Source organism: Camellia sinensis, unplaced genomic scaffold (genome assembly GCF_055761805.1).
Source record: "Camellia sinensis isolate YWXY unplaced genomic scaffold, ASM5576180v1 Unanchor1, whole genome shotgun sequence".
Classification (NCBI taxonomy): Eukaryota; Viridiplantae; Streptophyta; class Magnoliopsida; order Ericales; family Theaceae; genus Camellia; species Camellia sinensis.
Window position 1 is genome coordinate 15,827,998 of NW_028128987.1, and position 130,825 is coordinate 15,958,822.

General features: G+C 36.3%; 3 protein-coding genes across 7 annotated transcripts; 1 reads left to right on the forward strand and 2 right to left on the reverse strand.

Annotated features, from left to right (window-relative positions):
* Positions 1–6,548: 6,548 nt before the first annotated feature.
* LOC145814281 (ubiquitin C-terminal hydrolase 13-like) lies at positions 6,549–76,787 on the reverse strand. Of its 4 annotated transcripts, none has more exons than XM_082910925.1 (32): positions 76,610–76,787; positions 76,251–76,314; positions 75,512–75,662; positions 75,268–75,425; positions 55,281–55,546; positions 54,965–55,183; positions 54,763–54,871; positions 54,551–54,666; positions 54,184–54,282; positions 41,164–41,273; positions 39,292–39,366; positions 38,335–38,413; positions 38,099–38,245; positions 37,930–38,010; positions 37,711–37,830; positions 32,035–32,157; positions 28,526–28,603; positions 28,362–28,441; positions 28,165–28,273; positions 21,193–21,261; positions 21,003–21,113; positions 14,333–14,388; positions 13,998–14,175; positions 13,819–13,920; positions 13,653–13,724; positions 11,602–11,667; positions 10,509–10,574; positions 9,898–9,984; positions 9,216–9,332; positions 7,848–7,922; positions 7,647–7,733; positions 6,549–7,163 (listed from the first exon to the last, which is right to left on the reverse strand). In XM_082910925.1, the coding sequence occupies exons 1-32, from the start codon at positions 76,637–76,639 to the stop codon at positions 7,122–7,124; spliced, it is 3,342 nt and encodes a 1,113-aa protein (XP_082767051.1). In that variant the 5' UTR covers positions 76,640–76,787; the 3' UTR covers positions 6,549–7,121. The 4 variants fall into 4 exon arrangements, with proteins under 4 accessions (XP_082767051.1, XP_082767050.1, XP_082767049.1 ...); XM_082910924.1 differs by having other exon boundaries at positions 9,216–9,335; XM_082910923.1 differs by having other exon boundaries at positions 28,362–28,450.
* A 30,111-nt stretch (positions 76,788–106,898) lies between these two features.
* LOC114265679 (uncharacterized) lies at positions 106,899–116,620 on the reverse strand. Of its 2 annotated transcripts, none has more exons than XM_082910927.1 (8): positions 116,176–116,620; positions 115,658–115,759; positions 115,407–115,565; positions 111,714–111,875; positions 110,952–111,068; positions 108,905–109,018; positions 107,950–108,714; positions 106,899–107,322 (listed from the first exon to the last, which is right to left on the reverse strand). In XM_082910927.1, the coding sequence occupies exons 1-7, from the start codon at positions 116,503–116,505 to the stop codon at positions 108,058–108,060; spliced, it is 1,641 nt and encodes a 546-aa protein (XP_082767053.1). In that variant the 5' UTR covers positions 116,506–116,620; the 3' UTR covers positions 106,899–107,322; positions 107,950–108,057. The 2 variants fall into 2 exon arrangements, with proteins under 2 accessions (XP_082767053.1, XP_082767052.1); XM_082910926.1 differs by having other exon boundaries at positions 115,658–115,774; positions 116,176–116,600.
* Positions 116,621–121,290: 4,670 nt separating this feature from the next.
* LOC145814105 (uncharacterized) lies at positions 121,291–122,478 on the forward strand. The gene is made up of 2 exons (XM_082910629.1): positions 121,291–121,885; positions 121,976–122,478. The coding sequence occupies exons 1-2, from the start codon at positions 121,291–121,293 to the stop codon at positions 122,476–122,478; spliced, it is 1,098 nt and encodes a 365-aa protein (XP_082766755.1).
* Positions 122,479–130,825: the final 8,347 nt, after the last annotated feature.

Below are 130,825 nucleotides of genomic sequence, written 5' to 3' on the forward strand. Positions count from 1 at the left end.
TGTGTATTGAGGGGATTAGGTGTGTGTATATAGAAGCTCCCCAAAGTAGGATTTTGCAAGTTAGTCTATAACAGGAGAAGGTTATGTATACATTTTAAATCTAAGTAGGTAAAAGTGTTTTTGGACTAAATCATAAAAAAGATTAAAATGTAAAGTCCTATTAGCAATGAACTTTAGGAAAATACTATAGGTTTTTAATTTTCTATTAAATAAATGACGAAATAACTCACATGAGTGTAGGGTCTATAGAATTGCGGACCTCATATTCATGTTAGATATTTGATTATTTATTTGGTAGAAAATGTGATATCCCTAACATTACCCTTTGTTTTAAAGTGTAAGAAGTTAATTATTATAATTAAAAATTAATAAAAAATCAAAATGAACTTTTAGTAAAAATGCAAGATTATTATGTATAATCAACCCAAGAATAGGAAGTTATGTGAATGGAATTAATTATTTTGATACTTTAACACTATTAAAATAACACGACTAGTCTTTAAAATATGCAATATGTGAGTTCGCAATGTTTTAATTTTTCTATTTTGGTCTTCAAAACATGTGATCTACTCATGTCAGTATCTGCCGCCATCGTTACTCAAAATCAATAAGGTTATTTTTGAAAGTGAAAATAATAATAATAATATAATACTTTAGAGATCAAAATTTAACAAAATGTATTTTTAAAGGCTAAGGGCTGGTTTGACAAGTCCAAAATAATTTAAAAAGTCAAAAAGTTATACAAAAAGCAAAAAAGTCATTACTATTCACAAATAAAAAATATTAAAAATATTTTATATATTTTTATAATACAAAAGTGCACTTAGATACTGTAGCCGTACTTGTGAGACTTGTAGGCCATTATACACTTTTTGGTCCAAAAAAAATTAAATATGTAAAGCCAAAAAGTTCGATGGTAATGCTAGGCCCTTGGGGGCCCACTAAGGGTTCCGTTTTGATAATCCGAACCGTTTTAATATGTAGAACTCGTCGAGTAATATATACCTGTAAAAAATTACGTTGATCGGATATCATTAACTATATGATCAAATTAGTTTTGTATAAACAAAACGGATGGTGTGATAGTTAACTGTTGAAAAAAAACTAATCCGATCATATAGCTATCGATATCTGATCAACGTGATTTTTTACAGGCATATAATACTCAACGAGTTATACATATTAAACGGTTCAGATTACTAAAATAGGACCCATGGTGGGCCCCACGAACCGACCATCACTGTCTAAACACTTTGTCCCGAATGAGGCAATTATTTTCTGTGTAAGACATGCTGGGGCAGCAGGGCAACCGTACAACTACTACACTTTCTTCCACTATACACTTTATTTATACAATTTGTAATGCCCTCAAAATAAACCCATAATTTATATATTCATGATACAAGAAATTGACAATATATTCAAGAGAATAAGTGTACATTTATTTATCAGAGTATTTATCACAAAAGTATTACATGTTGACAACAAAAGTAAATGCCCTACGGGCTTACAACTTTCCAAGCCAACACTTGGTTACAAAAAAGATAGTACTAACTCATACACATTAAGCCCTCGGCTTGAATTCACATGTAATACACAAAAAGGTAAATAACAAAAAGGGATCTTCAGCCTCGAAGCCTCCCAAGCTATGTTCTTGGAGGTGGCATATCACCTGAACTTGAAAATGATGTCCCATATAGGGTGAGCCAATGCCCAGTAGAGATATACTAAACCAAGTATGAGAAATAACTAAAACAATAGCAATTGATATATGGTTGACACTTATAAACCAACTTACAACACTTTTCAATTCAACATCAAGTACATCCATTTTTCATTTCAGTTTCCTTCACTTATACAGTTTCGATTCATAATTATGGCTCAGAACCTGGCCAAACAATTCAATGAGACTATAACACATATTAAAACACTTCCATATTTCACAATTCACATGAGAATATAACTCATATTAAAACACTTCCATACTTCAACACTTCCATATTTCAAGTGATACACAGATTTGCTGTATCAGTGGAGTCCATCCCCTATCTCCTCCCAAACAGGTTCGAGAGTCCATCCCCTATCTCCTCCCAAACAGGTTCGAGAGTCCATCCCTTATCTCCTCCCAAACAAGTTTGAGAGTCCATCCTCTATCTCCTTCCAAACCACGGAGTGTATCCCCTATCTTCTCCTAAACAATATACATATACAATGTATTTAAACACTTATCATATACAATGATCAATCAATACACACATTTGCTGTATTATTTCAACCGTCATACTCAATGACATATTCAATGTGATTAGTTTCAGTTTTCCCTAATCATCATACAATGTCTACAACAATCAAGACTAATCCTCCACCGATAGCCCAAAGTAGTTATCTCTAAACAGATAATAAATTTATCGAACAGATAAATAATCAACAATTTCATAAGTGGGTGATAAATTAATCCAACCACACCATTCAATTACAATTCCATCCAATTTCATGATTTCCAACCCAATTTCACATTTCCCCAAATTAATTATTCAACATAATTAGGGCATTTTTCCCTTTTTCCATTATCAACCCTAAGGTTCAATTTCATCAATTTAACAACAATAATCTCATTTTCCAAGGTGTCAAACAAACATAGAGTTTAACATTTGAAAACCCCTTTTCTATAAATTACACACCAAACCCTAACTTTTTCCAAAATTACCGAACAACACCATCTAATCAAAATGACTAAAATTTATGTTAAAACTCATAGAATGGAGTAGGTTATCCCTACCTCAAATTTCGGAGCTCAATGGAGAAGATGAAGAAATTCGAAGGTACTCCAAACCCAAAGATTTTCGGATCAAAGTATAACTCACACCAAGCTCCACACTTTTTACAAAGGGACTAGGGTAGAAGATCACTAACACTAGATGATTTCTTAGAGAGAAGATGAAGTCTAGAGTGAGAAGCACTCAAGTTTGGGTTTTGAAAAGCTAGAGAGAGAGAGAGTGGGTCGAAAAAGTGGTTCAAAAAGCTAAAACCCTGACTGATATAATATACAGTCCGCTCGAGCGTGGAACGCCGTGCTCAAGCGGCAAACACAGACTCACGCTCGAGCGTCAAAAGTGCCGCTCAAGCGCCGGATGCACACATCCAGAAGTTTTGCAGACGAAGGTCTCCGCTCGAGCGTGAAAGTAGACGCTCAAGCGTCCGACGACCTGCAGGAAAAAATACTGAGCGTTGAATAATCATGCTCGAGTGTCAAAATGCCCGCTCAAGTGGAGGAACAAAAGCAAAAGGGTCTGCTCGAGCGTCAAAAACCCCGCTCGAGCGTGAAGGCCAAAATCTGGGCATCAACTCTTGGTTTCCAAACATAACCAACATGTTTCAAATCTACCCAATACAACCTAAGACTCAAATATAAGGAATTTAAAGGACAGAAATGAAACAAATGCAACAATACTCAACCGCGGAACCTAAGTCCGGAATACTATATATAAAGGGGAAAACCCAGGATCGCTATACAATTTTTTATTACACATTTTTTCGTAAAAAGACAAAAAGTTAACTCAAACATTCATTTTTTTTTCTCAACTTTTCAGTTCAAAAAGACAAAAAGTGCACTTATTTAGGACACCCCAAACAACAATAATGCAGCAAAATATGCACTTTCAAATCAAAATCTAACGTTGTGTGTGGTTGAAAAATTGGGAAAGGAATTTGGAAAGAAAAAGAAAAAAAATGTGTGAAACTATGTAAAATGTAAATGTATTTTATTTACATTTCACATACTTTTTCTGTTTTTCTTTTCAAATCTCTCATCAAATCTTTTAACTAAACACAGTGTAAATGAGTTTATGACCTCTAAACAGCCCTTCCATAATTGGCTAGTCTTTGATGGAAGGACTTAAGGGTGTTACAAATGATATCAAAACCAAACCCTTCACAATAGATGGGCTACCTGTAGGAGTGCAAATGAGCCGAGCCGAACTTTTGTATATTCATTTATTAAGATTTTAATGAATTTGAACTCGAGTTCAATGAAAATTTAACGAACCGAACTCAAGCTAAGTTGATTCAGACTTGACTCGAGCTGGAGTCAATTCACGATCCTTAACGAGCTAAATAAATTATAAATTATAAATTCATATTTACGTATGAGACTAAAGTTACAATTGAAATTTTGATTATACAATATATACAAATCAATATCTTGCCAAAATAATAATATCTATCCCCAATATTATATAAATATATTATCTATAGTTAGCTATTATCTACATTATTTAAATATATAAATAACATATTTATCCTACTTTTAATAATATATTTATTCTATTATTTAAATAAATGTTAAACAAACAGCTAATGATTTAGTATATTTAGGCTTGCTTATTAAAATTTTAACAAGTTCAAATTCGAACGCAATAAAAATTTAACGAACCAACGATTGACTCTGTCCATTTGCAACCCTAGCTATATGTAAGGACAACATGGACAAATTATTCAATACTCTTAAAGCAAATCCAGATTTTTTCCACAGAAAAAATAAAAAAAATTGGGATAGTAAATAGAGTTTGAGAAGTACTCCAAAGAGCACTAAATAATTTGTCAACAATATGTTAGGGCACTCTAAGACCCTCTTTTCACATCAAAAGAAGAGTAGTGCTATTAGCACTCTATGAATTATTTTGGACCTTTCATTTTTTTGGACCTCACTTATAAATTTTGAAACCCTTAAAATTTCTTTTATCCCCCCAAATAATACCAAAATTATCCTTAAACATTCCACCTATTGAATGCACACCGTACACACCTTCCAAAAAAACCTCCCTTCCAAAAAATCCTAGTAAAACCCACTAAGAAGAAGTAGAAGAAGAAGAATACTGTCTATGTTCATATTAACTATAACATGGTATAACCTTTTGACTAACTGAGAGAGAGAGATCTTTATTTTTTGTTTTTTTTATCTCGTTTGGGGATCAACGGCTCTTGTTTAACATGGTATAGCCTTTTGTTGTGCTCTTGTTTCTACCATAACATATCCTCCCTTTCTTCTCACTATCTGTCTTAGGTCTATTGCAGTGTGGGTGGGTGTGCGTGGTGAGAATTGAGGAAGAGCCATAAACAAAACAGAATTGTATTGTATCCAAAAATGACGAGTTTCCTTGATGTTCAGACCTGTATTCCCGAACAAATAATTTATGTTCAGACCTATATTTCTGAACTTGAAAATATAAAATTCCTGCGAGAGTTAAAAATTTTAATTGTTAACTCACCATCATCCTAAAATAAATAACAGTACAAATTAAATTTCAAAATGTGATCCGTAAAACAAGTCCGAACCTATAAAAGATGTTCAATTACCTGTATCCGAACAAATAAACAATGTTTAAACTTGTATTCCCAAATTTCAGTCATATATTCAGGAATTCAATCTCAAAATAATGATAAACATATTTTATTATTTTTGCTCTTTTTTTCAAAAAACTTATACTTACAGGGCCAACTTCCTCCAAACTAAGAACAATATTAAAGCTACGACCCTCCTTTTAATTTTTGTTATTATATTCCTCTCGTCTTATGGAGTTGTTGCCAAAAAAATTCCACTCATTGTCATTGCAGAGAAGTGTAGATACTCAAATGATTGCCACCGTTTTCGCCGAAATATTGTCGCAAAAATGTTTTCAAGATTTTGAGGATAAGAATGTTTTGAAGGTAGAATTTGAAAAAGATAAATGGATGATGATCAAGATGGATACTTTCATAAACCTTAATTCATTATATAGTGAGTATGTAGATTTAATTGTGAGATGATATGTCTCAAAATTAATAATGTCCTTTATAATAATTTTATTTGAGATTATTATTGTAATAAAAAAAATTAAAAATTAAAAAGTCTAAAATAAATTATTTTATGAGATGCTAGTAGCACTCCAAAAGAAAAGGAAAACTTTGGGCAACGTTTTCTGTTTTTTGTGTGCGCGCTGATCGGCAACGAAAAGATTCCTATTAAATAAAAGACAAAAAGTACAAGAGGACAAGGAATCATCTGAGGCAACAAATGAAAACATAAATCAGAATCAACCCAAAAGAAAGCCAAAACAAGAATTCCAAAACAAAGCGAAAACAAAATTTTCAAACTCAATCATAATTTTAAAACTCACGATTCAAAATACAACTCTATTCTCAAATCAAAATTCTAAAACTCTACCAAACGCTACCTGTCATTCGCATACAACCTTCCAATATTTGGAAATCAAAAAGAGAGGAGCCCCGCTGATAGAGGGGAGGCCCAAAAGGGTGCCAAACTACAAACTCTATCCCACAGGACAGAATCCACATTAGCTACCTAGTCAGTCGTTCCACAATTGGCTATCCTTCTGTCCTAAAAAGACCCAGGTTGATACCAAATCAATGAGCCTGACCACAGCTGCAGGGGCATAATAATAGTTGTATTTGATCATCCATGTGTTTTCAGTGTCCGTTTCAGTATCCATTAGTGCCTCTTCATCTTTTGTTATTAGAAAAACAAATTCATCTAAAAGGAACATGTTGCATTGGAACAAAACCCGACAACACTCTTTCACTGACTATATATATGAATTAGAATCATAATCCAAACCAGAAATGCAGTGCCTGACCAAGTTTAACATATACAAAATCCCAAAATAATATACCCAGAAAGTTGTAAAAACCATCAACCCCATTTCCCAAACATATGAACGAGGGAAAAAAGGCACACACCACAACTATACCCCCTGTATACATTCCCTACTCCAAAATCTTGTTTTATGTACTGCTCGAATACAACTAAACTGAAGAACCAATCACCCACAGAAGGAAGAACTCTGATGAACAAACAGAAGTTGCAAAGCTAAGAGGGGTTGTACTGTACAAGATACACGGTACATTTGTGAAAAACTCATCATCCCCCAATCCACATCAGAAGAATTACATACCTAACAAAGTTGATAACCACATCCTGCACACTCCATATAAACAGTAGCTTCCGTTGGTGGTTTCCATAAACATTTTTTTTTGTTCGCTACTTTCCCAATTTGTACGCCAACAAATGGCTTTGGTAATTGCCATGTTCAGCAAATGCAATGCAGAACTCCAATACCTTCACCCTAGTTATAGATTTTCACTGGCTTCTCATATGCATGACGATTCTGCAAAATTGGATCAGTATCAAAATCAAGTTGATGGAGATCAATGTATATATCTCTTCTATGCATCACTCAACGGACTGCATAATTTTAAGTAGGTTCCTAGTGTTGAAAGTGGGAAATATATAAGAGTACATATACAGTAATTAATATATATATATATATATATATATATATAATTCATAGAGAAAAAAATTCAAAGAATTACAAAAAAGTTTTGAACTTAATCAATTAGTTTCAACTACTCATTAATTTTGACTAAAGATCTTATATCTGCTCTTTTATAGGTGTGTAAATAGAAAAAACAAAAAAAACTAAAAAGAAGGCAAACCCTTGATCTGACATGAGATGTATTACCAGATACACAAGCAAAAGTTGGTCCCCTAATGTCTAATTCAGATCATGTTATTTACCAATAGATGTGGCCGCAATACTAGTAACACGGCAACAAACTACAATAAACTCAACCACGTAGCGGCAGTTTACCTGATTAGCGATGTAAGCCCTTTTAGGAGAATTGTCAGAGTGCTCCAATCCCAGATACTGCTCCCACGCACCATAAACATCTCTTCTCTGCAGACAGATGACTTATGTAACTATCCAACACATCTTTAAAATAAGAAGACCTAACAAACAGAACGAAGAAAGAAAAAGAGAGAAATACGAAATAAATATGGAAGTACACACCTGAAACCGACTGGAGACTATGTCAGAGTCATCAAGATACTCTGGTCGACCTAGTGAAAGAAAAGCAAATTTCCACTGGCCACAACAAATTCCAAAGAAAGTAAGATTTCATGAAATGACACAAAATAGGGAACATCCATTGAAAAAGCACATTGAATAAAGGGCAAATTACACCCGTAGTCAAGGTTCTGAAAAGCGGTTGCGGTCGCCGTAACAGTGGCGGTGGCGGTGGCGCGGTGGCGGTTGCGGGGTGTAATGGCCGTAGCGTAAAGGTTGTGGTAACCGGAATCGTGAATTTCTTTATTTTTAGCACAATTTAAAAAAAACTTACTGATACGCATATTTTTTTTTCATGATAATATTTATTGGATTTAAAATAAATATTGATCAATTTTTATAAATTTTTAAGTATGATCCAACATATTTTATATTTTTAAATCACTATAAACTGAGTTTTTTACATTTTAATGACCACATTTATTATTATTATTATTATTATTATTATTATTATTATCAAACAATATTAGACACACACAAACAAAATGGTCGAGTGATAGCAGCTGAATAGAATAGCATAGGTCTTACAGTTTCAACAAATTAATAACATGTTCTTCATCTTCCCTCTTCTCTCTCTATCTCTTGCTCATCCATCTTCTCTCTTTATCTTCCCTCTTCTCTCTATCCCTCTTCCACCATTTTCAGCTTTTTTTTGTGTGTTTTTTTGAAAGAAACAGTTTGGAACCGTTACGTAACGGTGCGTAACAAGCCGTTACAACTGTTACGGCACCGTTACGACCGCTACGGCAGCCGCTACAGCCGACACACCTGTGAATCTTAATCACACTGCAAAAGCGGCCGTAACGGGTGGCGGTAACCACCAAAACCGTTACGTAACGGTTGCGGCCGCTTTTTAAAACCTTTCCCGTAGTCCATGTAGTATGCCTCTTGAGTCAATGTGGTCTTGTAGTTCTAATTGCAACAATTTTACTCTTGAAATTTTCACATTGTGTTAATTTAGTCCAATTGATAATGCCCTTTTTTGAAATTGGATTGAAATTAAGGGTCAAAATAGGCTCCACTCTCAAAGTGATTGAGGGGTTGATGTGAAATAGTACATTCCCTTTGAATGAGACATTTTGCCCTTTAATTTTGTTCAATTCTTTAGTGGATGTTATCAATTAAATTAAATTGACACAATGTAAAAAACTGAACGGCAAAATTGGCACAATTGAAACTATAGGGACCATATGCATAATTTACCCTTGAATAAAAGAGATGAATAAATAGTACAACTTAACATGATGAGAACATGAAATTAGTTGCTGTCTCTTCTAGTAGAACATAAAATAAAGTGAAACGAAAATGTACCTTAGCAAACTCCTCATCTGGAACCTGTAATTTCTTCTGTATTCGCACTTTGACATCAGCTAAAGTTTCACCTTCATGGATGACCAAGAAAAAAGGTTCCCCAAAGTTCTGAATCTGCTGCTAGAAACAAACAATGAGAAATTCAAAGCTAAGAAAACTCGAGTGACAAGGTTTGCTAGGATCTAAGAAGTATGGACACGGACACGCGGGCCACAAGCACGAAATATATAATTTTATATATTTATTATATTGTTTATATATAAATATATTATTCAAAGATAATAAAAAATGTAATATAATACTTATTTTCTAAATTTACGTTGTTTTTTCCATTTATTATTGTATCATAAGTTATTTAGTTCAAATTTATAATTATTGTCATGCGTGTCTAATTGATGGATGTGTATTTAAGCAATGGACAGGTATGTCCTCCAAGCGTTTGAATCTAAAAAAACTTTTTTAAAAAAAGGACGCGTTTTGACAAGTGTTGGACCCGTGTCCGGAAGTGTCCAACGATTGTCGGTATTCGGCATGGACATGACACGGATATGCTACCTTCTTAGAAGTGTCCGTACTTTTTAAGCTAGGATTCAATAAATAGCATCAACTAAAGCAGATATACAAACAAAGATAATCTTACGTTCATAATAAAATTTTATTTTAATTATTAATTAATAATTACCATCTGATTCTGAGCCATCTCTCTTGTGAAGTGGTATACATGAATCAGGCGATGAAGAGGACCAAGATTTGTCTCTTCTTCTGGAATCTGCAACAAAGAGAAAACATAAGCTGGTAGCAATATAACAACAATTCTTAGTTTGTCAGACCTATCCTTCCATTCATTAACTTCAGATGCACATTGCATATCTTTACACACCCAAAAAAGTAACAATAAAATTGCATAGTAGAATTCTTTGTAAGTTCGATAAAGAAATTTTTTTCATTTCAAGTTTTTTTTGATGTCACTCAAGTAGTAATCCTTGAAGCCCCCTCGAAATCAAAGCTAATCACCAACTGGTGGCTTCCAAACTAACAATATAACGAAATTTAGAGAACATATTATTAATCAGCTATAAACCATGGACTCAGAACAGAACAGTGAAAGACAAATTCAAAACAGCAGTTTCAATTGAATTCATCAGAACAGTGAAAGACCAAGGGAAGTCAGGTCCACCTTATAAAGACAGCACCTTTTACCATCAGTGGAAACAGTTTTGTGATACTGAAGCATAAAGTGAACATGCAACCACATGTGTACCCAAACACAGTAGAGAGAGAGAGAGAGCAAACCTCTTCTGCACGTAATGTCCAATACTGATCATTTATGTTCTCAATCTTTTCATTGGCAGGAAAAATCTGCATGTATATGATGACTAAATTAAGGGCTAGCAAACTACAAAAGGGTTTTAGAAAATAGCAAGCATGGTCTCAAACATGTATCTGAAAGTCAGGAACAGCAGCTTTGTGCAAAGGCAGGTCCAAGAGAATTTAGGAGGCTTAAAGCCATCTATTCCTCAAATATGAAGTTCCTTTTTTTTTTTTTTTGGGGTTAATTACACCAAGATCCCCTCAACTATTAGTGAATATCACTTTTTACCTTTAAATTCGTACATTTTGACCCCCTCAACTATAATAATACATATTTTTCACCCCTCCAAAATGAGGGCATTTGTACGGTTTTTTTTTTTAATTTTATTTATAATTGACAGGGGTCAAAACGTATAGGTTCATAAATGAGGGGAGTAAAGTGATATTCATATAGTTGAGGGGATTAACCCCTCTTTTTGGTTTAGTTAAGATAGAAGGATTATCCATGACACAATCAGGCATAAAAGGATCAGTGATGATGCAGTTGCTTCAATTAACAACTTATGGTGTACATCATAAAACAAAGTCAGAGTTCTACTTTCATTGTCTCTAGATTATAAGAGCATGAACACTTTAAGACGGTGATAAGTCTGTGTCGGGCAAGTGTCAAACACACATCCAAACATGTCCTACAATATTTTTTTTAATAAAAATTTAAGGCTGAAATACGCTTTGAACACTTGGGGACACATGTGTCCATCCCTTAACAAATACAAGTATGAAGAAATTTACTTGGGATTAAATGATAAAATATATATATTTATTTATACATATTAACCTTACTCCTGTAAAGAGTTAGTGTTGTGTTGTATCTTTTATTCTCTTTAAATGAAACATTCATGTATACAACATATAATAAATATATGAAATTATATATATATTTTTTGTGCATCTCACTTATCCTGTCTTGCAATTTTTAGAAAACTTCCATGTCGATGTGTCTGTGCTTCTTAGCTCTTTGATAGGAAAATAAAAATAAAAAGCAATTATAGCATACAAAGATGAAGCTAAACACCTTATAAATCTTGTGGTAGAAAACTTCAAGCAATCTGAGTTCTGCATTTGGACGAGACAACTCAACCTGTTCAAATTACACAAATGTAATAAGCACAAGAAAAAAATGGCTCAAGTTTTCAAAGATGAATACATAAAAGTCGTTTTACGTCTCATAAGGCTATGCATAAGCCTTTTGAGTTTTTATTTTTTAGAAGTTTATAAAATATTAAATTCATTAAAAATAGCATAAAAAGAGTTTAAAAAAAAATAGAAAATAAAATTCATAAAAACCATTCCAGTCATAAAATTCATCCAAGGTATCTATGATGGAAAGGATCCATCATCTATTCCCCCAACTTCCATACAAGCAAAACCAAAAAGAATTTAACTGAAGCAAAGATAAAAAGCATGGACACTTCTAAGAAGATGACATATCCGTGTCGTGTCTGTGTCGGACACCAACACTCTTTGGACACTTCCCCTACACGTGTCCAACACTCTTCAAAACCTGTCCTATTTTTTAATATTTTTTAAAAATCCAAACACTCTTTAGACATTTAGGCCATGTTTGTTTGGGCGGACTGGATTAGCATTTCCATGACTAATAGTCCTAGGACTACGAATCCGTTGGATTATGTATCTTATCTTAACTAATAGTCAAGTTTAAAATAATTAGTCCGTACTTTAATTGTTTAACCAAACATTAGATTAATAATTTTATTGGACTATTAGTCCAATCCCAAGCTCATGTTCACCCAAACAAACATGGCCTTAGAGGACACGTGTGTATCGTTTAAACACACATGTATATCGATTAGACACATGTGAAACTAATTACAAGTTTCAACAAAACAACTTAAGATACAATAATAAAACAAAAAACATATAAATTTATAGGAATTAGTGTCATATTGCATTTTTTATTATCTTTGAATGATATATTCATCTATATAACATATAATAAAAATATAGAATTATATATTTCATGCGTGTCCCCCACGTGTCGTGTCCTGTATTTTTTGAAAATTAGTGTGTCGGCATGTCTGTGTCGTATCCGTGTTATGTTACATGTCTGTGCCCATGCTTCTTAGAAGATAAATTAAAAAATGATTTTAGAATAGCAAAACTAAAGACAAATTAATTGAGTTCCAAATGTTTTGCAAAAGCCCTAAATTGAACTAGAGGGAGATGGACGGGGGAAAAAGAGAATACCTATTCAATTGCGAATCAAACCATTGCTGCAAGCCCTAAATCGCAAATCAAAGCAGAGTTCAACTACCCCTGATTCAGTTAATCTTATGGTTCAAAACCCTAGGTTGAGTTCATCTTCTCACTTCTGGTTCGAAAGCCCCAGGTCAACTTTAGGTTTGGAAAAGTAGTGTAATATGTGATTTGGGAGCAAATTAAGTGTCTTCTAAGTTCTCTTATGAACTAAAACATAAAACAATTCTTACTTATTCCTTTTTTAATTTTTATTTTTTACAGCCTATGGTAAATATGTATAGGTAGCGTGCTGACTCCGCGAGTGCACATCGATCAACTTGTCCACTTGCACAATTGTTTCTACAACAATCAAGTGGTTACTTCCTTAGGAGATGCTTTTTGGTTGTCTGATACCTAAAGTTCAATCAGTGAACAGCAGCGCCACCTTTTTGATCGAACACCATCCCCAATTGGTTTGGAAAATCTTGCAAGTGCATCATGCATACAAATTTATTTATTTTTTGTATCCCTAATTCTTATGTATATTATATGAAATTTACTCTAAAAAATTGTTGACATTTTATCTATTCGAAATAGCTCTTGGGTATTCGGGAACTAGTGGTCGCTTATTTTTGCCAACAGAGCACCTTATCACATTATGAGTGAAAGGTGCAACTTTTACCCTTGAGGTGAACACCTAATCAGAAAGATGTATGCATAATAGGTGTATTGCTTAAAGTTCAACACCTCAGTGCCTTTTGAGTGCACCTCACCTCTATGCACAACTCATAAATGTCTTTTTCACCAATAATATACAATACAGACTATAGCAGGCAAAAACCACAACATAATAGCCCTATAAATTACCTTTGCCCTAAGTTCATTAATAACATCACCCACAGTGCTTTGTTTTGGCAGTCTAATAGTGTGAATGGACACCTGAAAAAAAAATGAAAACAATTTTATAATATTTGGTTAGGGTAGCAAAATCTGAAGATAATGAAAATGAAAAGGATTTGGTCTGCATACTAACTTCATCTTTTGAAGCATTGTGAAAAGCAACTTTAAGCGTTTTCAGACCTTGCAATTCTGGCAGAGGTAAATCCAATACTTCATAGTACAATATATCAGAAGTCTGTTGCAATTCAAATAATTTCATTAAAATTTCAGGTTCTCACACCATGTAATACCCAGGGCAATGTTATGAATTACCTGATTGTAGTGGACAAGCATGTCTGACAAATGGTCTACCCCCCGGTACTTAATTGGCTGGGGTTTGGGTTGCTGAGAGTAACAGTTATGAGGTGTAAGCCTGATTTTAGATGGATCATCCAAGTCAAGTTGGCGAGCTACTCGTTCCACAACATCGTCATATGTATGAAGTTTTGACCTTGACATTTAAGTAAATATGTTATGAATAAGAATGCAGGAAGTAGGTTATTATTGGCTAATAATGCAATCATTGATATTCTTAAGATAGAAAGGAAAAAAAATAAAAACAAATTCCTTGACCTTGACAATTTTTATTTATTTATTTATTCACTTACAATTCTAGACAAAAATCATCCTCCTTGGGCTTTTCCAGGGCTCGAAAGTGAACAACCTGAAAAACATCAAACATGTACATTACAATAAGTTGGAGAAAGGGTCATCAAAGATTGAGTCACTATTGATACTCGGCTCCCACCCCCCCCCCCCCCCCCCCAAAAAAAAAAACAAAAAAAAAACAAAAAACAAAAAAAAAATAAAATAAAATAATGCAACACAAGGTTTATAAATCTGTTGAGAGGAATTGAAGACCACATAGCATGGCATATTACTGTATCACAAATTTTTATTTATTTATTTATTTTTTTAAATTCCTCCTGTTGTGTTAATCTTTACACAATACCAATAATATTCAGTGATAGTACAGTGTTGAAGAAAATTTCATTTTAGAGATATAATATCAAGACAAAAACCAGACCAATTAAACTAAGGGTTTAAGCCTTAAAGGTCTTCATTCAAGGCTATCCCATAAAGACTCCAGTCAACACAATGGTAAACTATACACCTCGAATTTATGGCTCAACATCAGTAACCTGATTAAGCTCCACTAAAGCATACTGAGTTATGTTTCTATAAAAAAGAAAAAACCAAACCAAACCAAACCAAACTAAACTAAGCCTTGTATCCGAATCAAGTGAGGTCAGCTACATGAATCATTTTTCCTATATTTCACTCGATCAAGAGCTATATGTTCAATTAAATAAAATGTCAGTTTAGGTCTTCTCATCCCGTAATATTTCCATTTAGGATTATCATATCACTTTTCTACCGTTGCATCTACTAGTCATTGTTGTACATGACTAAACCATCTTAGTTTTTTCTCTCTCAATTTATCCTCAATTGGTGCTAATCCTACCATTTCACGAATATATCCATTTCTCTCTCAATTTATCCTCAATTGGTGCTAATCCTACCATTTCACGAATATATCCATTTCTGGTTATATCTTTCTAGTCTGACCATATAAACATGCAAGTATCCTTATATCAACTACACTCATTTTATGAACGAGTTGTTTCTTAGTTGCCTAATATTATGTCCCATAAAGCATCTACACTTATAATTGTTCTATAAAAATTTCCTTTCCAATTTTGTTGGTATTCATCGTCAATCACATCATACGCTAGAAGCAAACCCCCACTTGAGCCAATCTATTTTGATGGGTCACATCATCTATAAAGTTCTCCATCCTTATTAACAGTTGAACCCAAGTAACGAAATTGATCACTCTTTATTATCTACAAGTTTTTTTTCTTCTTCACTTTTCCATTATTACTACTTCTATTGTTACCAAAGATACATTGTATATATTCAGTTTGAGTCTTACTTTAAACATTTTTTTACTCAAGTGCTTCTCTCCCTATTTTTAATTTAGTATTGATTTCTCCCTTAGTTTCATCTATTAGAATATATCATCTTTGAACAACATAAACCATGGGGCATCATCCAAAATGTATTCAGTTAATTCATAAACCATGGGACATCATCCAAAATGTATTCAGTTAATTCATTACAGACTTGAGACAATTAGGCAAGGACTTAAAGTTGATCCATGATACAATTCTACATTGATTGAAAAGTCATCAATTTCTCTTGTAGGTGATGTAATTGTAGTTACAACCCCATCATACATATATCATTTATCGCATCAACATACCCTTTTTGTTTTTTGGATAAATGCATCAACATTACCCTTTTCTCACACCCATTTCTCTAAAACACCATATTATATTTCTACGAATCCTATTGCAAGCCTTTCCAAAATTAATAAAAAAAACTTATGAAGATCCCTCCTATTTTCTATAATTTTCTACAAATCATAGCAATTATATTTGCTTTCCTAGTTGATCTGCTGAGAATAAATCCAAACTGATTCTCTAACACTATCTTTGCAACTCTTCAACAATGCTCAATCAGTCTCCCAAAATTTAATTGTATGACTTATCAATGCAAATGTCTCTAGAGTTGAAGCAATTTCAAATATCTAGGTACCAAAATACATTTTCTCCATTTGCCTAACATTTTCCTAGTCATCAAAAATCTTATTAATTAATTTTGTTAACACACACACACACCCCCCCCCCCCTCTCCCCCCAAGTATTTCCAATCCTCAATAGAGATGTAATTTGGTCCTAATATCTTGCCTCGGTTCATCTTTTTCAGTGCAAGTTCCACCTCAATTCTCTTATTTCACAATAAAACTCGTATTTTCTAGTTTCGTCAATACTATCATATTCCTTTCCTCTTAAGCTTTCTAAGGCCAAGTTTGGCATATTGCAAAAAAGCCAAAAAGCCAAAAAGTTACTCAAAAAGTTAACACTATTCACCAAAAGTCAACAATTACGGCTACACAACTCCCAATCCTAATTTTTCCCTACAAATCAATTTTTTCAATTTTTTATTACACATTTTTCCATAAAAAGTCAAAAAGTTGACCCAAACATCTATATTTTCTTCCTCAATTTTTTAGTCCAAAAAGTGCACTTATTTAGGACACCCCAAACAACCCCTAAATATTTTTCATTTCACAAAATTTCAAAATAACTTTCTCATCTTTACTTGATCTCCTCATCCTTCACTAACAATTTCAAATCTTCACTTTTTATACACTTAAATCTTATTAAAAGTCTCTTGTTTTTATTTATCTCAAGTTAAAAATTCGTAAATATACTTTTTTCTATCTTTATTGCTTAATCTAATATAAAGATTGTTGTTGTTGTTGTTGTTGTTGTTGTTGTTGTTTTGTTGTTGTTTTGTTTTTTTTTTTTTTTTTTTTTTTCTGATGATAAATAATCTAATATAAAAATTGTTGTAGGCATTCGACCATTATATTCCATATATTATTAGTATCATCTTCCAAATCCACGTTTCTCTTTTAGACTTTTTATCTTAAGCATTTCTAATTTTTTGCCAATAAAAAAATTATAATTTCTCACCTTTAGATTCAATTCAACCTCGTAGTTAATGGTTTTCAATATATTTTCTTATTCAATATTGCAATATATTTAGTGTGGTTAGTCTATGTAGTGATCTCATTAGAGATAACCTTGCAATCTTTACATATCAAGTGTTCTGCTCTCTTTTTAAATAAAGTATTGGTAACTACAATATGTTTCCAATCTAAAAGGCAAATTTCTTGGAATTGATAAAACTCTTTCGATACAAGGCCTTGTTTGGGAAAGGCTAAAAAATGGCTTTTTAGGCTAAAATTCACAATAAGATAAAATGTCACATCAATCCCATAATCATTTCACTTTTCTCTCACAAACATCACATCCAATTACAAAAAAATCCAACCGTCTTCCCAAACACAAAAATTTTAGCCTACTGAAATAGCCAAAAATTAAAATAATCTACTAAAATAGCCAACTTCCCAAACAAGGCCAAAGTGTATCGCATGGAAATCAACCATTTGCATGATTATTTGATAGAAAGAAATCACAAAAAATGTATGTTGTTGTCATATACTATTGTCAAATCTAAGATAATATCTCCAGCCTCGTCTAGTCACCAAAACCATATCTACTATGCCCCATCTTGTACCCTTGCTTATCTTTTCCTACATAACTGTTAAAATGTCCACCTATAATTATCTTCTCTTCTACAGGTATATCTTGCATTAGCTAATCCATTTGATTCCAATCCTTTCATATGTTCATCCAATTCTATTTGGAGTGCATACGTGCTAACCACATCAATTATATTTTCATTAACTGCAAGTTTAATTAGCATTATTATGTCTCATTTTCCTATAACTGTTACTATATTATGTTTAATATGTTCAACCATAACTATTCCTCCAACATTTCTATATCTATCTTTTTGGGTATAGTAAATTTTATACCTAATACTTCTATTTCCTTTGTTTTCTCCCCTACTCACTTGGTTTCTTGTAAGCATCATATACCAACTTTCCTTTTAATCATAGTATCTACTAATTTCATTGTTTTACTTATTAACGTTCATATATTCCAAGTTGATGTACAATACAATCCCTGAGGGAGTCGGTCACATCCACAACCAGTCCCAATCTTTAAGATACAACCTAGGTCCTCTTCAATTACAAACCATCAACCAAAAATGACAAGAAGTTAAGCCCGAAAAATAAACAATCTAACGTAGCAATGCTAAAGCTTTTTGCAATTTTGGGTTCTTCGACCCTTTTTTTAAGGTAAATTACACTTATATTTCCTGAGGTTTAGCATAATTGTTGGGACCTCTCTTGTGGCTTGAGAAATTACTCTAACCTTCCTTACTTTTGAAGCTAATATACAAAGACCCCTTTCCGTTACCCATCCATCAAAAATCAAATAGATTTTGTTGATGTCATTCATAATTATTCTACAAATTTCAATACTAACCATCAGCTACTTAACATATTGAAGAATACATTACACTTACCTCCCCCTCCATATATATCTATGTGAATCATGCTATAATACACATTCTCAAAATAGTGTACCATATGCAAGTTATAACATTTATGGTGTTTATAATTAAATCTTTTTCAGCCATAAATAATTTTAAAAAATTCATAACCAAATACCACATAAGGTATAATTAAAAACCTTTTGGATCATAACCAAAATAATAATCACAATAGTTTATAATCAACATCACAATGAGTCATAACTAACACCATAATGAGTCATAACCAACATCACAATAGATCATAATCAAATATCACAAATGTCATAACCGGGGCATATGATCCTATATATATGCGTTTGTGTTAACTTTTAAATCTAAGTGACTAAATATATATTCAATTTTTTCCTTGTCTTTTTTATATAGTTTCTTTTATTTATTTATTTATTTTACAGTTTTTCCACATTGTCTCTCTTTATAGAAACTCATTCTACACACTTACTATTTCTCCTCAACATTTCACTGATAGGGTTATTGATAACCACCAATGCAACCACAATGCATTATCTAATCCCATTGTCAAATAAATTCTCCAAACTTCATCAACAATTCAACACACATACATATACACAAATAAATTCCCCCATTCTTAGAGTAACTTTTGGGGCTTTGAGTCTTTGAGTTGATCAGTTACAATCGTAGCTACGGCTAGAAGAGAAGAAAGAGAGAAAATGGTTAGTGATCTATGGTTGCAAAATTATGTTTTTTAAAAAAAAAATTGTGTCTGCAAAAGGAATGAGAAAGAGCCAAGGATAAATAAGTCATTTTATTATCAATTTTAACATTGTTTAAGCCAAAGTTGGGAGCTTCTATTTGCACATCCCTATTCCCCTCTTTACACACACTTAATAAAAATTATTTTTATTATAATTTTATTTTTAGGTGAAATTACTATTATGGACATTAAATAAATACATTCGGAAGTTGAATGTCAAAAAAATAAAAAAAATTCGGAACTCTACTTTCGAACAAGTTATTTCTTTTCGGAATGCTACTTCCTAACCGATTGTTTATTTTCGGAAATCTACTTCCGAACCAATTATTTATTGAAAAAGATGTGTAAAAAAGGGAATGGGTGTGTGCAAATAGAAACTCCCGCCAAAGTTGACCCAAGGGGGAATCTTGATATTAGTTTCAAAAGTAAAGGAGGTTAGAGTAATTTTTCAAATCACAAGGAAGGTCCCTGCAATTATGCTAAACCTTAGGGGAGGTAAGTGTAATTTACCCTTTTTTTATTTTTAAAATTCAAAATAAACAAATAGTGTACGGACAAAGTTTTTCAGCAAACTATGGTAAAACGTGGTTAGCAATCTCGTGCTAACAATGTTTTTTACTTGAATGTAAACACTTGTGGAAAAAATCAAACACGAAAAGATAGTTCAGATAGTGTCATGCGTTTAAGAAAAAACGCAACGTTTCACCATAGTTTGGGAATAAAGTTCGTCCGCACATTATTGCTTAATTTTTATTTTTAAAAATAAAAAAATAAAAAAAGGGTTACAAGCCCTGCAATTTTGACTTCTACACAAGTTTCCTGACTCTTTCGATTCTTTTATAGATTTGACAGGTGATATGAGCTCCTTGTTTGGAGATTAGTTTTCATTTCTTTTCCTTCCCTCCCCCTTTTCTTGCTCCTGTACACATTGTGCACACATAGTTCAATTTTTTTTCAAAGTTATTATCCCAATTTCCAGACCCATCCACAACTGCACAAACATAACTAGGACAGAGGAACTAGGACAAAGGAATCCATACGAAGTCAATACATTAAAAAAACTACTCACAAAATACTGAAAAATGCATACACAAGCATACGAAAATAAAAAAGTGCACACTAATTTGAACTCGTTTCCAGCTAGACTCTGGTATGTTTATAAGATTTCTGCAGCCATAGGTTTTTCAAACTAAGAAGGTATTGCCAACAGCAACGGTAGTTTTTACTAGCTTAAGAGCCCAAGTAAATGAGTATCCGAGAAACTGAACAAGATAATGAAGCATGGTGCAGCCTTCTGCATTCTAACCCACAACAAATCTGCATCTGATCATCTTGTGCACCATCTACTACCAATTCATATGAGAGTAAAAAAAGGGCTCTACTCCAGTGGTATAGGGGTGTGGTAGGTCAGGGTAGGTAATATTAGGCGTGACCATGCCTGGACCGAAAGACAAACAAAAAGGAAATTCACTGTATAGGGATCTCAATATAAGCAGACTTATATAGAAATTTTCAGAGAGGAATACCTGCCGATTGTGCACATATTCCAAAAATGAAGGGACATCTGGATAGCGGACCTGATGACCAGTCTCAACTGGAAGAGATTTTTGAAAACAAACTATATCCCCATCTTCAAGCTGCACACAAAGGTAACAAAGTCAATAGCAAAAGCCTCTATGCAACAAAACCATACAATGAACGATGAAAAACTTGTACCTGGCTAGATCGAAATGCAAATTTCTTGTCAATGGGTTCACACATCACAGTGGGCTCAAACTTTATCTCCTGAACATAACAATGCCCTAATTAAGAAGCTTTCAGATATAACAATGCAAGACATGCAATTCTAGGGAAACCAAAGTGAAGCAAGCATGGAAAAAAGAATAGGTGCAAACTGAGAATTTCATATAGGCCTTGTATGTAAATTCATTCATGAAACTAGCTTTTATTATAATGTCTTGTGGTAAATTATTATGTATAGTTAGTTGGCTGCTTCCATACTTTTGCTTATAATTTAATGATTTACAAGCTTCCAAAAAAATGGCCATTTTAACAAACGGCAGATTTTCCGGACACTGGCCTATGTTACATGAACCCAGGTGCAAGTGCCAGGTGAGGGTGCATATCTAGGGTTTGGGACCCATCAAACCTTTAATTGAAGGATACATGATGTGGGGAAAAAAATATCATATTTTCACATTTTTAATCTATTTTGTGGATGAAAAGGCACTTTATTCATTTTATAGTAATTATGCAGCAAAAAATACATATACTGATATTGTTAAAAACAATTATATGACAAATTGAATTGATTTATGTACTTGCAAAGCGCATATCTGATTGGAAGTATTGGGCACATATCTCATACCCTTATCTAGGTGTCAAGTTTTTGACATGGATACTCGATTTATTTTTGAAGAGTACAAGTAACATAGTTCCCCCCGCCCATGGTCAATAATATTGGTAATGTTATTAGGTAATTTGAAGAGTCTTTAGTAATTTGGAATGGTCTTATTAGTCAACATTCCTTAGTTTCCAATTTGAAATCTCATTCTAGTAAAATTAAGAGTCTGGCAATTCCAAACATTAGATGAAGTTTGGGAATTATTTTGAGCATTTATTTGTGTTTATTTTAATTTTAGTATCCTATTGGACAAACTTTATATCATTATTTTTTAATACCATTATAACCTTAAATCAAATTACCAAAAAGGACAAAAACTAAAACCCTAAAACTCTACCCATTTCAGCTTCGGCCGCTGCCATCTTCGGCAACCACCCTAGCCTCCTCCCCAGCTCCCTTGCCAGCCCCCACCCCTCCCCACCTTCGGCCACCACAACCCTAGCCCCTTCCTACCCTCCACAGCCACCACCTTCCCAACACCATCACTACGACCCAACCCCCCTCCCCAATGCCACCATCACAACCCAACCACCCTCCTCCTCCTTCGCTAAATCCTAAATCAGAAAACCAAGATCTATTCTCTCACTCTCTCTCTCTCTCTCTCTCGCAAGGATCACAGTGGGAGGGGGCGTTTGAGGCAGGGAGGGAGGTCGCATATGACGGGGGAAGAGACCTTGTTGGGGGGTCGCGACAAAGGGGATGGGGTGCTAGGGGGTTGCGAGTGAGGGGGAAGGGCTGGGTGGGGGTGGCTTGAGGTAGGGTTTGGGGGTTAGGTTGGGGTAACATTGGAACTAATTAGGGTGTAAAAATAAAAACAAATCTCAAATTTGAAAATGAGGTGTTCACAGAGGTGGCTGTCCAACCAAATTTTTGAGGTGCATTTAGAGGCACCCATAGTAGTCATAGTCCATGGGCTGTAAATTAGGTCAAGTAATATTATTTTAATTTTACTTCTTGTCTTAGTTTAGAATATTTGTAGTCACCAAATATTCTGAGTTTGTAAATTTGAGTCATAGTCATTATAGAAGTAGGAGAATCTTTAATCTATAAATATATATGTAATCTCAACGATTCAATGGAGTTGATATTGTCGTAATTTAATATAGTGTTGTGTGAATTTGCCTAACCCTTGTGTGGGTGAAGCACCCGTCTTCTTCTCTTCTGTTAAAACCTATCACCTACTTCACCCACTTAAACCTACTCCACTAAACCTAACCCACTACACCACTACCACCTCACCTACTCCACTAAACCTAACCCACTACACCACTACCACCTCCACTTCACCTACTCCTTACCTACTACACACTCACCCTCTTCTATATATAGGAATCATGAATCATTGTAATAAATATAACATTATATCAATCAATAATACAATTCTCTATTTCTCTTTATAAATTAAATTTCTACATGGTATCAGAGCTATAAGATTTAGGCCTATACTCCCTTCTTTCCGGCCGGGCAGCCGGCCGGCAACCTTGCCTTCGCTGCCCGCGGGAGTTTTTCAACACATATCACAAACACATACCAGAAACTCTTCTTTCTTTGTTTTCTCATCTTCATCGTCACTAATTTCTTTCTCTGTGGTGACTCCACCCTCCTCCGCTGCTTCAACCGCGCCCTTGACGTTTCATTTGATCACGAGCATCAAAAGCGATCCATGGACATCGATTTGCCCAATTGGCACTTCTTATGCTCGTACTTGATAAAGTCATCGGCTTCAGCATCAACATCCTCTTCGTAGACTTTGTAGCCACTATGTTTGGTTTTGACAAATTCATCGGCTTCAGCATTATTTTCCGCTCCATAGACTCTGTAGTTACCGTCGTTAGCATACTCAGTAGCGCTCTCATAGTTCTTCTTCTCCAGTATGACCTGGCGAGTCTCTGGCTTCCTATAACCATAGGACGACCCATAAACATCTGGGTATGGAGGAGCATAATGGACAACTGGCCTTTGAGGCATTACATCGAACACTTGGTACTCTTCTACGAGAGATACAAAACCACTACCACCATCAAATCTCGATTTCACCGCCGTCGGAATCGCCGTCAAAGTCGATCGGTTCATATCCGATGTCGATCTGATCGAAGCACTAGACTCACACACAACTCTCTACGACTCCTTCGAATCAATGAATCCATCTTCGAGAAGATCAGCCATCGCCATTTTCTCCAACCAAGATCGTTCACCATCAACCACTCAGCGACTTCGGGGCCTCAGCTCTGTTCTGCCTCAGATCGGAGTCCGATCTCCTTTGCCGGTCGATTTTTCGAGTTCAGAATCGAAGCTCGCTGCTTGATCGCACGCCGCTGCGGTCTGATCAAGATCCTCGCCTGAGATCTATGAGCCGGTCGATGCGCCGAGCCACTGCGACGTCCTTGCAGCCGGCTTTGGCCAGATATAAGAGAATGTTGGAGAGAGAGTGCAATAAAATGGCTAGTAAGGTGAGATCAAGTGAGCATGCCTGAGATTATCTTTCTCTCTCTCTGTTCCTCCCTCTGTGTGTGTGTGTGTTATTGAATTCCAGAAAAGAAAAGCTACCCACGTGATTTCATCTCTCTCAGCAAACCCAGCACAAATGGAGAGGGGCTACGAACCTCTCTCTCTCTCTCTATGCACTGACTCTCTCTTTTTTTTCGGAAGCTTTGAGTTTTGAAAAGTAAAGACACACTAGACCCACTCACTTCCTTTTCTTATGAGGAGAACATTTTTAATATCTTTATCATCACACCAGACACCAACTTTTGTCCCCCTCTTTTCATTTCTTTTTATTTTTATATTATTCACCCACCTCTGCTTTTTTCAACTCTTTATTTTATTTTATTTCATTTCCCACACTGATGTGTTTCATATAATCCATCTACCAATTCTTTTTATCTATTTTCTTTATCCCTTGTTTTCTTTCCTTTTATTTTTATTTTTACAAAAAAAAAAAAAAAAAAAAAAGAAGACGAAACTGCACACCAAACTCATTTTATTCATATCAGGGGATCAACCCCGATCACAATTTTACACCCAAAAAAAAAAAAAAAAAAAAAACAACCACATCCACAGGCAGGATTTTCTTCTCTACTCTGCTGCAGGTCTTTTCTTCTTGCCTCCGTCCTGGGCGGCCCTTGACGGTGTTGCCTCCGTGTTTCCCACTCCACTGGGCACGATCACTCCACCCTGCTCCTCCACTACAGCATATGGTGGACCTCCAAATCGGAACATCACGGTGGCCTTCCGCTTCAGCTCCTTGTTTTCTGTCTTTAGCACACTTATCTCTGCTCGCGCATCCTTATACATGCGTTGGAGCAGAGCCAGCTGGGAGTTTAACTGTTGCACCTCATTTGTCCTGCTCTGCAGCCGGTGCGACAGGTTTGTGACCGCAGTCATGGTTTCCACACATGACTTCAGAGTATACTGATTGGCCTCAATATCAGTTTGCACCGCCATTTTTTGCTCCACCGAGCGCATCGGAAAGTTCAACGGAGCAAAACCAGAGGTGTTTGGTTGAGGTTCACTGGCCACCGCACTAGTTATTTCTCTTGTGGACTCGTTCAATTCTGGAAAGAGCGTGAGCAGACGGGAAGAGGAGGCCATGTTCTGGGTCGCTGGACGGGAAGAAGAGGCCATGTTGTTGAGTGTTTCAGAGACGGGTTGGTTACAGAGTATTACAGAGTTTCTCTCTCAGCAAAGGAAGAGTTTTTTCAGAGAATTTTCAGAAGTTTTTTGTCTGCCTCAGCCTCAGCATCAACCTTGGTTAAATAGCCGAGGCAGCCACGCGTCTCGCGCGCCACTTGACGCCAGACGACAAACGGGCGCGCCAGCCAAGGCACTCACGTGCCTCGCCATCATGTCCGGCACACCTTTTTATGACTTGGGCTCGCCTTTTGATGGCACGCCTTTTTTGACAGATTGGGCACACCTTTTGAGGGTGCGACTATTTAGGGGTCCGACAAGACTCTGTAAACTGTCCCGACATTGATTCCGGTTAGTTTCTACAAGGGTCCGACAAGCCTCTGTAAACTGTCCCGACATTGATTCCGGTTAGTTTCTACACGGGTCCGACAAGACTCTATAAACTGTCCCGACATTGATTCCGGTTAGCTCCTTTATGGGTCCGACAAGACTCTGTAAACTGTCCCGACATTGATTCCGGTTAGTTTCTACAAGGGTCCAGCAAGACTCTGTAAACTGTCACAACAACTGTCACAACATTATCTGCTACAACGGTCCGACATGACCCCATAAACTGTCTTCTACATCGGTCTGACACAACCATCCAGTGTCCTCTACAACGTTATGACACCACCATACAGTGTCTTCACCATCGGTCTGACACGACCATACAGTGTCTCCTATCCTCTTTTCTTTTATGTATTCGTCTATTTTCTTATTTTGTTACTCTCTCCAAACTCAAGTTGGCTAGTTCCTATCCCCCTTGAGTTTGCGGGGGGCTGTTAAAACCTATCACCTACTTCACCCACTTAAACCTACTCCACTAAACCTAACCCACTACACCACGACCACCTCACCTACTCCACTAAACCTAACCCACTACACCACTACCACCTCCACTTCACCTACTCCTTACCTACTACACACTCACCCTCTTCTATATATAGGAATCATGAATCATTGTAATAAATATAACATTATATCAATCAATAATACAATTCTCTATTTCTCTTTATACATTAAATTTCTACATCTTCTTTGTGCACATATCCGAGTTACTATTCTCATGTTACTGGTCACAGCTATAGAACAGACCTTAAAACCCAAGCCAATCAAATTCAAATCATCTTCAACATCTTGTCTTACCCTTTGGCCACTAAATCCACATTAAATACCATAAAATAGTTGTTGGCCGAAAACAATCAAGCGACTACTTTCAGAAATCTTGTAACCTGCAACATTTGAAAATCCATCTCACACTAGCCTTACACATCTAGAAACCCTAGAAACTCTGTTCTCACTCATAAAACCTTCTCTAAAAGCTTTCTACAACCAGAGCCCACTACAATTCCTATTGTAGGTAGCAATATTCCAAGTTTCCTAAAGTTATCCTGCATCACTAAATACCAGTAGTGATGCACCACAAAGGATGGCAGAACAATATTTGGCTTCCTGGAACCACCACAGCGCCAGACATCTACCCAGAAATAAACCAAAGTGTCTATTGTACACCACAGACTGCTGCTACACCATGAAATTTATTGTTTTAAGTCCTTGTCAGTAAGATATTCCAATGACCTAGATAAGGCACTTTTGGTTACTTACACTTATTCTCTTATGGCAGCACTATGAATAATCTCCGTAAATTACTGCCATTAATTTTTACTGAAGAATTTTTTTATAAAAAGAAAAGAAAAGAAAAGAAAACAAATGGCTTCCATACTTCTACCCAAATGGGGTGCTCTAGGGTTTACTAGCCCTAGTTCATTCAATCTCCTTTCTTCTCCAAGTTAAAGGTCTTTCCACTTTTGCTAATGCTATTAATTTGGTTGAATTAATTATTTCTTAGTCCGAGCCATAAGTTTCCAGATTAGAGTGATCCCCTCCAACCGTTATTGCCAGAAATATATTTCTGTAATGTCTCTATTCAATAGAGTTGAGTTTATGAGAATTTCACCATGCATTCATGATTTCATATGAATTTTGCTTACCCCTTGTGCAAGGTGAGCTTTTCTTTCTTTTATCTTCTTATAATTCTTCTCCTTTTCTTCTTCACAAGGCATCCAAGTTAATATTTACCAGTACTATTCACAGCACTGAAGAAGACCAATTTCAGCCCTAAAACCCTAGCCTATTAATTCTTTACCAAACCCAAATCACTTCTAACTTTTAGCCTACAGTTAAAACCAAGCTAAATGCATCCCTCCATAAACGAAAAGCAAAAAAAATTCTTGGTCTAAAGCCACCAAAAGACTAATTGTTAAGTAGTTTTGTTAGAAGTTTCCTCTACACCACCAAGAGTTAAAATGTGGGGTCACCACCAACATCTAAAATGGCTTAGAGTTCAAGAAAACGGGGTGATCAAATGGCTTAGAATGCAAACCTTTTAATCCTACACAATTCAAATTGGAATATTAAGACAGCACATCAAACACACACACACACAGAGACCACAATAAAATTGGAATTTTATCCAGATTGACATGCATACCTCCCCACCCATTTGGACTTTAAGCAACACTCATGGTTAGTGTACCAGAATGGACAGAGTTCATAAAAGGACCCAGCTAAGATGTGGCACTCCAAAAGACATAATTGTGTAATGGAAAACAAACCTCATAAAGATCAACCTCTTCATCAGGAGCGTAGCCAGCCATTTCATTTAGTTTCAGTAGGATTTCTGTTGGCTTAGCCATAGCCTTCACAAACAGTCTTCCAACATAACTAGAATAGCAAAGAAAATAAATTGTAGGTCAAATCATTTGTAATTACTGAAAATTTGAAGAAAGTTATCAAATAAGTAGTTAACTACCGTAGCTCTTCTTTATCATAATCATAAAGCTTGAAAAAAAGCAAAACATCATCTTTTGTCTTGTTAGGAGGAGGAATAGGCTGTAAATCCTGAAAGACAAAGAATCAATAACACACAAAAGAAATTTAGAGCTATAAAAACAAAAATTGGTGCAAGAAAATTACCAGTCCAAGCTCCACTTCCAAGAACAACTTTAGTTCTGCATTGTGAACCTTATTGCACATCTCCCTCAACTGACCAACCTACAAAGCAATGCAAGGCACATTTAGTTTGAGGAGCACTTATTTATTTATTTATAGTTTGAATAGTCATCCGCATGAACCCGTAACATCTAGTCCCGCTAGAATTAAATGACTAGGATCGGGCAATAGATTATCACAAAGGTATTGGGAATTGGAAACTAAAAACAGATACTGTATAATCAAAACATAATTAATGGATGTTGCGTTAACCAGAAAACAATACAGATCTAACACAGAAGTAATGAATTTAGAACTATAAAAATCCTAGTCAAATTCATCTTAGCATAAACAGGTAACATGAGAAACAAACTCCAACACATCAAGGGAAAACCACTAAAGGTATTGATGATGATGATGATGATGAAGGCTTTACCATATGGCAGTATATGAGGAAGAAGTTCAATAAATGACTTACTCAGCAAGGAATAAAGTTTGCATTTGATAATATAGCATAAAAACATAATCAATTACAAACCGAACAACATGGATTCTGTGAATCTAACATCACAGAAGTTATAGCTGATATACTTACTGGGTCATGTTGGATAAGTGTTGAGCAGTCTTCCTACAGATTGTGCACCAAAATTTTGTGAGGCAGCAGTTTAGGACTTTATTACAACCAATTATGGTTAGCTTTTGAGGTTGAAAGGTGGCCAATTATGGGTAGGGTTTTATGACAAAACGTAAGAAAGACAAGGAAGAAATTTTGGAACTAATCTAGGTTTTGGGAACAGTACCTGAGTACAGCAACTCTGTACTTTTGTGTGCTATAGTAATATAATTCAATGATTGGTTTGGCTAGGTCCAGAGGAGTTTAAAAACTAAAACAAAGAGTAAGGAAATCTAGATTGGGCATTGAAAGAGGCTTAAAATTGCAGAGAATTGAAAGAAAAAACTCTGGTGTTGGAAATTGAAATTGCATCACAAAAACCCATTAGAATTTCAAATCTTAATAAAATCCCCTAAAACATATTTACCTCAAATAATTACAAGAATCAAAATGGTACATACAAGCTTTAAGGATTTCCTACCCCGAATAGAACTAGGACTCTGAAATTGAGAACTAGACTTTAGAACTAACCTGTTGAATTCTAAAGTCCATCTAAACCAAATAATATTATTGAACATATAACTAATAAAGTTACCCCACTCTCTAACAGCTTAAGCTTTTTAGATGAGTTGGTTGTCATATCAACAATTCAACTTAGTCCTCATTTGGGAACAATTTAGTAACTTTTTGGCTATTAGGCTAAAATATGGACTAAAAAAAACTAGTATGTTTAGGATAACTTTTTGACTTTTTACGAAAAGATATGCAAAAAGTAGAGAAAAGAGAATCTTTGACTTTTTGGTATGGGTTGTTAGCTTTTTAGTTTTTTTAGTGACTTTTTAACTATTTGGCTAAACGGGACGCTTCCCAAACGAGGCCTTAGTATCAAAACAAGATCCAACCTTTCTTGTTCTTTTGTTTTTGTCATAATAATGTCAAAAAAGAAAAAAATAATATCCAGTATGATTGACTAGCATGTTTGCAGTGGCAGAACCAGGATTTTGCCTCCTCACATGAGAAAAAAAATAAAACCATAGAGTTACGTATTTCATACAAAAACAACAATAAATACACTTAACTCAAAAAACCAAAAAACATTTTCATCTATATACACGTAAATATCATAAAAATTTAAAGGGAAAATTGCAAAGACAGGGAAAGAAAAACAAAAAATTGCAAAATCATAGAAGAATCAATTTAAATTACAACAAAAGTAGGAAGATAAAAAATAATGACAAACATGTGAGGTCTAAATTTTGGAAGACAAAAATATCCCCCTCTGCCATTTCTCTCTTTCTTACTAGCAAAAACTGTAACCACCCTCCCCCAACCCCCAATCCCAACCTCCAGCCATGGCCAGTGAATAAGGGTTGCGATGTTTAGGGTTTTACGATCACAATCTAGAGGGGGGATGAGGTTGCGAGGAGAGATGGGTGAAGGAGGTTACATGCGTCCGGGAGGGGACACGGATGCATTGCAAAGGGTGGTGGAGTGGCTGGGAGTGTGGGACCAGGGAAGGACTTGGGAGCGTTGTGGTGGTGTTGGTGATGGCAGGCAGTGCTGGTTGGATGAAGGGTGGGGGCAGAGCTAGGGAAGGGTGGAGGGTGGTGGCAGTGGCAACACTCAAGGTGGCGCTAGCGGTGGATGGTGTTTTGTTGTCATAAGAAATAGAGGGATGGAAGCGTGAGAAAGAGGTGATGAAAAAAGGGGGAAATTTGTCAAATAACCCGTGTTTTTGTGATTATTTTTGTTCTTCCCATTGCTTGTAATTTTGGCATTCTTTCTATTACAACACTAAAAAGAGTACAATGCACAAAGGGAAGCGAAATTCAAAAGATTCAAACATAGCATTAAAAAGAAAATTATAGGGAATTTGTTAAAAAAATAAAATAAATCAAAGGTTATGAAGATTTAGGAGGGACATGTATGAAATTTTAGAGGGAGGCAAATTCAAATAATTTATCTTAATAATAAATAGAAGTTAAGGTTAAAAAATTTAGAGAGGGGGCACATACCCCCTAAGTCATCACATGGCTTCTCCACTGAGTGTAATGAGTACAACACCTAGAGGCTAGAGCCATAGATCCAAAATATTTTAGTACAACATCTTTAGATGATTCAGATTTTACTAGTCAAAGTTCTTACAACTCAAAACTTGTAAAATGGACTTCCTTGATTAAAAATGTGTCTGACATGTGTAGGTGGACATTCACCCAACAAGCATCCCTAACAATTCAAGTTTTCCATATAAATAAAGCATAAAACTCCCTTACTATGCCTGAAATGCTTTTCATAACCTTAAACATCATTTTATTCTGTAAAAAAATATTAACATTTGTCAAATCACCGTGTCCTTGGATATGGGAATTAGATGAATGCAACAATTGGATACCAATCCACACAAAATTCCTATTCATCTCCTGTACCCAAATCCATGTAACATAGTTTAGCAAAAGAGTCAAATCTCTCACACTTTTAAGCAGATTTTTAGTATCAATTGGCAGCAGGTTATGAATTATCAAACATAATACTTTAATAGAAATTCAACATAAAACTTCCAAATTTAAGGGTATAATTCAGTTACAATAAAAACATGTCTATTAAATCTTTAAATACAACTAGATAACAGATCTTGAGAAATTTTCCAAGAATTATGCTCATTGAGGTTTGTGTGATACAATTCGACCTCTAACTGTTATGTTTTAAAGTTAGAGAATCTGGGTATGATGCCAAAAATATCTCCTTCAATTTTGGTTTTCTCCACTTTCAATAACCTGCAACCAAACCTAGTAACTAGCCCGTATCATATAAGATCCACACCATTTGACTTATAACATGTTATCTAGCATGTGAAAGATATGAAAAAATAGAAGATGATTACAGTTTGTGTTTCCTCTAGACGTGTCAAAGGTCGGTTAGGTCGGTATGTATGGTTTTGGCGCTTTGCCCACAGCCAAAAACGCTGAAATTGCACAGGTATACCAAACTCTTTAGCAACCTCCTCCTGCATGCAGCTTCATAATTAGCCACAATCAAAACACACAAAAATTATGCAAATAATTTGATAACATGACAATTGAGTAATAACATAGCATAGGTATCTTGTCAAGCACAGAGTTAAGGGTTGAAAAAATGATATGTCACAAAGGCAAAATTTCCACTGTAACAAAGCATTTGATATTAATGCCACAAGAACATCTTCAAATAATTATGGTACATAAACAGACTAAAATAAACCAATGATGTAAGGAATGGAGTGTAATCATTAAATGCCATTGACCAATCTGGATCTTGCCAATGGATGTTACCAGGATGGGTGGATTGGATACCAAAATAATTTCATTATTTCTTTTAGCAAGAGGAAACTTTCAAATTCCAAGTTGCCTTCTCACACTTCAAGTCTTCAGCTTGCCATGACACCAAGAAACTGCGCCTAGATAGTGTACACTTGTCATTCAAATCAAATCCTAAACAAACTCCACATTCCTCTACGCTACAACATATCTTCCCAAGAATTCTTATACAAGTTAAAATCATAACCAAATGTCATTAGCATATTCAACAACTTCACAGCTTGTCTATCAAATGTCATTAACAAAACAAATGTCACTAACAAAACAAACAGACCTCCTTTAATAAGACATCTCCTATGCAACACCAAGGCAACAATAATGTCCTTAACATTTTTCTATTGATTCATAATATTTCACATGTTCCATGAGAAGGGAAAAAAATTTGAAACACAAAAAAGAGCAAGCGCACAGAGTAATATGCTCATCATTCTTGAACTTTGCGATTACAATGCATTGCCAATTACTCTACACAATGTTGAAAAATCTCTGTCAAACAAACTCAATGCACTTAGTGTTATCAAAGGTGTGCCTAGGTACACACATAGCCCCAAGGCGCACTTGAGGTGCCTCAGCACTTCAGAGGCAAGGTGACTTTAATGTTGCAGTCAAGGAGCTCAAGGCAGGTGAGACGCAAGACACACTTCTTCTTCAATTGTGCCTAATTTGTTAAAGACATGATATCAACCCCTTGATCTAATAAAGCCCATTATAGTTTTTCATGTTGCTCACATCCTATCAAAACCCCCCTAATAAATAGATAGCCTATGTTACATAGACTCTCCAAATAAATCAAATACTCGTGTCTGACACCCAACACTCAGATAAGGGTGTTGGGTATGTGTTCGATACTTTCCATTGGACATTTCTCATATATTTGTATTTAAGACTATCTTACATGTATCCTCTGTTGTGTAATTGCTATAAAACACCTTTTTGACGTTATATGTTACATATAGTACCATTTTATCTCACATAATAGATTAAATATAAAAAAATATGACTCTTTTTTGCCGAGTCCGACCTCTAAATATACACCCGCACCGAACACCCATACCCGAGTCCATGTAACATAGTAGATGGCCTCAATCCCAAACAACAAATCGAAGATAAATGCATAAACTTTTATATTTTGACTTACATACCATTATTTTTTGTTTTTTTAATTGTTAAATAATTTAATTTGCTTAATTGGTTTTTTATTTACCTAATTGTTTAAATATTTAATTTCTTAAATAAATACTTGGTTTTTTATTTACCTTCTTTGTTTAAATATTTAATACTTAATTGATTTATTTTATAATTGCTAAATCGCTTTTAATTGTTCAGTGTGAATTTACTCCATTTGACATCGATGATGTGGTGCAAGTTATTAAGCACGATGTAATGTGTCGAATGATAATAATCTCATATTAAAATACAAAGTCTCATCAGTTAGTACATGGTAGATAAAACACAATAAATTTCTCATACAAAAAATAATAATGTTTTCATTCGGGCAATTCAGGCGGAGCAAAATTCGGTGGATGTAGCAGTATTGTACAAAAAATTATGCAATATCTATAAAATGCGCTTCGCTTTGATGAAGCCTGCACCTCGTCTCACACCTAGGCCCCTAGAGACCTTGGGACCTTAGTGCACGTCTGACCTTAAAAAACACTAGATGCACTTAACACCAACCAGAAGATCGCCTTTAAAATCAATTGATGAACCAATATGATTAAGAACCTAATGATCATGGGATCCAGCTAAAAGTTTAAAATTAACATGAGAGAGAGAGAGAGAGAGAGAGAGAGAGAGAGAGAGAGAGAGAGAGAGAGAGAGAGAGAGGTCAAAATGCAATCAAAGAGCACTCAGGCGACACAACAAACTGTGGCATCCATGCACAGCTAGGTTTAGGAAAAACTATAAATGGAGTACCTCACTTGGTTCTATTTTATTTTTTTTTGGATAAATACCTCTCCCTTGATTCTATGACAAAAATAATTATTCTCTCAAAAGCCCTAGCCTCTCTTAAGCCCTAGAAAATGTAGGAAACTTATGCCCTTTTTATTTAGAGAAGACCTGATGTTTTCTTCATGAAAACTTATTTCCAAAACTGTATTGTGATGGTTTTTGCCCAAAAACCACACACGTTGCGAACACTAAAATCAATCTTGGTGCATTAGTTGGTCCTGCTCATTGACCAATTACTATAGGAGCTACGTAGCTTAGATCTAGAAAAGAGAAGACCAACAAGAGTTTGAAAGTCACTTGTGAATGGAGATCGAACTCGCAAGTTCAAGGCATATGGTCATAGAGTCTAGTGCAAGCTGGGTTAGGCTTGTAAGTCATTAACCTAGTCTCGAAAATTCTCTCTTGTTCAAGCAGATTCTCACCAGCAAGTTGCCTCATGGTTTTTCCCATGGGAATGTTGTGTCGAAAGTTATCCATGTACGTAATGCGTTCTTATTATTGACTTATTTACTGCAATATTGTGTCATTTCCCTTGATTGCAAGATTGACATAAATTGGAATTAACAATGTGATTAACTTGATTAATCCACTATGGAGCACTCCAAATTTTCAACTCTCTTCCGGATCTATAATACTGACCCCTACTCCTCCAAAGCCCCTAACTTGGAGCAACTATTCTTTGCTACAAGTATCACAAACAACGACTACACAGCTATTTCCAAAACAATCCCAAGAATTTGCTAAAAGCTTTTATTATCTTCATCATCTTCACCCAATCTGAGACATCCCTTTTGGTCATCCCCAGCCTCCTCCAAACTTCCAGCTTTAGAACTAGATCTATCTGTGGCCCAAGATAGTCGCTGGTGTGCACATAACTGGATGCAATAGATCCCTTCCTCACCCTCAACCCCATACAGCATCTCTATACCCTGTTCCATAGCCCCACTACCACTCAGTTAAAACCCAACCCCCATTGACATATACAAATAAATAAATAAAATCCCCAACAGCAAGGCCCCCTAGCCCTTCGTCTCCCTCAACATCAGAGAAAGCTAGAACTCCCCATTGATTGGAAAGAGCAATGGCTTCTCCCTCCTCCTCCTCCTCCTCCCTTGGAATGATCGTCAAAGAGTCTCATTGATGTAGCACCAAGGAGGGAAGAAGAACAAAGGACGAAACAAATGGGGAACCAATCCCAAATCAATATCGCAATAATCAATACTCAAAATCACATTCCTGTCCGATAAAACCATTACCCAAAAATCATGTATGTAGGCAAAAGTACTATCTACTTAGGAAACCAAACGAAATAAGAAACCAGCCATTAAAGAAACAAATCTTATTTAAAACATAATTCCTAATTATAATAAAATTCCTATATTCTTAATTTATTGTCATCCAATGGCTTTTCATTCCCCATCACTCAACTTCTTCCCCAACACATAGAGCAGCCACTTGCACTTGCATCATCTTTTCCACGAGAGTTGACACTCCTCTCAAACATTCCTGACCCAAAGCAGACACCAAATCCTCAGAGAACACCAACACCTTCCTCTCTATGGGCATGAGCCAGAGCACATGAGAACTTGACATCAAACAAACTTAAGTCCTCCCCTTGCAGCAGAGATAATCACCTCAACCAAATTTCTTGATAAACAACCTTTTACCTATACACAGAGACTAAAAACACCTTCACCCTTTTTCCCTTTGCCACCGTCAACTACTTTTCTAACTGATTGTTGTTTTTGCTCCCCACCCCACTTCACAGTCATCATTCTTCAGACCGTTGCCCCATGAAACTCCCTCTCAAAACAGAAACTAGGCTCTCAAAAGAAAAAATGGAAATGGTAGCTGTATCAGAAATAGAGATGTCCTTAGAAGGTGTTGGTTCCATGACTTCTCTCTCTTTATGATGTTCATTGAATCCCTCAAGTATATCATTGCATTTGATCTCTATTAGTCAACTTTGTGACATTGCTTGACAGTTGTCAAATCGAGATACAAATTCTACATCATATTTTTTAAATAGTGTATCGTATTTTGTCACATCATTAAAAAAAATTAACTTCTTTAAAAATAGGTAGAAAATAAATATAAATATATTTCAACAAAACATAAACAATTTATGAAAACAAATCATTAAATAACATATAATCATATTGTGAGAGGAGGCATACTTCCTGGAAGTGGCAGTACTTGTCTAAGGGAGAAGAATAACTTTGATCAAGAGCAGTTTAATGGAAGTTGCGTGTGTAAAGAGTTTGGGGAATCAGTGAACCATCTCCTCCATTGCTCGGTGGCTAGCAAGATATGGATTTTGTTGTTCTCTTGGATTTTGTTGTTTTCAATTATTGAAGTATCTTGAGTTATGATTGAGTCACTTAAGGATCTTTTCGTCTCTTGGGGTGAAGGTTGTCCAAGAAGCCGTTGAGAAAGGCATGGAATACAGCAACTTCATGCGTTATATGAACAGTGTGGAGAGAGCACAAGAAGAGATCATTTGATGAGTTGAGATCTCCATTAGTAGTTTAAAAGGATTTGTACTCTACTCTTTGTTTTTGTGACTCAGACAGGAGTGCCCCATTTTTATTGATTTTGTCGGTTCAGTTTATTGGTGATCTATTGTTGTTTATATAGGGCCCCCTTTAGAGCAGTTTTGATTAATAAATTTACTTATCAAAAAAAAAAATCTCTTTGTTATTAAAAACCCCAACCTCATGACATCATGATGCATAATTACAACCAAGGACACTTGGTCACCCCAACAAAACTCATCTTGGCGGGATACATGAACCACAAAGGAAATTTTAGCCTTGTCTCCTCCAAGCCTTTCAGATATGGAGGAAGTTTCACTGAAATGCCTGAAGGAATCTACAGAAATAAGAATACATAAATCCAGGACATCCTCATAATGTCACCTAGAGATAGAAGAAATTAGTGGAGGCCTTGACATTAGAAAATTCACATTTCTTGATCAACAAAATGTAGAGTTTTGTGTGTTCCTAGATCTGCAAACTCAAAAGGCTACTATCCAACTAAGCAAACAATTTTGAGATACTTAAGAACAGTATCTTACTAGTTCTTGTGTAGTTCGGTTTCTCTGTTTTTCTCAGTTTCTGCTTTTCCTAGTATCCTCTTCTTCTGTACAACTCTCTGATCTCTCATACACGAATTTGGTCCTATTTTTCTATTTCCAGTAGTAATGTACTATACTCTTCACAAATAGAGAAAGGCATATACTGAATCAGTACCTTGAAAATGTTAAAAGGCATCTGCTTCTGAATACGAAAGCTCCTAACTTTGTCATGGTCAACAAGATCAAAATATATATCCCTTCCAATCTGCTCTACAATGTCTTCATCACGTGCAACCTAAATGCATCACATAACTCTTCAGTAAAGAATGGTCAGTTGGGATTACCAGTTATGCTAAACAGTATCCTGTTCAGAAGCAAGATTGATGGCAGTAACCTTTATTATAGTATACAGGTGAGCCTCAGCTTTTTCTTTTTTCTTGATCTCTTTTTCTTCTTGCTCCCTCTTCAACCTTTCCTGGGATATGCCATTAATGTAACTACGAAACATTCTAAAATGGAGGATAGATAAATTAAATTGATGACATACAATACCAGAATCTCACCCTAAGATGTTCAGCAATGTCCTTCTCATCCACATTACAAATTATTTTCTCCTTGTCACTTTCGCGTATATACACCAACATGTATGCATTTGAGTACTTCGTGAATTTAAAGGGAGCATTATTTAATCCAGGTTTTGTCTGAGGTAACTGTCACATTGTAAGCAAGTAAAAGAGGTTAAGAAAATGTGGCACAAGAATAATCACAAAATTGCCAGCGATCATAGTGAAAGCATAACCTCTTCTTCACCACCATACTGCTCCTCTAAAGCCCTCTTGATATCTTCTTTTGTCACCCGTTCATCATCAAATTTATACCTGAAAGTATATCACATTTTATGGCACAACAAACAAACTGTGGAAGATGTGATTCATCACCACAAAAAAGTGGTGTAAGGTGCTAACTTTTGCACTTTAGTCTCTCCATGTGAACATCAAATTTAAAAAATCTCTAGAATAAACAAATTGCAATCTTCTGCTTGGGTATTATATTGCTATGATGCAAAGAAGAAAAAAGGGACTGACAAGGTTCCTGAAAGGATTGAGAATTTTTCATATACTGGATAACTACAAATGGAGGGTGCAAAAACATTAAAAGCACAACGCAACCCACCAATTATGTGGTATAAATCCTCCTCTAGCCATGTATCTTTACAAGCATATTGCTAAGGAGTGTGATCCCAGAACAAGTCAATAGGAATGTGATCCCAGAACAAGTCAATAATCCAACCTGAAGTGTGGACTCTGGTGCACCACAGCTGCTCAGATTGCACAAGGACAATGAATATTATGACCACCAATGGATGGAACTTATAGTTCATGCACTATGTTATACAAAGATCCAAGTCTAGCAAACGCTAAGAACTCCATGACCAATTTTCATACTACTTTTTAAACCATGAATTTAGCAGCTAAGCATTATCAAATTATAAAGATGATGGATAGCTTTTTTACAAGCATATAGAAGACAGATAATTCTATTTAGAAAGTTCTTTGTTGTTTACAGATCTTCTTCATACAAAAAAGAATATTCTGTATATAGTTATATAGAAAAGTTGCCCATGACTTATTTTAAACAAGCATGTTATTGTAACATGCAGCATGTGTCAATGTAAGGAACTAAATAGCACAGCAAGACTGATAGTTATTATGTGTGTATGTGCATCTGGATGTGCAACTGAACATTGAATGCTTACCACTGATCAGAAAGAGTTGGCCTTATAAAGGCATAATAATGTCCACCATGCACCCCACCACTGTGGACTAAAACACTGCAAACAAACTCAAATTTGTAAGAACAAAACAAAATTCAGCATATCATATACAAACAGTAAAAAAATAACACAAAAATAAATAAATAAGGATCTACATACATCACAAGATGCATCAGACATCAGTAAGCCACACGTTAGCCTTTTCCTCTTTTGAACAAACAACATTATTTGCATGAGACCAAAACCATGTACATGCAAAAGTGTACATACAAACTAAAAAGAGCCAAATATATATATATATATATATATACAAATATTATCTGGAGAAAAGAAAATTTCTGCACTGAAAAGAAAAGCACCGCCCAAAACTCTACACATTATCTGGAGAAAAGGAAAGCTCTCCTCAACTAAAGATAAATAAAAAGTTACAAATATTCATGTCAATTTATGCACTGAGGTATTCAAATTGGTTAAGTATTATTGGAAATCAATCAAGCACAATATTTCACATTATGTAGTTAGAACTAGTATGGTTGTTATGTTTAGCGCCATAAGAGTTAGTTAGAGTTAGTTGGGTCTTCTATCCTATAAATAGGTGGCTAGGCTCCTGGGATTAATGATATTTTGATATTGAATATTTCAGAGCTTGAGAGCTCTGGTATCCCAATTAGGGACTCTCTCTCTCTCTCTAATGAAATCTCTTTCTTGATTTGGCTCCATCACCACATCTTTTCATATTTTTCCTGCCCATCTGCTATTTGGAAGAAATTACAATCCCCTCCAATTAAAAGCGATTCAATGAATTATTAATCATTAATCACAACCTGAAAAGGCTAAATTGAATTGTGGCAGTGTATGGATACACAAAATCATTCCTTTGTCCATCACAGAAATAATTAATCATCAAAAATCCTATGGCAAATTTACCCCCAAGTGGTTTGGCTACTGTGGTTTTCATTTGGAAATAAGGACATAGCCCGTTGTGGTTTGTGAATCAAAGTGCACCGTCAGTTTTTCCACCCAAGTTAACATCATGTGAGGGATGTGTGCCTATCAGGAGAGTAAACTATTTTTTAAGACAAAAATACCCCATATACATCTTTAAAATTTCAGAAGAATGCCATTTTCTTCCCCTCTCTACCATCGTGGTGGTGGGAACGGAATAGAGTGACAATTGGTGATGGTTATTTTGTTGGTTTTTATATAAATATATATTTAATTCCGAAGGGATGAAGAGAAGAAGAAGATGATATATGTGTGTGTATTAGGGTTTAGTTCATAAGATGAGAAAGGAAGAATATAAAGGCATTTTGGTCATTTTACAGGTGTTGTCAATTGATTTTAGTGGTGCACTTTGATCCACAAAGTACAGGGGGCTGTGTGCTTATTTCAAAATGACAAGGAGATCATTTGCACATGGGGCAAGCCATAAGGGGTTAAAGTGAAATTTGCCCAAATTCCTAATGAGGATACACAAGGAAAACTCATAGCTTCAATTCAGATGATAAACCAATACTAGAAATATTCCGAGATTAAACAATTTTAATAAGACAATGCCTTATGGTGGCAATAACAAAGTCTGTACCACCACATAAGTGATGTGAATCTGAAGACACAAAGAATTCCTAAATAGGCCATGTATTCACATTTATTATGGTTCAACCATGCAGAAAGGTAAACATCCATAGCTTATCAATCGGCAGAGAGTAACGAAGACATTAACTATTACTTACCATAAGGAATAGAAACAATTACTCCAAACCAGGGGAAGAAGAGGAAGAGAGAGCACCATAAAATTAAGCTAGGCAATTCACTGACTATAAACTAGATGGCATAAACTAAGATTTCAAGTACCTGTGAAGTGTGTAGAGGTTTCGAATGCTCCTATTGGCTTCGGGTGACAAGTATTTTCCATTCTCTCGATCAAGATCAAGTTGCGAAGGGAACTCATAATGGTCATTAATCTGTAGCGCAAGAGTAAATGGAAGAATTATATAAAAGAATAACATAATCCATCAAAGAAAGTTCCATTATCCAGAATAATATTTTCAGCCATCATTTAAAGGCACACACGAGATGATTCCCAAGTACTCAATAGTTAAATAATTCATTAAATTGATTTCTATAATTGAAGTTATTATTCAAATCGGGAAACATGAGTGTCATATAAATCAATAGACATCTGTTTGATAACTCAGCCTTCACCAGGTCATATATAGTTGATGGCTACAAATGTAAAACTCAAAGGAAAACATAATAAAAAGAAGACAAATAGGGAACCATTAATGTGTCAACAACATTAACACATGGATTCCAACAAAAAAGATATAACACCAGTAGTGTCAAGCAAAGCAAGTGCATTCTGCAGATAACAGATCATGAGGCTTGCAGAAGTAAAGCAATTACAACAGCTTTTAAAAGGTTATCTTGCCCAGAATAAGGATGAATTTGTACAAAACAAAAATGACATTTATCATAGAGAAAAATTCATTACTTTACCTCCTTATGGTAATTGAAAAGTTCAGCCCACACTTCTCCTTAAAACCCAGGTATTAAGGAGAGGGAAACTGAAGCCTCAAAACCAACACAGATGGGGCAACTCTAGGCGATGTTGGACACATTCCAACACACACTCCTGGACCACAACATACAGTAGCTGGATAAACGACACACCAGTCACAGGCCCAACCAAGCTTTGATACCAAATTGAAAAGCCCAGCCCACACTTCTCCTTAAAACCCAGGAATTAAGAAGAGGGAAACTGGAACGTTATAACAAGCACAGATGGGTCAACTCCAGGCGATGTGGAACACATTCCAACAATGGTTTGAGCTCTAAACACATAGCCAGACAGGCGGTGGAGCATTCATTAGCAGGGGTTGTGTTAGCCTACAGGGAGGATGAAGCGTTCTATGCTTACCGGACTGTGAGATGGAAGTAGAAAGGGTAGACAAAGCCAATAAAGACAAACGAGTTTAGGATGAAAGCAAATGATTGTGATCCCATGGGGAATCATGGGCCGTGACTATGACCACTTAGTTTTCTATACTATCGGACTCTGAGACAGTACAAAGACGACGTGGTTATGGGATACAAATAGCTCTGATATGCCCTGAGGAATTCTCACATTCATGGATTCCTATTTCTATCATGGTTAAAATATAGGCAGGAAGACTCCTTTTGGCTTTGGATTAAACTGCAACAGTTACTTTTTCTGTCCAAACTAATGGAAGGTGTAATACACTTGCCATTTTTGAAAGTGGGCATAAATTTTTCTTGAAATTAAAGTAAAATAAAAAATGTAAAAAGTCATTTCTACACTTCATCTTCATCGTCCCTTCATTTCATCATCTACCATCAAACCCTAAACCACCCCGCCACCTCACCTTGCCTCCATGACCACCGTTATTGCCCCTCTCCCTTTTTCGACCCCCACAGTTGCCCTCTCTCACCTTCCCAATTGTCACCAACATCCCGTCTCTAGTCCCCACCCACAATCGTTTCTCATGTTCCCCGTCTTTTTTGCAGACACTGGAAAAGTGTGTATCCCTATTTTTAGGAACTGTTGGGGTGAAGCTTTTTGAAGAGCACACCTTCGATTGAACTAACTGTACCCGCAACGGATTTTATTGTAAAAGATTACATGGTGATTACTACGAGGATAAAAGACAAATTGTATTGTACAATCTGTTGTTAACATGAGAGATCTTCACGAGGCTCATATCTGATTCTCTTCCAGATCTAAACTCACAAATCTCCAACCCATATTTTCAATTAGACCACCAAATTAAAGAATTAAATATCATTTTTCATATATAAGTAGTTGCATATAAATGTATAGACATATGTATAAGTATACATGCCAAATTTGAAACTAAATTTAAAAGTTAAATAAATATGATTCTTTGTTTTTTTGGGGATAATAAATATGATTTTTAATTAAGTTAAAAAATTAATAAATTTTTGCAACAAAAAAAAAATTCTAAATAAGTTAAAAGGTAGTAAAATCAGACTCTTTTTTTTTTTTGGTTATAAAAAAATCAATATTTAAATTAAGTTTTTTTATTTTTTATTTTTTGCAAGAATAATTTGTGGGAGAAGACTAAATGTCTTTTTACTATAAAACTTAACGGAACTAGTATTGCAATTTAGTCTAAAATCATAAAGAGGTCTCTACTTATATTTGAATCATAAGGGGGTAAAGTGCTCTCGCCCGTAACCAAAAAGGGGATGAAGTGACTTTTTCATTTTATTACAAGTTAAACTACACTAGAATAGCATAAATAAGAGCATGATCAAACATATGGGAATAATTTTGTCAGCTTCATGTGAGAATAGAATATCGTAAGGCATGAAGTTTTTCTTACAACCCAAAACACACCAAAAGTGGTGCAACCTCTGTACACCAGGTGTATACAATCCATCTATAAGGCTTCACCAGGGGACTGTTCTCCCAAAAAGTCTAAAAGTGCAAAAGAAGATTTACAAAAATTTCCTTCGAGTCAAATGAAAAACATGGATTAAAGTGGACTTTAATCTATGTACAGACAAACTTCTCAAAAGTCCACCTATTTCATTCCCTACACCCTCCACATTAGGCACATAAGTGCCACCTTCAAAGCTTTCAGGACTCTCCTGGATGAACACCCACCTGCCCAAGGTTGACTAAGCATTTAGAGAAAGGGCAGCATTATCCAATTAACACCAAAAATGAAGAGAAGCAAACTGCATAGCACTCTCATCACCTCACAGTGGAGAAGTGGTCCACTGATTCCGTCCCTTTGTGGCACATGCAGCACAAAATAAGAAGCAAGAAACCTCTCCTCACCAGGTTGTACTAGCGAGGATAGAATCAAGAGCTGCTGTCCAAACCCAAAAAAACAAGACACCTTCGATGGCACCCCTGACTTGCAAATACTTCCCCAATAAAAAAATGTTACTTGATCCACCAACAAGACTAGAATGGAAAGAATTACCTAAAAACCTCCCATTTCCACCATTCCATCTCATCGCATTCTCCCCATTCCAATCAATCTCAAACACTATATAGAAGCTATAAAAATTCATTAACAGCCTCTAACTCCCAATCCTAGATAGGCCAAATGAAGTGCAGTTCGTGCAGTTCCCAAACCACCCTTGCTTCAAAAATCCTCAAATAGTTTGATACCTACGCTTCCTTGTCAGCTACTATATGATATCACTCCAGAAATGTCCTCATTAAAGAGGTATCCATAGACCATGGGTGTGTTTGGTTTGGTTTGGTTTTGGGAGATAAATTTTCAAAAAAAAATTTAGGGAAAGAGTTTAAAATTTTTTTTGGTTTGTGTGATTGTATATTTTGGAAATAGTTTTGGAGTGTGAGAGTTTGGGATGATTTGATATTTTGTTATAGTCGAGTAGATGTGTGTGAGAGAAAAAATGATTGAGAAAAAGAGAGAGAAAAAGTGATCGATTGATGTGTAGGAGATAGAAAGTAATTTTGGAAATTTTTTTTCAAAATTACTAAACCAAACAAAATTTTAGAAAATTTTCTCCATAATTTGTTTCTCAAAAACAAACCAAACAAGGCCCATATATTCTTCCAACAGTTAATCCTTCTCCCAGTCCTCAATGACAAAGCTCACATGTCTAATGAAATCTTCCCAACCCTTCCTTATCCCCTTCCAAAGCCCAACTCAATCTGAGTTCCAAACCTTGGAGGTCTAACCCCCACCTCCATGCCATATTTAGAATGTAGGACTCTCCTCTATAAACATCCATACTCAGTAGCAAACCTCCACAACCACTTTCCCAAAAGAGTTTGATTGAAGTCGTGCAAATGTCTAATGCCCTAACTAGCTTCTTTCATTAGGCTACAAACCCAATCTCATTTCACCTATGTTACATGGACTCAGGTACAGGTGCAAGTGTCGGACACATCAAACTTTAAATTTTAGGATATGCAAGCTTGACAAAACACGATCCAAAAAATATATGGATATGGGGATACGTCTCATTGGGAAAAAAATAAATTTATATATGTAAAAACATAGGGTGTGTTTGGTTTAGTTTTGGGAGATAAATTTTCAGAAAAAATCTTGAGGAAAGAGTTTAGAAATTTTTTGGGTTTGTTTGGTTGTATATTTTGGAAATAGGTTTGGAGTGTGGGAGTTTGGAATGATTTGATATTTTGTTGTAGTTGAGTAGATATGTGTGAGAGAAAAAGTAATTGAGAAAGAGAGAGAAAAGAGAAAAAGTGATTGATTGATATGTAGGAGATAGAAAGTGATTTTGAAATTTTTTTTTCCAAAATCACAAAACCAAACAAATTTTAGAAAAATTTCTCCAAAATTTATTTCTCAAAAACAAACCAAACAAAGCCATAATTTTTTTTTTTTTTTGGATAAATAATATGTAAAAAAATAATTTATTCATGATAAATCTTTTTATATACAAAGATTTTACCATAGTGTTAATATATTGGCAATGTAAAATATAGAATACAATGATTTTACTATATCGGTAATGATTTTACTCCAAATTTTATTTTCTACTCAAAAAAAAAAAAAAAAAAATGAAAGTATCTATCCATTTCAAAACAGAAGGATCATATTCGTATCCCATATCTTGTACCTGTAAGATACCCCTGTCAGGTCAGGTCGAGACTGATACTTACCAAAACTAAAGAGCCCATGTAACAAAGCAATTCACTAGGTGAAACTTAAAACTTTCTCCCAAACTACTACAAAAAAAATCCTCTTAAAACTTCTCCAATCTTTCTGAATCAGGGATGGTCAAAAGAGACAAAGACAAAGTATGTAAGTAAGCTCGCCAGGGTATTGCTGATGAGTGTGAGCTTCCATCCCACCAATCTCCTTTCAACCTCATTAGCCAACATTGTTGTAACATTAAAAAAGAGACAAGAACCACACTACTCCTACTGGAATCAATTCACTCTTTCCAACATCCATTTTTAACGACAAGACCGCCTCAAAGGTAATTAAGATACACCTAAAGTATCTCAACTGCTCCTTATATGCATCATAAAAAATATTAGTGTCATCTACAAACAACAAATGTGAGAATGTCAACAACTCTCATCCCACTAACCAACCTCAAAACTTGATATCATACATTCCTGAAATGCACAGTTAATCAATCGAATCAAAGCCTCCATAACAATGATGAAAAGAAAAAGGGAAAGGGGGTCTCCTTGCCCTAACCACCCTCTTGAACAAGGAAGGAGCGTAAAGGGGAGCCACTCACCAAAACTGAAAATCTAACCATTGAGATGAAAAAATGAATCCATGATCACCACTTCTCTCCAAAGCCCATCCTCGCCAACACATACAATAAAATTACTAATCAACATGGTGCTACGCCTTTTCTATAGAAGAACATATTAGTAAAAATGAATTTAGACAAGATCAAGTACCTTATTCATTTCAAATTTGTCTACAAGCAGTTACAACAATATGTCAACAAAATATAAGGGAACTCAAATGGAATGGCATGGTTATTATATCAATCAAATTAAACAATAAAAGGAATGAGACTTCATGTTAAATCAAAAACATGAGAAACCGCAAAATATTTTCTATTTTATACACATATATCAGCACACTGATTTCCATCTCATCCTGGCTCATATGTCAGAACTCTGTCTCCTTTTGATTGTCCAAAAGATTACTGCAATGTTCCAAGACTCCTGTTGATATCTTGTTCTTCAAGATATGCTAATCCACATGGTTCATTGACAATGGGAACAAGACTTTACCTTATAAATAACTACATGGGTAAATTACATTGACCTCCCTCGAGTAATGAAAAAATATAGATAGCTTCCCAAATTTGGCATAAACGGTATACTCAATTGTGCTAATACAAAGATTACAACCAATATATATAACAATCTTAATCCTAATCTGAAATAGGAAATACAATCAATCTAATATTCACAATCAATCTAAAATACACAATCAACCTAATTGATATATGTCCATAAGTAATATAATATTCTCACACCCCGCTCAAACTCAACGTGTTTTAGTAGAAAACAATGAGAGTTTGCCAAGAAGAAACTGAAAGCGAGCAGTGGTGTGAGTCTTCATAAAGAAATCAGCAAGTTGCAATGCCGAAGAGACGAAAGGAAGCGAGATGAAGCCAGACTGCAGATGCTGACGTACAAAATGACAATCAATCTCAATATGCTTCATTTGCTTATGAAAGACAGTGTTATGTGCAATCTAAATAGCACCGCGGTTGTCACAGTAAAGGGAGGTCGGAGAAGACTGAGGGACACCCAACTCAGTCAAGAGACAACAAAGCCAAACAAGCTCAGCAGTGGCATAAGTCATAGCACGGTACTTAGCCTCAGCAGTAAAACGCGCAACAATAGTCTGTTTCTTTGCCTTCCAAGAGATTAAGGAATCACCAAGAAACATGCAGAAGCTAGAAGTGAACTTACGATCAGTGACATCACCAACCCAATCAAAATCAGCATAAGCCACCAAGTCCAAAAAAGTAGAAGACAACAATAAACCCTGAAATATAGTACCCCGGAGACAGCAAAGAATTCGAACCAAAGCAGCCCAATGAAGAGAGTGAGGAGCAGAGACAAACTGGCTAACCACGTGAACAACATAGGCAAGATCAGGACGAGTAACCGTTAGATAGACTAAGCAACCCACGAGCTCGCGATATAAAGTAGGATCATCCAGAAAAACACCATCAGTAGTGTTAGAGCTTGACAATAAGCTCAATGAGGGTATTAGAAATCTTAGTGTCAGTAAGATCGGCACAATGAATAACCTCATTGGCATACTTGCCCTGAGATAGAAAGTACCCTTTGGGAGAAGAAGCTACCTCAATATCAAGAAAATAACGCAAAGAGCCCAGATCCTTAATTTCAGAGGTGCGGAAAAGATGCTATTTGACATCAGATATAGCAGAAGAGTCAGAACCAGTGATGATCATATCATCCACATACAGTAATAATGCAACAAATCCAGCTGAAGTGTGGAGAAAAAATAAAGTAGAGTCCTGGACACAAGGATGAAATCCAAACTCAGTAACAGCAATCTGAAAGCGATCATACCAAGCATGAGGACACTGCTTCAAACCATACAGAGCACGTCGAAGGCAACAAACTTGTCCAAAGGAATGGTGAAGGCCAGGAGGAGGACGCGTGTAAACCTCCTCAGTAAGATGATCATTAAGAAAAGCATTCTTAGCATCCATCGGATAAAGAAGCCAAGAACGAACATCAGCAACAAAGATCAAAGTACGGACAGTAATCATCTTGGAAACAAGAGCAAAGATCTCCTCATAATCAATACCATACTCGTGTGAGAAACCTTTGGCAACTAGATGAGCTTTGTACACTAAAGAGAACAATCAGAATGAGTCTTGACTTTGTAGACCCATTTGCAGCCAAACAGATTCTTACCAGCAGGCAAAGGAACCAACTCCCAAGTACTAGTTTTCTGTAAAGTAGACAACTCATCCTCCATAGCTTGAACCCAATAAGGATCCTGATAGGCCTCCTTGTAAGACTGAGGTTCTGAAAAAGAGTAAATAGCAGATAAAAAAGTATGATAGGAAACAGAAAAATATGTATTACACCAACCCAACCTGTTTGGAGGATGATGCGTTCGAGTAGGCTATCAGTGTGCAGCAGGATCAGAGTCTTCAGGAGCAGGAGGATCAGCAGTAGGAGTAGAGACAACCGGTGAAGGAGGAGCCTTGCGACGAGAATAAACTAACAACAGAGGAGGAGAAGAAACTGAAGGAGAAGCAGGAAGAGAAGATGGAACAAGCTCAGGAAAATCTGTAGAGATGGACTCATCAAACGGGGACCTCAGAAGGAAACAGATCAATATGAACCAAATCCTCTTTGGAAACTAGGGCGATGAGAGGAAGAAGCTGAAAGTAAAGTAGACGTTCGAGAAAGGCAACATGGCGGGAGACATAAAGACGACGAAAAGCAGGGTTATAACAGTGATAAACTTTCTGAGTGAGACTATAACCCAAAAAGACACATAAGACAGGCCGAGCACTAAGTTTGGTCCTATCTTTTTAGGATAAAAGGACAAAACAAGCAGACCCAAACACACGAAGGAGGGAGTAATTAGGAAGTTGAGAAAACAGAGCCTCCTAAGAAGACCGACTAGAAAGAAGAGGGGTAGGCATACGATTGAGAAGAAAAGTAGCACTAAGAACTGCCTCACCCAAAATGGAGCCGGAACGGAGGCAGAGAGAAGGAGAAACCTAGCTGTCTCAAGGAGATAACAGTGTTTACGGTCATCTCGACCATTTTGGGCATATGTATTAGTACAAGAAGTTTGGTGAATGGTACCCAATTTGGCCAAATATTCACAGAATTCAGTTTTACAGTATTTCCTACCCCAGTCAGACCACAACAATTTAATAGTAGACCCAAACTGTGTAGTGACCATAGACTGGAAAGTACGGTATATCTGGTAAAGTCAGACTTATGAATCCTAAGATAAACCCAAGTGTAACGAGTGCAGTCATCAACAAATGACACATAAGCAGAACCCCCCTTTGGTGAGAACAGGAGAATGGCCCCAAACATCAGTACGAACTAAAGAAAATGGTGTATCAAATATAGAAGTACTTTTATAAAAGGTAAGGCTATCATTTCGGCAAGTTTACACCCTCGACATTCAGTACGTTCACTAGGAGAAACTTTACCTAATATACCAGACTGAGCTAAAGACCGTAAGCAATCAGCAGACAAATGCCCCAATCTAGAATGCCACAAGTAAAAAGGACTAGACAGAGAATCTAACTGAAAAGAGAAAAGGCAGTTAGAGAGGTTGCCATAGGCAAATGCAAGCTCTCTACCACATAGAGGTCTCCAACTTTACAATTGGTCCCAATCTACTGCTTAGACATCCAATCCTGTACAAAACAAATAAAAAAAGAAAAGATAACATAAAAACCAGAGGCATTAAGCTGACTGATAGATAATAAACTGACAGATAACTAAGGAACATAAAAGACAGATGGAATAAAGACAGTAGACATAACAGACGGTAGGACAGACCCAACAGATACAATAAACATATTAGACCCATTAGCATCATTGACAGTAATAGGAAAAAGGAGAGAAGTACAATTTTGAAGTAAAGAGAGATGGGCAATCATATGATGAGAGGCACCAGAGTCAAAAATCCAGACAGACGAAAAAATACCTGAAGAAGACCCAAGCAAACCTGAATGAAGAGAAAAAACAATGGAGCCAGACAAGGATGGCTGGGAGGTAGACAATATATGCTGAAAAACTAACTAATCTGAGCAGTCAAGGAAACCAAATCAGGATTAGGAGCCAAAGCAGATGCAGTATACGCAGTAGGAGGAACCCGTAATAGGTTATGAGATTGCTGAAAAGATAAGGTAGCGAGATGTCCCTTCTTGGGATAGCGATACTTCCAATGGCCCCTCTGATGGTAGAAGGCACACTAATCAAAAGCCAAAGACATCATAATAATCAAAGAGATTAGGGGTTCAAGTGTAACAAATCCAAAATAGAGCAAAATAGTCAAACCAGGGATCAAAGGGTGATAAATAGGCAATTGAGGGGTTTAAGTGTAATAAACCCAAAATATAACCAAAATAGAAGGAACTCAGTGAACGAGATTCAAGTCACGAACAAAGACAGACTGAAGAAGAACCAGAGAGAGAAGATCAACGATAGAAGCACAGTGATCACGTCGAACAAATAGGTCGACCAGATGGGTTACCCAAGACCACCAGACAGAGGAGACGAACCTCGTTGGAGAAGAGAAGACCAACTATTGTCGGCGAGATGAGAGAGAGAGGGAGCAAACCTTCGCGCAAGGCACGAGAGAGGCAGAGACAAATTACCAGGGTCCCCTGGACTCAGATGAGCTGCGATGAGGGTCTTCGATGAGGGTTTCTCTGGGTTACGAACTAGATGACCAGACGAAGGACGACTTGAACTCAGAGGGATTCTGATGAGGAAAACGACGTAGAGACAATTTCTAGGGTTTCGACTCAGAGAGGGCTCTAATACCATGTAAGTTTTCTGAATGAAACAGTACATTCAATTATGCTAATACAAAGATTACAACCATATATAGCAATCATAACCCTAATCTAAAATAGGAAATACAATCAATCTAATATTCCCAATGAATCTAAAATACACAATCAACCTAATTGATATATGTCCATAACTAACATAATATTCTCACAAATTACACCATCCTCCCTTACATTTTAAAATCCCGTAACAGTTTAACCTTTCTGTTAGAGGATCGTTAGTCAAAACGACATGATACACCAATTGATTTACAAAATACCCATTTTACCCTTGAAATGATAATTCTAATATATTTCATTTGCATTTTAGTTTAATTCCACAATAATTTAATTTATGTATAAACATTGGGCTTATATATATGCAAATGAGAACCGGCCACTCATATTCCAACTCCCAGCCAGGATAAGGGTAGTAGAGTTTTGTAACATATACACCAATGGGATCTCAATCCAAGTTCATCCAGTCCACTACTTTTGTATATACACCAATTTAATCATTGCAGTTGCCATTCGCATGTGTGTTGGTTAATGCATATTATACGCAACTCCTCCTCGATCTAGAAAATTGACTCTTCTTTTTTCTTTTCCTTTTTTTGATTAAGTCCTCGTTAGTCAAAGATTCCCTTTTCTCTCTACTTTTTACACATCTTTTCGTAAAAAGCCAAAAAGTCATCCCAAACATACTAGTTCTTTTTACATCACATTTTAGCCAAAAAGTTACTAAAGAAACCTGTTCCCAAACGAGGCCTAAGTAAATAATGGGTTTACTCACGTAAAGCTCTCAATCAATCAACCAAGCACAAACCCACATCTTTCTTTCATTCTCGCTAAAAATATCAACACAATTTTTCTATAAAATCAAAGACTCAAAATGGGTTAGATTTCAAAGATAAGCAGAGACAAACAAAGAGAGTGGTGGTGCAGATGTTGGTAATGCCAACAGTGGTAGAGTGGGATGTAGTGGTTGGCATGGGAGGGGTTATAGTGGTCAATGATGGAGGATGTGAGAAAGAGAAAGGATTGGCGGCTACGGTGGTGTGGTTGGCAGCCATAGAGGTTGGCTGTAAGGGTTGTGAAGATACAGTTGGGGATTATGAAGATGGGTATCGTAGAATGGGGTGTGGTAAGTTTCGTGATCAGGGCTGGTAGTCTTTGGTGAGAGAGAGAGAAGTGGAAGAGAAATGGCATAAAGGGGGCTAGGGTTAGGGTTGATGAGTAACAGCAAAAAGGTGAAAATAATGAGGACGAATAAGCTATATCAGTAATGATGAGGACGAAAATGATGTTGCCATGTCAGTAATCCATTCAAACTGGTAATGAATCAACCGCAACATAACTTGCCATGTCCGCCTTCCAGCTCTGTTGTCTATCATAAGTTCACACAATGGCCATTGACTGTTTCTCTATCCAATGCAAATGTCCATTTTTGTTGGGGAGGGAACAAAATAAAAATAAAAAATCTATTCTAAATCAAACCAGTCCGAATTCTATGAGTTTCCATTCAAAAAAGTAAGGGCCTGTTTGGTTTGTGTTTTGTTTCATGTTTTTGTGTATTTTTTTCAACAATTTTGTGAACACAAAATAAAAACAAGTTTGGCAAATGTTTTTATATTCTTAAGAAATCCCACACCAGTGCAATTCCAATAGTTTTTTGAAAATTGCCTAGAAAACAAGGCTTTGAAATGAAAACACAAAAAGGGTGCTTTCACTAGTTAGCATGAGAATGAACAGTAAATGAAAGTTCACTCCCACTATAAACGCTCTTGGAAAACAAAAGCAAAAAATATGGTAGCATTTGGTAGAGTTTTCTAAATATGATTTGAGAATAAGAGTTGTATTTTGAGTTTGTGAGTTTTGGAATTATGATTTGAATGTAGAAACTTTGCTTGGTGAATGAGTTTTGAAAAGAGTTTTGAATTGAGTGAGGAATTTTTGATGTGATATATGATATCCGATACAAAAACTTACAACTCATAACCAAACATAAAACTCAAAAATCTATTAAAAACTCGTAAAAAAATTTCAAAAATATTGTTTTATTAAAAAAAAAAATCAAACTGTTCAAGTCAACTGGCTGGATGTCCGGTAGGCCAAATTTCAAATTTTAAAAGCCCGCCAGGAACGAGTTTTCAAAAGGAGGGATGGAATTAATTTTCCAAAACTCAAATCAAACATCATACTAGAACGTAAGGGTAGAACTTTGATTCCAAAACCCTTCCAAACACAGCCTATGTTTCCTCCTTTCTAAAACAAAAAACAGAAACATGTAACGCTGCTTAACCAGCCCCAAGTGCACCAACCATTTACCATAAAAACAGTACAACATAAACATGTGCACGCATGCATACAAGATAACAACTTTAAATACTACCAATTGTTATTCAAAATCACCTTCCTCATATCTGAAACAGAAGAAGAAATAACAAGATCACTACTTGACATGTCATGTAATTCAAGATCACTAATTGACCATTATTTGCCTTACTTGTCATGTAATTCACAATTTTTCCTTTCAACATTACCTGCTATTCCAACAATCTTGACTTCCCCAGAACAGTAATATTCACAGCTCTAGGAATCATTTTCACAATAATGACAAACCTGTTATACGTTTAAAAATTATAGGAAAATGCATAACAGAAAAATCTAGAGGTTTTTTTTCCCTGTTTAAGTGACTTCATAGGGTGTGTGTTCTAAGTTATAGACCTTATATATGGATAGTTTAATAACTTGGAGTAAGTCATGAATTGAATGCACCATTTTGACATTAAGCAGCAGGGCATGAATGATTTTTAAACTGCTAACCTTCACCATAGTGTCACGCACAAAATCATATTCAAACCGCTTCAGCTGAAGTTGAAGGACAGGAGGGAAGTCATTGAACAATACACCCTTTCTAGCATCCTGAAATGGTCAACAGCCTTACAGATGATACAAAAGAAAAGATGACAGTACATAAAATTGAGTAAAATAATGTGTACACCAAAATAAAAATATAATCCTTGTCCCAATGAAACATGGAACCATGTAAAAAAGAAAAAAAGAAAAAAAAGTAGGAAGCCAACCACAAGATTAGTCACCCAATATTGTTCATGCAACCACATGTTTGCAATGATGTCTTGCTTAAACTTTAAGTGAACCACTACTTAGCAAAATGACAGTGCCAACAGACCTGCAAACCATATTGTTCAGCTTGATACTTGTTATCACCATCAAGACTCTCAACCTCCACATACTTGTCAAAAGATGCATAAACATCACAGCAACCTTTGACATCAAGCTGAAGATCTGCCATCCACAAACATATAAAACTCATTAATATGCAAACACAAGAATAACCATAAAGCTTTATATAACACAGGGATTTTGGATGCAAAGAAATACCATAAAATGACTCCTTTCTAGTAGATTTATAGTCCACATTGATACATTCTATGTAATTCATATGGTGCCCTTCAAATAACTGTTGTATAGTACCCTCCACAACTGTTCCCTGGTGCCAATATAAAGCATTAATCAGGGTTGAAGTAATTGCCACAGTTCAGAGAACACCAATCAAGGGACTCAACTTCTAAGGTTCTTATACCTTCATTTTGTCTTCAAGCTTTTCACAGAGAACCCTATTAAGTTCTTGCACATCATGCTGCATGAAAGAATCATACGTGTCCCACCCGAAGGATTTAGTAAGCTCTTTTGTTGCAACACTACTATCATTATACTGGAGCTTATAAAATAAACTCTGCAGAGCCAAAGGAATGCTTGCAGATGGTAAATCATTCTCAGTTGTGGGCATGTGATACACGGCCTGAATACACAATCTACAATATCATCTTCTGCTCCTGATAACTTCATGTAAACAAACCGTAACCAGATAGAGAAAAAATTGGAACAGAACAACTAACCTTCCTGAAGTAAGGTATGTGATATAGGGTCTGGAGGAGAGAGTTCATGTAACAAGTTGCTCCTTGGTTTTTCAGGCCCACAAAACCAGTCTCCTTCTTTGAGTCATATGCCCAGTAATCAACAACCCTACGAACAGCAACCTCGGCTTCAATTATACATGTATCATTCGCAAGATAGCCTCTGCCAGGATCGTACAGTTCACTAAGAGGCATAAAAGATGTGAAACCCCAATCACTTTCGCGGGCATTAAACTGGTGTTGTGTTTCTACAGAATGAACAAAACAAAACAAAAAAGGTTAATAAAGTCTACAATACAGTCACATCCAACTCTGCTTATTTTTTCATAGTAAGATACATCAAGAAAACATGTAATTACAGATTCAAAGATTCTGCAGGCAAAATCAAATAGTTTATTCAAATATTGACCATTCCAAAAACATCAGCAACATAAAAATAAAATAAAATAAGGAAAATAAATAAATAATCCAATAATCTAGAAAGCATGTTTGCATAACATGTTAGCAACAAAGGACAAGTTAAGACATATGGGGATCACATGTTTTCAAGCCCCAACTCCTCCCCCATAATCTGGAAAACAAACGAGCCATACAATTCTTCATCGTTCCTCCAAGACTTCGACCTATTTGGAAATAGCTTGTGGGTTTGGATTTCCTTGGCACGAGTGTGGTATTTTTTTTGGGAAAGCGTTTCAATACCTAAAAAAATTTATACAATGACGCTCAATACACAACCCAAAACGGGCACAATAACACGGCCAAGCAAGCCGAAAACCACACAAGGAAAAACACAGCCTATCTTAAAAGAAAAAAGTCACTCACAAGCCCGTGAGTCTAGGTCAGGTGTGGTTGTTTGTGTGTGTTAAACTTCGTTATGACAAAAAACCATGCACATCAAAACACTAACCATGTTTTCTTAAAGGTGAAGACTAAAAAATGATTACTACATCCAAGCCATCATCTATCTCATGACAATGACACCAAGATTGCAAGGCGCAAAAACCCAACAAAAGAGCAAAACTATTCTAAGTTAAATAATCAACATTAAGTATAATTGTCATCATAAAAAAGTTATCACTTCTTCAGTTAAAATCAAATATGAACCTTACAATGATACTTATTCAATGTATTGAACAAATGCATTCAACAAACCTTCAAAACCCATAAATAAAACATTGTCCTTCGAAATAATTATACTCTATTCTCCCTCTATGCAGTTTTCTTCTCATCTTCCTTTCACATCGGTGCAACAGCATTTAAAGGAAGAATATTCCTTCATTACTCTAAGAGAATTGAGTTGCTAACTAAGTTGTTGTACCTCCAATTTGAGAAACAAACAACTACCAAACATGTCATACAAAAACTCATGTGACTTGCACAGCACTAAATTACCTTCACAAGCCATACAAAAATGGCACTTATGCATTCAAACACGGGAAAGGAATACAACACAATAAGGGCACTGATGAACTCCAAATGAAAATCAAGAATCAAATAGAGAGGGAGAAGACAAATGCCCCAATTAGGGGTAAAACCCCCAAGGGCTAGAGAGAGAAACCAATTTCTGCTTCAATCTCAATGTATATTCTTTTATTCCAAAACTACGTACCATGAGTATCACATCACCTACTTATAGACTACAACTCATAAGCTATTTAACAAACACTTAGTCTATTTATTCTACTACATCATACTCTCCCTCTTTAAGAAACTTGTCCTCAAGTTTAAGCAGCAACTAAGTGAATTCAATGTTAACACTACTCATGTAACCATAGGTAAGGAATAAGTGTTGCATTTCCTTGCTCAAGAACAAACATGATTCTCTCAACTTAGCCGTCTCCAGATACATTGAACTTCATCCTTGCATCCTTGGCTAAACAACCATAGGTGAGTCCATATCCTCTCGCTAAAAAAACTCAAATAGACCCCATTTCTGAACCCCTTCACCTCTAACCTGCATACTCATGCAGAAGAGTACTCATTCTGTCGGAATGAGACTAATGGCTGGCAAATGACATCCTCAGAGCAAAGCTGAGAAGATTGACGCAATAGGATTGACAATGCATCCACTAGGCAAACCATGAGAGTAGTTGATCACGATCTGGAATTCGGCATAAAACGCGTTCTTTCTTTCCTCCCTAGGCACAATTGTGAACTGAGCACACAAGAAGCAACCTACTTAACTCAAAACAACTTTGTAAAGTGGTATGAAAAAGTCCTAATGATAAACTTCAAATAAGTTCTTTGAAATTTTTTTCAATGGCGGCTTGTGATGCGACAAGTCGTCCACTCATTTGCATCAAATCATCTCTTTGATTGTAAGTTTGATTTAGATTTACATCATTGCTATTTCCAATTGAAATATTCATCTCAGTCAGCATAAGCCGCCACCTCCCCCCCCCCCTCCAAACGAATCCAATGTCCAAAATCACAGTAATATTAGATCAGCAAGCACCCCACAACAATTCCAACTTAATCAAACAATTTCCAAGACGTCATTGACCACAATACTATAGATCGATTTCCAATCAAAGAACCAATTCACGACAGATGCAATTTGATTCAAAGAATGGTCAAGCTAATGATAAATTGTATACCAAAGTCGACAACATCTTAAAAATCGAAGAACCAAATCCAGTCAACCCCAGATTGCAAGAATAGATCACAAGCCCAAATTTGAAGTCACAAAACCCAAGAACAAGCCACAATCAAACAAGCCACAGTCAAACAAGCTAGGTCTAATTTCGATTCACGAACAAACCCACGTCCATAAGTCGAGTAATCCAGATTGATTCAACAATCTTCAATGTAAGAGTCGAAACAACGAGCAACCAAGCTTCGAAGGAAGAGAAGTCTCAAGAACCAAGTTGCAATTGCTAGAATCACGGTTTCAGACCTTACCTAAGATTGTCGGGTCGATTTCAAACCTTACCCAAGACTATCGGGTCAATTTTGGAGCTCCTTCTGGGTGTCGGCTCTCTCAATTAAGTATTTCCCTGGTTTCCAGACAAATTCAGATCAAATCAAGGGTTTCAAGTTGTGCTTCGATTCAGGCACATAAATCAATCGAGTTCCAAAATTACGATATCAATTCGTGAGACCAAATCGCAAGGACAAATCGAAGTCGGAATTTGAAGCGAAGTTCATATGCGAAGTCGATCGATTGAACTCACCAACGAAGAATTTCAGAGCCCAAATGGAGACTTGATCTGCGAACTCGAATCAAGGAGGGGAATCCCAGAGTCGATTGAAATTGAATACAAATCACAACCGAAAGTTGAACTTGAATCTGCGAAGTGCATCCAAATGTACTCATGATGAGTTTTCAAATCACGATAGGTCCTTCGCAACAGACCGTGACTTCGAACACGGCTTGGATCAAATTTGAAATACCATCATCTAGGTCAGAATTTCAAGCTGCAAAATGAAGTCCAAAGATTAACCAACCACCTAGGGTTGCGGTTGCGGTTGCAGTTGCAATTGAATTAATACAAGAATCAACTTTGTATCTCAAATGAGAACCTCTTGAATAAAATTAGAAGGGTTCATCAATTTCCAAGAAACCCAGATCACAATCTCAATTGAACCCAGTTGCTGCAAAGTCAAATATTGAAAAATTAGAAGGATAGGATCCAAAACTCAATGCTCTGATACCAAATGATGAAGTCCAAATGAAAATCAAGAATCAAATAAGAGAGAGAGAGAGAAGACAAATGCCCCAATTAGGGGTAAAACCCCTAGGGGCTAGAGAGAGAAACCAATTTCTACTCCAATCTCAATGTATATTCTTTTATTCCAAAACTAAGTACAATGAGTATTACATCACCTATTTACAGACTAAAACTCATAAGTTATTTCACAAACACTTAGTCTATTTATTCTACTACATCAGGCACACTATGTTCGTGCCACAATTTTTTAAAAATTATTTTGTTGGCGTGTCCATCCCAAATCATATCCATGTCTTGTGTTTGAATTACAACATCATATTGTATGTCTATCATGAGAACTTCCACACAAAAAATGGAGGTAGGGCTGCCTACCAGTTATCTCCCAGACCCTTGACCTGGAAATATGCTTACTCCTGCTGTATTAACCTTGACCTTTAAATATAATTATTCTTTGTTATATCAAAATAGTAAGAAAATATTTGTCACATTTTACATGACAAACAGCAAGTTTTAATAGGAAATTACATCTATTTTAAAAAGCTCTATTTCCAAACAAATTGGTAGTTTGCAAGATTTCTAAAAAATGCTTTAACCAGGAGAAATTTATAGGTATAAATATTTATATTGATTTAATTTTAATCATTAACCCCACATCATTTTCTTCAAACTTAATCCAAGACCCATAGGTGTTTCATGTGTTAAAGGATAAAAATGCATGCTCCCAGAGTGTCCAAAGTGTGATTTTAAAAAGGATTACAAAAATAATAGGATGCATTTTGACATGTGTCGGGACTTGTGTGACACGTGTCCTTAGAAGGGCTTCTTAGTTTCACACTTCATAAAGCCTCACATACGATTGTAGGATTTTAAATATATATATATTTAAAAAAAACAAAAAGATATTAAGCTTTCTTATGTTGCTAATCTATATAATATGGCACAAGGGTTTTTGAAAATGTCCAATTTGTCTTAGAGATACATTTTGTTTCAATGGTTCAGATTGTCCCATCTAAACTTCAATGGTTGAGATCAGTGTTGTGAAAAGCGCGCCTAGGCGCAAGGCGAAACAAAGCGCACTGGTTGTGCCTGGACAGGTCCCAGGCGAGGCAATTTGAGTTAGGTGCGCGCCTTAGACGCGACTTGAACCAGGCGATAGAGGCGCAAGGCGCAAACTAGGCGCGCTTGATTTTTCGAATGGCTCTTAAACACAGATCTGATCTAACAGCTGCGGGATGCGTTCGAATGGCTCTTGACCACAGAGGATTACAACTCATGTACAATATGGCCCAAATACGACTGAAATGAACCATAATCTGTGTCGTCTCTTCCTCTCTCGCCTCACCTTGGACTGCGACTTCGACTGGGCTGCTTGACTTCGTCTTCGACTTCGCAGGTATGCTTCGCCATCTTCTTCTTCCTCTTCTTCTCCTCCTCCTCCTCCTCCTCCTCCTCCTCCTCTTCCTCTTCGACTGGGCTGCTCGACTAGTTCAACTTCTTCGGTTCTATTTTTTTTTTTTTTCTTTTGGCTTTGACTTCTTTGACTCTGACTCTCTCTCTCTCCTTCTTCTTCTTCTTTTGGCTGTGCGACTACTCTATTTTGCCCCCTTTTTTTCTTTTTCTTTTTTTCAATTATGCCTTTTGAGTCTGTTAGAAAAAAAAATACAAATACAAATACAAATACAAATACAAATACAAATACAAATACAAAATAATTAACTAAAAAAAATAGATTACTGAAATAGATTATTATGCCTTTCAATTATGCCCCCTTTTTTTTCAATTTTTTTTTTTTCCTTTATCTGCTAGGGGAAAAAAATAGATTTGATTCTGATTAATTAACTAAAAAAAATACACTGAAAAAAAAATTACAAATAATTAATTAATACAATGTTCTACTAATCTTTTTTTTTTCCATTTATCTGTTAGGGGAAAAAAATAGATTCTGATTCTGATTAACTAACTAAAATTATTTTCCAAAATTAGATTCTGATTCTGATTAACTAAAAATAGATTCTGATTCTGATTAACTAAAATTAACTAACATTAATTCATATTTTTCAAAATTAGATTCTGATTCTTATTCTTATTTTCCAAAATTCATATTTTCCAAAATTAGATTCTTATTCTAATTAACTAAAATTAATTCATATTTTCCAAAATTAGATTCTGATTCTGATTAACTAAAATTAACTAACATTAATTCATATTTTTCAAAATTAGATTCTGATTCTTATTCTTATTTTCCAAAATTCATATTTTCCAAAATTAGATTCTTATTCTAATTAACTAAAATTAATTCATATTTTCCAAAATTAGATTCTGATTCTAATAAACTAAAATTAATTCATATTTTTCAAAATTAGATTCTGATTCTGATTACTTTTTATTTTTAAAAAAATTGTCTTAGAACTATGAATGATTAGTCTATGTTAATTTTTTTATTTTTTACTAAGACTGTGCACCTTACTTCAATAGAGCCCGCACCTCGCCTTGCGCCTAGGCCCCGAGAGACCTTCAACGCCTTAGTGCGCCTTGAGCCTTTAAAAACACTGGTTGAGAAGTCTTCATTTCCCACTCAAATGCTCTTTGAGCATCAATGGTTGAGATCAATTACCATCAAGATCTAATGGTCCAAAATATAAGTTGAAGAAAATCTCTCTCCCCCTCTGTCTCTCTCTCTCTCTCTCTCTCTCTCTCTCTCTCTCTCTCTCTCTCTCTCCAAGCCCATCCTGTGTGGGATACCCAACTCCAGTCCCTATTCGTTTCTTCTTCCGCCATCGTGACGCCGACGACCACCGACCATCTCTCCTCTTGCCGTCATCCTCTCGACGACACCACTAACCATCTCTCCTCTCCTTTCACCCTCCTCTTTCGTCTCTCTCCTCTTGCAAGGTAAACTAGAACTTCTAACTTTTGCAATTCAAGATATTTTTGTGAGTTTGGTTGTTTCTGATTGCTTGAATCTAGATATTTTTGTGGATTTGTAAAGTTGAATCTAGATATTTTTTAATCTAGTTATTTTTGTTGAATCTAGATATATTTTCATTTATTTTGTGGGTTGTGCATTGGTGTTGAAATTGCAATTCATCAATTTTAAACCTTAAACCTTTCTAACATGTGTAGGTGTTGGTTGGGTTGGTGGGTTTCTATTTACAGTTTGGCTTTTGACATGGGTTTGATTTTGAAATAAGAAACGAATTTTGATTTTTGAAATAGGTTTTGTTCTTTAAATGGATTTAATTTTTTAAAAGGTTTTGGGTCTGAAATAATACTTGATCTTCACGAAATGGGTTTCATTTTTTAAATGGGTTTTTATTTCAAAAATGAATTTTTATTTTCAGTTTGATTTCTGACATGGTATTGGTTTTTGAAATGGGTGTTGTTGATTTCCTATGGTTTTGAAAAGCTTTTGATTTATGAAATTGGTTTTAATTTATGAAATTAGTTTGAAATGTTTGCTATATGGGTGTATCTACTTTGACCTTTTGAATTTTTTGTAAACTGTAATTAACTGCATAACCACTGGCTCCTTACAACTGACCCATATAAACCCATTTTTCTTTTGTTTATTCTCGGCTTAATTTGCTTTTTAAGTTGTGGCACCTATTGTCAAATTGGTTGTGCATTCAGGGCTAATTTTCAGTCTATAAAATTTTACTGTGATGGCACTAAATCCCAACACTTAGTCTCAACCAATGTATGCAACTCACATACACAAATTAAATTTCGTCAAGCATACAAGATAAGCAACAACAATTACGGGAAAACCCAACCTTTATTATTGCACCAACAACTACAAAGGAAAGCCAAATGCCAAACTCTCCACTGGATGATTTTGAGTTTGCATAGCCATGCCTATATATAGGCTACAATCAGAACATTTAAAATTCAAATAGACTGCTGAACATAAGCGACACATGCCATCTGGTATGGCAATTGACACCCCCAACTGCCAGGGGGTTAACACAGATTTAAAACAAGTCCACAAAAATAACTGTCACCAACTGCTCCTTTATTTTAGGCTTCTTTATTCCTAGCCAGCATATCTGGTTCTGTGCATAACCACCCCCAACCGCCCCTATATTTTAGAAAGACTTTGTCTTGCCTTAGACAATTCGAATTTCTCAAGCCACCAGCCAAACAGAGCCCTGAGTGCCATCTGTTGGTCTTGGTCAAGCATAACTGCCTTGCTAACCATCCAAGTTATGCATTACGCTTTGCTATCTAGTCAAGTCAAGCCATCTGATTGTGTTAAACCCCCAAGTATGCTACAGCCTAACATTAAGGTCATATTAATGCCTTGCACGTGCCATGCTGCCATTGTTTGGCCAAGGGTTGAGTGTTACCGCCAAACGACATAGCTAATTGCCCACTTTCTTGTTTTGGCATGCCTCCCTCATGTCGCGGTCCAGGCTTGACATAGGCGCAAGGTGCCACCAAGTGTCAGGCCGCCACTCCCAAATATCAAAGTGCTAACAGCTGGAGTCACTCATATTTATTTCTAATGGGTATAGGTTTAATATCAAATAATGTTTTAACTTATTCTTCATGACATGTAAGCAGGCACATTATGAGCTTGAATGCCAATTCTGATAGAGTTCTCTTCCATTAGTATCTAATATGAAGCTATGATCATGTTCTTTTCTTTATCACTTCTAGCGTAGTGATGTTGTTTCTTAACTGTTCCTTTTGGTAGCTTCTTCATATTCTTCTTAAATCTGGAATCAATATATTTTGGTACCAATCGGTGATAGTGGATTGGCTTAGAGTGATGCCTACTCGGTACTCAACCATCGTCAATCTTCAACTAGACTCTGAAAAGTTATTTTACTTTGATTGTTTGTTAGATTGCACTCTCACACTCAAATTTTAGTTGGTTTTGCTGAAGGAAAAGCATTAGTTGCTATAATTGAGAAGACCCATGGCGGTAATGGACCCATGGTAATCAGGTCTCCGATTGATATATTGTTCAGCTTACTCATTTTCGTCGTTATTTTTTTCTCATTTGACAATGCCATTGTCTATTAAAAAGAGAACCCATTGTGTAATAGTGTGTTGTTGTCCACTACTAATACACCATTACAACGGTTCAATTTTGCAGACATGTGGAGTGAGATCAACCGACAACATTAAGCTAGAATAAGTTCTATGGTAACTTCTATTTTTGTTTCTTTTTTTTTTCAACTCCATTTCCAACCATACGCACTATCGATCTAATTTGTCATTACATACATAAATGAAGGATTTTAATCTCTAATTTGTTCATTCTATTTCATGTGATGTTTGTTATTTCTTTATGATTTTGGGGTTCCAATGTAGAAAGTTTTACTAAATATAATATTTGGATGACCAATTGGCAACTTGACACTAGGATGGAGTCACTTGACTAGCTGCTTTTGTTGAGTTGGTTTTTGGATTCTATGATTTTGTCAAAAGATCATTTACTCCACTTAGTTACCCAATAGATGCCAAGTGGGTGGATCAAGTGATGGGTACTACTAGGAGCACATCCTCCTTATTGTTCCTTTGCTAGGAGGAAATGTAGCATCATCCGTAAACAGAGACAACTCTTCCTAAAAGCTGGTTAATGTTTTAAACTTGGTCCCTAAACATAATGGTAGTCTCAATGTTCTTGGTGTTGTTTATTCTAATTTTATATTTCTATTATGGTTTCAATATATTAGTCTTTGCAGGACATAGCATTAGAGCAATTTTTCTAATTTTATATTTCTATTATGGTTTCAACATTACGGTTTCAGGACATAGCATTAGAACAATCAAACCTAGCCTCATAATTAAATTATATTGCTAATGGGTTTAGTGGCAGAACCAATATTTTGGCTTGGGGGCAACATTAAGCAAAACCCTAAGTTTTGTCCAATTTCACAAGCTTATTCCTCACCCAATTGTGTAGTTATGGACTATAATTTTAAAAAATCACATATCTATCCTTACGGTTAATTTTACATTTGATCAATTACTTGATTTAAGGATTTCCAGTGGCAGAGAATATATTAGGGGAACTGTGTACATATCAATTTGCTTCTTTCCTTTTCTTTCTTGGAAGCTTTCTATTTGATTCTCGACTGCAACCATCTGATTGGTGATTCTCGCACAACCTATAATGTCTCTCTTAATGTTTATGTTTGTGATTAGGTAATGGTTTTCAATTTACATAATAATCAATTAATGGACTGGTGTGTTTAGAAGTAGAGGGAGAATCGAATCTCTTGATCCTTTCGTTAATTGTTAATATAATAATGGAAGAGTTGTTTTCATTTGGAAAAATTGACTTAACTCAGCCTTGATTGTTTAATGTTAGTTTTATTTTTATTTTTCAATTTTTTATTTACGTTAAAATTTGTTTACACAACATGCATGGTTTTTGTAGGGAATGTTTTAAATCACAACTTTGAACACTCAAGTATGATCTCTTCAATCATTCCAGATCTTTATCTTATTGAGGTGGTGGTAATTTTCATTTTAGTTAAGCCTTCTAATTGTTGGATTTAAGAAAGCCTTCTAATCGTTTCATTAGGCACTGCCTAATAAATTGTAATATAAAAATTTATTACAAATAAATTGTTCGATCTCTTCTCATCACCAACATAAATTGTTCGATCTCTTCTAATTGTTTTATTTTTTGTGAATTCTTGGCACTCGATTAGAATGATATATTTTGACTTTGACTTTTATTTTTGTTTTTCACTTCAAATTTCAGATGCATAAAAGTGGCAATTGTCCATGATCTTTGCATTTAGATTTTTTTATTACGTTTCTCATTACGCATTCTTTTGTTGTGATGATTATATTGAAGAAAAACAATGATACTGAGAATTTCAAGTACATTTCCTATGTTGTTTTAAAATCTAAAAAAGTTAAAGCTTCCCTCAACTTTAGTAAATTGTTATGTAATGACTAATTGGGCGGCACATATTAGATATAATTATTTGTTTTAGTGTATTATCTAAATTGTTAAATTCTTCTTGCTGAATTGAAAAAAGAAAAGAAAGAAGAGTTATAATTAGCAACTGCTAAATTGTGAATTCTTATACTTAGCAATTCATATTCATTTTCTTCTTTTTTTTCGATACGATTCATATTCATATTCAATAAGCAACATGTGAACTCATAAGTCATGATATACACTAATCAAGAGACTTGGGAACTAAATTGAAAGGTGCTTGATCATATGTATCAAGAAGAGTTATATTGAATTTTTTTTTATGTTCAATTCCTCTTAATTCATAGTTATTTGTTTCTCTATTTCTCAAAGGTATTTTGATGTGATTTTTCCTGTTATCATTTCTTTTAATTGATTTTTTAAAGTGAATTCAAGCATAGGAGTGATTTCGTTGCAGGTGACTAATCCACATTAGAAATGTTGGGATTGTGTTGTTTTTTTTTTGTGTTGATAGTTGGCTCTTTCATTCTAAATTGGATGATTAGTCTTATTTTTTCATTTTCTTTTTCTTTTTTTTAAAGCTAGGATGATTACTCTTTTGTATCAAAATGTTCATTCACCACTTCTCGAAGCATTGAAATTTGATAAAGTGAAAGGATTACTCAGTTATGATATTAATTTAGAAACATTCTTTTATTGAAGGTTGTCCCATTCTAGCTCACTATACATGTGTCATTTTGACGTGGATATCTTTGCTTATGATATACACAACATTTTTATATTATAAATTTGCTATTTAAACTTTAATTATAAAGTTTGCTAAAAGATATTTTCCGTCTGAAGTTTGTTAAACTATAATTTGATATTTCGACTTCTTATATGTGAAGTTTTATATTACAGTGAAATTGTTGTCATTTTGAATTGATTTATTACAATTGATTTCTGTAACAGTGAAATTGGTATCATTTTGAATTGATTTATTTTAATTGATTTTTGTAGAGTATGTGGTACCGACATTATTTACACCATGCCTTTAGGCACGAGCATACACTAGTCTTCCTATATGGAACCACATAGAGTTAGACCCTACATGATTTAAATCTGAAAATGTAAGCTTCATGTTCAAGGCACATACACAAGAAAAGAAGACAGAGGTTTGAGAACATGAATTCTTTTACCATTCTACATTATATTTGACTGGGTTCCAAACAGAGGATTGAATCACCTCTTCTTCGAATGCATTTTTTAAAATATAGAAAAAGTCCTTAATTTTGGTATTCAATTTAGCCCTGTGGTCAAAACACTTTTCATAAGGCTTAACTTGAACACAATTAACTTGGTTGGATATTAAAAGCTGACAAATTGAAAGATTCTCTTTCTTGTCAATCAACTAGTGTCACAAATCACATTTTTACAAATATAAATGCCCAAATCTTTTTCTAATTAACAAACATCGTAGGTAGGAAGAATTGACCATGTAGAGATGGACTGGATGGCACACATTGTTGTGACTAAGCATTAGGCTTTTAAGGTGCCATCTTCGTTGCCCCTTATATTTCAAGGGATCAATATTGAAATTTTGAAGGACATAAGAAAAATGTCTTCATTCCTCTGTTCTAGAACTTATTCTCAATCCATTATAAATTAAAGGAGAAATTATAAAAATAACTCTACGGTTTGATTCTTGTAACAAATTACACCCGGAGTATCTATTTTTGTCAAATAAAATCCTGATTTTCCAAATTAGATAAAATGTAGCCCATCAGTCTATTTCCGTTAATTGAAACTAATGAAAACGGGGCAATTTTGGCCATTTACTACTATATCTTTGTTATATATATTGTACATATAGATGTGAGAATATAATTGTGTAGTGTATATTCTATATTTGGCATGATTGTGGCTGTACATATTATAGGCGTGATTGTGTTTTCCTTTCTTCGTTTAGGAGTTAGGGCTATATAATCTAGGGTCTTGTTGTAATCAAATACACAATTAAATATATAGAGTATTCATTCAAAATTCTTACATGGTATCAGAGATGCGTGCAAAACCCTAGTCTTCTTGGTTGTTGTTTCTCGGTTCGAAATCTGAGTCTAGTTCGTGATTCGAATATCTCTTCTCCGTTGTTTGCCATCTCTGTTCTCTGAAGTCACGAGAGTATCAGAAGCATTTCTCGCCTCTGCTTTCGCCGTGATCAGCCACTGCTCTCGCCGAAGTCGCGACCTAGTCTTCTCTCACTTTTTGGACTCCCTTGGTCGTGATTTCCCTCTCTTAAGTGTGATCTATTCGTCTTTCCCTTTAGTTCACCAAAATCGAAGAGAAGTCTGCCCTTGTTCCTCTTGATCAGCTTGTCGGCTGCTTCAATTCAGAGTCGACTTCAACTCGTCTCTCTCTCTCTCTCTCTCTCTCTCCCCCTGATTCTACTTGAGTGTTTTTGAGTTTAATACACTTATTCTAGGTTTATTACTCTCCGACCTCTCAGTTCTCTGTTTATTACACTTTGCCCCATCAATTTTTTTTTTGGTTTATTATTAAGTCGAAGGATAAAATTCAAGCCATTAAATGCAAACTCACTGGTGACAATTATGCTTATTGGTCTAGTGTTATCAAAAAATTTCTCCTCAGTCAAAAAAAATGGGGATATGTCTCTGGTTTAGTTCCTCGTCCATCGGACCTAAAACAAGAAAGATATCTGACTTCCTGTGACACTTAGGATTGTGATAATGCCCAAGTTTTGACCTGGTTTCATAATTCTGTGAATGACCGTATTGGAATGATGTTTTCCAAATACAATACTGCCAAGGAATTGTGTGATTACTTACAGAATGTTTATTAGCAGTCCAACTTTGACAAGCGGTATGAGTTGGAAACAACTATTCAGGGCGCCCGTCAGCAGGATCAATCTATTCAGGATTTCTATATTGAGATGACAGGTCTCTAGGATCAGTTGGCTCTCATGGAACCACCTAGCCTCAAGGTACTAGACGCTTATATTGAGTTTTGGAAACAGGGTCGTTTAGTACAGTTCTTAACAACTCTCTCTCCTCAGTATGAGGCTGTCCGTGGTGGCATCCTTCATTGGTCTCCTCTTCCTTCTGTAGATGCTATTGTTCGTGAGTTCCTCTCCGAGGAAACCCATCTTAAAACGGCCAGTCAAATCGTGTCCCCTTCGGTTTTCTTAGCACCTACACAATAACCCCTATTGGCGCCTCTTTCTCAGCTTCAGTCTTCTGCCAAGCCAAAAAAAGAGCCCTTAGCATCAAATGAGTGTGCTTTCTGCCATCAGAAGGGTCATTGGAAGTACAACTGTCCCAAGAAGGGACGTTCATCTTCTCAGTAGTCTCAGTCCCAAGCTCCTACTCATAATTATTTCCGGCCTCCCACTACTCATACTGCATTCACTCCAGCTCCAGGTCCTGATTTGGCTTCCTTGAGTACTCAGCTTGCTCAACTTCAGCAGATCTCGTCCACCTCTCAATCATCTTCATCTGCCTCTACTCTCCTCTCTTCATTCAGGTTTGCTTGGGTCCTCTTCAGGTATTCTTTCTTCTATCTGGCTTTTTGATTCTGGTGCCTCACATCATAACTCCTCACCTTTCCTTACTCCAAAACTATATCTCCCCTCCTTTTCCTATTACTATTAATACTGCTAATGGGCTTGGATGTCTGTCTTATCTATTGGGTCTGTTTTACCCTCTGCCATGTCTGCTGTTGTTATTCCCTCTGTTCTTTATATTCCTCAACTATCTGTCAATTTGCTTTCTATCAATCAACTTGATACTTCTAGTTTTGATGTTATCTTTTCTTCTTCTGTATGTTGTGTGCAGGATCGGGTGTCCAAGAAGCAGATTGAGACCGGCCATAAAGTTGGCGATCTCTATGTGGTGGAAAGCCTGCATCTTCCTCTATCTACCTCTCCCGTTGCACTTTCATCTTTTCAGTTAGATTCTCAATCGAGTCAGTTTTATTTATGGCATTCTCGCCTCAGTCATTTGTCTGTTGACCGCTTACGATCTTTAGCTCAGTCAGGATTGTTGGGTAAGGTTTCTCCTAGTCAAATTAATGAATGTCGAGGGTGTAAACTTGCTAAAATGACAGCTTTACCTTTTAATAAAAGTTCCTCCATTTCTGTTTTTTTTTTTTTCTCTTGTCCATACTGATGTTTAGGTACCCTCTCATGTTCTCACTAAAAGGGGTTCTGCATACTATGTGCCCTTTGAGAATGATTGTACCCGCTATATCTGAGTTTATCTTATGACTCATAAATCTGACTTTTACCCGATCTACCATACGTTTCAATCTATAATTACCACACAATTTGGGACTACCATTAAAATGCTACGGTCTGACTTGGGTAGGAAATACTTTAAAACTAAATTATGTGAGTATTTGGCTAATTTGGATACCCTTCATCAAACTTCCTGTACTGATACACCTGCCTAAAATGGTCGTGCTGAGCGTAAACACCGTCATCTCCTTGAGACAACTCGATCTCTCCTTCTCTCTGCCTCTGTTCCGGCACCATTCTGAGGTGGGGCAGTTCTTACTGCTGCTTTTCTCCTCAACTGCATGCCGACTCCCCTTCTCTCTAGACGATCTCCTTATAAGGCTCTATATTCCCAACCTCCTAATTATTCCCTACTGCGTGTTTTTGAGTCAGCTTGTTTTATCCTTCTTTCCCTTGAAGATAGGACCAAAATAAATGCCCAGTCTGTCCTGTGTATCTTTTTAGGTTACAATCTTACTCAGAAAGGCTACCGTTGTTATGACCCTGTCTCTCATCGCCTTTATATCTCTCGCCATGTTGCCTTTCTCGAATGTCTGTCTTACTTTTTAGCTTCCCCCTCTCATTACTCCAATTTCAAAAGAGGATTTGGTTCACATTAACCCATTTCCTTCTAAGGTCTCATCTGATGAGTACATCTCCACTGTTCCTCCTGAGTTTGTTCTATCTTCTCCACCTTTCACCCCTCTTGTTAAGTACCTCTCCACTGACCCCCTGAGGCTATTCTTACTTCTCCTCCTGCTTCACCTCTGGCTACTTCTCCTCCTTCGGCTTCTCCTCCTCCTCCGCTGTTAGTCTATTGTCGTCTCAAGGCTCTCCCTCCACCAGTTGTCTCTGCCTTAGTTGCTGCTTCTTCTGCTTCTGAAGACTTTGATACCTCAGCACACCAATATCCTACTCAAGAGCGTCATCCTCCAAACATGTCAAGATCCCAATTGGATTCGAGCTATGGAGGATGAGTTGTTTGCCTTGCAGAAGACTAATACTTGGGTGTTGGTTCATTTGCCTGCAATACAAAGCTCGCCTGGTTGCCAAGGGTTTCTCGCAGGAGTATGGTATTGATTATGAGGAGACCTTTGCCCCTATTGCCAAGATGACTATTGTATGTACCTTGATTTCTATTGCTACTATTCAACATTGGCCTCTCTATCAAATAGACGTTAAGAATACTTTTCTTAATGGTCATCTCCATGAGGAGGTCTACATGCGTCCACCCCCTGGCCTTCTCCACTCCTCTGGGCAGGTTTGTCGTCTTCGGTGTGCTCTGTATGGTATGAAGCAATCTTCCCGTGCTTGGTATAATCGCTTTCAGACTCTGTTACTGAGATTGGGTTTCATTCTTCTACTTCCGACTCTACTTTGTTTCTAAGACATACCTCGGCTGGCTTTGTTACTCTCTTATTGTATGTGGATGATATAATCATCACTAACTCTGACTCTTCTGTTATCTCTGAGGTCAAGCAGCATCTCTCTACACCTTCGAAATGAAAGATTTGAGTCTATTGCGGTATTTTCTTGGTATTGATGTTACTTCTCCAAAGGGCTATTTTCTGTCTCAGGCTAAGTATGCTAATGAGGTCGTTCACCGTGTTAGTCTTACTGATACTAAGGTTTATACTACACCTATTGAGCTTAACGTAAAGCTCAACTCTACTGATGGTGCCTCTCTGGATGATCTCACTTTATATCGCGAGCTTATGGGTTGTTTCGGTTATCTGACTGTCACTCGCCCTGATCTTGCTTATGCTATTCATGTGGTTAGTCAGTTCGCTTCTGCTCCTCGCTCTACCCATTGGACTGTTTTGGTTCACATTCTTTGCTATCTCAGAGGTACCATCTTTCAGGGCTTATCGTTGTCCTCTACTTCCTCTTTGGACTTGGTGGCCTATGCTGATTCTGATTGGGCTGATGATGTTATTAATCGCAAGTCTACATCTGGTTTTAGTGTATTGCTTGGTGATTCCTTAATCTCTTAGAAAAGCAAAAAACAATCAGTTATTGCTCGCTCTACTGCCGAAGTTGAATATCGTGCTATGGCTTTTGCCACTGCTGAGATTGTTTGGCTTCGTTGTCTCCTGTTTGATTTGGGTGTCCCTCAGCCTTTTCCAACCTCTCTCTATTGTGCCAACCGCAGTGCTATTCAGATTGCCCACAATACTATTTTCCATGAACGGACGAAACACATTGAGATTGATTCACTTTATCCGACAGCATCTGCAGTCTGGCTCTATCTCACTTCCTTTCGTCTCTTCGAACTTCTTTATCAAGACTCACACGACCGCTCGGTTTCAGTTTCTTCTTAGCAAACTCTCAGTGTTTTTTGCTAAAACCTTGACTTTGAGCGGTGGTGTGATAATATATTGTGTATTGTGTACATTTTATATTTGGCATGATTGTGGTTGTACATATTATAGGCGTGATTGCGTATAGGCGTGTTTGTATTTTCTTTTCTTAGTTTAGGAGGGCTATATAATCTAGGGTCTTCTTGTAATCAAATACACAATTGAATACATAGATTATTCATTCAGAATTCTTACAACAGATACTTTATAACCACCAGTGCATCAGCTCCTCCACTACCATCACCGCCGCCGCCACCCCCCATCCACTACCAACCCCTACCACCCCATCCAGTTTCCCTCTTCTTCGACCCACCATCCACCACCTCCTTCTCCCCCATCCCACCACACCACCCCTCTTGCTATACCCCACCATCCTACCTCCACCTTCCTCCGACCATCCTACCACCCCTTGCCCCCTTCTCCACCATCCACCTCTCTCATCTTCCTCCCCAACCCCTGGTTGTCACTCCCCCCAAGGGTCACACAACACCATGATGATGATCAAGATCAATCTCAAACAAAACAACATATCAAAAGGCGAACACAAATTGAAACGGGGACAGGGAATGACTAAGGTTCCTTAGCAAAGATGAGACAACGAATGATTAGGCGATTAGACGATTCCCAACAAAGATTAGAAAATTAGGCAACGATGAAGATCAAATAATTCTCAGTGAAGATCAATGTTTTCATGAAGATTTGCATACCTCTACGAAGACGACGGATGACTCATCAACTAGGGTTTTCAAGAAGATCTAGAATTGGGTCGGAAGGAGTGGCACTAGGGTGTACCAAAAAACAGTTAGAACTGGTCCAGTCCAAATCAGCAATTTGGTTCGATTTTTATTACTAATTTCAAAAATGGTGGAACCGTTTGAAAAGGCCCAATTTGCGGTTTGGTTCCTCTAATTATAGTTCTAAGCTGAACCGCACGAGTAGAACACCCAACCTTAAGGTTGGAATTCCAAACATATAACCAACTCAACTACACATTTGGTTTTAACATGTTACTATTATATCTTATATTCTATGCATAACTTACATTATATATATAACCCCAAACCCTTCTCCTTCAATCACACACCTTAATCTCCTCGCTCATATTTCTCTCTATCTCTGGAAGACTCAGACTTAACCTCTCGCTCTCTTCTCCATCTCACTTTTTTCTCTATCTGTGATCTCTCTCTGCCTCTTACTCTCTTCTCCATCTTTGATCTCTCTCCCTCTCCCTCTCTATCATTGCACTCTCTTTTCCATCACAAACCTTAATAACATTTTTCACATCCTCAAATCTGAAAAACTAACCTAAAATCTCCATATATAAAAACTCAAACTTCTTGGAGGAGGGTCTCAAAATGCCATCAGCTTATGGAGCAAAATTGTCGATCAACCACCATTGAAGCCATCAGAAGATTTGGGACTACTCAAATTCTATGTCTATCTCCCCCTTATTTACTCTATATATATTGTTTGTTTTGTTTTGTTTTTGTATGTGTGCCTATGTTTTTGTGTTGTGTTTGTTTTGGTCTATATGAATGTTTGCCTATGTTTTTGTTTTGTGTTTGCTTTGTTCTTGGTCTCGGTATCCATATATATATATATATATATTAATTTTTCTCTGCTGAGTTTATCTTTTTTTCTATTTTGCGTTTTATGTGGTGATGGTGGTTGTTAGTAAATCAATTGGTCACAGCTTTTGCCCCATTCAAATTGATTTGAAGATCAACAACATGCTCTAATTTTGTGTCACAAACAACTTGTTTGATTGTTTTGATAGAAGACTGGTTGTTTTGGCATAAAACCATGGTTTTGAACCAAAACCTAACCGTTTGGTGCAGTTACACTAATACATGGTTTGGGTTGGTTCCCAAAATCCTGAAACCATATCCTACAGTTTGGTTCCTGTTTTAGCTCAAAACCTAACCATGTGCACCCCTAGGTGGCACTAAATAGGGACGGGGACGGGGACGGGGACGGGGATGGGTGTGGTCAAATGTGGTAAGGTGTATAGTGGGATTGATGATAAATGATTTTGACATGGTAGATGGTTGATAAGGTAAGTTTGTAATGTGGTGTGATCAAGCTCATCATTAGAATTTACATCGTGTTGAAAGAGTAAAAGAGATAGTGCCGCGCGTGCTTCCAAAAAAATATAAAAAATCCATTAGATAAGATAACAGATATGGATGGATGACTTAACTTCAAATAACTTTTAAAATGTAGGGTTTAACATGAAAAAATTAATGGACCACAAACGGATGGACCCCAAGCAATCCTGTAACACCACTTTTCCAACTACTTGAGTAACTCTCTATCCAAAAGTCTAGTCTGTAGAATGGTTTTTCCTATGCTGAACAAGAAAAGTGTATTACTTTCTAAATTACTGTAATTTCCTTAATATCTAGGCAGCTTTCTCAATTCCTTATTTCAAACTAGAATAATTTAGCATTGCTCTTCAGTTTCCTGGAATATTACTGTCAAGTCAAAGCCAAATGACATGGATCGTATCAGATCCTTCAAAGGCAGATTTGCTAGTACGCACACTATATTCTCATGGGACACGAGAAAAAAGTTCATCAGCACTTTTGACCCCTAGAGACACTCCCTCCCACACACCACGTCAATATTTATTAAAAAATAAAGTAATGGTCGTTAGATAAAATCAAAGACACCATAAATATAACACACTCTACTCAACAAAACCCAGTTTTTATATTGCTCCAAAAAATATAGAACAAATGCAGAACAGAGGTGAATAATGTACCTTTTCTCACTGAATACTTATTATGAATTTGATTAACTACAGCCAAGCTAAACTGTGCATATCTAATCCACCCATACGGTAAATTTGAAGAATCTGCAACATCTAGATACATAGACAAATGGTCGACATTGTTTCCCTTCGGAAAAATCAGAATCCGCCTGCCCAAAGTAAAACAAAGAGATTGAATCAGCACCAGGTACAAAGCAACGACAATATAACCTATTAGTGAGGTGATAAGAATTACCATTTATAACCACCAACCACAAAAAAATCAGAGTATAGCTTCCTTGTATTCAACCCAGAAAAGTTCTCGATTTTCCATGTGAACCTTGATGCCTGAGGATCCTCCACTTGCTGATTCCCAGTAGTACTACCCGTCTCTGCTTGTGCTACAACTAATGATTGTTCAAATCCATAAATAAACAGATAAATAAATCAATATTCCAAAATACGTCTTATTAGCTAGAAATTAAAGTGTATCCTAAAAGGTGTTTTCAGAAAACCTTCCCAAAAACCATTTTTCAAAACATTTTAGAGTAATTCTATTTACACGCCACAAAAACTTAGTGCACACCATTTATATCGTTCAAATATAAACTTTCGAACAAAAGTCAAATGTTCATATATAAACTTATGAGCAAACAAGCAATTGTTTGGACACAAACAGTTGAATGGAATATATATTTGAACAATTTATTTTTGTTCATCAGTTTATGTGCGAACATTTGCCTTTCGTTTGAAAGTTTGTATCCTAGCAAAATAAATGATGTGTACTGTGGTTTCTTGTGGTATGCAAATAGAATTTCCCAACATTTTATCAAAGTTTTCCGTATCCGTCCCTGTTCCGAAAACATACAAAATGCACATATCATTTTCTCCACATTCAGAGAAACCAAGGTACAAATTATACAAATTTTACCCATTCAATCAAAATAAATTAACAAAACATTTCACATAAGATATATGCTGATGAATTTGTGTACCTTCAAGGGGTTGGGGTCCCTCGACCAAATCGGAATGCGGGACAAGCATATTCTCGTCCTCTTGCTGCAAAACGCACCACAGTCAGTTCCGGATCCAAAGTGCAACCAATCCCTATCGATCATAATATAACCCCAGAATCCAAACAGAATTGCAAAAAAGCAGAAGTGAATTCTAAACCCTAACAACGCATTTTCAAAGCCCTATACGATCAAAAACTCAAAAAAAAAGAAACATCAGATAGAACCAGAAATGCTGGTTGAATCGACACAGTTCGAAAGCCACTGAAATACACATATCCACATGTACACACCTAAACATTCATACACATACATGTATATGTAGAGACAGAGAAACGTACATCAATTGGGGGAGGAGTGACGAGAGTCATGGATGTAGAGATGAGGGTTTGTTTGCTTCGGCGGTGAATATGAGACGAAGAGGAAGAGGAAGAGGAAGAGAATTAGAATTAGAGCCAGGCTGCGAAGTGCGATGGAGATCACCAGGAGGGCTACAGTACAGAAAGGAAAAGGTAAATTACAAATAGACTTTTCTTAATGATTTTTTATTTAACATAAATTAATTAAAAATAATAATAATTCTAATAATAAAATTATCTTAATAATTTAAGTAAAATAAATTTTTAATATCATTAAAAATTACTAATTGACTTAATAATTTATTTAAAACAGTAATTTGTTATGAAATTATAAACTTAAAAGGATAAGATGTAATTTTTAAAATCATATAAGGCAATTTATATTTTAACAAATGTCATAAAGTGTATTTATAATTTACTCAAAAAGAAAGGTTTACTCCCTCTTTTTTAGAAAATCTAACTTTCTTGACTAGTATAATTATTACACTTAAAAAATATTAATTTTTAAAAATTATTCTTTGACTTTTTTTTGAAACATTAATGGTCATAATTAATGAATTTTAATGTATGACAAAATAGAAAATTCATATCATTTTAATCCTTAATTTTTTAAATGAACTAATATTTTGAGACAATGAAAAATGAAATAAAGGATTAATATTTTTGGATGAAAGGAGTATTATACACGGGGAATTTTCAAGATTTTGGAAAATATGGTTTTGTCATTTTTTTACTATCAATAGACTAATGAATGGGTTGACATGTATTTATGATTGTGAGCCCCATTGTTTTGTATGTAAAAATAGGATTATAATGCTAGAGATATCAAAATTTTACTAATTTTTTTTACTAAAGACTCGCATAGGTGTGGGTTCTACACCTATATGATTGTTTGGTACAAATATTGGTTATTTTTTGTATTCCTAACGTTACTGTTATATATAGCATTGCTCAAATTTAAATGTTCATATATAAATTTATGAATAAAAAATAATTGTTCAAAAGTTTATATTCGAAGCATATAAGTAGTGTACTGATATTTTTGTGGTGTGCAAATAGAATTTCTCTCTCGACATCATTTTTTTGAATGTTTGTGATTACTCTTGTAACTTCCAAATAACAAAATGTACAATCTTGACTACTGTCATTTTCATCACACCTAGCTCTCCACTATTGCAACCCTTAGATTGAGGGAGCGTGAGGAGGGGGCAAAAGAAACTGGGTTTTCAAATTTGAAGAATAAGGAAGTAAGCAGGAGGCGATGGACGTGGGAGGCAATCAAAAGGATGACACAAATAAGGAAGAAAGCAAGAGAGAGGATATAGAAAGAAGGCGGGTTTGCAAAAGAGGCTAAAGAAAGAGTGGTGGAAGCGAAGTGATTGAGGAAGAGGAGACATGGAAAGAGTGGCATAAGAGAGGCGACTACAGATGATCAAAGTTAAAAGGTTCATCTCAAGAATAAAGTGGTTTGAACTCGGCAAAATTTAAAATTATATATGTGGATTAAGTAATGATGTGAACTAGGAAGTGTAACGAGCAAATGGAAGCTCAAATCCACAAATAGAGCTTCTATTTGCACACTAAACTTTACGAGTTCATACTATTTTTTTGTTCAAATATCAACTAACAAAACCTATTTTAGTATTTGATATCCGAGCAATTGATTTTGTTTGGTAGTTGATAATTGAGCAATTGATTATTGGTTAATACTTGATATCTGAACTAACATAAATGACGTAAACTGAGAAAAACGTGGTGCGAAAAATGGGACGGATAGAAATGTTTATCAAATGTAAATTTGTATTTACACCTACTTTCTTATTGCACCCCTTTTTAATTTCAATTTTTTTTGTTTTATCATTTTCCACCTTACATAATTTAAAACCCATATGCATCCCCAGCTTTTTATTTTCTCTTTTTAGACCCCCAAACATTTCAAACCCTTACTAACTCACCCATCCGAACTACCACCCTCTTAATCCCCGACGACACCCACAACTATAGAGAAATAGAAACCTAGGATTTCAAGGATTTACAAATGAAGATTAGGGTTTTCAAATTTAGAATTTAAATGAGAAGAAGCAGAAGAGGTGGATGAGGTGGTAGTGGGACAAAGAGAAGAAAGGGGTTAAGGGTGGCGGCAGAAAGGGTGATAGGGAAGAGAGGAGCGGCAATGGTGGCGGTCCGGTGGAGAATGAGTGGTGTATAGAAAAATTAAGATTTTGAATTTGTAGAGTTTGAATTAATAATTTTAGATAGAAATAAAAAATATAATAAATTATTAAGTTAATTACCTAAAAGTCCTATTTACAAATGTTATGGTAGGTCAAGTCCTATTTAAAAAATTTTGAACCAATAAGTCCTATTTAGTAAAACCGATAATATTATCAATTTTTCTCAATTTTTAAAATTAAGAACATTATCAATTTTGCATAATAATATTCAAGATAATTGTTTCGCTAACTGATAAAAAAAAACAAAGTATGAGATTAAATGTTTTTTCCTTTATACTTATTAGTTTGAATCAACTATCCAATAAAATCGAAAACATTATCAATTTTTTTTTCATTTTAAAACCGAGAACATTATCAGTTTTTTCATTTTAATTTTTTTTTTTCATTTTTGCATATAAATGTTCCACCATCATGCTCCTTTTTGCACAAAAAAAATTCAATTTTTTCAAAAAAAAAATATATGGTTTTTTTTGCACATATTTTTTTTTATAGTTTTTTCAATTTGAAAGTTGATGTTTTAAAATTTTGAAAATCAAAATAAACGTCAAATCATCATATTCCTTTATGATTATAAAGGATGAACAATCATTGTTTGAAGGACAATTCTAACTATTAAAAATTTAATAGAACTTGAAGGTTCAAAAAATCTTAATTATGACTTAATGGAGTATAAGTTTATAAATTAGGATTTATGTGTAAATGCCCCTAAATTATTTTTATAGTGTAAATAGAAGCATCCATTGACAAACAAGAAACGAAAATATTTTGAATTTTGTGCCCAACAATTGAAAAAAGAAAAAAAAAAAAAAAAAAAAAAGAAAAAAGAAGATGTTCTCGCTTCAATTTTCTAAATCAACACATCTCTCACCAAATAGTGGGTCTAAATAAGGGTTATATATAGGTTTCGTTTGGGAAGTTGCTATTTTAGTAGGTTATTTTAGTTTTTGGCTATTTTAATAGACTAAAATTTTTGTGTTTGGAAAAATGATTGGATTTTTTTATGGTTGGATGAGATGTTTGTGAGAGAAAAAGTGAAATGATTATGGGTTTGATGTGATATTTTGTCTTATTAGCTATTTTAGCCTATTTTGTCTTTTTGTGAATTTTAGCCTAAATTATGTTATTTTTTTTCTTCCCAAACACCCCATAGAAATGTAAGTTTATGGATGAGATAATAATTCCCAATTTTCAATTGACTTGAAATTTCACATACATGATGGGCACAAAAATTTATCAAATCCAATGCTTAGGCCAAGTTTGGCATAATTGGAAAAAGACAAAAAGTCAAAAAGTCACTATCCTATTTAAGTCACATCATCTTATTTAAGTCACATTACATCTCTAACACATCACTTCAAACCCAACCCAAACCCAACCTATATTTCATAAAAAGTCAAAAAGTGCACTTATTTAGTCTTCCCAAACTAGGCCTTAGTTTTATGAAATATTATTTTGTCAGAATTTTGTATTAAAAAAAAGAATTATAAATGGGTTTTAGACATTTATAAGTTGATTCTGGTGCTATATTATTTGTTTTATTATGTAAGGCATACAAATCGCGTGAAATTTCATCATAAAATTTTAATTTTCTAAAAATTACAACAATATTACATGTTTCTTACATATTTTAGGAGAAATAAAAAAAATAAAAAAACTCTTACAGTTGTAACAAAATAGATATAGAGTTTTTAAGTTTGTCAAGTTAAACTCTAATATTTTGATTTGTTTTTAATCTATTTGTACCCTTTTTGGCAAAAATTGTCACGTGGCAATTCTTCTAATTTTTAATGCCATGTGGCAATGGAAGATGGGGGAGCCAAAGGGTTTATGGGACCCACCACCAAGGTTAATGAAGTAGTGGTTGAAATTGATTTATTTTAATTAATTAAATTAGTCAAGTCATTGAGTTAATTAATTAATTTCAATTTAGTTTGATTTGATAAGGTGAACCTTACTCGTTCTTAATAATTAGAAACTTGTTGAGCATTATCTCCTATTTTGATGTCTTATCTCCTAGTTTGTTGCTAAATGACTGTTGTGGATGAAGATTATATAACATTTGAAGATTTGGCAAAATCAACAACAAGGCTATAATATAAGAACTGAATTCCCCAAATCATGCAAGATTGGGATTGAGAGTTTATATCAATAAGCACACACGGCAAATAAAAAGGCTTTGAGGATCAATCCAAATAAGCATTTTTCATAAATCATACAAAATAAATTCAAGTTTGATCCTTAGGGGACACGTGGCAGCTTTGTGGAGCTCAATGGACCAAGTCAAAGTAATAAGGATAGGCCTTAGCCATTGAAGATCAAAACCATTCCCACTCTTGGGGAGTCAAGATTAGCATCAAAGACAAATGTCACTAGGAAGGGCTACCACATTTCTAGCAGTTGAGCAGAAAATAGGGACTTCCTCAACACTATATAAAGGGCTCCAAGTGCAACATTTGAAGAGGTCCCCAACCAAATATCAACCAAAAGTCTCTCAATACATGTGTTTTAATTCATCTTAGCTTCATAGCTTATTTATTTTAGCTTCATAGTTTAATTATCTTAACTTAGCTTCATAGCTTCATAGCTTAGTTCCTTTAGTTTCATAAATTAGCTACCTTGGATTATCAATTGTATTTCATTAATGCAAATCACAATTTTAGTCTAATTATCTTTGGTACCTATAAATTTGTTAAAAGTCCTCTTCATTGGGATAAGATCCGAACCAGTAGCGGTTTCTCTTAGCCACTGTGACAACCCTCACCTCTGATTAGTGCTAATCTGTGATTGAGCACGATAAGTAACTGATTAAGCTGAAATTCTGAACTGATTGCATGAGTGGGTTGTATTAGTTGCATTTCTATCTGTTTGTCATTATATGATCTGTTCACGTTTTAATTTCAAACTGCGAATTGAAGGTTTTATCAGCGACCGAATCAGAAATTGATTAGTATTTTATGCTAGTTAGAATTTATGTGATTTTGTGGTAGGTTTAATTAAAATTTGATTTGGAGTGATTAAATTAGATTAAATAATGTTAAATCGCATTAGTTTAAGTAATTACCTTATTGCCATTAAGTGGACTATGCTAGGCCCTTTATTTAGTCTAGATTTCTATATGTTTGGCATCACTCTTCATCACTTTCCTAGACCAAAACCGTGAGAGATAAAGAGAGAGAGACTTGGTAGGAGATTGAATTCATCAAGAATTGTTTGAACTTAGAAAAATTGAAGGGAATTTGCATAATTGAGCTTCCACATCTAGAATTCAAGATATAAGGTAGGAATTCAGCTTCTTCATTATGAAATTAAGTTGTTTCTTGCATGGTTCATGGAGATTTGAAGTTTAAAGTCAAGAATTAATTTGAAAGAGTTGAATTGTGAGCTAATTCATGCATGCATGTACACATTCTTGCATTTTGATGTTGTTTTCATGGAGACTCTTACATGCATGCTCATATTTTGGTAGAGGTCCATGAATTGACCATGATTTTGAGCTCAACATTGCATTTGATCTTGTTTTGGAACACTAGAGCTCTTGAAAACTCATGCATGTGTGATTTTGCATTATTCTTCGTATTTACACTTAATTTTGTGTTCAATTGGCTTACTTTTGGGCTTGATTTCATAAATTGATCTTTGAAACATGTTGTACTATGAGTCTTCGAGTGTTTTTCAGAAAATTAGCCCAAAAGAATCGAGTTTGAAGCTTTAGAAATTGAATTTTGTGCTTGAGGATCAATCTGGCAATTCCAGATTTTGGATCCATGCTCGAGCGGAGGACTTCACGCTCGAGCGTACACTCTGAGTACATGCACTTCCGCTTGAGCGTGAGTGTAAAAAGTCACGCTCGAGCGTGAAATGTATATGCCCAGAAGTTCATATGTTTTGTAGTCCACTCGAGCGAGGATCTGAGTCTCACGCTCGAGCGGAGGTCGAGCGTCCGTCGAGCGTGAAAATCGTGCATCCAGTACTTTTTTATGAGTTTACAGCCCGCTCGAGCGAGGGAAATCACACTCGAGCGGAGCTCCTTTGTCTACATGTCCGCTCAAGCGTAGAAAGCCACGCTCGAGTGAGTCCCCTGTTTCAGCAAAAATTTGAAAAGTATTTTAAAGTGCATTTTTGCATCCTCATTCCATCCTAGGCATTCCTAGGCCAAGTTTAAGGCATCTTAATGAGGATAATGTTATAGAACCACACCATGTATAATTAGGGGCTAAGTTATTAATCCCGAGTGCGTGTTCGTTCTGCAACTGTAGGGTTGGTATCCGAGGACGCTCGTTAGCTTATCTATAGCCCAGTGCTCTATGAGTAATAATATTGTAAAGATATGTTCAATTATGATTATTTTCTGAATGATCAACTGTTCTACTTACTGAAACATTATTGTTTAATGAATGAATGTTTGTCTGATTTGTAAACTGTATCCGTGGCATCCATAGCAATTTACTATTACTATACTGTTACTGCTACTGTCACAGAGATCTCTGTCAGTTCCCATGTTTGGAACCACTACTGTTACTGTTATGATGGCCATCAACTGACTGTTCGGTCTGTTAAGACCTACTGTACTGTTTTGCTATGGGATGCACCATATATGACTGTTATGGTTTCTAAGTGAGTGATATGACTGCTTAATTACTGAAAGGGCATTCATTCTTAACCCCTTTACATAATTGTTATTCACTCGGCTTTAGCTCACTGTTCATATATATATATATATATATATATATATATATGTAGGTGTCCAGGCACCGGACCGGAGCTAGGAGCGTCGGGTTAGCTCTTGTTTTGTCAAGCCAACCTATGTGCCTCGCCTCAAGGTTCTAAGTTCGTCCAAGCCACGACTGTTTTGCGGTGTTCAGATTCACCCTTTTGTTTCTGTTTTGTAATAGTTGAACAAGACTTGACTGTACAGTTGTAGTTAGCGATTTGATCCCTGACATGGATGTTTGTGTATATGTTGCATATATATATGTTTTGGTTGTCAATGTGGCATCTTTATAAAAAGTCTTTTTGCATTCAGACTATCACAGCTCATTGGACATCTTTTATTTACTTTTTTGGCTTCCGCCAGCCCCTTTACTCTGTATTACTATCATTACTGTTAAGCAGGCCTTCGGTAATCACGGATTACTGGCCGACTACGGTGCTAAACCCATAGGGGCGGGTTTGAGTCGTGACAGCCACACACAGTCATTTCTCTGTATTAGAAGTCAGAAATGTTCAACAATTCCTACACCTTGAATTAGGTTCACAAGTTCTAGCATGCCTGCATTTAATCAACAAGTTTTTTTATGTTCACACCTGCAGGATTTCTTGATTGGCAACAGGAATTTCTGAGGAGTGCAAACACAATCTAAATCATTTGTGTATTTTTCTTAAGTAAAATTGACGAAAAAATAATATTTTAGCCATTAAACTCAATGTAGGTACACATAATATATATATATATATATATATATATACAAAGATAGCATTAGTATAGTTAGATTGTAACTAAAAGGGTTCATTGCTGCTCCATTAGCTCAAACCCTTGACTTATTCCTTACCACATCTTAAGTTGTGGCTATTAGACCATTAGGCCAAAGCCCCAATGTCTAGGTGTACATAAAATGCTTAAATCACCATTTTGAATCGAGTTTAATGACTAAGATACAATTTTATCGTCAATTTTACTTAACAAAAATAGACATACGATTTAGATTAAAAAATTAAGATTTAAATTGGTAAAATTAAAATTTCTAAAATTAAAGTTTATATTGATAAAAATTTTGAATTTATTTTATTACCAGGGTCCAATTGTAATTTTTTTTTTAAATTTCCAATATTAAAAAGTAAAATTAACTACTTCCACTACTCTCTCTCTCTCTCTCTCTCTTACACATTCTCTCTCTCTCATACACACACGTTCCCTCTTCACTTTCACCTACCCATGATGTCAACATTAAGGACATATTTGGTAACATTTATATTTGTAATGTTTGTAGGGGTTCGAACTGAATAGTGATTATGAGAGTAATCAGAGAGGCAAAACTATGTTATAAGTCAACAAATCTGGGAAGGTTAAAGAATAAGTAGTTGGGTGAGAGTGGAGCAAGTGGCCCAAGAAAAAAGAAATAACTGTCACGACCCAAACTTGCCCCTATTGGTTTAGTATCGTAACCGGCCAATAATTCTTGGATTACCGAAGGCCTCTGTATAGTATAACATATAATTAAGGGGCTAGCGGAAGCAACTAAACAAAATACAATGTCCATAGAGTTGTGAAGACATACATGGAACATAAATTTAAGACCTTATATACACATATGTGACGTCATAATTACGTTAGTCTTACGTCACCCACGAGTACAGATTAAACCAAAATGAGACTTAGCCTAGTATACAGATAAACAGAAATTGTTCAGATTTAGAAAAAGAAAACAAAGTCTTAAACTTAATTCACAAAACTCGACTGCTTGACTCTTTTTGGAAACTCCTCAAGAGGCACAAAGGTTGGCCCACAAAACGAAACTTTAAGCAATCAACTCTGAGCCTGGTCAAGTGCCTGGTCACCTATATATATAAATAAATACAGTGTGTTGAAGCCCAGTGAATAATAACAGAGTAAAGGATTTAATGAATGTTGTCCATAACAGAAATGAAATCAGTATACATAACAGAAATGAAATCAGAATCATATTCATAATCAGAATTTACAGTCAATCGTACATGGTCATCCATTAGCACTAACAAAAACGGTTGACCCATAGAGGGACAGCCACAAAGGCATACAGTTGACTCATGTACACGGAGACGGTACAGTTGGCTCATGAGACGTACAATTGGCCCATAATTGGGACATGACAGAATAGATAACAGATGTCATCTGAAGTTAATGATTCCACGAATACATTTCAGAAACATTGAACAACCATTTATTCATACATAAAATAATATTTCAGAAAAAAAATCATCTATATCATTCAGATAATACTTTATAATTGAACATAGCTTTACAAAGTTATTACTCACAGTTGGCTCCAATAGCAGACAGATAGAACAGATAAGCAGACAAATAGAGCAGATAACCAGATAGCCTACGGCGCATGACCAACACAAACACAGAATAGATACACATTGAAACATACGCTCGGAATTCATTTAATTTATTTCTCTCTTGCCTAGGTATCTTTCTAATCTTTATCCTTATTATTATGTCTTAATTAGGACATGAGAATGGCTAAGATGCAATGAGGATGCCAAAATATAACTTGAAACACTTGGTCAAATTTTCAATAACAGGGCAGTTTGCTCGAGCACAACATTAGTAGCTCAAGCTATTTGCAAAGTCTGCAAAAGTACTGGTTGCATGATTTTTCCGCTCGACGAACGCTTGATGGTCGCTCGAGCCAAAGACTAAGTAAACAAGGTCCCTGCTCAAGCGCCACTTTGGTCGCTCGAACGGTCTGCAAAGTTCTACGAAACTTCTGGGAGCATGAATTTTACACTCGTGCTTATACTTCTTCGCTTGAGCGGAGGTACAAAACAAACGGTGGTCACTCGAGTGCAACTTCTATCGCTCGAGCGTTAATGTAGAATTCTGAAATTTTCAAATTACATTCCCAGCTTCAAAACTCTATTCTAAGGCAACAAAACATGTTCTTTTGGGCTAAAACTTAAGAAAACACTTGTAAACTCATAGAACTTCATGATTTAAAAGTCATTTCGAAAAAATCAAGCCCAAAAGCTTTGCCAATTATACCAAAACTAAACTTGAAACTTTCAAAACATAACATACATGAATTGTTATGAACTCAAACCTTCCAAAACATGATCAATTGAGATCAAATGATGAGAAATGTTATGAATTCTTAAAACCAAGCTAGAATGACCACATGCATGAGAGAAATCTTTTGAAAACGACTTCAAAACTCTATGAAATGCGCATATATTCATGGTTAACTCTTCTTTCTTACTTTCTTAGTTCAATTCATGCATCTTAGAGCTTAATTCCCTTGAATTCATGCATTAACCAACAAAATTACAAAACTAGACGCTTGAATTCTTACCTTAGGTGCTTAATTGAGCTCTAGTTAGCTAATTTGTAGACACCCCATTTTTGACCGACCTTAAGACTCAGACGTCACCGATTGAGCGCTTGGTGATGTTGCATATCGTGCTCGTTCAGAGAGTTCAGAGTCTTGGCCGCGAGCCTTGCCTCCGGACTTCCGGACTCTTCCTCGCTTTGACTCGGTTTGCAAACCAGGCTCTGTTTTCTCTGTTTTCTCTTCCCGAAGGGAGGGAGAGGTCTCGTAGATCATCTCTCAGTGGCCGTAGGCTACATTTCGTGGTCGTAGGCCATTTTGCCCGTTTGGAGTCCGGTTTTCGGTTTTTCGGAGCCGTTGGCCGTGTGCCTCGGTTCGGGACCGCTTCACCACCTCCGTTCGCTCTGGTTTTTGGCATACATCTTATTTGATCCCTTTTGAGGGACACTGTGGCTTGAGGAACCAACTTCGTGGTCGAACACCACTTCCGGTGCCCAACAGTCAGTTTTCGGGGCCTCGGGTTGCGCGTTTCGGCCCCCGAACCTTCATTTTGCATCGGTTTGGGTTCATTTTTGGCAGGGACCTCTGTTTCATTGGTAAGAAGGTCGTAGAAGGGTGGGAGGGCAACAATTGTTCAGACAACCAGTTTTATTCCTCCATCGCCCTCCATCGCCCGTTTTTTTTCACTTAAAAGCCAATGTTGACCATCCTAAGGCCACTTTTTCTTGCCCCAAACCACATATTTGTGTTGTACACACTTGGGAGGCCATCAATATCACATGGCCGGCCAGTAATTCTAGTTGACCCTTTTGAACCCCTCCTAAAAGTGGCCTTTCCTCTCTCCTGGTTTACTTTCTCCAGTTTTTGACTACATGGTTGTGTTGTGCACACATGAGAGGCTCCTTTTTTGGTATGGCCGGCCATTAATCCTCATTGAGCCTTTTGACCCTTGGCCAGTCGGCCATGGGAAGAGCTGGTCGGCCACCTGCAACTCCAATAACCGGCCGGCCATGATCCCTTCCACTGGTACAGTTCAAATATACATTATGTTTCCTCCCAGATTTTGTATCCGGGGGGCTGCATTTTGGGGGGAAACTTGAATTGTTTTCCCCCCCATTTCCCCCCTCTTTTCCACCCCTTTTGGTCTATATATCAGACCCTTCAGCTCTGTTTGGAGGGTTACAAAAATTTCCCCCAAGCCTCTTGCCTTGTATCTCTCCCTCTCTACATCTTAACCCTCAAAACCCTTAAGTTCCTACACCATTTCTACACCACCACCTAGCACCACACCACCACCTCCATTCCATCCACTTGGAGCTGCTTTCCAGAGCTGAGGAGCACCATTTCTTGTGCCAAGAGGTTTTCAAAGATTGGTCTACAAGGGTGAGCCTCTTTTCCCCTCTTTTGAGTTCATTTTTGCATGCTTTCTTAGCCATTCTTGCTTACACTTTTGGGCTTTGACCCTAACTTAAAATAGCATTTTTTTGAGCTCTTTTTCATGTTTGTTTAAGGTTCTATCACTGTTTGAGGCTTCCTTTTTGCACTTGCTTCTTTACCTCTCTTGTATGCCTATTTCTTGTGTAGTATTTTTGGCCTACGTGTAAACTGTTTTGAGCTCTGTCATAAACTATAAAGTAGCTTATTTTGAGCCCTTATTCAACATTGTTGAAAGGCTCATCACTGTTTGAGGCTTCCATTTTCCACTTGCCTTTATATCCCTCTTTTGGCCTTATTTTTGCATGATTTGTTACCCCCTTGTGTTTGCATTTTTGGACTCTAGTCCGAACTATAAATGGCCTTATTTTGACCCCCTATTCATGTTTGATCAAGGGTATTTTGCTGTTTGAGGCTCCCCTTTTACACTTTGTGTTTAAGCCTCTTCTTAAGCCTTATTTTGCATAGTATTTTAAGCTTACTTATTCACTGTTTTGGGCTCGGTTGTAAACTTTAAAGTACTTCATTTTGATCACCTCTTCAACTTTGTTGAAGGGCTCTTGGCCATTTAGGGCCAGAAGCTGTTACTTGCTTCATTACCTCTCTTTCGGGGCCATTTTTGCATGCTAGTATAGCCCTATTTGTGTTCATTGTTTGGCCTTGATTAAAACTGTAAATATGCTTTTTTTGGGGCTTCCTTGAATCTGTCTTCACATTTCATGATCAAATAATACATGTTTTGTATAGCTATAGGCCAATGCATATGCCTAGTTTCGTGTTTCGGGTTCATTCCATGCATCGGGTGCCATGTTTCCATGATTCGGGGCTGTTTTGGGTCATATTTTAGCACTGAAATTTGCATGCTAGTATGCCATATTCCATGCCTTGCCATGTCTTGTTAGAGTGGCATTCGTGCCTTAGGTTCGGGCCTTGGTTTGCGTGCATGTGTGCACACATTCCGAGTTGTCTCATTTTCATCTCATGGCCTCTTATGTGAGTGTGGCTGAGGTCCACTTATGTTGGTGTAAGCCCATATTGCATTGTGTATGCCATTTCATTTCATAGCATTGTGTATGCTAGGTTGTATGTTAGCGCATTGTGTATGCCATGTTATCTCGTGTATCGTGTATGCCATTTCATAGCATTGTGCATGCTAGGTTGTATATTAGTCGCATTCATGCATGTCATGCATATTGCATTGTGTTTGGAATAGGAGTTAGCCCGAGCACGGGAAACGAGGGACGCTTCGTACTTCGAGTGACGGAACGTGTCTCAATTCCGAGTCACCGACACTCCGGATTATCCATGATGGAGTTTAGGTTTTGTTGTGTTTATATGTGCATTCATTTCATATTGAGTTGCACAATTCGACCCCTCGGCCATCATGTATCGAAATGCGTGATTGGTGGCACGAGGATCGAGGCATGCATACATTTGTGAAAATACATTGCCATGCCCCTTTCCTGCTCTCTGTTGCAGCAAATCAAGAATCAGCAGTCTTCTGGGGGTTGGCGCGCTTTCCAAAAAATATTGCAAAACAGAGGCTAATTGGGGCATCACAGTGGATTTCCGTGCAAAAGGCGACCCGGACATGCATCATCCATTATCTGAAGAAGAGTCAAGGCAGTCCCTGGCTTGCATGCCAGTTTATTGTTTTCTTAGTTAATTTGATAATTAATTAGGATTTTTTGTAAATATTTGGACTGTATTATTTGGGACTGCATTATTCTTTCGGACCCTCTGCGCGAGGGCACAACTGTAATAAGTGTGTGTGTGTGCGATGTATGTCTTCCAACCCCACGACTTTCTCCCTTTTATTTACCCGCTTATGATGGTTAGATTAGGGCATGTTTCAATTAGCATACAGTATGATAGCATGTTTGTATTCATTCATCTGTTTTGCATGCACCGGGCTCGGCGTATCATACTAACTGCATTGTATTTTCAATTCCAAGTTGAATACATGTTAGCTGTAGCATTTCATATGCCATGTTTAGAATAGCCGAGCCTGCTATAGTTGCACTCTTGCATGTGTTGCATTAGGCATTTCAGCATATTTAGGATCATGCATGGATTTCTAATTAGCTTTTGTTTTGGCTTGGAGTACTCGGTAAGTTTTATGCTTTAGCATCCTTGCATGCGTGTGAGTGACTGCCATGAATAGCATACTTACCATGAGGCTATATGCTTATGTGATGTAACTGCTTGAATGCCTGTGGGTGAAGGTTGGGTTATTTGAATTGGAACAATTCATCAAATGTGTGTTTTAAGCCCACTAGATAGTGGCAAAATCATGTTTTCTAAGTCCACCCGAGGGTGGCAAATCCACGTCTTAGCCTACTTGCGGGTAGCACCATCAAACCATTTTCAAATAAACAAACATAAAATGTTTTGTTCCAATTCAGATGATCCAGTCTATACTTGTATGATGTGCGCATCACATAGTAAATCTAGGCTAATAACCGGAATAAGAACACATAATGTTTCCAAAAATAGATATCATAGTTAGTAGAGGCCGATCTTTGATCGGGCGAACGGGGGTGCTCACGAAGTGACCTTCCCCAATCGTACCCAAGTTCTCGAGCCGAGGCAACTTTGGTGATGACAGACACGTGGCCTTAGGCAAACGAGTCAGGGTTTCCTAAATTTCCCCAGAATAAAATATTTAGGTGGCGACTCTGTATCTGGCAAAGCAGTCCATGTTTGGCACTTCTTTCAAAAAATCTATTTTCTCAAAACGATTTGCCGGATTTGGACTCTTTGGTTCAGACATAGAACCGTGACAAATTTGAGAGTCCTGAGCTGTAGTGAGCCTAATATCGAACGGAACGGGGAGCTCGTTCCTCCCGGGGCGTTCGGGGACATCTACATAATTGTTTGAGTTTCCATGTCAAATCTTTCAAGTCTCTACAATATTCAAGTTTTGAACTCAATTTTCCTAAGTCTCTCTCTCTCTCTCTCTCACACGTTTTGAGGCTCAAAAGATGAAGATGAGATGAGTCTAAAGTGTTATATAAGCCTTATATAGGCTTGATTAGGGAGCTTAATTAAACTTAGTTAAAGTTAATCAATTGGCATTATTTTATTTCAATTAATTCGTTCCAAATCGAATTCCAATTAAACCCACATAATTTTCTAAAAATTATAAATAACACATATACCGAGTTAATTTCGTGATCGGATGCTGATAAGGCCTTCAATTCACATAATAGAGTAGAAACACAGACAGATATTTCTATGACAAACAGATACAAATATAAATAACACAATTCACATGTAACTAACTCAGAATTTCATCTTAACTACGTATTAGCAGTCTTAATCAAGGATCATGGGCTAATCACAAACCAGGATTGTTACAATGACAGTGCATAAATGGGTAGCATATCCCACAAATCCCAAGAAGTTCTCCTTTGGCCTAAGGAAATTAGTCATATTTATTTGTTTTTCCTTAGTACCAAAGGGTACAAGGTAGCCAAATAATATGACGACGTGTTCTTAAGGATCACATGGAATATTTTGTCTTTAACCACCAAGTTAAGGTCGCCACGTGTCCCTCTACATGTACTATGTACTTTCTGTTTGGCACAGGTGCCTTAGCATGTGTACTGTATTATCTGTTTAGTACATACCTCAACAACTTCCTTTTTGAACCTTAGCAAGTGTACTTGCAGCAGTAATACCTGTTGTTGCACATGCCTTCTCAGTTCAGTTTGGCCAAGACATGCATTCTCAAGACTTCATAGCCTGCTATCAGCCATGTTCATGTTTACCTCACTGACTCCTCCACCCTTAGCCACCTAATCACAAACTCCCTAACTTCCTAGGGCGCGGGCCACAGCAAGGGTTGTACCTCGTACCAAGCCTAATGGGGCTTCCTTAGTATTGCCTGTGTAACTAAGGCAGGTCCATGACCTGGGTAAATAGGAAGGGAAAACCTTGCTTTCGGGCTGCCATGCTCCCATATTCGCAGGGTTGCTGCGGTATGCTGGTATATAGGGGGCCTGCTATCAGCTCCAACCAGTAAGCTTTGGGGCCTGGTATCAACGCCAAGCTAGTAAGCTTCAGGGCCTGCTATCAGCTCTGAGCTAATAATGACTTTGGGGCTTACTATTAACCTTAAGCTGGTAATGCTTTGAGTATTGCTATCAGCGCCAAGCATTAGCCATTAATTGTGGAGGAAAAATATCTCGTAAAGGCTGTTATTACCCTAGTGGAGTTTTCCCTCTACATGTTAGTTACGGTATTTGTAGTTGTTGCGGTAGTTATTTCCCTCGTCAAGTTCAAATAGTGATGCCGACAATACTAGAGATGGCAGCGCCAACACAAGTACCTTAGCAACTTGACCGCTGCAAGTCTTCCCTCTGCAGGTTAGTTGCAGTGGTTTCTCTTTCCCTCAGTAAGTTTAAATGGTAGCGCCGACAATACTAGGAAGCGCCAACAATACTAGGAATGGTGGTGCTGAGACAAAGTGCCTTAGCAACTTGATCGCTGCAAGTGTTACCTCCGTAACTTGACTTAGCCAGTTTTTTTCATGGAGCTTGTTCGGACCTTTAGCAAGTCAGACCTGTTCCGGCCTACTGTTGACCCAATCCCCATGGGTTTTAGCCCATGCTCCTTTAATCATTCTTATTTACCTAACAGAGACGACCTCAGCACTTAGGTCCATACTTATTTTCTCTCTTAATTTATGTCCCTCTACAATGTGCTGTTTATATTTATAGAATCTTTTAAAAATATAAATAAAAATTCGTTTGATTTTTTTTAGGTAAATTACACTTACCTCCCCTGAGGTTTCTAAGAATTATAGGAACATCCTATGGTTTCAATAATTACACTAACCTCCCTTACTTTTGAAACCATTATCAAGATTCTAAACTGTTAAGCTATTTAACAGAATTTGCTGATGTCATACCAAAATGAAGAAATTGTCTATTAATTACTTTATCTATTCAAATGAAAATTTTCATTTACCTTTCTTGAGGTTTTGCATATATATTATAAAAAATTCATACATATTTTACCATTATTTATTAAAATTCTTAAATTTCATGCAATATTAAATAAAATGCTTAAATTGTTAAGACGTTATTAAATAATTTTAAAATTAAAAAAAACTTAATTTTTATTGATAAAGTACTTAAAAATAAATAATTTCTCCAAAATTAATATCAGATAACATTCTAATAATTTAATACAAGACTTATTTCACACTTCATAAATAACCTAAAATTTATTATTTTAAGTAATGCATTTATTATTTGAATTTTTTAAAATTAAAATAAATAGATTTATTTTTTTCCCAGTAATTTGCATTACTTATTTATTCACATGTAAAAAAAATATTATTTTATATTTTCTCAGTCATACATTATTCTCAAATTTTAATTTTTATTTTTGAGTTATTAAACTTATAGTTGATGTTTTAAAAAACGTAGGTTAGTACATGATTAAAAAAATAAAAATAGAAGTAAAAAAAAATCTAATTACCTCACAATAAATTAAAATTAGTTAATAGCGAATGAAAGATCAAGAAATCATTTGAGGATAACAAACAATTCAAACAATTTGTCATTAATTACAACTAAAATTAAAATTAATCTTTATTTGAATAGAGAAATTATTTGAGAATAATAAAATACTCAATTAATTTATTATGTATGATACTTAAAATCTATTTCTTAATCTTTATTTATCTCATTTAAACTATTTTTATTAAATTAAATCTTAAGATTAATTTCTCACCTTCATTAGTGGTTGAATTTTTATTTTATTTTTCGTTTATAAAAGTTCAAACACTTGTTGTGGAAAAAAATAGAGTTAAGAAATTACATTTATATTTTAAAACAATTATGAAAATAAATAATAATTTCATATATAATTAATAAGTAAATTAAATTACATTTATATATTTATTTTTTAGATTTCATTGTGTATTTAAATTAGTATTAGATTTAGATTTATCATTTTTGTCAATAAAATTATATGAGTATTAGATATACAAAAGAAATAAAATTAGATAATTTAAATAATAACACTTCGCTATAAATAATAATAGAACAAAATAAAGGTGAGAAATTAAAAAATAAAATAAAAATTTAACCATTAATGAAGGTGATAAATTAATTTTAAGATTTAATTTAATAAAAATAATTTAAATGAGAAAAATAAAGATGGAGAAATATATTTTAATTATCATAAAACAAATTAAATTGAGCATTTTAGTTTTTTCAAATAATTTCTCCATTCAAGTAAAGATTAATTTTAATTTTAAATGTAAGAAATGAGAAATTATTTGAATGGTTTATTATTCTCAAATGATTTATTGATTTTTCATTATCTATTAATTACTTTTAATTTATTGTGAGTTGATTATATATATTTTTTACTTCTATAATTATGTTTTAATTTTTTTTAATCATGTATGTCACGACCCGCTCCCGTACCCAAGAATTAAGTATCGTGATGGCCAGTAACTGAAGTTACCTCCGGCCAATTCTTAAACAAATTAATGAACGCGAGCAGAAATAATATTTAAGTGAAGGTACCAAAATAATCATCGAAGTTTCTATTTTTATTACAAAATTTATTGACCAAAAATGCCGATATTTACATATAAAAATATCACAAAAGTGTTGTATGCATCTATTCCACAGCCCTGCATCTAAGACTTTTCAAAAGCTATTTTTGAATTGCACTATTTCCTGAAAATTGGTAAACAGCTATAAGCACATGACAAAGTGAGAAATATTATGCCAAGAGTATAAGGGACACAAAATAACCATAGATAGTTATGTAACTTAAGTATTAAAGATAACTTAGTTTGAACAAGTAATCATTTAAGTAGCAAAATTGAGATTGTGTAAATAAATAACCACAACCACGGTACCGAACAGAACAAAACAGAGGTCACAGGAGTGACAGTCAGAACAGAAGTACAGATTTAAGAAGTAGCTCGTACGGATTATAAAGGTGGCTCCCACAATAGTGTAGCATTTATCTCCGCGCAGCACTTTGCTCCCTACAAAACAGAGGTCAATAGATCAATGACAAATAGATTACCATAAAGTGGTCAAACAGAGACCAATGGTTATTTAAGTCCCCCAAGACATGAGACTCTTGTGGTGGTATTTACAAAACATAATTGTTTATAAGGTCATAGTCAAATATTCTTTAAAATATAAACAAACATATCCATGGATTTCATTTTAGCAAATAAAGTTCAGAAATTAATCCGCGTAATTGAAATATTAATATAATTTATAAAACATAACTTGTATAAACTAAATATGGTAAGTCAAAACATATATAAAATATATTATCGTGACTTAAAATATAATATAACTCACCTGAAAAGTAGTATCTTACTCTTTCTTTCTACTACCAAAAACCCTCTCAGCTTCCATTATTTTTTCTTTCATTTTTTTTCTTTCTTTCCTTTCTCTTTCATCTATTTCTTTCTTACCTTTTCTTTCTTTCCTTTCCAGGTGAATCACCTCCTCCCTATGTAGGGAGGTAAGCACGTCCTCTGGCCAACACATGGCAGCGCGTATCTTCCCCAGATTCGATAATAAATTTCATGAATTTGTACTTATCTTTAATAAATATTTAAAATAATTACACTTTGACCCAATTTTCTAATATAACTATATAAATAAATTAATCCCTAATTAAATTATACTCTATCGTATACCAACAGTAAATTAATTATTTATTTTACTACCACACTCATTATTATTATTATTATTATTATTATTATTATTATTATTATTTACTCTTACTTTTATATTTATTGATTTACTATCTTTAACTTTAATTTGGCCTAACTAGTATTATAATTCCATATTTCTATTAATTTGGCTTCAAATAATAATCCCTAATTAAATTACACTTTATCTCATACACCCGCAATATTTAATATTTTATTTTACTCTTACGGGATATTTAATTAATCATTTAGGGTTTTCTCATTTATAATTAAATAATACTAATATAAAATTTAAAGGATAACTTAAATTTTCGAGTTGTTACAATGTAAGAATGACCTGCATTTTTTCCCCAAAATATCCATCGACTAGAAATTTAATGACTCAAAGATAAAAATTAAAATTTTTTAATAATATCTTAACAATTAAGGGATAAATAATTTTCTTACATATGAATACATAAGCAGGACAAATTGTTAGAGATTTTTTTTTAATTCATTTGTTTCAATTTAAAAAAAGAAAATAAAAATAAATTTAAATAATAAATATAATAATTAAAATTGATAAATTTTTCATTATTAATATAATGTGAAATAAGTCTTATAAGTATTGTATTAATTATTAGGGTCTTATATTAAATTAGTAAGGTGTTAAGTTAAAATATGTATGGATCTTTATAATAATATATATACAATCCTCAAGGGAGAAGAGTGAAATTTTTTCTTTTAATAGCTTATTGGTTGAATAAAGTCACATTTGTCAACTATGTAGTGGGTGTTTGGGAAGTGGGTTTTTTTGTAGGTTTTTTAGTTGTAGGATATTATTGGGGAAAAAAAAAATTGTGTTTGAGAAGATAGTTAGGTTTTTTTGTAGTTGGATGTGATGTTTGTGAGAGAAAAAGTGAAATGATTATGGGGTTTGATGTGATATTTTGTTTGGATTTATTTTTGTTTGGTTTTGTAAAACATTTGTCTTGTAGTAAAAAAAACAAAAAAAAAAAACCCAAAAACTAAGTTCCCAAACACCCCCATATATTAGTCAAAAAATCAAAAAGTCACTATAAGTTGTCACATCACTCTTTCTACTTTTCTGCACATCTTTTCGTAAAAAGTCAAAAAATTACTGAAGTGGCATGTTCCCAAACGAGGCCAGTAATGTTTATCTCTTCCAACTCAATTCAAATGGGCAATATGGTCATTTTAAATAGTCAAGTAATGTTATTTGTGCTAAAATAACGGATTTGAAAAATCTTGATATCGTTAGCAAAAATAAGGAAAGTTTCTGTAATTATTGAAATCATAAAGAAAGTTCTTGTATTTGTCCGAAACCTCGGGGAGGTAAGTGTAATTTATCCTTTTTTATTTTATCTTTAAAAAGTTATAAACGATTTACAAAATTTACACAGAAAAAAAAATAAATAACTACTACCACTAACTAAAGAGTCAATCAAAAAACATCTATCTACTGGTCATAATTTTATTCATCTAGACTTAATACAAGTTGCCGTAAAACCACTAACTACTCAAGGACGTAATTCTTCTGTTTTATTATGCTTAAAAGATGCTCACTTTGTTAATTATTATGATAGTTTAATGTGTATGATGGAATCTGGTCTTCATAAAGGACCTGTCCATTTTAATTGTTTCCCTGATTTTACTTTAATTTTATGTGAGACCCACACATACTAAAAGCATTAACATTAAATATCAAAATTCCTGGTGCATTCACTAAAATGCTAGGTGGTGCCCATTCTATTGCTTTAATTTACCGTATTTATTACAAATGTATAAAAACTAATCTTAATGTACATGCCTTAGTTAAAAGCCCAAAAGATAAAACTGTACTCATCCAAAGTAGTACTAGTGAAGCCAATATAGACGTCCCTACTACTATTTGTTGGAGCAAAGTCACTCTTCCTGATAATTAGGTTATTGTCAATGAAAATTATTCACACCCACATCACTCTGATAATAATGATATTCAACAAATTCAACAATACGATAATGGTACAGTCTACATACATTTTAATCACTCACAGCATAGTCAATCCTCTCGTTGTAGCACCTCCAGTATCCCCACAGAAGAAGATGCAATTTTTAATACTCCTTTATTTACTCGAACAAATAGAAAACTTCACATTTGTCAACCTTCACATACTACCAATAGTAAGCTAAAAGGCATCGATAATTCCTCTATATCTCAAATTAGTAAACCCGTTTATTCAACCCACACACATCTTTATGAGAAAGATGGTACATCTCAAGATTCACCTACTCAAACTGATTTTAAAGTCGTTCCTCCTGTTAATCCACAATTATTAACTCTTCATAAACCTTTTATACCCGATCTTAATACCCTTCATGCTGAATTTAAATCTAAAGAAAATAAATCTAAACGAAAACAATATAAGACTCAATACAATGAACAACAACAATCTAAGATCACAAAGAAGTGGTATAAATTTATGAATGAAACCAGTACTGAACTTAATTTCTTTGATTATTTAGAAAATTATTACCAAAAAGTCAATACTATTACAAAAACCAAATGGAGAACCTCCCCTAATACTACAGTTTCTTCTAGTCATCCTCCCCTAGAAACTATCCTCATTGAACATAAAGGTTCACTCTTACCTATTTCTCCATTCAAGCTTCCCGGTGATGAATCTAAAATTAAAAAAGTCATTGAACAAAATAATTATACAAATCAATGCTTGAAAACTATTGGTAAACAGTTAGATAAAATTGAAACTATTTTTGAAGATTGCTCCACTAGTCATACATCCACTAGTAAAACTTTAGAAAAACCTCTTATTAATCTTCCTAGTACTAGGAATCATTATGTCTAGTTACTCAAGATACTAATAATGTTGAAGCTATCGAACAATTATTTACTAAGCTATCTAATCCTTTCCCAGAAAAAGGAATTACTGTATTAAACCAACAACCGCCGTTAACTATAACTAGTGACTCCAAGACATCTACCAATGATGAAATTAGTAAATTACAACAGCAATTTAAACCTACAAATCTAAATAGAATCATACATTCAAAAGTAAACCCTATTACTCTTACCAAAAATTGGTATACTGAACCTGCACCACCAGATCTTCAATTCGAAGAAACCAATCTTAATAATCAATTCTCTATTTATGCTAAAAAATTATATGAATGGAATATTGATGGTCTTAGTGAAAATCACATACTACAAAAATTAAATCACATGTCAATGGTTGCAAATAGTTATCTTAGTAATTATCATGATTACTCCCAACCTGAAATCGTCTTTTTACTTACCTCTGGCTTTACTGGTGTGCTCAAATCTTGGTGGGGTAAATATCTCACTTTTGATATGCGTGAAGCTAATCAATATGCGGTCCAACTAGATGAAGATATAGGAATCAGTAAATCTGATGGAATAAATACTTTAATATTTACTATAGTCAAACATTTTATTGGCACACCTACTAACGTTCATTATTGAATCCATGATCAACTTAGTAATTTAACTTGCCTTCTTTAAGTGATTTTCGATGGTATAAAGATGTTTTACTTCTCAAGTCATGCTTAGAGATGATTGTACTAAATCATTTTAGAATGAAAAATTCATTAATGGTTTACCCAAACTTTTTGCCCATAAAATCAGAGATGTTCTTAGTCAGCCTACCAGTATAATTGAATATGATAATTTAACTTACGGTGATATTATTAGTACAATTCAAAAAAAAGGATTAAAAATGTATATCGATATGAAACTTAGTCAAAAAACTGTTAAAGATAAACATAAAGCTAAGGGTAAATTATACTGACACCCCCTGAGGTTTATGTTTATTATAGTTCCCCCCTCACCTTTTGGAAATTACATTCCCCTCCCTGAGGTTTAAAGTTTCATTACAGATTACTCTCTCAGTTAGTTGACTGTTAAGTCAACTAACAAATTTTGCCGATGTCAGCAATTTATTTTTTTTAAATACCAATTTTACCCTCACTGGGTAAATTACATTGACACCCCTCACATTTTAGAAATTACAATCCCCTCCCCAAGGTTTAAAGTAGCATTACTGATTGCCCCCTCGGTTAGTATTAGTTGAAAAAAAAATTCATTGAAAAAAAAAATTAATTGAAAAAAATTTTGTTAGTCAAATTTTTAAACTTCTGTTTAAAAACCAACGTAAACTCATTTTTTGAATTTACGTTTTTTCCTCAAATTTAAAAATTGAGACAACCATTTATAAACTAAAAAAAGTATCAAACAAATTTTTATGACAGTTTTTTAAAGTTTTGTAAATAAACAACGCCCAAGAAATACACATTAATGCGTGTTTGGGAGGGGAAAGATTCAGTACACACCTAACCTTTTTTGGCATAAAGCGTAAAGTGGTGGCCCAAGACTTGAACCCATAACCTCAAGGTTATTAGGCTAAGTTTTAACCATTAAACCAATGGTCACCCCTTTAAATTAAACCAATGGTCACCCCTTTAAATATGATAATTATTTTTTAACCTTTTTAAAGTTTTGTAAATATAAATTGAAAACTGAAAACGAAATGGTTACCAAACCGGTATCAGATGGTAAAAATGTTGTAAAATTAACAAATAATTAAATAACCTACCAACATAAGAAATGACTTATCAAAAGATTCTTAGCCTATGTATGGTTTGATTTTTTGAAAAAAAATTTAAAAATTAAAAATTAATTTGGTTAAGAAATAAAAAATAAAAAATAATTATAATTTTTATCTTTCGAGTGGTTAGAAATAATTTTTTATAAATTAAATATATTTCTTCATATTTATTTTTATTAAATTAGTTTTTTTTTAAATGTCAGGGGGAATCCGTATTAAATTGAAACTGTAAGGGGTGTCAATGTAATTTACCCTTTAAAGTATATGTGATGGTTAAGGGTAAATATGTCATTTTAACTTAAAAATTAACACCGTCAAATAATTACACTGACAAGAGGGGTCAGTATAATTTTCCAAATGTGAGAGGAAAAATTGTAATAAACATAAATCTCAGGGGGTGTCAGTGTAATTTACCCTAAAACTAAATATGAATTAGATAACTTTTGTGAACAATATAGTCTACCTCCTGTAACCCTTTCATGACGAAAGCATGGTAAAAAAAAATATTCACCCTCTGAATCATCTGACAAATATTATGCTAAACTTAAATGGAAATATCATAAGAAAACCAAACACTTTACCAAGTCCAAATCTACCCAAGATGTTACGTGCTATAATTGTAGTAAAAAATGTCATTATTCTAATAAATATAAAGTCAAAGAAAAGCTTAATCAACTAAACATTACCAAAGAACATCAAAATCAAATATTTGAGATGTTTAAACTAAAACAATTTCCTGATACTTCTAATCAATCATCTAGTGATACTACCCTTTCAAGTGATACTTCTAGTTGTTATTCTCCTACTGATAATTCGGATGATGATCAAATTGAATTAGGATGTGATGATACATGCTATAAACAAGTCAATGTACTTAGTAAATCCGAACAAAAAGAAGATTCCTTAATAGCATTAATTAGTAAGCTAGACAATCCTTAATTGAAACGAAAATACACTAATAAATTAAAATCTCTCTTAATTAATAAAGATATATATATAAAAAAAAAACCCCATCAAGATAAACTCATAATTAGTTTAACAACTACTTTAGAAAGATTCCGAAAAAATAAACAAAAAAAGTTACTTTACAAGATTTACAAAATGAAATTAACCAAATTAAATTAACTATTAAAGAATTAAAAATAAAAGACAAATCATTAGAAGATGAATTAGCAATATTAAAACTTAATAATAAGAGTCTTATTGATTTGCAAAATAATAATGACTCTTCCTTCGATGAATCTAGTTCTAGATCTCATCCCGACCGTGTCATCTTTGATAATCAATCTACTAAAACTAATAGTGACAATGATAACCAAAATAGTAATCGTTTAAACATAATTAATAGAATTAATATTCAAAAATGACATTCGAAGGTTAAACTAGTTATTAATGATTTTGAAATTGACGTCATAACCCTCGTTGACACTGGCGCTAATTTAAATTGTATTCAAGAAGGTTTAATCCCCACAAAGTATTATCATAAGACTAGTGAGCAATTAAGTTCTGCTAATGGAAGTCAAATGCATATTAAATATAAATTACCCAAAGTTTATATTTGTCAAAATCATGTCTGTTTTAAAACATCATTTGTTTTGGTAAGAAATATGACAAATAAAGTTATTTTAGGGACACCATTTATTTTCTTATTATACCTTTTCACTACTACTAATTAGGGTATCACAACCCAAGCTTTTGGTAAATTCGTAACTTTTAACTTTTTAACTCTTCCTGAAATCAAAGAATTAAATTTATTAAAAGAATGTTCAATATCCCAATCTATTAATCGATTAACAAAACAATTCAAATTTCTCAAAGAAGAAGTAAAACATAAACGAGTTGAATCCCAACTAACCAATCCTAATCTTGTTGCAAAAATTGAACAATTTAAAAAGCATTTAGAAACTATAATCTGTTCTACTTTACTTAGTGCTTTGTGGCACAGGAAAAAACATGTCGTTGTACTTCCTTATATTAAAATTTTTAATAGAAGGCAAATTCCTACTAATTCTTGACCAATTCAAATGGATAATGCATTAGTAAAAATGTGTAAAAAAGAAATTAATGAATTACTTAACGATAATATCATCAGTACAAGTAAGTCACCTTGGTCTTGTCCCGCTTTTTATGTCAACAAAAATGCTGAACTTGAACATGGCGTTCCAAGATTAGTATTAATTATAAACCATTAAACAAAGTTTAGAATGGATAAGGTATCCAATTCCCAATAAAAAAAGATATAATTAAAAGACTTAGTCAATCTGTCATCTTTAGTAAATTTGATCTTAAAAGTGGGTTTTGACAAATACAAATTCACTCCAATGATCGCTATAAAACTGCATTTACTACCCCTTTTGGTCATTACAAGTGGAATGTAATGCCTTTCAGCTTGAAAAATGCACCCAGTGAATTTCAAAATATCATGAATGAAATATTTAACCCTTTCAATCATTTTTCTATTGTTTACATAGATGACATTCTTATTTTCTCTAAGTCAATCGATGAACATTGGAAATATCTCCTATCTTTCCTTCAGATTATAAAACATAATGGTTTAGTCACCTCTACGGCTAAAATTAAATTATTTCAAACCAAGGTCTGATTTTTAGGGTATGATATATACCAAAGTACAATTCTTCCCATAAGTCGATCTATTGAATTTGCTTCTAAGTTTCCTGATGAAATCTTAGACAAAACCCGATTACAACGATTCTTAGGTTCTCTTAATTACGTTGTTGAATTCTATCAAGACCTTCAGAAAACCTATCAACCTTTTTTTGATTGGTTGAAGGACAATGCTCCTCCATGGTCTCCCAGTCATACTACTATCGTACAACAAGTCAAGAAATATGTCAAAACCATGCCTAGCCTTGGTATTCCTACTAAGAATTCATTTAAAATTATTCAGACTGATGCCTCTAACATTAGTTATGGTGGCATCTTCTTTCAGAAAGTCACACCCAAGTTATCTGAACAAATTGCTCGTTTTCATCCTGGTGTTTAGAACAAAGCACAGAAAAATTATAGTAATACTAAAAAAAAAAATTTATCCATTGTATTATGTATCAGTAAATTTCAATATGATATTTTAAATCAAATTTTTTTAATTCGTGTTAATTGTAAAAGTGCTAAATATGTTTTAGAAAAAGATGTTCAAAATATTGCTAGTAAGCATATTTTTGCCCGATAGCAATCTATTTTAAGTATCTTTGATTTTAATATTAAATATATTCCTGATAGTCAAAATTTTATTCCTGATTTCCTTACCCGAGAATTTTTACAAGGGGGATAGTGCACCATGCCTACTCTTTATATTTCTATCCACAAGTTACAAGTTACCCGTTATCGCAAATTAATCCGTTGTTGTGTTTTTAAAATATCTTTCCTAAAGTCAATAGACCAAGACCCTTACCTTCAATTTCAACAGATTCGTAGTCAACACAATTTGATTGCCCATTACACTAATCTTCTCAATTTTCATATTGACCAACTAGATCTCCTCAGTAGATGCTAATCTGTTTCTACCTTACAGATGTCAAGCCACAAACCTTCTACAAAACCTCTTGCCATTGTGCCAACCAATCAGCCTATTATTGCATCCCTGATTGATCTAGTCAACTGATATCAAATTCTTGGTAACATTCCTATACCTAGCTACACTCAGCTCTGGCTTCAGACCCCTTTGCATGTCAGCCAATTACTCCCATGCCGACTAATTATCCAGTTAGATCTACCCCAAGAACAGACTATGTTCTTAAACAATCATCCAACCTGTTCTACAAAGAAGCAGTCCATAAAAACATTCACAATGTTATTGATCTAGTCCCATCATATTTCCCTCCTAGAAGGCATGTCACTCCCTCTCATCCAACAAGTTAATTACCTTCTATAAGGATATACTCTTTCACCACAAATCTATAGTCATTAAACCTATTTACGATTGAGTTAATGCTAGTAAAATCATTTACCATTCCCTCTACATACACAACATTGTATCCCTTGATGAATGAGATTTCCCTTTCTTACTTCAAGATCTTCCCAATCACAAGATACAATATAGTTATTTTGATTACATTGATGCTTGGTTCAAACTCCTCCTCCACCAAAATGAGTCATACAGTCACTCATGGTTTTTCTCTTTTGATCATAAATTTAAGTTAGAATTTCCTTCATGGTTTTTGAGACAGTGGTCTCATCATGGTGCCATCACAGAATTATCCCTACTGAACTAATAGAACAAGTCAATTATTTCTCTTCAGTCTACAAGTTGAGTCAACACAAACGTCAATTCCCTACATTGCTTCATTTTATGTCCAAATACAAAGTCCCTTAGATTTTTAAATGGCAATACAGTCTTTTGGATAACATGGTCATTCAACAACATTTTGTCAAATGGTAGGATACATTCAAAGTCCACCGCATTATTGAACAAGTCCAGCAAGAATTTCCAGTCAACATTCATGCTCCCACTCCTGTAATGGTCAAGTCCTCTCAGTAGAACCCAACTACTTCAGTCACTCAAGGAAGTCCACTTCCTCTCATCACAGTTAGACTTGGAAGCCCAACAACCAATTCTGGGCCTTCCAAATCATCCAAGCCCAAGCCCAAAACAAAGCCCAAATCCAAGACCACTAATGAAGAATTAATTCATATTGTAAAATTATTATTGGCCCAAGCCAAGTCACAAAATGAAGATGATGTTTCTGATGGATCAGCCTCATCCGAAGCCTCTACAAGTCATGATCCATATAGTCCACAATTTTAAGATGCTCAAGACCCTTATGGCTGACACAGTCATTGGATTCCATATATACACCAGTTTCAATCACTGCTATTACTTTGAAAAAAGCTGCTGATTTATATATTAATTCCCCACTAGTTAACTGTGCAGTCACGCCTCTCCACCAAAAGTAAGTGAATAGTGAAAAAGTCACTATTCACTATTCACTATTCATTCAAAGACAAGTCCAGAACAATCAAAAGCAACAATCAACAATCAACTTTCAGTCAATCATCGAAAGCAGCAGACAACACCCATGTGCTACTTTTCGGACATAATTCCCAATTCATAAGCCTCAAAGTTATTCTACTTTGGCTATAAAAGAGTTTTCTTAGTCAAGAAGAAGGCAGATTGAAAAAATTGACAAACAACTCTATCATTCTCCTCTCTGTAACAAAATTATTACTTATTTTCAAGCTAGAAGTCATAAAGCTACGTATTTTGAAGCAGTATTTCCCAGTTTCCAATAAACAATTGTAAGTCTTAATTTAATTTGGATTTCAATTATTTCAGTTTTAGGTTATTTGTTTCTTATTTGTTTTTACTCTCGTCTTCCGCTGTGCTCTTCTCCTTGCTTGTGTTTCTTCTTGTTTATTTATTTATTATTTTTTCATCTATTTCTATTTCTTCTACCATTTATGACTACCCATTACTTATCAATACTAACTACCATCAGCACCAACCACCTCTCATCAACTATAACCACCTTTGGCTATCATCTCCAAGTAAAAATCATCTTCAACTAGCTGATCATTCACCATCTACAACCACCATCAATCACTTTCGGCCACCATAGCCCGTGACAAACAGCCACCTTTGGCCACCAACTCCCATGGCCGTCAACCCCGTTTCATTTGTTTTCAAAATAGTCGTGTTCCAAACAAGTTTTTTGTTTTCATTTTTGCCCAAAAATAAGCATACATGTTCAGCCTAACTAATGAACTGCCAATTGAGACTTAATGCCTCCTTGGTGAGTCCCATAACAAACATATTTTTTATGATCTGAATTGTTCTTTTTGTAAAAGCCATTGAGCATATTATCCATATAAAAAATCTGTGAAAATGTAAAACATCGAGTTGATCGAAAATAAATAGCCATGTGCCAGATCACGTTGTCTTAAACAAATGGAGGCAAATGAGATTCTGAGAATAAACTATCCATTAATTTCGTAAGACGAATATGATCTGATCATATGACTACCAATGTCCTATTAACCTTTTTTTTTTATATATAGATAATTTTTTCGACAAACTGTACAAAATGAACGATTCGAATCATGAAGATAAACCCAAAATTAGTTGCTTTGCAAGGTGCATAGCAGCCACCCCAACTCTCTCTCACGTGTGCACACAAATAAATAAATAAATTGCTGAAAAATTTGCTGTCCAGTTCAAAAACCTAAGCATATCTTGAAATACCACAAGACACCCTGCACACAATACAGAACATTATCACAACATACAACTGCCACACAGGAAGGAATGATTTATATTAAAAATTACCAAGAATACATCCAAATCAACCAATCCAGAATCGTAAGCCAACTATCATTCTTTCTTTCTTTCCCTTTTTTCAACTGATCTTCAAAAATACAATACTTCCATCATAATTATGATATGAAGATCCTCCCATGTAGACTAAAAACCTATCAATCCTCAACATTAAAGCGAACATCAACATATTAGGAAGCAAAGAAACATTCTCAAAATAATAATAATAATAATAATAAACTTAAGCAAGCATTTTGACTAAACTTGAAATATGACGGGAGATATTCAAGCTCCCAAGTACAGGGTTTAGGATTTCCCTACCGATAATGTACAGTGACAACTTTCTAAGAGAAAGAACATAAAACACCGCCCTTCTGGTAGTGTATCAGCTCCAATTCACTGCACAGGAATACAAACACAAATCAATTCAAATGATTTCAGTTTGGTACAATTAAAAAAATAGAGCATCTGCTGTCTGCATTATATTGACTTCACTAAGAAATTATATTTAACGGGAATGGGATAGAAAATTTACAGTTGGATATATTAAAATCAAAGAAGTGTCATAGTTCACCATAGTACAAGTGTTTTAGTTCACTATGTTACACAGACTTTGTGTCAGATGTGGGGTATGTGTCTGGATGATAATTTCATCTAACCCCAAATCCAAGGACAAAAGTCCAAAACTAACGTTCATATTTCAAAAAATTCTTATTTTCTTTCCTCAAGTGAAATGGTGTTCTTCATGTAACAAAGTGTTCGACATGGATACTTTCCTCATATTGAAGTAACTAGCGATAAAAGGATCATATAATAGGGTTTTATGTACAACAACAATTGAGATACTTGCTGGATACATATTAAAGCTCAGGCCCTCATACGACAACCAGGCATCATGCACCGACAAGGGGAATTCACACATTTAGAAAAGTTCATGTATCTTGCAACCAGACAACAAAGGAGATGGTGAATAAAACAAAAAAAAAAAAACTAATAGTTGACTTGAACAGAAGCAGAGGTACTTACGAGGTTTAAAAACTCAAATGTTGAGCCTCCAAATTTACATCTTTTTGCAGTTCCTGCCTCCTAACCTTACTACAACTGAAAAGAAAGAAAGGGAAAAAAATGTTCCTGCTACCAGTCATAGTTTCTCCTCATCCCGTCACTACTAGAGTTGCCAAACCTTGATGCTGAATATCTGTGCTGATTAAATTTGGAGGATCCATTTGAAGCTGAAGCTCCAAAATGAAACTTTTCAGTCTTTCTAGAAGAATAAGAACTTGAAGAGTGACCACCAGTTATGGAAGTATAACTCTTATTCCTCATATTAGTTGGTGTTGCAGGAGATACCCATCCATGCACTTTGGCTTTTCCACGGGGTAAGTCTCCAGGATCTTCAGTAATCCAACCACCCCTCCATTCTGAGTTAGATGGCATAGTAAATTCTCCTTCACATTGAAACTTTTGAGTCTTTCTAGAAGAATAAGAACTTGAAGAGTGACCACCAGTTATGGAAGTATAACTCTTATTCCTCATATTAGTTGGTGTTGCAGGAGATACCCATCCATGCACTTTGGCTTTTCCACGGGGTAAGTCTCCAGGATCTTCAGTAATCCAACCACCCCTCCATTTTGAGTTAGATGGCGTAGTAAATTCTCCTTCACATTGACCTTTTCTCCTTTTGTGAGCCTTGGCAGGATCAGAAGGTACAGATCCAACTCGCACATAGTCTCTGTTATCTTTGGAAAATTTCTGAGTGGGGGTTGAGAAGTCAAGATTCCTCTTACGAACCTGTGGAACAAAAATAAACTACCACCTTACTGAGAAGACCATTAAACATCCAGAAAGGGGGAGAAGAGAGGAATAACAGCAAAGAACAGAAGAAGATTGTGATAGATAACAAATCAAAATTCAGAGCTCATGTGTAGTTATTAGGATTCTGATATCCTGTGAGGCCACCCACTGAAAACCTGAAATGTACCTTAGTTGAACTTGAGCATTCACGAGCAAAATGTCCTTCTTCACCACACTTGAAGCATGAGCCAAAAGACTCCATAGCCACACTAGTTGTCTCACCACGTGGCCTTGTGCATTCCTGCATATATTTACTCCATGTTAATTACAATTGTCTTCCTAGCAATAAGAAAGCAGTACCAACGACTGCAATGTTCTTCTAAACAAGTAAAAATTAAGACCAAAAGTTTAAATGATAAATTGACTGACATGTATAGTACCTCACTAAAGAAATATATATGGAAACAACAACATTGATACCATGGAAAAATTATGAAAATCTGAAACCAACTTCAGGATATTCATAACAAGGTTCATACATGAACAAAACTAAAGACAATTGAAAAGCAAAATATATGACGCATCTTCCGTATATATGGCAAAGTAGTTGTAACAATAGCACAAATAAAACCCCATTTAGATGTTCCTAAATTAAGTACAAAAACTCATGAAATGAGAAAGAATAGGGTATCTCTTTAAAATAAAATTTATAAAAAAGAAAAGGAAAAAATATTCTCAAGTATAAACACAAACACAAATATGGTGTCGTACGCAAACATGCAGAAATACCACATGTATCTATAAACCCATATCACCTCATCCAAGCTGAGGACATAATCATTATTAGGGATGGCAATTTGAACCCGGCCTGATGAGGACCCGACCCCCCCGACCCCGATTAGAATGGTTTTTTCCCGAAAAATACCCCCGCAAGGACGGGGATGGTATTTGAAATTGAATCCCCGATCAATTTCGGGCCGGGGACAAGGATAGTATTTGAAATTGAATCCCCGATCAGTTTCGGGCCAGGGACGCTGGGATAGCTTTCACAGCCCCGAACCCGGCCCGGCACCAATTCTCCCCAAAGTGAAATTACTATCATACCCCTCTACATATATAAACCAAACCCAAAAAACACAGACACAACTCACACAGACCTCTCTCTGGGTTTCTCTCTCTCTCTCTCTCTCTCTCTCTCTCTAAAAGCCTCCCTCCTCCGCCATTGTCCTCCTCTCCCTCACCGCCGATCTCCCTCTCTCCGCTGTCCTTCTCTCCCTCCTCTTCCGCTATCCTCCTCTCCCTCCTCCCATCACCGTTGAACTCAGATTTGCAAACTTAGATCTCGACCGTCAACGCCAGACTCAGCGGGGCCACCAAGTCTCCGATCTGCCTCATGTGGCTTGGATCTCGCTCCTCATGCCCGTCCTGCCGCTAGATCCTGTCGTGCCTCATGCGGCTTGGATCTCACTCGCGATCTCTCTCTCTATCTCTCTTTACTTAGATATCTCTCTCAAATCTATATCTCTTTGTGATGTTGATGATGTTGTTGTTGATGTTGTTTGATGATGAGGATGATGATGTTGATGTTGATGTTGATGTTGATGTTGATAATGTTGTTGTTGATGTTGGTTGATAATGTTGTCGCTAACTTGCTGCTGCTGTTTTTTTTTTTTTTTTTTTTTTTGGTCCGGGAAATTTTAGGGTTCGGGGAAACCCGATCCCCGTTAAAGGACGGGGAAGGGAACTGTGATAGGTTCCCCATCAGGGATCAAGGTCGGGGACGGAGAAATTTATACCATTGGGGATCAAGGACGGGAAGTGTGATCCCCGGCCCCGCCCCGCCCCGTTGCCATTTCTAATCATTATCTTCAGCACAAAAGTCTCCATCTCGATTTTTTCCATACATTTGTCCTCTTTAACAAAATGGAGAACTATTGTGTTGGAGTGGTAGAGAGTAGTGAGAAAACTGAAAGAGTGTCATCCAAAGAAAGAAGGCTCAATAGACACACACAATAGATTTTTTCACTTTCCCTTTTAATTTTAGAAACTCTTAAACCTAAAACTTCCAATTTGTTTGTGAATAAAGCTTTATAAAAAATATTAGAAATGTTGGTTCACACTTCTTAACCGTTCATATTGGAATTGAGATATGATGTTTGTATCTATAACCTTAAGACATAATTCATTGATAAATAGGCCATGGCAGCAAATACGAAACCATAGAATAAACTTACCAAACCACTATGGCCCAAAAGACCACATCTATAACAAGAAAGTTCTCTTGGACCAGTATCGGTAAAGTCAGCACAACAAAGATGGCCAAAATTCTTGCAAATGTAGCATTGTATTTCCTGATCAATTTCAAAAGAGGAGGTGAGAAAAGGCCAAAACAATTGTTATACAACAAGAATTCCAGTCTAGTCTGAATCCAAACAAAACCATAAAAACCTCCAGGAAGGTAATATTCAATAAACCCATCAAATCATCAAGAGAATAATAATCAGTGTATTTGGTTTGAGTTTTCTGGATTAAATTTTTTGAAAACTGAGTTTTTTGGTTTTCGTTTTTTTTGTTTTTAATGAATTTTTTTTAATTTTTAAACATTTTTTTTACTTGTTTAGATGTACCTTACTTAGATGTATCTAAAAAGTAAAAATATTTTAAAAAATATTTTAAAAAATTAATAAATACATAAAAATACAAAAAAAATGTACTGAATTCTTGTATTTTTTTTGTATTTTTGGTATTTAATGAATTTTTAAAAGATTTTTTTTACAATTTTTTTACTTTTTAGGTGTATTTATGTTAGGTGTGTCTAAAAAGTTAAAAAAATTGCTTAAAATATTTTTAAAATTCAGTAAAAAACAAAAAAACACGGAAAATAAGAAAATAGAATTTTCTGAAAAGTGTTTTTGGAAAAATGGAACCAAACAAGCTGAATATATTTCTGCTTATATATGAATGTGTAAATATATACACATGAAGAACAAAAGTACCTTTAAATCATCAAGAGAATAATTTTTCTTGCATGAGAACATATCATGACCAGACTCTCCACATTTTAAGCATATCTTAGAATTCTGAAATCCCCCTGTGTATTTTTCTGGGCAATCTTTTGCACGGTGACCTCCTTTTTTGCATATAAAGCAATCTTTTCCCTGAACACCACACCAAAAAAAATTCAAGTTAAAGCCTAATAGAATAGAGTGATATTACTGCTCCCAACTGAATAATGATGGAAAAACTTTGAAGGAAACCGGCAGAGGAGATGATGCAAGAAAAAATAATACAGGTCAAAGTACTTGTCATGTGGGCAGATAGATTCACTGCAACTTTGTCATGTGAGAAGATGAAAATTTTTCAAGGAGATATCATACAATCTTCCAGACCTTCAAAGTGAATAATAGCTCACACCAAACACGTAGTAAAAATCCAAAGTTCATATTATAATTTCGAACAAGCTAAGCCTTAGAAAACACACCTTCCAGAGTTTGTAGGTATCCAATCTGGAATTAAAACAAAGTGTCCATCCATTTGAAGATTTTTAAGAGCTCAACGAACTATTAATTTTATAATAGCAAGTAGGTTCCTCTTAAATTGGCCCCTCTACCAATAAACAATTATATGCTTTATGTGAATTGTGGATTACATATCTACCTATCAGGCATGACATAGTAATTTGGTAAACTACTTCAATCCCATATTTGTAAATACGAGAACTGTTTTGACTAATCCTATATCCTCCTGCATAGCATGTGCAACTATTTTATCTGTGGGCAGTGTTGTATGTGCAAAGGATTCATGACAATGATGGACATGGAACTTCCCCAACACCACAGAAATCCCCTATCGTTCATGCCTCAGATATGTCTAGGTTATACAAACTCTTTCTTATCTTGACCACATCACCCTTATGCTGCCACAACAGGTAGGATGTTGCAGCATAAACTTCATAATTTGGCTCTTTTCCCCCCAATATGAATAGAATGTAATTGTAAATAGACAAACAAGGGTTCCACAGTATAAGAATTTGGACAATTTCTTAAATAAAAATGCAAGGAATGGAAACATATTGAAAATAATAATTATCTATTCTGAAACTAGAACATATTGAAAGGAATAATAATCTATAATCCGTAAACTCTATTCTAGAACATATTGAAAGGAATAATTATCTATAATTTCCTCATATTTCTGTCCCACTAATTGACAAAATTAATACTTTGGCATGTCCAGATCAACATTGCTGTTTCATAAGTAAGAATAGATTCAAAATTACTACCAAACCAAACTAAAGCCTTGTGTTCCAATCAATTTGGGTCGGCCACATGAAGCTTTTTTCACCATTTTGTTCTGACGAGAGCTACGTGCTCAATTAAATTAAATAAATTCATATAATTTTTTTGCTACAATGCCCCATGTCAATTTAGGTTTTCCCCTTCCCTAGCATTTCCATTAATAGTGACTATATTACTCTTGCTATTGCATCTACTAATCTATGTTATACATGGTGGGTGTTTGAGAAGTTACTATTTTAGTAGGCTATTTTAGTTTTTGACTATTTTAGTAGGCTAAAATTTTTGTGATTGGAAAGATGATTGGGTTTTTTTTGTAGTTTGATGTGATGTTTGTGAAAAAAAAAAAATGAAATGATATGGGTTTGATGTGACATTTTGTCTTATTGGCTATTTTGGCCTATTTTGTTTTTTTGTGGATTTAAGCCTAAAAATGGCTAAAATTCACTTACCAAACATCACCATGATCAAACCATTATAGTATGTTCTTTTTTAACTTATCTTCAATGGGTATTACTCCTACCATTTCACAAAAAATAGAAGCATGATTTTGGCCCAAGAAAGGGAATACTAAGGTAAAAGATTATGTCTAGAAGCGGCATCAAACCCAGCACCCTTCCACCCCACGTTGCTTAAGAGAAGAAACAAAGAGGGAAATGAGGCCACATCTATCTAATAGTATAAATATATGCTGAGGTGTAAGGTCTCATAATTAAAAACCCAAACCACCTTCCATCTTTGAGTTTGTTCATTCTCCTCGTTCTTCTTCCCAAATCTAGTACATTTTAACTCAATAGGGGATATGCTTTTGGAGACTAAAATGAAGGTGCAAAGGACATTTTAGATTTAGCAGTGAAATTCGACCTTATATTAACCAACACCATCTTTAAAAAAAGAGAGGAACACTTAATAATTTTTAAAATTTGATCAAATGAGAATCAAATATAACGTTTTATTCCAAGATTATTCCCGAGAGAGTTTAAAGTCACAACACAGACTAAAAATACTATATACATACATTAAAGGGGATATAATCAAACCAAAAAAGAATGATAGATAACAAATATTTAAGGATAAAATGCTTTAAAAAGCAACGTAGAGTTTGGCAGGTAATGTTAATAACATGTGATGCGGTATAAAATGGCGAGATGCATTAAAAGAATATTAAAAGAAGCCTTTAAAATAAGCCTTTGCAGAGTTAAAAGGGAGAAAAAAATTATTTCTAAAGATATTTGATGATGGAATAGAGAGGTACAAGCCGTAATAAAAACAAAAAATGAATGTTTCAAACAGTGGCACAAGGATAGAAATGATAAAGTGAGGATTTATTTAAAGTGAGGATTCGAGAATGTTAGTGGAAGATGATGAGAATAAAAAATGTGAAAAAGTCTATTTAAAGAAACCATTAAATGAAAAGCATTTAGAAAACTATGGAGGCGAAGAATATGATAGCGTTGATGGAACTAGAGAATATAGATGTTATCATCGACTAAGGGAGTTCAATGTGCAATTTGCACTAGAGAAAAAGAAATCACAAAAGGTATTAGGACTTGATTGTATACCTATTGAGGCTTAGAAATGCTTAGGTAAAGATTGGTGTTTTGGCTAACAAATTTTTTTAATTAGGTTGTAATGATTAGGAAAATATTTGAAGAGTGGAGAAAAAGTATTTTAATACCTATGTATTAAAATAAAGGAATTATCCAAATAGGTAACAATTATAGAGGTATTGCGTTGATGAGTCATACAACAAAAAAGTGAGAAAGAGTGGTTAAGCATCGCTTACAACAACAGTTTCATAGACTCAATTTGAAATAATGTCTGATAGATCAACTATGGAAGAGATAAATTTACTAAGAAAATAATAGAGAAGTACAAAGACAATAAATGATGTAAACTTTTGATAGGGTGTCTAGAGATATAATATGGTTAGTGTTGGAGAAAAGTATTGGTTACTAAGAAATTTCCTGCACATCTCTGAAATCTGGCAAGTGGTCATACCAAACTATGTGCTAACATGCATAACACTTGGCATCTTAACACAAATCTACAACAAAACTGCCTAAACTTTACAGCTTTAGATACGTCTCCTTCTATTTCCTTTTTTCACTATGGTGCATATCTACGCTTCCTTTCTTTAATAGTTTATTGTGAAAAAGGCTAAAGGGTAGGTAACAAATAGATGTTTCGCAGCCAATTCAGCTTTTCCCACAATAAAATCCAAAAAGTGATGAAAAACAATCAAGCCTATTCAACCCAGACAACTCAGTAAATAACTCATCAATTCAAAACTTAATTCAACTTGAGCCAAAATCAGTAAACCAAATAATGAGAGTTTATTTTATAGAATAAAAATAAAAAAACCTTTCCATTAACTTTTTTTCTTTCACAAACCTTTGTGCACTGCTTGGCATTGTGCTCCAAACTCCCACAAACAAAGCATGGCTTCCTCCGCCTAGCTGAGGTGCAGTTGACAGTTTTATGACCCTCCTCACCGCAATTGTAGCACATTCCCCAACCACTGTCTGGAGGATCGAAGTACCTTGGCCCTCGCTGATAGAACAAATCAATAAGAGAGATACCACTCTAAGCCTTCAAACGAAATAGTGTTCGAAAGTGACATTAAGCATTTCATTTCAACTCACAAGAAGCTTCCGTAGCACAATGTTATCAGGTTTCTCAACAGGATTTGTCTCGGCAAGTTCATTAATCTCTATGGCTTTGATTGTCTCAGCCTCCTCTTCATCCTTTGCAACAACAACCTAATCCAATTAAAAGACCAAAAAAAATACATATATATATACATATTACAAAGCATTGCAAAAACTAGTTTTAACTATATCTTTAATACTTTTATGCTAAACTGAAACAAATATTAAACAAATACAAAGAAAAAATTTTATACTGGACTTCACATTACTTGAAACCCCAGAAGGCTAAAAACCCAACTAATCAAAAACTAACTATTTGCCATAGTTGAGTTTAGTATTCACAGCCAAATCAAAACACAAGTCAGAGCACGTAAAACTCAAAATTTCAGTTTCCTATGCTTTCCTCAGCTTTCCAGGCAACCAAACAGATGATATACACAAGGAAAAAGGTTTTTTATTGAGTTTGATACACACATAAAGATTCAATTTTGCAATTAAATTCAGGTACTCACAGTTTCCTCTTGCTTTTTCACCTTCTTGCTCTTCTTCTCTTTCCTACTTTTCCTCTTGCTCTTCACGTCTGTCACCACAACTTCATCTTTTTGCAACGGCAACAAAGAATTATCGACCTTTGATTCTGAGTCGTTCCGTTGGCCAGAGCTACAAGCTCGTAGCATTGCTTTCTCGACGATTTTCAAGCTCAGATCTTCGTTGGCTTCTTCATCGTCGCTACTACTGTTCAGTACGATTTGAGACTTTGCTGATTTCGATTGTAATTCTTCGTTCTCCTCTTCTTCGATATGATACTTTGCCGCTTTTAGATTCTTCTCTCTCTTACCCATTTTTTTGTTGGAGAGAAAGATTGCAGAGCGACAACAATTGTGGAGGACCAAACCCTAGTTCAGGGTTCAAATCTTAACGTGGTGTTTGGAAACAAGGCTATGTTTGGATGCATTCGGAGAATTGGCTCCTCGGACTGGTTTGATTTGTTTTTTACCAAATTTTTTGTGAGTTTTTTTTTTATATTATTAACATCAAATAAAATAAATTTCATTAAACTTTGTTTTTTTTGGGGAGATTGGCTTAATATTTTCAACCCAATATATTAATGAGCTTAATTGGAGATTTATACTTTCAATTCAGTTCAGTCCGGTCCACAATTGAGTTAATTAATTATAATTGTGAGGGAGATTTATAATCTAGCTTTGGGCTATGGTAGAAGCTGGACGAATAGGACCGAGCATGTTGGCTGAGCTAATTTGGGCCAGTCCAGAGTGAAGTTTGCCCGGTTAAGGCTCGGGCCCCCTGTTTAGGCCGAGCTGACTGAGGCCTCCCTGGAGTTGATCTTGCTCGGTCGAGGCTTAGGCCCGAGGTCCAGGTACAATGTTTGAACCAAGCTTACTTGGCCGAGAAGACCGCCTGCTAACCCGAGTTCCATGGGTCACACGCGTAGCTCAGTGGGAAATGTCTTCTGTTCACTGGCCGACCTGTCTTAAACTCGGCTCTGCCGGAATGCTTCCGAGCTCGGCTGTTATGGATCTCGGCGAGCAGAGCACTCATGCACGTTGCGCAGCACGGTCATGGGAAGCTGAGGTGATGCCGCCGGGATGCCGAACTCCCACTAATGTCGTCTGGTGGTATGGTTAAGTGGTGATTGTTGGATTTGTGCTGACAGATGGGAAAGCAGCTCCACGCGTCAAGAGACCAATGGGAGTAGATTTGAGCGCAGAAGTATATAAGCAAGACTACGCGCCCCCATGCTGGATATAAAAACATAATTTGGTGAGAAAAACCTAAACACTCAAGTCTCTCCTCTCTCTCTCTCTCTATCCCTCAGTGTGTACTAACTTGACTGTCGGAGGGGTTTTCCGACCACATACCGCCTGGTAGCTTACCGCCATTTTGTTCGCAAGTCGATCAGACAGACGAGGAGCTTGGACAAAAGGAGTACGGGCACTACGGAATATTTGCTCCCCGTATAATTGGTGCCGTCTGTGGGAAAGTTTGATAGACCAAACATTGTCTTCCAAGCTCATCTAATCGCCTTCAATGGCGAACAATGACGAGATACCGTTGTCCACCATCGACGGTGTTACCCCGGAGTCAACTAGACGGAGAGATGAACTCCCCGCCGTTCCAAACATGGCGGGCCTAGAGACTTCCCCAGGAGGACATTCAAGAGACGCACGGGATAAGCGCGGTAGAAGTTTTGGTAACTCTTGGAGCCCAGACAGGCACCGGCGGCAAAGAGAATCGCACGCTAGGCGTCTGGAGCACAAGTTAAGGGACCAAGACGCCGTCATCCGGAGAATGGCGGCGGAGATGGAAGATCTCAAACGGCATGTCAAAGGGAAGGGTGTTGCTGGAGTGGGAGACCACAGTGAGCGCACCCAACCACGCTGTTCAGGCAGTCAGAGCCAGCGGCACACTTCCTCCCTTTCTATCACCAAAAGCTACAGGGTTGGAGAATCCGACGCGGCTGTAGAAAAGTCTAGCACGCAAAATAGTACCTATCAACCCTCACGTCCGGCGACGACGTCGAGGTATTCCTATTCCGCTCACTCAGAGGACTTGCGGGCAGTCTTGAAGGAGCGGGCTCACCGGTGAGAGACTCAATGGGTGCCGGCGCTCCAGCGGCTATCTTACAGGGGCCACGCCAGTGAATAGGTCATAATGCCACCGCCCCGCCCAGCCGTGCCTCTCCTTCCAGACACAGATTTGGTGAGACTGAACGCCACCCCATTCTCCATTGAGATAGAAACCACTCCGCTCCCCGCAGGCTTTCACCAACCCAAGTTTACGCTCTACGACGGAAAGACCGATCCATACATGCATGTAAGCCACTTCCGGCAGGTCATGGCCAGACATAGGCGCAATGACGCTCTTACGTGCCTTATCTTCCCGTCGAGTTTGGGCGAGCTGAGCTTGAAATGGTTTGAGAGGCTACCAGAGGGAAGTATCGAAATGTGGCAACAGCTGGCGGAAGCCTTTGTAACTCATTTCAAGACCAACACAAAAACGCCCAAGGAGATGGACCACCTTCTCAGTGTCAAAATGGAGTCGAGCGACACACTCAAGGCATACAACTCCAAATACTGGGAAACCTTCAATGGGATTTTAGATTGCCCGATCAACCTGGCAATCACCCAATATAAGCGCGGTCTCCCGGTCGGACATAGGCTGCGGGACTCGCGTATCATGAACCAGCCGACATCCATGGGCCAACTAATGCAGCGTATCAAGGAGCACATCTGAGTAGAGGATGATGCGGCGGCGTCCACCGTGAAGACAACTCCGGTGGTCACAGACTAGAGGTCGGCTGGCAAGGTGCACACGGTCGGACAGGAGACTAACCGTCCAAATGACTGTGCCGAGGAATCTGACTGAGGGTGGAATCGTCAAAACCGGAGAAGGTGACGTCAGAATGACCGAGATGAATACCCCCGCGATGACGTAGCTGATGCCAATAGAAGGTTGAAAGCTCGGACGGGCATCACCATGGTCTTTAAGATTCCAATTTATCGCATACTTAGTGAAATTCGTGACGAGAATTACGTCCGATTTCCTGCTAAGTTAGGCGACGCGCAAAAGGGCTTCAACCTGTGATACCGCTGCACATATCACCGGGAGCGAGGACACCGGACGGAGAACTATTTGCCTCTGAAGCAACACTTTGAGGAGTTAGTCGTAGCCGGACACTTAGATCTTTACATCGATGGAGGTGTTAAGGCCGCGCGCATCCCGTCCCGACTGATCCGCATGGACCGGCTGACTTATAGGCGCCCCCTCATGGAGTGGTTAATGTGATCCACGGCATAGTGGAGCCGGCGCGTGTATGCGAGCTCCGCGGAATGATCAAAAAAGCCGAACACATGAGGGAAGTTTTGTCAGTCCAGCCCGCGATCAAAAGGGGGAAGACCGAGGAAAAAGATGTGATTAGTTTCTCCACAAGGGACCTAAAGCGCATTCAAACGCCACAACAACGACGCCCTAGTGGTCACCCTCCGCGTCAAAGAGTTCGATGTCAAGTGCATCTTGATTGACCAGGGAAGCTCGGTTGAAATTATGTACTATGACGCGTTCAAATAACTCAAACTCCGAGATACAGACTTGGCTCCGGCTACTTCGCCACTGGTAGGTTTCAACTCGCAACCGGAGTGGCCTTTGGGGAAAATAATTTTACTGGTCAAGGCCGGATTTGTGGTCAAGCAGGTGGAGTTCTGGGTATTGCAGGCGCCGTCTACATACAATCTGATCCTCGATAGGGGCTGGCTTCATGCTGTGCAGGTTGTGGCGTCGACCTACCACCAGGTTATGAGATTCCCCTCGGCTATGGGGAAAATTGAAGAAATTTGGGGCGATTAAGTCATGTCGAAGCAATGCTTCGTGGCAGTGAACGGGAGCCAAGCTGCCAAAGGCTTTGTACAAATGATTGAAGGCCCAAAAGACCAGAGTGTCCTTGATGACGTAGAAACCAGGGCCGAGGACAAAGCTGTTGAAGAATTTGTAGAAGTACGGCTCAACACGAAAAATCCAAACAAGTTCTTTTTGCTCGGATCAAGCCTGACCGCTCAAAAAATGGCCGAGATGGTAGAGTTCTTGATGGCAAATATCGAATTCTTCACATGGTTGCCCTACGACATGCCTGGCATCGATCCAAATTTTATTTGCCACCAACTCAATTTTTCCCTAATGCGCGGCCAGTCATTCAAAGAATAAGGAGATCAGCTCTTCATCACGCTGAGGTAGTCGCGGAAGAGGTAGGAAAATTGCTTGAAGCACGGGCTATTCAGGAAGTGCACTACCCTCGGTGGATTTCAAACATGGTCGTAGTACCCAAGAAGAATGAGAAGTGACGAGTTTGCGTCGACTACAAAATCGTCAACCGAGCTTGCCTTAAAGACAGCTTTCCTCTGCCCAGAATAGACCAGCTGGTGGATTTAACGGCCAGACATGAAAGGCTCAGTTTCTTGGATGCCTACCGCGGTTATCATCAGATTGCCATGCATGGCCCCGACCGTGAGATAACCTCTTTCACCACTCCAAGGGGACTTTTCTGCTATCGAGTCATACCTTTTGGTTTGAAGAACGCCGGGGCAAATTTCCAAAGAATGGTGACCAAAATGTTCGCCCCTCTGCTAGGCCGGATGATGGAGGCTTACATTGACGATATGGTGGTCAAAAGCAAGCATCAGGCAGACCACTTGTCTGACCTAGCCGAGATGTTCGCCATTCTCAGACAGCGCAAGTTACGCTTGAATGCGTCCAAGTGTGCCTTCGGCATGGGATCCAGGAAATTACTAGGCTTCCTAGTCACAAACCGAGGCATCGAGGTAGACCCCACACAAATCAAAGCCACATGAGAATTAAAGCAGCCCAACTCGGCGAAGGACGTGCAGCATCTGGCCGGATTGGCCGCCGCGCTTAATTGATTCATAAGTCGGTCATCAAATCGCTGCCACCCTTTCTTTCGAGCCCTGAAATCCAAGTTTTCGTGGGATGAGGAATGCGACAGGGCTTTGGCCGAGCTAAAGGCGTACCTATCTTCTGCTCCATTATTGGTGACACCAAAGCCCGGCGAAGAACTCTACCTTTACCTGGCCGTTTCTCAGCATGTAGTTAGCGCAATGCTTGTCCGGTTAGAAGGCATCCAGCACTTCCCCATCTTCTATGTGAGCAAAACCTTGCTACCAGCAGAGTCGAGATACTTGTCGCTAGAAAAACTTGCCTTGGCATTGGTGATGGCCTCCAGAAAATTGGCGCACTATTTTCATGCTCACATAATCATCGTTTTGATCGAGTTCCCACTCAATGCCTTGGTTGAACGGGTGGATTTCTCTGGTCTAATCCTCAAGTGGACGGTCGAATTGGGACAATTCGAAGTCAAGTTTCAACCTCGAACTGCCATAAAAGCACAGACATTGGCCAACTTTGTTGCTGAATTCTCACCTGGAATTCATCCAGTATGCCTGGTGGACCTTGCCACGGCAATCGAGGAGGTGAATGCTGGCTCGCCAAAAATTGCACAGCAGGGCAATGTTGGCGACGCAAAACTTGCGCGCCCCGCCATAGAACCTCCAGCCGGCATAGCACTTCAGCCCGGTGATGCGACTCTGGACTTGAGCATGGCAATTCAACTTATTGGATCCGGTGCTGCATTGCCGAAGGGGGATGAAATGGAACCAAACGGCAGCGAACCAGAAACCGAACAGCCAAGCAACCGTGATCCCATCAATCTTCAAGCCTCCCAGGACCCCTCAGAGTGTTGGAAGCTCTTTGTCGAAGAAATGTGGAAACTTTTTGTAAATGGAGCCTCAAATCGTCACGGTGTTGTGCTGAGCATAGTTTTGATCTCCCCAGATGGTTTGACTATCGAACACTCTATCACACTCGGATTCCCTGCATCAAACAACGAGACTGAGTACGAGGCGTTATTGGCCGGGCTCAAGAGCGCCCTTCAGGTGTACGCATCCGAGTTAATGGTTTACAGCGATTCCCAACTCGTTGTCAACCAAGCGTCTGGGGTTTACAAAGCTAAAGATGACAGAATGACAAAGTACCAAGCTCTAGTGAGAGAACACATCAAGCGATTCCAGGCAATCAGGGTCCAACAAATTGGCCGGGAAGACAACGGGCGTGTGGATGAGTTAACCAGTTTAGCTTCCATGGTCGATAAAACATCTCCCAGCCCTCTATTGATTGAGTTTCTTCCTAGGCCTAGCATCGAGGAAACCGAGCAGACAAAAGTACTTTGCATCGAGCTAGGTCCTTATTGGATGGACCCTATTATCCTCTTCCTCAAGAAGCGGCCTTAAGGAGCGGACCCTTTCGGCCGATAAAAAAGAAGCGCATAAAGTCCGGGTGAAGTCAGAGCGGTTTTGGCTCTCTCCATTTGGCGCTTTATACAAGAAGTCTTTCACCGACCCTTATCTTAAGTGTGTACACCCAAACAGCGTGGAAGCTTTCTTGTACGAAATTCATGAAGGCATATGCGACAATCACATCGGGGGCAGATATTTGGCCTACTGAGCTATCTCGCAAGGGTATTGGTGGCCATGCATGCAAGCGGATACTCAGAAATATGTTCGTAAATGTGAGAAGTACCAGAAGGTCGCCCACCAAATTCACCAGCCCACCAGAGAACTTCTTCCCTTCACAAGCCCTTGGCCTTTTGCGATATGGGGGCTGGATATAGTGGGACCACTCCTAACAGCACCAGGCAACTGGAAGTTCTTCATCGCGGCTACGGACTACTTCACCAAATGGGTTGAAGCTGTGCCCTTAGCAACTATCAAGGAGAAAGACGTCAAACGGTTTGTTTGGCAGAATGTGGTAACGCGGTTTGACGTCCCTAAAATTTTGATATCTGACAATGGCACCCAATTTGACGGGCGCCTATTCAGAGGATTTTGTGAAGAATTGAAGATCGAATTCTACAACTTCACCCCAGCTTACCCGCAGTCCAACGGCCAAGTCGAAGCATCAAACAAGACCATTCTTGATGGGTTGAAGAAAAAACTCGAGAAAGCCAAAGGAAAATGGGCCGAGGAACTCCCAAGCATCCTTTGGGCATACTGGACGACCCCGAGGCGATCTACCGGGGAAACTCCTTTTGCCTTGGCATATGGCGTGGAGGCGGTCTTCCCATTGGAAGTTGGCATACCCACCATCCGCAGTGAAAGTTTTGAGCCCGAGCTGAACTCTGAAGCCATCGCCCTAGAATTGGACCCAGTGGAAGAGAGCCGAGAAAAGGCTTTAATCCATGTGGCCGCATACCAACAAGAGCTTTCCAGAAAATACAACAAAACGGTGCACCCCAGACCGTTCAAAGTTGGGGATTGGGTTTTAAGAAATGTGATGGGCAACACACTGGTGCTGACGGAAGGCAAGCTAGGGGCAAACTGGGAAGGACCCTACAGGATAACCGGTCTGGCAGGCAAGGGGGCATACCACATGGAAGATTTGGATGGCAAAGGCATACCCCGGCCATGGAATGCAGCCAATCTCAAACTGTACTATTTTTAAGCTTTTCATAGTTTTTATGTTATTCTTTTGAGTAAGGACTTGTTTGCCTTATACTTTAGAATGTAATATCCTTTTTGTTAATATAATAGAAGTGACTTATTCTTGCTGAAGCATTCTGTTGTTTTCGATGCTTATTTTGTGATTTCAACCGAGATGTTTTACTCCGGTTGAACGAGTTAATGATTTTACTCGACTTTGTGATTTCAACCGAGATGTTTTACTTCGGTTGAACGAGTTGATGATTTTACTCGACTTTGTGATTTCAACCGAGATATTTTATTCCGGTTGAACGAGTTGATGATTTTGCTCGATTTTGTGATTTCAACCGAGATGTTTTACTCCGGTTGAACAAGTTAATGATTTACTCAACTCAGTGATTTCAACCGAGATGTTTTATTCCGGTTGAATGAGCTGATGGTTTGCTCAACTCTGTTATCTCAACCGAGATGTTTTACTCCAGTTTAATGAGTTGACGATTTGCTCAACTCTGTGATTTCAATCGAGATATTTTACTCCAGTTCGATGAGTTTATGATATCCTCAGGGCTTTTTCCGATATGGTTTATCTCGGCTGTATGTGCTGATAATTTGCTCAAGGACGAGTGGTTTTAACCGAGATAATTTGCTTAAGCCAAGGTTCTTTACCCCGGCTGAAGTTGTTTAGTTTAAACACAGTGCAACACTTAACGAAATCAAAACATTTCATTGATGTAAAACAAAATTACATACGGAGGGGCTGGCAGCCCGGTTACATCAAAACAAAAAAGAAAAGACAGAAAACTACACTAAGGGGGACAGGTCGGCGAAGTCATCCCCAGTTGTGGTCGCCTCCAAATCGACCATGGTTGTTTTATCTTGGACGTCGGTCTCCACCTGGCCGGGCTGCTTCGAGTGGTTTTCTCCCTCAACATTTTCCTCAGTATTGTCCATTGTTTATTCCTTAGCCTCAGCCTGCAACGCGCTGAAGACATCATTAGCATAAGGCACCATGTACGTCGGCAGAAAGGTAACTGGGGGAGAGGCCAACACGTTAGTTCCAAATCCTTGGCCGAGTTATTCGCAAGCAGCCTTCCAGCCGGCCTTGAAGAAAATGTCTTGCGTGGCATGGACTTGCTTCGTGTAGTTTTCCTCGGCCTCCTTGAAACCTTTGTTGTTTGCCTCATCTAGCTCATCCTTCCTTGATTGTTTCAACGCCTCCAGCTCGGCCCGGAGAGCGTTCCTCTTTTGCTCGGCGGCTCCAAGCTGGCCGAGCAATCTGGAGTTGTCGGAGTTTGCGATCTCCAAAGAAGCTTTTGATCGCCCTAGCTCAGTTTGAAAGTGCTCAACCTGGCTGGCAGCATCGGTTGCCTTCTGCCAGAGTCTATGAATCCGCTCCATGACCAGATGTTGTTTCTGGATGGCCTGCAAAGAAGAGTTTTGATTAAAGAAAGGAAACCGAGCAAACACTTGGAAAAATTTGAATAAAAAGTTTGAGATTCTTACCCGGGTCATAGACTTGACCGAGGACTTCACCAGCCGGGTGTCAGGCACGTGGTCGTTGTCGACCACATCATTCGGCAAAAACAAGGCTTTGGTTAGGTCAAAGGCGAGTAAATGCTCCTTGTCCCCTTTGACCGATGCACTGGCCGGGATCTCTTTTCCCCGGTGCTTCAGTTGGGGCTTCCATGGTAGTGTTGGGTCAGTTGTAATTGCCGGTTGCTCGGTGTTCAACTCCTCAACTAGCTCGACAGAGGGATCGGCAGTGCGAGGCCTTTTCCCAGCCCGACGGTTATCTTTGCTTGTCTGCACGGCGGCTGGTGACGCTAGTGCAACCACTGTCCCGCTGGATTGACCGGCAGCCGCTGTGCGGAAGGGGATGCTTGGTATCTCTGTGGATGTAGCGGTGATGAGATTTTTAATGCGGCTTCGTTTGGTTATCTCTTCTGCCTCGGTCAGCCGGATGAGGGGCACGTCGGGTAATGTGGGGTAAGGAGGTGGCGACGGTGCTCGAAGGAAGTCTGTCACTCTACTCCGGTGTGGAGTGGAGTATCGGTAGGTCGGTACGTAGTCGAGAAGTTCGTGACAATCTCAGTTTCGGTACCACAGCGCGGTTCTGATAGCTGCTTCGTTGGGATAATGGTAGTTGGCTTGCAAAGCCTCAATTGCTACAAAAGAATAAAAGATATTAAATACGGAATTTAGAAATGAAGAAATTTGACCGAGCAGTTAGCACGACTTACATGTTTCACCGAAGTTTTTGCTTATATACCAACCCGGCACGTCTGCCGTTTCATAATTACCAGACACCCATAAAAAGTCGTCGTCGTCCTTGTTTTTGTCCGGGGTGTCGGTCACTATCTTCTCATTGTCCGGTCTGATCTTTAAATAATAGGCAAGGCCGTCGTCCGTATACCCGAGGGTATATTGGCGAAGTATTTCGGCTAATCCTAGGTTGGTTCCTAGCCAGTTGTTCAGTTCGTGGATCCCGTTAATTATCCTGTAAGTGTTGGTTGAGACTTGGGTTGGTGCTAGCCCGGTGCGCTGCAAGAACTCGCACAGTAGGGGGTTAACCGGGAAGTGAAGGCCACCTTCTATTACAGAGAGCACGATGAAATGGCACTGGTCTAGTCTGTCCCAGGGGGTTGTTTCCTCGACACCGAGCTCGAGATGTACGTCGACTGGGATACCGTATTCTTCCCGGAACGCGGCTAGAGCGACCGGCATGTCGACCAGGAAGCGGTAGCGCCCCATATGTAGCCGGCTGGTTTTAGCACGGCTATGTTGGTTTGGCACAAACTCTTGTTTGGCGGCTACTCGATCTTTGAGAGCCTCAGTGTTGGTGCGTGGTCCCCTTGGACTCTGCAGGAAAAGGAGGGTAAGTGTAAGTGGGAGCACGGTCGAGCGAAACGAGCTTGACTTTAGCTCGGTCAGGTGGAGTGCCAGACCACCCCGATCATAAAGGTAAATCCAGACGCTTGGCCGCTCAAGCGGACCTGATGTTAGCCTGGTCAAGTGGTCAAACCCTCTACCTACCTCGGTTCCTATAGGAGTTTTTTATAAACTCACAATTTGCTCGGTTTAGATTTTTTTGGGATCAAAAGAAGACCTGGAGCCCGGTCCGCCCCAGATCTTCATGTGTTCATCACTGGAGCTGAAGAACAACAAGGAGAACAGGGGGCATTGAAGGTTTTTGGGAGCTATATCCTAAAACTTATTACTTTTGTGTCTTAAGATGTGAAATACCAAAGGAAAAAGCAATGAAGGGGTTCGAAGAACTGACCAGAATGAGGGCGAGAGTCCAATCTTCGAGCATGAACCCAGGCAAAAGCAGAAATGGTGTTTGAGTTGGGAGGTTGGCACTGCAGCTTTGGAACGACAGGAATGAAAGAGAGACAGCAGGAAGAAACTGAAGGGAGATGTGGTGTGTTTATAAGAGAAAAGAACCGCCTAAATTTGAATCTGAAGAGACGGCTGGGTTGGCTTCTCGAGGCCAATAAATGGTCGACGCGCATCCCCATTGATGGCGGCGTCAGTATTGAAGAGACATGTGGCGAGATGAGGCGTCAACCGAGCAAGCTTAGAAACCGAGCATTGGGATTAGCGCGATTTACGTCTTGCGAACTAAGAATTGAGGCAGGATCTACCCCGGTCGGATCATTTAATCCCGGTCATGCTTGCGCGGATGGAATTAAGGGGCAATTGTGAGGGAGATTTATAATCTGGCTTTGGGCCGTGGTAGAAGCTGGACGGATAGGATCGAGCATGTTGGGTCGAGCTAATTTGGGCCAATACAGAGTGGATTTTGCCCGGTTGAGGCTCGGGCCCCCTGTTTAGGCCGAGCTGACTGAGGCCTCACTGGAGTTTATCTTGCTCGGTCGAGGCTTAGGCCCGAGGTCCAGGTCCAATGTTTGAACCGAGCTTACTGGGCTGAGATGACTGCCTGCTAACCTGGGTTCCATGGGTCGCACGCGTAGCTCGCGCGGGAAATGTCTTCTGTTCACCGACCGACCTGCCTTAAACTCGACTCTGCCGAAATGCTTTCAAGCTCGGCTGTTATGGAGCTCGGCGAGCAGAACACTCAGGCACGTTGCACAGCACGGTCATAGGAAGCCGAGGTGATGCCGTCGGGATGCTAAGCTCCCGCTAATGTAGTCTGGTGGTATGGTTAAGTGGTGATTGCTGGATTTGTACTGACAGATGGGAGAGCAGCTCCACGCGTCAAGAGATCAATTGGAGTAGATTTGAGCGCAGAAAGTATATAAGCAAGACTACACCCCCATGTTGGATATAAAAACATAATTTGGTGAGAAAAACCTAAAAACTCAAGTCTCTCATCTCTCTATCTCTGAGTGTGTGCTAACTTGACCGTCGGAGGGGTTTTCCGACCACATACCGTCGGGTAGCTCACCGCCGTTGTGTTCGCAGGTTGATCAGACAGATGAGGAGCTTGGACGAAAGGAGTACGGGCACTGCAGAATATTTGCTCCCCGTACAATAATATATTAAAAAATATATTTTTGATGAGATCTATACTTTATCTTTATTGATTTTATTAAAATTCACATTTGTAGTGATGTGTGATTCAATTTATAATGATGTCAATATATTTATTTAATAAATATGATGTGTGGTGAAATTTAATTATGAAATGTTTAAACTTTTTTTTTTTTTTAAACAAGTAGCCCAATAAATAGGCTTGAGATTTATAATTATTTTCTTTACCAGGCTTATAGATGTAGAGACCTGATGTTAGGGTTGAGTTGGTCTTAGGCAAACACAAAATTTTTTATTATGCAGTGTTGGCCATATCTGGCCCAACAAATGCCCACTTCGTGTTCTATTAACATAAATTAACTGTTGACGTTATTATTTTTTTGTTACAATTTTATCATTTTGTATAGTTATTAAGAAGATTCAAATCTTAAAAATTGTAAATCATTTTGTGCTCGTAGGCCAACTTGGTTCTTTTCATTATTTTTTGATTTTTTTTTTTAGCTGAAAAAGTAGGGGTTTGGAATTATGTTTTTAAAAGGTTAAATAGATAATTGTGACAACAAAATAATTATTTAATGTGCATGATATTACATTTTAACTTTTAAACTTTTTTTTTTTTTTTTAAAATAAAGATAATTACCATCCGATCCTATTTAATGAACTTAAATACCTAAAAATCGTATATACCTTTTGACTGTACCAATAAACCTTTCTCTATTTCTCTAAATTTCTCTAAGATTCTCCACCACCAATACAACTATTGTCACCATTGGCTACCACCGCCACTACGGCCATAGGCATCATAATTGTCAACCATTGTCGTTCACTAATTACCTCCATCATTGTCGATCTACTCTACATTAGAGGTGGGTATGAGTCGGTTGCGGCTATAAAATCTCTAATCTGCCTTTTGTCCGTCAGATTAGTAGATTGGAGAAAATCAATCCGCATCCGTCTACCAATCCGTGCGAATGTGGATTGAGCAGATTGGCGGATTAGCGGATGGATGCGAATCGGTTTGGCGGTTTAAAATTTTATAAATTTTCAACATAATTCAACTCGTGCACTTCCTCAAAAAAAAAAAATATTAATATTATTATTGTTAATGATTTAAAAAAGTATTACAATCACTACATGTCTCATCCAAATAAAAAAAGTTTTTTGAATATTACAATCACAGCATGCCTCATCCACATAAAATATTACAATCTGTTATTCTTAAAATATAAAAACAATTCAAACCACCAAAATTATGAATAGAGCAGCAGTAGAGATTGTATGTCTTTGTATTATTATATCTATATCTGTTTTTGAAAACAAAAACCAACTAACATATATCATCTTTTTTTATTTATTATTTTTAGAGTTAGATTTAAAAATAAAAAAATACAAATAAATAATACATTAATTTTTTCAATTAAAAAAATATATTCAAGGTGAAAACTCATTTTCAACAAAATATTTAAATTTTTTTTTTTTAAAATTAAAAACACAAGCAGAATAACTAAACAAATTGAAAATATAAAGTCTTACAAATTACAAGGGGTGTTCACGGTTTGGCGGTTCGGTTGCGGCTAAAGGAACCTCAAATCCGCCATCAGTTGAAAACTAGGCGGATTGAAAAAAATAATCCGCAACCGTCCGCTCATTATTACGTATCCATAAAAAATGAGGCGGATGGGTTCGGTTCGGTCGGTTTGGAAGGATCGGTATATCCACTACTCACCCCTACTCTACATTGTCGTCAATTTACATTTTATCATCGCCGATTTACATTCTACCATCTCTAATTTACACTTTACTGTTGCCGACCCATTGTTGTCGTTCACTAATTAGCTTTACCATCATTGATCTATACTTCACCATCATCATTCTACATCCATCGTTCGTGTCTTCTTATTTCTGAATCTTTATTTCAATTGAGATTTGTTGTCTGGTATAATTTAGCAGTGATAAATTTATCATTATCATGTATGTATGTGTGTGTAAACGAGAGGTTCTTGTGAGCGATTATGAATAAGAGTGAGTTAGTGTGAGTAATAGTAAGTGAATCGGATTTGCGTTACAAATCAATCAATGAAAATTAGCGGTGATAAATTTGTCATTTAATGTGTTTATTATTACCGTGTTGGTCTGTAGTAATGAAGGTTGTGGACAACTATTTTATTGTAAATTCTTTTCATATCTATCATTATTTTTCTTCATTTTCTTTCTCGATTTTTTTCATTTATTATTATATTGTTGCCAACAAATCCAAAGGGGTGATGGTAGTGACATAGTAGAGTTGAACACTATTTTTGACATAAAATGGTCAAAGAAATGTTGTTGAAGGTTGGAGGTAGTTGTCAATAGTTTGAGACAACGACGAAAGATGGCCGTTGAAGGTGAGTGTTGACAATTAGAAAACGGCGACTGATGGTGGTTGGTAGTCAAATGTGGTTGCCAATAGTTAAAAATTACGTTTGAAGGAGTTCGTCGATAGCTAGAAGTAGTTGTCGGCAACAGAGGGTTATGAAAGTGGTCTTTTATGGTTAAAATACTGAAAGAGACGAGGGAAGAACATTTTAGAAACATTGATAAGTGACAAATGAAACAAGGTTTACTGGTAAATGAGTATGTTTAATAAAACTAACCTATAAATATTAAAAAAATTAACAACCCCATT

Bases quoted from the DNA above. Each gene is read 5' to 3' on its own strand.
- LOC145814281 (XM_082910922.1), bottom strand. From the start codon at position 76,639: ATGACTCTCGTCACTCCTCCCCCAATTGAT. The intron at 21,262-28,164 runs GTTTGTTTTCCA...TGTTATGTTCAG, and splicing joins AAGAGGTTGATCTTTATGAG to GAGATAAAGTTTGAGCCCAC. The intron at 10,575-11,601 runs GTGTTTAGCTTC...ATATACATGCAG, and splicing joins TCTACCACAAGATTTATAAG to ATTTTTCCTGCCAATGAAAA.
- LOC114265679 (XM_082910926.1), bottom strand. From the start codon at position 116,505: ATGGGTAAGAGAGAGAAGAATCTAAAAGCGGCAAAGTATCATATCGAA. The intron at 115,566-115,657 runs GTGAGTTGAAAT...TTGTTCTATCAG, and splicing joins TTGTGCTACGGAAGCTTCTT to CGAGGGCCAAGGTACTTCGA. The intron at 111,876-115,406 runs GTTTGTGAAAGA...TGTGGTGTTCAG, and splicing joins ATGCCAAGCAGTGCACAAAG to GGAAAAGATTGCTTTATATG.
- LOC145814105 (XM_082910629.1), top strand. From the start codon at position 121,291: ATGCTTGTCCGGTTAGAAGGCATCCAGCACTTCCCCATCTTCTATGTG. The intron at 121,886-121,975 runs GTGATCCCATCA...TTGTAAATGGAG, and splicing joins AACCGAACAGCCAAGCAACC to CCTCAAATCGTCACGGTGTT.